We start from the raw sequence: 141509 nt of genomic DNA on the forward strand, positions 1-141509 counted from the left end.
GCAGCACTCGGTCCCTAAGGAACCGCACAGGGAGGAGAGGATGCTGAGCCTACAGCAGTTGGGCCCTAGGACCTAGGAGCAGGTGCCCACATGGCGGCTGCTTCCTTCTGCCTGCCCAGGCCAGCCAGATGACAACAGCCACGGCTCCCTGGTGCTTGCTGCCCTTTCCTGGGGTCCCTTCCCCCACAGCCTCCCCTCCCCGCAGCTGCAGGGTGAGCACTGCCCTGTGACAGTGGCCTGTGTCTCTGGTCAGCGGCGGTCGGTCCAGCTGAATTCTTGTTTGGGATCCACTGTTTGGGCGTGTGGTCTCTGCCGCATCTGAGGAAAGCTGCAGGGAGGGTGCAAGAGGTAAGGAGGGCAGGCTTTAGGCTGGGGTCCTTGCCTGTCCTCTCTGGGCCTGTGCGCCCCTCTGCCTGCTGTCTGCCCCTTCACCCACGTCCGGACGATCTGTACAAGCTGACAAAGGACAGGCGGCAGCTGGGCCTGGATGCCAGGGGCACACACATGGTGCCTGTCTGCCTGTAGGACGACAATGGAGGCCGTCCCCAGCCCCTTCCTGCAGCTGCCGAGAGGACTTGGGCGTCACTGGAACAGAAGTGCTCCTTTGCTGTTTAGGTTGCCTTCTTGTTTTCTTAATAAAACTGCAATGCTCCAATACAATAAAATAAAAATCTATTTTCATATATTTGAAAGGCAGAGACAGAGAAAGAAATCTACTACTAAAGGTACACTTCCCAAGGCTGGCACTGTGGTGTAGTGGGCAAGGCCGCTACCTGTGATGCCAGCATCCCACATGGGCACTGATTCGAGTGCTGGCTGCTCCACTTCTGACCCAGCTTCCTGCTAATGTGCCTACGAAAGCAGAGGAAGATGGTCCAAGTGATTGGGCACCTGTACCCATGCGGGAGACCCAGATGAAGCTGTTGGCTCCTGGCTTAGGCCTGGCATAGCCCTGGCTGTTGTGGCCATTTGGGGAGTAAACCAGAGGATGGAAGATCTCTCTCTGTAACTCTACCTTTCAAACAACAAAAACAACAACTGGTACACTTCCCAAATGCCCACAACAGCCAGGGCAGGACCAGATAGAACCAGGAGGCAGAACTCCATGCAGATCTTGGGTGTCAGAGACCCAAGGACTTGGGCCACCATTTGCTGCCTCTCAACGTTATTATCGGGGAGCTGGGTCAGAAGCAGAGTAGCCAGGCCTTTAACTGGTGCTCTGATGTGGAATGAAGGCATCCCAAGTAGTGGCTTACTCGGTGCCTGGACGACAGCCCCTGATTTACTTCTAAAATTGGACCAGGAATGCAAAACTGTCATCTGCCAGAGGTGAAATGGGATCCCACTCATCTTTTATTCTAGGGATAATATTAAGCACAAAATCACAACCGATATATTTTAAATATGAATCAGATACAAATATCCAAACCTCAAATTAGGCAGCTTCAATTCTATTTATATAAAAGTACATGCTCCATTTATACAAGGTTTTCACATCAAAGAGGTAGAAACTCACTTGCTTTTTGTATTATATTAGTTACCATACAGTTCAGGAATACTGTCAAATAGTTTGTGATTTTTTTTCCCAAAAATGTTATAAAGAGATCCTTGGAACAAATGAGGATTCATTCCATGCCTGAAGGACTTAACCCTTTGTGCACCTGTGCACTCCACACGGTTAGGATCTCCCTGAGTAACCCTTTCAGAGCCCCAGGGGCAATGCAGCCTCCCCTGCTGGCAGAATAATGGGCAAAGAGCCCAGTGGAGCAAACTCTGCCAGGGGCAGGGAGGCAGTGGCCTTGGGCAGCAAAGACTTCCTTACGTGACCCAGCACGGGCAGGTGCCTGTGGGATGAAGACGTTCCAGAGACGCTGAGGAGCCTGAGACGGCAGAGCTCGCGTTCACTGTTCTCAGCACAGCAAAGGAAAATGTAAAAATGATGGAGGATCAGGATCCGGGCAGCAGTGTTCTTCCCAGTGCTTCGGGGAGACCTCCAGGGAGACAGCCGGGCATCCCTCACACACCAGCACCCGGCACTCGCCCCCGCGCCCCTTCTGCACGCCCAGCTCTGCCTCCTTGGCCAGCTCACCCCACGTCTACGGCTCTAGGTCAGGGGTGCAGAAGCTTTCTTCTGCCAAGGGCTATTTGGGGATTTATAACATCATTCGCAGACCACACAAAATTATCAAACTAAAAATTAGGCTGCTCTAGGTTTATTTTTTGAGTCCCATCTGTGGTTGCCTTGGCAGGACCAGACCGATCGATTTCGTGCCTGTGAGCCAGACGTTCCAAACACCTCCCTGGTACAATGTGCACTTTTTTTCCTTTAAAGATTTATTTGAAAGGCAGTTACAGAGAAGGAGGGAGGTGGAGAGAAGGGGATAGATAGAAAGAAAGAGAGATAGAGAGGTTTTCCATCCAATGCTTCACACCACAAATGACCAATCTGAAGCTAGGAGCCAGGAGCTTCCTCGGGGTCTCCCACTCATGTGCAGGAGCCCAAGCACTTGGTCCAACTTCAACTGCTTTCCAGGCCATAGCAGAGAGCTAGATTAGAAATGGGGCAGCCAGGACTCAAACCAGAGCCCACATGGGATGCCAGCACTGCAGGCAGCGGCTGCACCTTGCACTTTAATGTCAACACCTGTCCTGCCCTAAGAGACACAGCAGGCACACAAAGGATGAAAACCCAGGTCCATTCCTCAAATCATCTCTCCATGAACCCGGAAGATTCTGCTAACTCCTGAGGTCACCAATGCCACTGGCCCACAGTCAACAATGAGAGACGCCGGAGGCAGCAGCCGTGAGCACCCACACCTGAGAGGCAGATCTGGCTCCCTGGGGGCTCACTCTCTACAGGAACTGAGCCTGGCGATCCAGGACCCACGAGTTGTTAGGTGGTGACCCCCAAATCCACCCCACTGTGGGCAGGAGACGCAACGGGGGCTGGGGAATGACCGTCCACGTGCAGGTCAGGCTGCGCAGTGATGGGTGGAAGCAGGGAGAGGACTCTAGGGTGGGGGCTCAGAAGTGAGGCCCGGCTCCCCCTCACACGCCCCTGACGAGCGTCCTCACCACACGCACTGCCATCCCAGCCCTGCTAGGGCTCCCAGCATGCTGGGTGGACCCTCTCCAGCCCAGCTCCCAAGACCACCATCACGGCCCCACGCTCCCACCCAGCCTGACGGCCTGCTTCCCCCTCGAGTGCTCCCACCCCTCGATACAGATCCCTATTCTCTCTCTCCCCAGCACCGGGCTTGCTGTCCCCAGAGGCCCTGCTACCCCTCCCACCTCACTCACTCACTCAGGCAGCACATCCACAGCAAACACCTGCATGGCCCTGAGGACAGCCCAGACCTGACCACATCACACTGGGAGCTTTGTGCTGCCCATGGCGGCCCTGTGCCAAGGCCTTGAGACGGCCCTCGCCCCACTCAGCCACACAGACCGCTCCTCCTCGGGTTCTGTGCAGAGTACCCGCAGTGAAGGTGCAGGTGCACCCAGGATTCCCTTCAGTGGCCCCCTGGTGGGCACTGCTGGGCTCTTCCACACGGTGCCCAGCGCAGAGCTGTGGGCGGCACTGAAGGGCGCACTCTGCACGTGGGAATCTGGGAGGGCGAGACCCTGGGGGTCATGAACTCCCCAGACCATGGCAAAGTGCCCACTGCGGGGAATGGACACCCACTCCCCGAGCTGCCCCCTCCCCCCCGGCCTCCCTGCCAGCATCCATCCCAGCACCAGCCCAGACACGTGATGCACTGACACACAGGCACCACAGCACACACCCCTCATGGGCTTAGGAGCCACCCACTTCTTTTCCAGGAACTGTTTGCTCCTTAGCCTTGGACCATCTAACCTCAGAGTTCTTGCTCTTTTCCAATTGACTTAGAGTTTTTGTAAAAGGGAAATTGTTAATCTTTAACACAAAGTACAAATGTTCTTTCTGGTGGGAAAGCTGTCTTTCATGAGCAGTGGTTTTGCTATGCCAATTTTATTTCTAGTGAATTTGATCCATCCTTTCCTGAGGGCTTCTAGGTTTGGTACCACACTCAGAAAGACCATTCCACTCTAAATTATAGAAATATTCTGCTTTACAGTCTCCCAGAGCCCGGACATTGTGGAAGGGCAGAAATTCTGTTCCGTGGCCACGAGTCACACCCTGGCCAGAAAGTGCAGGAATGAAATTAATTTCTAATGGCAGCTTTGTGACATTTGCAGTTTATCAAGCTCCTCCCACAGCAGTGAGTGAAGCAGTATTGACACAATTCTGGATGACACAGTCATGGGGGCACTGTCATTACCTATTAGTCAGAACAGACAGTACCAGGACTCAACCCCAAGGTAGCGCTGGATGTGGGATGGCTGGGAGGTATCAAAGCAGGTGCACAGACTGTGACAACTGCACCACTGTGGTGCTGACGGTGATCCTGGCCAAGGCCTTACCTGTGCTGGGGCAGGAGGTATGGGCTGAATTTTGGATGAACCTGAAACTGCTCTTTAAAAAAAAAGGCTGGCGCCGCGGCTCACTTGGCTAATCCTCTGCCTACGGCACCGGCAAACCAGGTTCTAGTCCAGTTGGGGCAACAAATTCTTTCCCAGTAGTTCCTCTTCTAGTCCAGCTCTCTGCTGTGGCCCGGGAGTGCAGTGGAGGATGGCCCAAGTGCTTGGGCCCTGCACCCACATGGGAGACCAGGAGGAGGCACCTGGCTCCTGGCTTCGGATGGGCTCAGTGCGCTGATCGTAGCGGCCATTTTGGGGGGTGCACCAACGGAAGGAAGACCTTTCTCTCTGTCTCTCTCTCTCACTAACTCTGCCTGTCAAAAAATAAAAATAAAAAAAAAATACTTCTAAAAATAAAGCAGCAGCACTTGGACCCAGGCCATATCCAGAGGCTGCCTGGGGGAGGGGAGGTGCTGAGATTGGAAGACTCACTCACCAACAGGGGAACTAGGTAGGGACCCATGAGGACCAGGGGACATCCATGATGGGAGGAACGCTGGGGCTGAGGAAGAAAGGGCCTGGTGTGGGCACAGGAGAAGAACTCCACAACACAGGCTCTGGTTGTGAGCTAGCTGGGACATGCTCCTTTAAACAGCAGGGGCCCTGCAGCACCTGTAAGGCACCCTCTTCCTGCCACACTCCCCGCCTCTGTCCTGAGACCTGCCTCTGGAGTCAGCTCCCTCTCCATGACCACAGGAAGAACCAGGCATTAGGCAGGAGCCATGGCAGGTTCAAGTCTACCCAGGGGATGTCATCTACATCTGTAGACAGCAAAGTGAGGGACAAAAATGACCACAGATTTCACTTAGGTTGGGGAGTGCTCCCTAACAAGGGCAGGCAAGGGGCAGAGAATGGGGGAGGCAGGCTGACGTCCAGGCCACAGCCGCCTGCACAGTCACAGGGTCACTCACTCATGTCCCTGAGCCTCAGCGTCCTCATCTGTAAAGGGAGGTGACCGCTGCTCCATGGACCTGCAGTGAAGGTCAAGGGAGCAGGAGAGAGGCAGGCGTCCCACGCTCACGGTGCCGGCTGCTGTCACTCCTCACCGTCTGCTCTATATGTAGTGGTTAAAATGTCTTTATTTGAGAAGCAGAGAAAGAGAGACAGAAGGGGATAGAGAACAAGAGAGAGATTGAGAGAGAGAGATCCCATCCACCGTTCACCCCTAAACGCCCTCTATGGCCATGGCTGGGGCTGCAGCCAGGAGCCAGGAACTCAATGAGGTCTCCCAGGTGAGTGACAGGTACCCGATTATTTCAGCCACCACTACCCTCTCCCAGGGTCTGCATTAGCAGGAAGCTGGAGTCATGAATGGAGCTGGGAACTGAGCCCAGGTGCCCCAGTGTGGGACATGGGAGCCTCACCTGCCCTCTGACCCACTAGGCCAATGCCCACCCACCCTGCATGTCCTATCTCAGACTCTCCAGGGTCTTTGTAGTGAAAAATGCTGAGGTGCCTTCCTCAGGATTACAGTGCATCTGTTCCTTTAAGTAACCTTTTTTTTTGGGGGGGGGGGCGGCGCTGTGGCATGGTGGGTTAAGTCTCCATGCACAGCACTGGCAGCCCATATGGGCGTCAGTTCAAGTCCTGGCTGCTCTCCTTCCTAGCCAGCTCCCTGCTAATGTGCCTGGGAAAGCAGGGAAGGAAGGCCCAAGAGTTTCAGCCCCTGCACCCACGTGTGAGACCCGGAAGCAGCTCCTGGCTCCTGGCTTCAGATTGGCCCAGATTCCCCCGTTTCGGCCATTTGGGGAGTGAACTAGTGGATGCAAGATCTCTCTCTCTCTCTCTCTTTTCCTCTCTCTATCTCCTCCTCTTTGTTAATTATGTGTTATAAATAAATAAATAAATTTTTTAAAAAATAAATATTTTCTTCAAGTATCCTCCCTGTCAGTCAGGATAAAAATACTTAGGGAGCAGAATGTGTTACACCCCCATGCTCTGAGACAGGGCCCGCACCTGTGAAATGCACAGCACGGCTCCCTCCTGGGAACCTGAGAGCATTCACCCCTGGACGTCCACCCCTGGCCTGGACCCCCACCCCTGGCCTGGACCCCACAGCCTAAGATGACACACACAGTCCTTTAAGACGTGGGGGAGACTCTCAAGTCGCTCTTAAACTCGATTTCCCAGAGGAAAGAGCATTTGACACGAGTTCTCAACGCAGACAGGACACTTTCCAAGGTTTCCCAGCCATCAGGGAAAGGAGCCAAGTGGAAAACCCCGGCTTGTGATCTGCAGTCACCACAAACCATGAGGTGGCTTTCCCGGCAGGGGAGCCTCCTGTGTCTGAGCTGTGTTTCTCCGTGGGCCACTGCTGCTCTCCCCACACACCTGCTACAGCCCAGGGCCCTGGGGAGGAGGCGGCTGCATCAGGCCACCCCTACCCCTCCCCGCCCCTGAGGGGCACTGGGGCCTGAGCAAGACCCGCTGTCCACACCAGGCCCTCCCCAGGCCCCGGGGAACCAGCAGGAGAAGGCAGGGGCCTGACTGCTGCTCTGGGCGCTCAGCTCTGGGCTCACAGGAGACCTCAGCGCCTCACCTCTACTTCAAGCGCGTTGAATTCCCTCTTTCTTCAAAACAGCCTCCGGTCACTGTCAAGTCTGCCATCGCTTTATGAAACAGGAAGACCCAGCTACACGCCCCTCCCCTCACCCCTATCCTCCTGGCCAGGAGCCCCAGCCCACTGGGCCTCACAAGGTCTGCTCTGGCCCCTCCCCAAGCACAGCCCACTGCCCAGGGAAGGAAGGGGAGAGAAGGGGAGACCCTCCCACCCTGCCCATCACCCCAGCTCTGCAGTTGGGGGTAGAGATTGCACCTCCCTCGCCGGGCCTCAGTTTCCCCGGTGATGGACACCACGCGGGAGCCTCCTTGCCGCTCTGAACGTCTGCACCCATTTTCCTGCGCGTCCCCGCGTCTGGGGAGCAGCCGCTCCTCCCTCCCACCAGACACGTGGCTGTGCAGTGCGCCCACCCTCCGACCCCTGGGCCTCTGGGAGAGTCTGCCGCGGCCACAGCTCCGCGGCCGCCTGTGCCTCCTCCTGTCACTGGCCCCGCAGCTCGGTCCCAGTGGATTTTCCAAACCGAGGCCGCTTCCCTCATCCCACAGCCCCGAAAAGACCCTGCCTGCCGTTCCCCACTCCCGTGTCCACGCCGGCTGCCAGTGCCCACCCAGTGCCCACCCAGCCCCGCTGCTGCTGCGAGGGGCCAGCACTTTTGCTGGAATCCAGGCTTGGGCCTCTGCCCCACCCTCTCCTGGGGGTCCTTCCAGGCAACCCGCAGGATCAACAGGGCCCAGCCCCCTTCCCAGCGAAGGAGCCCCGCATCACCTCCTCCCCGCCGCGCCCGCCCCGCCCCGCCCGCACACCTCGGCCAGAGGAGGCAACGCTCAAAATCAAAATCGGGGAGCCCGCGCCTCTCTCAGCCGCCAGGGCCGACACCTGCTCGCAGGGAGGGTCCCGCGAACTCGGAAGGGAACGGGAGGCCGGCTTGGGCCAGGGCGCTGTCCCCACCGCGGCCGTGCGGGAAGAGCCGGGCAGGTCGGCCGTCACTTACCCGCTGTCCTGGAGCAGCGCAGGCCGGGGGCGGGCAGCGTGGGCGGCGTGGGCGGCGTTGGCATTGGCTTCGACCGAGTCCGCAGTCAACGCCCAGGAACGCACGCGAGCGCAGCCCGGCGTACCCCGCGAGCTTAACGGCCCCACGCCCGCACCACCCGCCAGGCCTCTGACCGTTAGGCGGATCAGGCAGGCTGCGGCGACGCCTGGAGCCCTGAGCCCGCTACCTTCCTCTCCACAGCCGGGCTGGAGCGCAAGGACCCGCATCTCATCCCCCTCCGGCGCTGTGTGAGCAGCAGCCGCGGGACTGGGCTCTGGAGCCACCTGGAACCGGAACCCGGGCCCCTCAGCTGTGGACGCGTTGCGGGGAGAGGCGTGTGTAAGGGCTGCAAATCCGACTTTTCCATTTGAAATTTCTAATAATAAAGTATTTAGGAGAAAAGCTGTGGAGTATGCCAGAGGGCCTGAGTCAGGAACGTGTTTCAGAAATGACAACTTGGGTGGGGTCTCCCCACCTGTTTGCGCCCCACAATTACTGCTCCTGTGTGTGTGTGTGTGGGGGGGGGGAGACACTGTGGTCAGCACCCGCAGCAGCTGCTGACCACTGTGGCCCCGCATGGCCTGCTGGGGAGTCCGCACGTGTGTGTCTGCAGTCAGTGTCCACTCGCTCATGGTGTCCCCAGGTGAACTCACAGCTCTTCAAGATTTATAACCGAAATTACAAGAAGAATGACAAAGCAAAAAGGATTTGAGCGACTTCCCTATTCTGTCTAAATAAATAGATGACATCTCCTGTGTACCCACTCTGGGAAGTCCCAATTGGCTTTGTTGATGTCCCTCTTGCAAGTACTGGGGTCAGGAACTTTAAGGAAGCAATGAGGCTACTTCTAGAAGACCTACTTGGTCTGGACAATCAGACCAGTTCCTGGGTCCCAGCTGCCGTACCTGGGTTGAAACGATGTCCACAGTGAATGTACTGTTCACAGGAGATGCAGGGCGTCTGATCAGCAGGGCGGCTAGGACCATTTGGGAAAGAGAACACTCCCCTGGGCTGGGAGTCTCCTCAGCTGAGGACAAGTTCCCAAAGGAAGATCCCCAATGGGACAACAGCAAAAATGCAAGATCTAAGGGAATTAGAACGTCAACCCCACGATTACAGAAGGTCTCCAAGGCATTTGAAGTTCAATGAGAAAAAGAGAACACCCTCTTTGCCTTCTTACCAAGGCTCAAAGAGGCAGAAGTGCTCTGGACTGGACCCTGAGAGTCAGCTGGGACAAGAGTTGTTGAAAGGCAACTTTGTCCTTTCTCTCTGTCTCTCTGTCTCTCTCTCACTAACTCTGCCTGTCAAAAAAAGAGAAAAGAAAAATCAGCTTTGTAACTAAAAGCTGGCCACATAAGAATTTTTATGAAAAGCTCAAAGTCTTCCCAAGAGAGGAAGAGAAACAGAAGCCTAAAGTTAGGGGATTAAAATATTTGCTTGTCACTATACACCATTTCCCAAGTGGGTGGAGGCTTGTCCTCTTACCATGGCCACTGCTGGAAATGTTATTAAAATACTCTTCAAATAGATCATACTTAGATTTGATCTGGTAAAAAGAAAATACTGATTCAGATAACCCAAGTCATTTTACACGGACAGTGTTAAAAGACATCATGAAGGGCTTGGAAGTTAAGTGGAGCTATCTCCTTATGAATTACGCAGGACCACAATCTCCCCACCACGGGGACCAAAGATCAATTTTTCAAAATAATATATTCTGGCCATATCCTCTGCTTTGTCTCGAATTCTCAGTTCATCTCTTCCAACCTGGTGACCTGGTGCTGGTTAAGACGTGAAAAGAAGACAAACTCCAGCCATACTGGGAGGGTTCCTACCAAGCGTTCCTGACCGCCCAGACCACTGACTGCTCACTGCTGTGACGAGTACTGAAAAGGCCGGGACTCATTGTGCCCAAGTCAAGGGACCAATAATCGAGACTCCAGAGAAAGGAGACACGCAGTGGGAGGTCCACCAGTTCCCTGCCAACCCTTTAAAAGTGAGTTTTAAAAGACTATAATTACGTGTAGGATCTTAATACAGGTCTTATTTAATGATCTTCTACCCCTAGGGCTCTGTTGGTAAAAACAGTCCTGAGCCTAGCTTTGGAGTTGTGACTGCTCCCCCTGAATTACTGAAGTAGCTAGAGTTAGACAGTGAGAGACAGACAGAGAGAAAGCTCTTCCTTCCGTTGGTCCACCCCCCAAATGGCTGCTACGACCAGTGTGCTGTGCTGATCCGAAGCCAGGAGCCAGGTGCTTCCTCCTGGTCTCCCATGCGGGTGCAGGGCCCAAGCACTTGGGCCATCCTCCACTGCCTTCCCGGGCCACAGCAGAGAGCTGGAATGGAAGAGGAGCATCCGGGACAGAATTGGCGCCCCAACTGGGACTAGAACCTGGAGTGCCAGTGTGGAGGATTAGCCTAGTGAGCCGTGGCGCCGGCCTGAAGTAGCTTTTGCAGTATTATATTTTCTGTGTTTAGAGGGAATACTTTTTCTTCTCATCATATATTCAAGGCTTGATGAATATGCTTCTTGTACCGAGCCTTTTAATTATGCTCAAAGTCTCCACTAGCAAGGTTATACAATTAGATCATCTCTATAGTAGATCCAAAATGAAAAAATTAGGACAAACTCTATAAATAGAGATGAGATATGGGGAACTAAATGCCTGGGTTGAATGGGTACAATTCTCAATACAGGCCACTGACAAAGGCAGCTGTTACACATGTCCGGCCGGATGGCCACAGGCACAAGTGGTCCCTTTCTCTCTCAGATGGGACTCCGCTGCGGCCGGAGTGAGTTGTACACTGGCTCTACACCAAGACAAGGATGCACGAGGAAACAAGACCTGCAAGGGCTTGTCGCTGCTGTGCCCAGCGAGGTCCTGCTCCCGGGCACTTGTTCCTTCCCTCTCCATGCTCTTCCTGTCTCTCCACACAGGGGATGGAGTTCAGTCAGCCTGTGGGAGAGCTCTCAACCCGTGCCGGGTCCCAGATGTCTTGGCTGAGTCGAATAGCAACAACTCTTCCGTCTTAAGCGCACCAAGGGCTGATGTCTGGTGGTTTGTGGCCGGTTGCTGTCAAGTTGGGCAGGGACTTGTGTCCTGGTGCACTTGGTGCCGCCTTTCACCTGGTGTTCGCACTGTTGACCATCGTCCATCCCGGAGGTCACCAGTACCAGATTATTTTAACCCACATACCCACATGCCCAGACTAACTAGGGGTCTCCCGAGAGGTCCTTAATGAATTCAAGGCTCAAAACTAAATAGCAGTGGGACTTGAGTCTTCTCTCTTCTCGTGGTCAACCATTAACACAAATATTCATTGGATTAATTATATTTACTATAATCAACAGGTTTATTAATTATACCTTTGATGCCCTCCAGGAAATAGACAAATTAGTGCCACCAGCAGGATGACTTGGAAACGTATGTGTAAAGTTGAGAGGGCAAAGTTGCACTTTAATTCCTTATGATGCTGTACCTAGTGGATCCATTACTAGAGCCTACAAGGCCTAAGGGCCCTGGCTAATGAATTAGTTCAAAATTCAGGGAGTCGTGAGTCCTCTACAGGATGGTTGGAGGACTGGCTTGGAGAATGGCAGGGAATGACAGCCTCAATTCTAACCAGGACTGTGGCCAGGGTTCCTAACTGCCATAGGATATTGTATTGCCCCTTGTATAAAAGGATTTGCCCAAAGACTAATACAAGTGACAATTAATAAACAAATGCCATTAACATAGCAACAGAACCATGTACTGCTGTTACAAATGGATGCAGAGTAGAAAGAAGAAAGTTAGGCACTCTTAAACCAGTTTAATGCCAGAGTATAAATGAAAATACCAAATAGTATAAAGAAAAGGAGGGGCTGTGTGAGAAATAACCCACGGCGTAGTTTTGTACGAGACTCAGCCTAGCCTCAGCGCAGCCATGATACTAGGCCTCAGTAGCACGTGAGACAGAGGGTCACAAAAACCCCAAAGTAGGTCAAGCGCTCAGCTTGCTTTACAAACCACATTCCCTTTGTAGCCTTCAGCAGCTCTGTAATCTGGAGCCACCGATGCCTGGCCCACAGTGCTCCCCCGTCTCAGGTCCTGGAAGGCTTGCTGTTGTCACAACGGCACTGCCTCTCCCCTGTCCTAAATCTGCCCAACAACACTCATCCTCATCACCCCACTCTTTAGACGCCACGTGGAATTCGGCTATTGCCTGCCAAGTTGCTAAGCCAATGAGGAAGAGAGAGAAGGGACCACTCCCGATAGAGATAAAAGGAGCTGAGTGAGGGTGGTACCTGCTTCCAGCTGCTGGTCACTGCTCTCAAAACCAGGTATCTGGGGCTGATGCTGTGGTGCAGTGGGTTAGCGCCCTGGCCTGAAGCACCGGCATCCCATATGGGCACTGGTTCAAGACCCAGCTGCTCCACTTCTGATTCAGCTCTCTGCTATGGCCTGGGAACACAGTAGAAGATGGCCCAAGTCCTTGGGCCCCTGTACCCACATGGGAGACCTGGAAAAAGCTCCTGGCTTCGGATCGGTGCAGCTCCGGCCGTTGTGGCCAGTTGGGGAGTGAACCAGCGGATGGACGACCTGCCTCTCCTCTCTCTGTGTAACTCTTTCAAATAAATAAATAAATCTTTAAAAAGAAGAAGAAGAACCAACTGGCTGAGGTATCAGAATCTGGAACAGAGAAATATGTTTGTTTTTAAAGACCAGGTATCAACAAATGCCTCCTTCTCTGCTTCCGACTCCATGCTTTGGTGGGTAGCGGTCTCAGGTGGGCTTATTTCCCAAAAGCCTACGGAGGCAGCTTCTTTAGGGACCTCATCCTCCACACTATCTACTTTGTCACTGGGGTATGTGGGGACACCTCAAGCCAGCCGACCCTGACTGCGGGGCCCCTGGGAAGGGAGGCGGCGGCGCTGACCGCGGGGTCCTTCCTTCTCCCACCTGCGGGGAGACCCGCTCAGGGCCCTCTTTACAAAAACACGGTCCTGATTCAGACCCTTGGCAAACTCCATAGCTTTTCTCCTAAATACTTTATTAGACACTGTTAAACGTCAAAGTCGGCATTTGCAGCCCACACGCCCGCCCCCCAGCCCCGAGGCCCCCTGCCAGCACCCGCCCGACCCTGCCCGCAGCGCGCACACAGCTGAGGGCCCGGGGTCCCGGCTCCAGCAGGCTTCCAGGGCCCAGACCCGCGGCTGCTGCTGGCACAGCGTCAGCTCCGGCGCAAGGGGGCTGGGGGCGGATGAGCAGCGCTGTGGGGACCCGCCGGGGTCCGCCTACCGGTAAGGGCTGTCGGGCTGAGGGGGCCCCGGGGTGGGCGGCGCGGGAAGATGGAGACCAGGCAGCCGCACGCGGGCGCGGGACCATTACGCGGGATCCAGCGCCGGCTTGCTTTCCTGGATGCCGGCTGCCTATGCCGGCGGCCAAGCTGCTGCTACAACTTTGATCCAATGGAGTCAGCGCCGCCTCCTGCCGCCCGCCATCGGCCCGCTTTGCCCGGGAGCCATTGGTAAGTGGCTCTCAGGGCCGTCCATGCTGCGTGCAGGTGTTGACCCCCACGCACTGCAAGAGTAGTGGGTTCCCGGAGACTGAGCTGTGTTGGATCGTAATTTTTCTTAAAGCAGTGGCAGACTTGACAGTGACTGGAGGCTGTTTTGAAGAAAGAGGGAATTCAATGCGCTTGAAGTAGAGGTGAGGCGCTGAGGTCTCCTGTGAGCCCGGAGCTGAGCGCCCAGAGCAGCAGTCAGGCCACTGCCTTCTCCTGCTGGTTCCCCGGGGGCCTGGGGAGGGCCTGGTGTGGACAGCGGGTCTTGCTCAGGCCCCAGCCCCTCAGGGGCAGGGAGGGGTAGGGGTGACCTGATGCAGCCGCCTCCTCCCCAGGGCCCTGGGCTGTAGCAGGTGTGTGGGGAGAGCAGCAGTGGCCCACGGAGAAACACAGCTCAGACACAGGAGGCTCCCCTGCTGGGAAAGCCACCTCATGGTTTATGGCGACTGCAGATCACAAGCCGGGGTTTTCCACTTGGGTCCTTTCCCTGATGGCTGGGAAACCTTGGAAAGTGTCCTGTCTGAGTTGAGAACTTTGCCCAGTAGAGCTGCAGACAGACTCGTGTCAAATGCTCTTGGGTTACAGTCGGTCCTTAGGGCAAATCGAGTTTGAGTGTCTCCCCCATGTCTTAAAGGACTGTGTGTCATCTTAGGTTGTGGGGTCCAGGCCAGGGGTGGACGTCCAGGGGTGAATGCTCTCGGGTTCCCAGGAGGGAGCCGTGCTGTGCATTTCACAGGTGCGGGCCCTGTCTCAGAGCATGGGGGTGTAACACATTCTGCTCCCTAAGTATTTTTGTCCTGACTGACAGGGAAGATACTTGAAGAAAAGGTTATCTTTTAAAAAATTTATTTATTTATTTATTTATAACAGAATTAACAAAGAGGAGGAGAGAGAGAGAGGAAAAGAGAGAGAGAGAGATCTTGCATCCACTAGTTCACTCCCCAAATGGCCGAAACGGGGGAATCTGGGCCAATCTGAAGCCAGGAGCCAGGAGCTGCTTCCGGGTCTCACACGTGGGTGCAGGGGCTGAAACTCTTGGGCCTTCCTTCCCTGCTTTCCCAGGCACATTAGCAGGGAGCTGGCTAGGAAGGAGAGCAGCCAGGACTTGAACCGACGCCCATATGGGCTGCCAGTGCTGTGCATGGAGACTTAACCCACCATGCCACAGCGCCGCCCCCCCCCCCAAAAAAAAAGGTTACTTAAAGGAACAGATGCACTGTAATCCTGAGGAAGGCGCCTCAGCATTTTTCACTACAAAGACCCTGGAGAGTCTGAGATAGGACATGCAGGGTGGGTGGGCATTGGCCTAGTGGGTCAGAGGGCAGGTGAGGCTCCCATGTCCCACACTGGGGCACCTGGGCTCAGTTCCCAGCTCCATTCATGACTCCAGCTTCCTGCTAATGCAGACCCTGGGAGAGGGTAGTGGTGGATGAAATAATCGGGTACCTGTCACTCACCTGGGAGACCTCATTGAGTTCCTGGCTCCTGGCTGCAGCCTCAGCCACGGCCATTGAGGGCGTTTAGGGGTGAACAGGTAGATGGGATCTCTCTCTCTCAATCTCTCTCTTGTTCTCTATCCCCCTCTGTCTCTCTTTCTCTGCTTCTCAAATAAAGACATTTTAACCACTACATATAGAGCAGACGGTGAGGAGTGACAGCAGCCGGCACCGTGAGCGTGGGACGCCTGCCTCTCTCCTGCTCCCTTGACCTTCACTGCAGGTCCATGGAGCAGCGGTCACCTCCCTTTACAGATGAGGACGCTGAGGCTCAGGGACATGAGTGAGTGACCCTGAGACTGTGCAGGCGGCTGTGGCCTGGACATCAGCCTGCCTCCCCCATTCTCTGCCCCTTGCCTGCCCATGTTAGGGAGCACTCCCCAACCTAAGTGAAATCTGTGGCCATTTTTGTCCCTCACTTTGCTGTCTGCAGATGTAGATGACGTCCCCTGGGTAGACTTGAGCCTGCCATGGCTCCTGCCTAATGCCTGGTTCTTCCTGTGGTCATGGAGAGGGAGCTGACTCCAGAGGCAGGTCTCAGGACAGAGGCGGGGAGTGTGGCAGGAAGAGGGTGCCTTACAGGTGCTGCAGGGCCCCTGCTGTTTAAAGGAGCATGTCCCAGCTAGCTCACAACCAGAGCCTGTGTTGTGGAGTTCTTCTCCTGCGCCCACACCAGGCCCTTTCTTCCTCAGCCCCAGTGTTCCTCCCATCATGGATGTCCCCCTGGTCCTCATGGGTCCCTACCTAGTTCCCCTGTTGGTGAGTGAGTCTTCCAATCTCAGCACCTCCCCTCCCCCAGGCAGCCTCTGGATATGGCCTGGGTCCAAGTGCTGCTGCTTTATTTTTTGAAGTTTTTTTTTTTTTTTTTTTTTTTTTTTTTTTTTTTAGAGCAGTTTCAGGTTCATCCAAAATTCAGCAAATACCTCCTGCCCCAGCACAGGTAAGGCCTCGGCCAGGATCACCGTCAGCACCACAGTAGTGCAGTTGTCACAGTCTGTGCACCTGCTTTGATACCTCCCAGCCATCCCACATCCAACGCTGCCTTGAGGTTGAGTCCTGCTGCTGTCTGTTCTGACAAATAGGTAATGACAGTGCCCCCATGACTGTGTCATCCAGAATTGTGTCAATACTGCTTCACTCACTGCTGTGGGAGGAGCTTGATAAACTGCAAATGTCACAAAGCTGCCATTAGAAATTAATTTCATTCCTGCACTTTGTGGCCAGGGTGTGACTCGTGGCCACGGAACAGAATTTCTGCCCTTCCACAATGTCCGGGCTCTGGGAGACTGTAAAGCAGAATATTTCTATAATTTAGAGTGGAATGGTCTTTCTGAGTGTGGTACCAAACCTAGAAGCCCTCAGGAAAGGATGGATCAAATTCACTAGAAATAAAATTGGCATAGCAAAACCACTGCTCATGAAAGACAGCTTTCCCACCAGAAAGAACATTTGTACTTTGTGTTAAAGATTAACAATTTCCCTTTTACAAAAACTCTAAGTCAATTGGAAAAGAGCAAGAACTCTGAGGTTAGATGGTCCAAGGCTAAGGAGCAAACAGTTCCTGGAAAAGAAGTGGGGAGTTCATGACCCCCAGGGTCCCGCCCTCCCAGATTCCCACGTGCAGAGTGCGCCCTTCAGTGCCACCCACAGCTCTGCGCTGGGCACCGTGTAGAAGAGCCCAGCAGTGTCCACCAGGGGGCCACTGAAGGGAATCCTGGGTGCACCTGCACCTGCACCGCGGGTGCTCTGCACAGAACCCGAGGAGGAGCGGTCTGTGTAGCTGAGTGGGGCGAGGGCCGTCTCAAGGCCTCGGCACAGGGCCACCGTGGGCAGCACAAAGCTCCCGGTGTGATGTGGTCAGGTCTGGGCCGTCCTCAGGGCCGTGCAGGTGTTTGCTGTGGATGTGCTGCCTGAGTGGGTGAGTGAGGCGGGAGAAGGTAGCAGGGCCTCTGGCGACAGCAAGCCTGGTACTGGGGAGAGAGAGAATATGGATCTGTATCGAGGGGTGGGAGCACTCGAGGGGGAAGCAGGCCGTCAGGCTGGGTGGGAGCGTGGGGCCGTGATGGTGGTCTTGGAAGCTGGGCTGGAGAGGGTCCACCCAGCATGCTGGGAGCCCTAGCAGGGCTGGGATGGCAGTGCGTGTGGTGAGGACGCTCGTCAGGGGTGTGTGAGGGGGAGCCGGGCCTCACTTCTGAGCCTCCACTCCAGAGTCCTCTCCCTGCTCCCACCCCTCACTGCGCAGCCTGACCTGCACGTGGACGGTCACTCCCCAGCACCTGCTGTGCCCCTTGCCCCCTGCCCACAGTGGGTGGATTCGGGGGCCACCACTTAACAACTCGTGGGTCCTGGATTGCCAGGCTCAGTTCCTGTAGAGAGTGAGCCCCCAGGGAGCCATATCTGCCTCTCAGGTGTGGGTGCTCACGGCTGCTGCCTCCGGAGTCTCTCGCTGTTGATGTGGTCCAGTGGCATCAGTGGCCTCAGCATGGAGACCCAGGAGTTAGCAGAATCTTCCGGGTTCACGGAGAGATGATTTGAGGAATGGACCTGGGTTTTCATCCTTTGTGTGCTTGCTGTGTCTCTAGGTGAGGAGGGGTGTTGACATTAAATAAATGTGAGCAAACGTCTGGTGGTCCATTTTCTATACAGAATGGACAATTACTTCTCGCTGACTTGCAGATGTATCATCATTTGCCTGGCAAACTGGTTGCTCTGTAGTGAACCCACATGTGGATATCAAATACAGAGCAGGAAGGATGAAGGTAACTTAGGTGATGTCTGGGAATATTGTACACCCCAGAGAACTAGTGGATGAGGCGCTGGGGAGGGGCCTGTGTGCTAGGATGTAAATTTCTTGCCGATTGCTCCAGCTGTGCCTGCTCAGCAGACTCTGATCTTGCAAGGCCAACAATCAAGTCTGACTTTCAGTGCACTTCCTGAGTCCAGGTTCAAGTCCTCAGGGGACCGGTGAGGACCTTTCCACAAACCTCAAGGCTTGTCCTGGTGGGGACTCCAGCAGACGTGTCCTACCTGATTCCGTGCGGCTGCTCTGTCCAGGTGCCTTGGGTCCCCACAGAAGCTGCAGAAAAACTTAAGAGTGTTATTCAAAAGTTAGCAGAGGCGATGCAGGAAAGAAAAAGCCGGCACCAGGGCCACCAGGCAGTCTAGTGCACCAGTCACGTCAGGGAAAATGGACATAAGTACTGCCTTGGTGGTTGGGTATTTTGGGAGGTCAGGTGTGTGTGACTGAGCCAGTCCCAGATACAAAGCAAGTGTGGAGTCCTGACCCAAGCCTTCGTTCTTCCATGAAGGAAACGGTCAGAGATGGATGACGTGGGTCCTGGGGTGTATATGAGACCTTTGCATCGGGGGGTTGAGGTTACAGGAAATTTCGGGTGCTGTGCAGGAAATCTCCATGACCAGAGATTGAGCACAGGGAGACAGAGACACAGAGACTGGGTCAAAATGGGAAATAGGAATCCTAGGCCTTGGGAAGGTGGGGCCGGAGAGACTCCCTCCGACAGTCTCCCAGATAGTCCATTTGTGAGAATTTTGGGGTCCTGGAGTTTGTTCCTCGGACCGAGAGCCAAAACAATGATTAATGATTGCTGTGTTATTTGGCCCAAAGACCCAGTTCATGAACTCTTGGTCTTTTGGCCCAAGTTTGGCTCAGATGCTTGGATGTGAACAGAAACCATCCTTACAAGAAGTAGATCCTGCTCTCTGCTGGATGAAGGAGTTGACCACTATGTTCCCTCTCAAAAGGGAGGAGGAGGGCCCCAATGTAAAGCCTTGGGACCCCTTATCATGTCTCCCCCCTCCCTGTATCCCACAGGGTACAGGAAAAGAAAACCAAGGGCGACAGCAGAAGAATCAGGAGCAAAGGGATCTAGGGATCATGAGAAAGTCAAACCAACAGCCTCCTTAAATCCTTATCCTAATTTAAGAAAGGAATTAGGACAGTGTAAGAACGACCAAGAAAACTTCCCTATCCCCTCCAGACACCAGACATTAGTATGTTCCCTCTTTGGGAAGTTCCTGTAGGACAAGGGAAGATGGAGCTCAGGGTAGGAGAGGGGAATGGTTAGCAGGGCAGTCACGGCCATTGGGGAAAAAGAGCATCTTCCTGGCAGGGGGTTTTATCATAGAACAGAAGTTTCCGGATGCTGATCCTGAGTGAAAGAATAATGGTCCCCAGGATGGAGCAGAGATGCAGGACCCTGGGGAGCTAATAATGAAAGGAATCAAAGAGTCTGCGCCCAGGTCACAGAATGTCGCTAAGGCATTTGAAATTCAACAGGAAAAAGAGGAGACCACCTCTGCTTTTCTACAGAGAGTTAGCTATCAAATGAGGAAATACTCCAGACTGGATCCAGAGGACCCAGAGGGACAGGAGCAGGCTGGGGCTTTAACCCACTGCGCTACAGTGATAATCCCAGGACAAGAACTTTTAAAAGTTGATTTTATAATTAATAGTCGGCCTGATACCACAAAGAAATTGCAAAATATTGATGGGTGGAATGAGAAAACAATTGAGGAACCACTTAGAAAGTACGGAAAGTTTTCATGAGACGAGAGAGGGGGAAAAAAAGAAGCAAAAATGATGGTTTCCACTGCAGAAGAGGTAGTTAAAAAGAGATTGGATCAGAATCCCCCTTACAAAAGGTGGGGGAATCCCAAATGTCAACAGCTAGGCAGGAAATACAGAGGGGAGCTCCCACAACTCGGTGTGTGTTACAGGAGTAGAAAGGTAGGACAGGACGCCCAGAATGGAGGCTAGAAGAGGAGGGAATCCCCTCATGACTGCTGACGAGGATTAGGGGGCCCAGGGGTTCCCTCTGAGTGGGTCCTTCCAGGAACCCTCGATAAACGTAATGTCGGAACTAGAAGGGGAAGAGGCAACACTTTTTTCTTGACAGGGGAGCCACTCGTTCTTCCCTACCCATTAACCAAAGGGCACAGAATTCTCCAGGGGAAAAGTGACAGGGTTGGGGTAAAGGGACAGGGATCCCATGCTCTGATATTTTAAAAAATGTTCATCAGACCGGGATGAGAACAAGCTGAGGGGTCATTTTTATGTGTACTTGAGGGAGGACTTAATCTCCTGGGCCAAGACCTGATTGTGAGATTAGGAGCAGACCAGTGGCAAACCAAAGTTCTGACAGGTATCCCGACTGAGGAGGAGGAGGAGGGAAAGACCGACCCCCCAGTGTGTGTAGCAGAGGGTACGGCAGGATTAAACATTGTACCCCGGTTCTTTCTGTTAAGAAACCTGACATGTCCTATGACACAGGACTCAAGAGCTGTAAATCAGGCTGTCCACCTGCCACCCATCTGAGGACCTGAACAAAATGCCTGGACAAAATGCCTGCCCATTGTGCTCCTTAGGATTAGGTTGGCTCCGAGAAGTTTGGTGGCATTGTCTCCCGGTGCAGGAAGGCAGAGTTACAGAGAGGCAGAGGCAGAGAGAGAGAGGTCTTCCATTTGCTGTTTCACTCCCCAGATGGTTACAACGGCCAGAGCTGGGCCAATCCAAAGTCAGGAGCCAGGAGCTTCTTCCGGGTCTCCCACGAGGGTGCAGGGGCCCAAGGACTTGGTCATCTTCTACTGCTATCCCAGGCCATAGCAGAGAGCTGGATCGGAAGAGGAGGCAGCTGGGACTAGAACTGTATCCCATGTGGGATGTTGGCACTTCAGGCCAGGGCTTTAACCTGCTGCGCCACAGTGCCAGGAGCTTTGAGATTATAGGCAGGGAAGGAAGCTTTCTGGTGCTGGAGGTGAGCCTTGACTGGTGCACTCTACTGCCTCCACATGGCTGTGGACTGTAATGCACTCGTGATCCAGGGCAGGTGACCTGGGCAGGTCCTGAGGCTGCACCTGTGCGTGCAGAGGGAGCATTCTCAGCTGCTCCATCCGGGGAGATGGTCCCTGCGCTTCGGTTCCCAATCATTCGTAACTATCCCCCTGCGATTTATAGCAAAGGCCCAGAGACTCGGTGATGGGGGACTGGATTCACGCCCAGGATGTGGTCAGGTGCACTGCGCTTCCTTTTGTCTTCCTCAGTGTTAACCAACCAGTTTATCATTTTAGTTTGTAGCAAAATAAAATTTGCCATTTAAGTCAACACTTTATAAAAATGTAGTAAAAATTAGGTATTTGAGAAGCAAACAGACAGAGGGCTCCCATCCACTGGTTCACTTCTCGCAAATCCCCACAATGGCTGCGACTGGACTGGGGTGATGCTGGAAGCCAGGAACTCAATCCACATTTGCCTCATGGGTAGCAGGGAGCCAATTGCTTGGGCCATCATCTGCTGCCTCCCTGGTGTGCATAGTAGGAAGCTGGAATCCAGAGTGGAACCAGGCCTCCAACCCAGGCGTTCCAAGGAGCATCTTAACTGGTTAGCCAGGGGCCAGCGCTGTGGCACAGCAGGTTAAAGCCCTGGCCTGAGGTGCCAGCATCCCATATGGGCGCCAGTTCTAGACCCGGCTGCTCCTCTTCCGATCTGGCTCTCTGCTGTGACCTGGGAAAGCAGTAGACGATGGCCCAAGTCCTTGAGCCCCTGTACCCGCATGGGAGACTTGGAGGAAGCTCCTGGCTCCTGGCTCCTGGCTTCAGATCAGTGCAACTGGCCATTTCGTCCAGTTGGGGAGTGAACCAGCAGATGGAAGACCTCACTCTCTGTCCCTACCTCTCTGTAACTCTTTCAAATAAATAAAATAAATACTTAAAAAAAACTGGTTAGCCAAACACCTCTTATTTATGTGCAGTAGGGAGATAGACAGAGACCTCCCAAATACCCACAATGACTGGGGCTGGGCTGGGCTGGAGCCCGGGGCCAGGAACTCAAAACCCAGGTCTCTCCCATGGGTGGCAGGAACTCCCTTGAGCCATCGCGGCCGCCTCCCCTGCAGGGTCTGCCCTAGCAGGAAGCTGGGCATTCTGATATTTCTGCATCAAAGCGAGGACGACCTCAGCACTGGGCAGGGTTTTATTTTTTTCACCACCATACAGGACATTTTACCCCACCCCACGGACAGTGGGATAAAACCCTCACAGCCTAAGTGATGCTGTCGCAGCAGTCCCCCGGACTCTGGATTGAGTCTCAAGTTAGAATTCTTAAACCAAAAACCACGATCCAACCGCTGTGCTGCCGGGTTGGATTCAAATAGTACCTCATTGCTTCGTCCCTTTCTGTTCCGGGGTATTTTCATATTCTTCCCTTCTGTTAGGGCCGCAGTTCCCGCAGACCTCGAATGAGCTCCTGCAGACCCTGCACGGGTGTTTACTGCCTGGTCCATGCTTGTTAAAGTCATAGTTTGGAAAGACTATAGTTTCGCATGAACTCTTAGGTCTTAGCAACCTTGTTGGGTTTGTTTTCCCGGCGATGCTTTGCTCTGTGCAGCACAGGGACAAGGATCTGAAAAATGCACGCGAATTTGATTTTCCCAAGCAATCATGGTTGCCTTCGCTTGTGTGCTATGACCTGGGTGCAATTTTAGGAAACTGAATGCTGGTGACTCGGGATTCGCCAGGGTCGAATATGTTAAGAGGCAATATTGTGTATTTAGCAGTTGGTTGTGGAAGCTCATTGCAGGTGTGGGATATATACAAAAAAGGATGCGGGATTTAGACAGAAAGCAGGGGCGGGCACTGGGGCACAGGAAAAGAAGCTGAACTCCCTTGAGCTTGTTTTGCAGAAAACATTCCAGAACTTACCTTGCTTGCAGGGAGCCAGACGAGCGCAAGTGAGGAGCAGCTGGAGCTGCGAGAAGTGTTAGAGTGTGATCTTCGTGGCTTCAACTGATCGTTCCTCACCATAATCCTAAATTCTCCACCTAGGAGAGGACTGTGCCACCCCTTCCAAGGATGCAATGTATGAAGATGTGTGTTGCTTATATGTACGAGCCAGGGGTGGGAAGGCATCCCCCTCCCCTTTCCTACATCTTGGATGCCCCTAACCCTCACTAAGAAAGCCCTGGCAAACTGCTTCTTAGAGAGGCAGTTTGTTTGGGGAGCTAAACTTTCCCATAGTCTCCTTTGTTTGTTACAGTAGATAAAGCTCCCCCACCCCAAGCAACTCCCGCTAGAGACTAATTATTGGGTGACACCAAGCAAAAGGAGCCCTTGAGTTCATTAACCAAATTGGTGACCCACGTGGAGCCATCCCCAGCCTAGGATCCAGGGAACCAGGAACTGGGAGCAAAGCAGTTGGTGCAGTGTTTGTCCGAGCCTTGCAGTTGTCATATCTGTTCGTGTAGGAGCTGTCACTCAGTCCTGCCAGCCAGTGTTGCTGATTGAGCTGCCCAAGGGATGGAGAGTACCCGGCCCCCTCTCTGTCCACAACTTGCCAGAAACAAAGGCTGAGTGATTGGGGATCGCTGCTTTGTTAGTGTCTCAGAGTTGCTGCGAGCCTATCCAGGACAGGAAGTGGCTGAAGCCAGGACAGGAAATGACCGAAGCCAGGACAGGAAGTGCCCTATCAGGAGGACCAGGATCTGAATGCTGGGCTTCGCTCTGGGGGATGGAGCAGCACAAAAGGAGCGGTCCCAGCAGTCCCCAGGCCCTGTTTCTGGGCTACTTGACCCCATCCTGCCCTGATTGATAGGTGAAGGCCTAGAGACCTCTCCAGGAACCGGTAGGAACAAGAGGGGATTTCCCGTTCCAGAGCCACTAAAAACCCGCGCGGTCAGAGTTCCTCCCTCCAGTGCCTGGGGAGGTTGCATCTGGGGTCCCCTCCTTCCCTGTTCACACGTCCCCTGGCGGTCAGGGGGTTTTTCAGTGTTCTGTACCTGCCCACGTGGAAAAGCCGCCTTGCCCTCGCCTGTCGTGCGGCACTGTGGCCAGGCTTGGGCAGACGTCCTCTGTGGGGTGCCGACCTCCCTTTTGTCATCTGTGTCTTTGTGTCCTGCGAAGGACAGAAAATAAAACAAGAAATGAAGTCTGTCCCTCTGACACCATAACAGAGATGAAGAACAGCTTGGAAGAGGACAGCGCCAGCCCACGTGACTCCCCTGCTTCCAACCGCTGGCCTGGCTTGGCTGGCACTGCTTCCTCACCTTCCCCACGGGCCTGATAGTAGTTACCTTGCCCGACCCAGCTGGAGGCCTGGGGATGTGGCTCCAGGGGAAAGGAGAGCTGATAATGTGCACACGTCATTCCCCACCTGTGACTTGTGTACGTAGAAGACACAGGTTCAAGGCCTGAGTGCCAAGCCTGAGGAGTTCCTCTGACCGAGAAGGGGGATTTTAGAACTCACGACCCGACCTGGGCCATATTGAAACCTCAGGACAGCAGAGGAAAAGGCAACGGTGATAGCAAAAGCCGAGGAGGAAATGGGCCAGCAGCTGCCAAGCGACCTGGCCGGGGAGGAGTCCCAGGGACGGGAGCACATTATAGCAAAGGCCTTGAGAGATGAGAGCATGGGTGTGTGTGTGTGTGTGTGTCAAAGCCCTGCAGAAGCCAGCAGGTGCCCTGCAACTTGGAGTCAGCAGAGACCCACTGCAGGAGCCCAGACGGCCTGGGGGAAGGCTGTTTTCTTCTTTCGTGTACACCTTGCTTCCCACCAGTGCGCAGAAATGCACCTGGTTGTTTCCTGTGGCCTTTGGGATCCTGTGTCCTAGTTTATGTGGGTGTCTATTGTCCATGAGTCCATGGGATTTTCAAAATACATGATTGTGTTTTCTGTGAATAAATACCACTTCTTCCTCAGGAAGGGTGAACATTCGTCTCTGATTTTTTTTCTTTTCTGTACTTTTAGTTTTTAGTCTTTGTTTTTATTTGTACCAAATTGCACTGGCTCCAACAGTCACACATTTGAGAAAACTCTCTTGTTAAATTCAGAGACCTTCATTATTATCTATCTTCCTGAATGATTGATATTCTATTGATCACAAAATATCCCTTGGTGAGGCCGGAGCTGTGGTGTAGTAGGGTAAGCCGCTGCCTACTGCACCAGCATCCCATGTGGGTGTCGGTTCATGTCCTGGCTGCTCCACTTCTGATCCAGCTCCCTGCTAATGGCCTGGGAAAGTAGTGGAGGATGGCCCAAGTCCTTGGGCCCCTGCACCTACACAGGGGACCAGGAAGAAGCTCCTGGCTTCGGATCGGCCCAGCTCTGGCTATTGTGGCCATTTAGGGAATGAACCAGTAGATGGAAGACCTCTCTCTGCCTCTCTTTGTATCTCTGGCTCACAAATAAATAAATAAATCTTTTATTTTTATTTTTAAAGAAATGTCCCTTGGTGTCTTCAGCAGTAGTTTTGTCTGAGGTGGATTTTGTCCGACATTAGCAGAGGGTTGCCCGCGTTCATAGGCAGGGCTTGCCTGGTGTCTCCTTTTCCATCCATTTACTTTCAACCCATGTGTGTCTGTGAATCCGACGCATTTCTCCTCTAGACAGCATAAGTGGATCTGGTGCTACATCTACTCTCTCAGTGCTGGCCCCTGGAAGACTTCGATCCACATACATTTAATGTGGTTACCGTTATGGTTGAATTTATGTCTGCCGCGTTGCTATGTGGTTTTGACACGTCAAATATCTTTTTGGTTTCTACCACTTTCCACATCAGCATTTATATCAAGTATATGACTTTTAAAGTTTTCAGCCCCCATCTCTCTCTCTTTTCCTAGGTCGACTCCAGTGATGGGGATGTCGAATGCCTGCTTGTGGGCCACAGTGTAAGTCTTTGTTCCCTATCCCTCCTTTACGTTTCCGTGGCGGGTGTCCACTCGTTGGTTCACTTCTACTGATCGCCAACACTGTTTGCAGCCTTGTCGCTCACATCTGCAATCTGTCACTTGTGATGGATTTTTATTTTGGGTCCATTGATAATCAGCTGTCTTCTCTCTGTTAATGAGTCAGCAGCGTCGTAGCGTAGCTCACTACCCATGGTTTACTATAACTCAGTGTTTATTTTGAGTCCGGGCTCCCTGAGTGTTGTCTGTGTTCCAGCATAGCTTAGGGTCAGACAATTCCTGGTGAGAGGCTGCACACTATGGTCCTCGGACCATAAACTATCTGCTTCTGCCCCTGGGTGTGTGGGTGGGAGGGGCACACACTCCATGGCCTGGCAATTTTTTTTTTTTTTTTTTGACAGGCAGAGTGGATAGTGAGAGAGAGACAGAGAGAAAGGTCTTCCTTTTGCCGTTGGTTCACCCTCCAATGGCCGCCGCGGTAGCGCGCTGTGGCCGGCGCACCATGCTGATCCGATGGCAGGAGCCAGGTGCTTCTCCTGGTCTCCCATGGAGTGCAGGGCCCAAGGACTTGGGCCATCCTCCACTGCACTCCCTGGCCACAGCAGAGAGCTGGCCTGGAAGAGGGGCAACCGGGACAGGATCGGTGCCCCGACCGGTACTAGAACCCGGTGTGCCGGCGCCGCAAGGCGGAGGATTAGCCTAGTGAGCCACGGCGCCGGCCTAGGCCTGGCAATTTTTAAGTCTGCCAGAGATGCTCCTTTCTCTGCGCCTGCACATGTCTGCTGTGCAGATGTACAAGTCTTCACACCTCATCAGGAGTAAGTAGACAGAAAGGACCTTCTCTTGTCTTTGCTGTGGTAGCACAGGCTCCCACGAGAGCAGAACACCAGAGAAATATAGGAGTTTATCCAAGCTCATATGTCTACCATCCCATTTCACAGATGAGGACACTGAGGCTGCATTGGGCAGTCCCACCGCAGGTCAGTTCCATCTGACCGCAGACCCCGCGTCCCTGTCCATGAGGAGGCACTGCCCCAGCCATGACAGTGTCTCCCTGCTGGTTGTCTGCCTCGGCCTTCCCAGCAGTCACTGCTCCCTGTCCATCTTGGACAGCAGTGTCTGTGCCCCGGGGATGTGTCAGTATCCCTTCCAGAGGATCCCAGTCCTTGGCGTTGGCCCTATTCTGCAGAGAGCTGGGTGGGGAGGGCCCGGCCCGGGAGATCACAGGTACGGAGTTGTCCCCGGTCCCCTGCCTTTCTCAGCCGTCCCAGCAGTGGTTCCCTGTCTGACAGTGCCGCTCTCACTGTGCCCCCGGTGTTACCAGTGTCCCCCCGTGTGCCCACCTCCCGGCTGGGGCCCATTCTGCAGAGAGCTGGGAGGGGAGGCCCGGCCCGGGGAGCGGGCGCTGCACTGACCGCACACTCGGCACTCGGCAGCAGGCTACTTTTTATTGAGGAGCGCAGTAAACATGGAGCAGAACATCAGGAACACGGGAATGAGTACGGAATAGTAAAGGATCATGGGGGAGGGGAGGGACAGGTCTTGCACTGGGGGTGGAGCAGGGGGGACTTCAGGAGCTGGGGCTGGGGGCGGGGCCAGAGCTGCCCCTGCTGCCCCTGCAGCGTCCCTGGCGGCAGCTGGGGACACGCTGGGCTCCGGCTCAGCTGCCCCACACACCCATGGCTCCAGGGCCTCCTTCGCAGCATCCTCTCTGGCCAGGGCCACCACTGGAAGCAGCTCGGTGACCGGGGGCGTGGCTGTGCCCAGGGCCTCCTCGACCACCTCCAGCGGGGCTTCTGCGGACAGGTCAGGGCTCTGCGGCGTCCCAGCTCTGAGGTCTGGGGCCAGGGCCGGCTCTGGTCTTGTCTCAGCTCTGGCACAGGCAGAACCATCGGGCCCCACCGCCCCCACTGGGAGGTGGGCCTCTGGGGGCTCCCCAGCCTCCACCTGTGCCGTCACCAGCACTGAGGGACTGAGCGCCACCTCAGGAGGTTTGTGTGCGCTGGGGAACGCCCCTGACGGGGGCTCCTGGGCTGCGGACAAGGTTGTCCACTGCTCCACCACACACAGGTAATCCGGTGTGGGCGGCCGGTGCATGTGCAGGATGCTGGCAATCCCCAGTCCGCTGTGCTGTGCCAGGGCTGGGGCTGACTCGTCCTGGCCCTAGGAAGAAGAACAGAGACCCTTTGCACGTGGCAGGAAAGTCACAGTCCCGGAGACCCCTCCACACCCTCCCGGCCTGGGCCTCAGGCTCCCCCCACCACCTCCCCAGCTCTCGACCTCAGGTTCCCCCATCCTCCAAGCCCCACCTCCTCCCCAGCAGGGTGAAGTGACCCCTTGATTCTCCCCCAACTCCTAGGGGGCTGTGGGCTCGCCGGGTGGGGTCCGAGTGTGGCCTGGCCCACAGAGCCCTGCCCTGGCTGCCAGGCTCACCCTGGCCTTGCTCTGGTGAGAGCACCAGGTGTGTCTGGGGTGAGGGCTGGCCCCGCGTCCCCTCCACTGGGCAAGGCGCCCACAACAGGGGTTCCTGGGGCCTGGGCCTCGGCGTCGCGGGATACAGCAGAGGAACATCTTCCTGAGCAAGTCTCCACCAAGTGTACTGGCTCAGACCCAGCTCTGGAATGTGGGGGCTGGTTGCCCGGGCACCCAGAACTGTGAGGTCATCAGGGACGTGATGTCATTTCCTGTAGCCCCTGTGCCGAGCCCCCTCCTCATTCAATGCCTCTTCTGAAAGCTTTGTGCCCCACTGTCCACAATTGCACCAGCATAACACACACCTGCCCCAGTGCAGGGCTGGAGGCAGCCAGTGCCATAGCTGGGAGGAGACAGAGCTGGGCTCAGACCTGCACCCTCCTCCTTGGCACAAGTGTCACCACACACAGGTCACTGTCGCTCTCAGGACATCCCAGCCTCCCCTCTGGTCCCTGGACCATTTGCCAGTAAGGCTGGTGCCCTCCCCTGTCCTGAGGTGGAAGCTGAGGAGCAGGAGCCCCCATCACACCCTGGGACAGGGAGCCCCTGCTCTCTACACGTGCGCAAGGTGTGCCCACCACCCACCCTGAGGACCAGCTGCACCCAACTGCATCTGGAGAGTGGTTCCACTTAGAGCCCAAAGCTGAGATGAGCTGCCAGGCTCATGGGCCCGTGTGCACCTGGCGCTGTCTGCTCTGTGTGGCTGATGGTGGCTGACACCCGAGTGCCTGTGTCACAGCTCTGAAGTGCACTCCGGAGGAAGCCCTGGGGTGGCCCTGTTGATCCTGCAGGATCCAGGCCTTGAGAGTGCGGAGTGGCCGCTGAGCCACAGCCAAGCTCCCCGGGGAGCTGGGGACAGGGCCGTGCTCTCTGAGGTCAGTGAGCATCCTGGAGTCTCCCCATCATGGCGGTGACTCTTTCACCCCATGCCCGTGTTGATTGTTCCCCAGACTCCTGGTGCCGCACGTGTTCTGTGGCACCACTGATCTGAGCCCCCCATGCCACAGGTCATGTCATTCAGCCTTTGCTATGATGGTGGTGACATGCAGAGTGACTGAGGGACAGGACTCCACCCATGAATCCTTGGGGCACTCCTAGCCTCCCATTGTCTGCTTGTCCTGCCCTGTGTCCCAGTGGGCTGACCCCTGTGGAGTCTGCAGCTCTGTTCCTTCTCGGGACTGCCTGGCTTCAGGGGGTGTAGATACAGGGGGTGGGGCTGTGGGTGAGGGTGATGGTAGGCAGTAAGGTGGGATCACCCATGGGAGAAGAGGTAGGCCAGGAGGTGGGGTGAACTACAGACACCTGAGAGCTGAGCAGGGAGCCCCCCTCCTCAAATAGCTCCCTGGCCTGGGGCATTTCGCTGCCTGACTGCTCTCTTGGTTCTTTTTTGTCTTTGTGAATAAAACAGCCTTCCCTCTGGAGCCTGCCCCAGGAGTGCTGTGGGTGAGCAGCCTCCCAGTGCCCTCCAGCTGTCAGTCAGAGCTGCCGAGGGAGGGGCACAGAGCCTCACTGTGCACGGGAGGGAAGGCCAGAGCAGGGCAGCAGGAGAGCCTGCAGGAGTCCTGAGCAAAGACCTGAACACAGGGACTCGAGTCCCCGTCCCCGTGTGTGCCCAGCAGCACTGCTCAGCATGGCAGGAGGGGCCCAGCCCTGACGCCCCCAGCAGAGGAAGAGGCAGGCGCCGCCAGGTGCGTGGGTGCCGTGGCGCAGCGCTCAGCCATGAACAGGAGTGGGGTCTGGCACCGCAGCTGCCCGGAGGAACCACAAACACCGCCAGTGAGGGCGGATGCACGACGTCAGAGTGCGAGATTTCATTTCCATCCAGCGTCCCGAGCAGGCAGAGCTGTAGACATGGGATGATCAGTGCTGGGGTGGGGGCGCGTTGTGGGCGTGGGCGTTGGGAGAGACCAGGAGTGGTGTGGGGTGTGGTGTAAGTTTTGAGTGTTTGGCCGGCGCCGCGGCTCACTAGGCTAATCCTCCGCCTTGCGGCGCCGGCACACCGGGTTCTAGTACCGGTCGGGGCACCAATCCTGTCCTGGTTGCCCCTCTTCCAGGCAGCTCTCTGCTGTGGCCAGGGAGTGCAGTGGAGGATGGCCCAAGTGTTTGGGCCCTGCACCACCCCATGGGAGACCAGGAGAAGCACCTGGCTCCTGCCATCGGAACAGCGCGGTGCGCCGGCAGCAGCGGCCATTGGAGGGTGAACCAACGGCAAAAGGAAGACCTTTCTCTCTGTCTCTCTCTCACTGTCCACCCTGCCTGTCAAAAAAAAAAAAAAAGTTTTGAGTGTTTGGGGAGTAGATTAGGGGTGGTGACACACACTGTGAATGCCGTACGTGTTACCGAATGGCTAATTCCCTGTTGTGGGAATCCTCCTTCCATGCAGGGCTAAGGACAGGCTCATGTGGGCAGGGTGGAGAACTTTCCAGAAGGGAACAAGACCTCTTGTTCAGACTGAGGCTGTGTGGAGGACTGGGCTTCTGAGAGTGGCGGGTCAGGTCCAGGAGCAGCTCAGCCCTGGCCCAGACAGGAGCCCGCACTCAGAGGCGTGGGGCACTGAGAAGGGAGGGAAGTGGCAGCAGCCATGCAGTGGGGGTCTGGGTGCTGGGGTGAGGCTGAGCCCAGGGAAGCCCACTCAAGGAAGCCCAGGGACAGGCAGCGTCTGGAGGGAGTGCTTAAGCTCTCTATGTAGAGCAGGGAGGAGGGGGCAGAGAGCGAGATGCTGGGCCCCAGGAGGGGCTCCTTCCATGTCAGGGAGGACAGAGGGAGCTGGTGGGGCCAGCTGGTGTTGACGTGGGTCCTTGGTGTCCCCTTCACCGGGAAGTTGGGGAAGGTGGGAGGTGTTTGCTTGAGGGTGGGTGTGGTTCTCTGGTGTCTCCTGCCCTGGGAAGGAGGGAGGTTGGGAGGATTTCGCTTAGGATGGAGGCACTAGTCAGTGTGTCAGGGTGGCCAGTGTGGGATCAGAGCAGTGGAGAGAGGGGGATCACTCAGCCCCGAGCCCTGCGGTTCTCCTAGGGATGCATGAGCCAGGGGTAGAGCTGGCCCCGTCACCGTGACCCCACACTGTATTCCAGGAAGGGCACTGTCCAGGAAGATCCTAGCACTGAGGAAGAGACGTCCCTGCGGTGTCACGGACGGGAGCAGTGTGCACCTGCTGGGGCACCTCCTGGAAGCTGAGGCCCAGCCAGCTCAGAGCTGAGTCCCTGGGGCCAGTGCTGTGGTGCAGCAGGTTAACCTGCCATCTGCAGGGCTGGCATCCAGCATGGGCGCTGGTTGGAGTTCTGGCTGCTCCACTTCTGATCCAGCTCATTGCTAATGCATCTGGGAAAGCAGCAGAAGATGGCCCAAGTGCTTGAGACCCTGCACTCACGTGGGAGACCCAGAAGAAGCTCCTGGCTCCTGGTTTCACCCTGGCCCAGCCCTGGTCAATGAGACCATTTTGAAAAGTGAAGCAGAGAATGGAAGGCCTCTCTGTGTTACTCCTCTCTCTGTGGTCCTTTCAAATTAATTAATTAATTAATTAATCTTAATAAATAAAGCGCCCTCTCTCTGGCACCAGGATCCCGAGGGTCAGGGAATGCAGGCTCCAGTGGTCCCTCCCATGACATCTGGGTGCAGCCTCCTTGTCACGCGAGCCCCACGGGTTCTGGTGGCGTCTGGGGTCACACTTGGCTCTGTCAATCAGTAGGACACAGAGAAAAAAACCTCTGAGCCTCGTTTCCTGATCAGGGCAGTGGGGACCTCATGCTCCTCTGTCACTGAGGGGTGAGATGCAGAGAGACCCATGTGAGGACAGGGGCCCTGCAGGGCTCAGCCACCCTCAGCTGTTTGTATCCATGTTACCAAGGCAGCCATGGCGGCCACCTCGCTCTGGCCACTGCCCACTCTGTCCTGCCCCTCTGGAACGCCCTGTCCCAGCAGGACGTCTGGTTCCATGCAGAGTCTGGGTGGGATGACTGAGCTCCAAAGGTGGTATGGTAGGGGTCCTGCCAGCAGCCCCTGCCATCAGGAACTGCGGTGACGCCCAGCTCCTGTCCGTGAAGCTGTGGACTTGGCTGTCCTGAGTGTTGACCTTTCCACTAGGCGTCCTCCCACCTGTCACTTGCAGCCTGGGCTGGAGCTGGGGTGCACGGTCACCTGGGGCTCCTCCCTCCCAAGGCAGCCAAACTGCACTACACCTGGTCTCCTCAGGTCAGGTGTACTCACCCCACCCACTCCCTCCAGGTGGACTGCACCTGGGGTACCAGGCTGCCAGGTGCCCAGGGTAGGTCTGGAGGTGATCTGGGGCATTTTCCGGATGGGGGCTCTCATGTGATGGTGACATTTCTGGGTCTGATCCAGGCCATTCCCAGGATCACACCTGTCAGCTTCCCAGCGCCCCGGCTTCCTCCTCACAGCCCAGCCCCAGCCCTAGTGGACCAGTTGAGAAGCCCATTAAGAAAATCCCTGGGGCTGTAGCCTCTCAGAGAAGCTCACACCCTTCCTGCCCCCTCCCGCCCTGCTGCAGTGCACTCTGGCCTCCGTGTTTGCCCACAAGGTTGTGAGGACCCTGCCCGCCACAGTTGAGGCTCAGCATGAGAAGGAGAGGCTGCACCTCGGCGCCACCACAGCCGAGACCTGAGCAGGGGCTTCCCTCTCAGAGCTGTTCCCTATCTACAAGTCCAGGGTGACAGCAGTGGCTTTCCCATGGGTGACGCGTGGTGCCCCTGGCCTGGCTAGGGCCCTGCACACCCCAAGATGTCAGAGATGGGCCTGGTCACTGTCGTTGGGTTTGTTCAGGTTCCCCCTGCACAGCGGGCAGTATAGGGTCACATGGGGCCATGGACCCAGCCCACTTCCGGTCCTGTGCTGTGGCCATCAGGGCTCCCACAGCTGGGCGAATCCCTGCTATGCTTCTGCCAGCCTCCCTCTGTTAAATACAGGAACAGGGACTGTGCTGGCTCTTGTGTGCACATGGCCCCAAACTCGAGGCTCTGCCCTCAGTGGGAGAAAGACCCCACCCCTGCTTCCTTGTTCCCACTGTGCATCCCTCATCCGGAGAGCTGGGGGCTCCCAGTGTGTGCAGGGAGGGGCAGGCTGTCCCAGTCCCTGTCCCTGTGATGTCTGGGGGTGGGGCTCCATCCCATTTCACAGATATGGACACTGAGGCTGCCATGGGCAGTCCCACCGCAGGTCAGGTCCATCTGACCCCAGAGCCCACGTCCCTGTCCATGAGGAGGCGCTGCCCCAGCCATGACAGTGTCTCCCTGCTGGTTGTCTGCCTCGGCCTTCCCAGCAGTCACTGCTCCTTGTCCATCTTGGACAGCAGTGTCTGTGCCCCGGGGATGTGTCAGTGTCCCTTCCAGAGTATCCCAGTCCTTGGCGTTGGCCCCGTTCTGCAGAGAGCTGGGTGGGGAGGGCCTGGCCCAGGAGATCACAGGTACGGAGTTGTCCCCGGTCCCCTGCCTTTCTCAGCCGTCCCAGCAGTGGTTCCCTGTCTGACAGTGCCGCTCTCACTGTGCCCCCGGTGTTACCAGTGTCCCCCCGTGTGCCCACCTCCCGGCTGGGGCCCATTCTGCAGAGAGCTGGGAGGGGAGGCCCGGCCCGGGGAGCGGGCGCTGCACTGACCGCACACTCGGCACTCGGCAGCAGGCTACTTTTTATTGAGGAGCGCAGTAAACATGGAGCAGAACATCAGGAACACGGGAATGAGCACGGAATAGTAAAGGATCATGGGGGAGGGGAGGGACAGGTCTTGCACTGGGGGTGGGGCAGGGGGGACTTCAGGAGCTGGGGCTGGGGGCGGGGCCAGAGCTGCCCCTGCTGCCCCTGCAGCGTCCCTGGCGGCAGCTGGGGACACGCTGGGCTCCGGCTCAGCTGCCCCACACACCCATGGCTCCAGGGCCTCCTTCGCAGCATCCTCTCTGGCCAGGGCCACCACTGGAAGCAGCTCGGTGACCGGGGGCGTGGCTGTGCCCAGGGCCTGCTCGACCACCTCCAGCAGGGCTTCTGCGGGCAGGTCAGGGCTCTGCGGTGCCCCAGCTCCGAGGTCTGGGGCCAGGGCTGGCTCTGGTCTTGTCTCAGCTCTGGCACATGAGGAGCCATTGGGCCCCACCGCCCCCATTGGGAGGTGGGCCTCTGGGGGCCCCCCAGCCTCCACCTGTGCCGTCACCAGCACTGAGGGACTGAGCGCCACCTCAGGCGCTTTGTGTGCGCTGGGGAACGCCCCTGACGGGGGCTCCTGGGCTGCAGACAAGGTTGTCCACTGCTCCACCACACACAGGTAATCCGGTGTGGGCGGCCGGTGCATGTGCAGGATGCTGGCAATCCCCAGTCCGCTGTGCTGTGCCAGGGCTGGGGCTGACTCGTCCTGGCCCTAGGAAGAACAGAGACCCTTTGCACGTGGCAGGAAAGACACCGTCCCGGAGACCCCTCCACACCCTCCCAGCCTGGGCCTCAGGCTCCCCCCACCGCCTCCCCAGCTCTCGACCTCAGGTTCCCCCATCCTCCAAACCCCACCTCCTCCCCAGCAGGGTGAAGTGGCCCCCTGATTCTCCCCCAAATCCTAGGGGGCTGTAGGCTCGCTGGGTGGGGTCCGAGGGTGGCCTGGCCCACAGAGCCCTGCCCTGGCTGCCAGGCTCACCCTGGCCTTGCTCTGGTTTGAGCACCAGGTGTGTCTGGGGTGAGGGCTGGCCCCGCGTCCCCTCCACTGGGCAAGGCGCCCACAACAGGGGTTCCTGGGGCCTGGGCCTCGGCATCGCGGGATACAGCAGAGGAACATCTTCCTGAGCAAGTCTCCACCAAGTGTACTGGCTCAGACCCAGCTCTGGAATGTGGGGGCTGGTTGCCCGGGCACCCAGAACTGTGAGGTCATCAGGGACGTGATGTCACTTCCTGAGGCCCCTGTGCCGAGCCCCCTCCTCACACAATACATCCCCCAAAGGCTTTGTGCTTCTCCTGCACCCCCAGACCTTGTGCCCCACTGTCCACAGTTGTACCAGCATAACGCACACCTGCCCCAGTGCAGGGCTGGAGGCAGCCAGTGCCATAGCTGGGAGGAGACAGAGCTGGGCTCAGACCTGCACCCTCCTTCTTGGCACAAGTGTCACCACACACAGGTCACTGTCGCTCTCAGGACATCCCAGCCTCCCCTCTGGTCCCTGGACCATTTGCCAATAAGGCTGGTGCCCTCCCTTGTCCTGAGGACATGGTGTGATGCAGGGTGGGGAGGATTGTCACAGTCACCTTCCTATACAGGGAGGGATGGTGAACATAGCAGGACTGTCCCCTGAGCCTGGCTTGTGAGCTGGAAACTGTATTGGGGAGCATATTTTAAAAGTAATAGTTCAGGATCTTGTCTGAAGCTTAGAGAGGCATTCTAAACTTAGACATATACAAGACAGGCAGTACGGTAAAAGTTCAGAATTTCTTGGGGCAGTGAGAGAATAAGGGAGAAGCGTTCAGAAAGGTGAAGTGGGAGTTCCATGCCAGGCATAGGAGCAGATCAGGGGCCACGTGTGCGCGTTCACTGGCTGGAGCTGCGTGGAGAGAAGAACCGTGCTGACAGGACAGACCACAAATAGCATCGTGTCACGTGTGCATCAACAGGGAGAAGTGGCCAAAAGGCCGCAGCCCGAGAGGTGTGCTGGGAACAGGGGCAGTGCCAGGGCGCCCCACGCCTCTTATATGCTTCCTGAAGATGAGTGGTTATGTAGTCTGATTGGTAGGTGAGTGGATACAGATGAGATCACATGGGGCAGTTTGGTTTTCAACTCAGGAATCTGATTAATTTCACCCTATCTGCCTGCCCAAATCAGAAAGGGGTTCAGTGGATTCATAATGTGGAGTCCAGGGGTGTACAGGGGAGCAGCAGGTGCTCAGGGCCCACCTGCCCAGGGCCAGCTGCAGTGGGGCGGGGCCTGTGGCCTAAACAACACCTCCCTCTGAGTGCTGGCTGCACACAGATGCGGTCACTGTCACCTGATGGGTGTTGTTTCCAAGGGCACTGCTAATTGCCCCTTAGCAGCTGCTTCTCTGAGAAAAGTCTGAGTTCCTTGGGGGCCTTGGGGGCCCTGTCCTATGGGAACTGCTGTTGGCAGGAATTTCTGAAGAACTGTCTCTGGTTCCTGCCCCTTCCTGTCCAAGGTCACCTCTCTGGGTTGGCCTAGGGTCCAGTCCCCTCCTGAAGGGACGTTCAGCACAGACTTTGGCACCCACCCAGCCATCCTGGGCACAGCCAGGCTCATCAGAACCCCATGGCTAGAGCCCTTCCTCCACGAAGACCTCAGAGCCCTGGCTGACCAGTGCAGAACCTGCTCTGTCCCCTCCCCCAGGGCAGAGCACAGCAGAGGCTCCACTGCTGATGGCCGGCTCAGCACCACGTAGACGAACCCTGCAGGTCCCTGGACAGTTGTCTGTAACAGAGCAGCTGTCCCTGGTCACTCTGCAGGGGCCCAGTGTGGTGGCCTCCAGGGTTGGGATCAGTTATCTACAGAAAGCCACACCACAAGCCCCCTCTGAGCATCCTGAGCAGGGAGGGACCCCGGGCTGCCTGGGTACCAGCGGTCTGGATTTGGGACCTACTGTGACCAGGAGAGTCCTGGGGATGCCAGGATGTCAGCTGACCCCACCCGGGACCATGGCCTGGGACTTGGGAGGGGCAGGGGAGGAGCCTTGGGGTCTGGGAAGCTGGCTGGCTGCTCTTCTTGATCTAAGGAAACAGAGTCCCTGGCCCTGCTTGGCTTCTTGTTCCTAACTGGGAGGCAGCCCTGGAGTAATTTTGGAAAACTGCCTCATGGCTTGAGAGCACTCAAGCAAGGCCACAGCTGGAGCGGGGGGTCCCTCTCTGGGGGGCCTGGGGAGAGAAACAGGAGCAGAGCCACACTCGCTGTGCTTGTCAGGGTCCCCCAGATCCGCCCTGCTGGGCCGGGATCCTGACCCACACCTGTGTTCTCCACGGCAGGCTCCCCTCCCCACTCCTGCCCCGGCCTCCAGTGTGTAGGGAACTGGGAGCCAGGTGATCCCCACCTGGTCAGCAGACTGGCCAGGTGCTCACATCCGGGCTGGAGCCCACCCTTTGTCACAGCGGCTCCCAGCACAGTTTAGGGCTTTGTCAGGGGCAGCAGCCAGAACAGCCACCCCGACACCAGCCCCACACCAGCCGCCTACATGTTGGCTTACAGCACACACCCCCAGGACCTACAAGGTCTGGGTTTCTGGTCATTCACCCTCAGTCCCTGCCCCACAGTCCTCAGGGAGCCCAGGGAAGCCCACTCCAGGGAGCCCAGGGACAGGCAGCGTCTCGAGGGAGTGCTTAAGCTCTCTATGTAGATCAGGGAGGAGGGGGCAGAGAGCGAGACGCTGGGCCCCAGGAGGGGCTCCTGCCACGTCAGGGAGGACAGAGGGTGCAGGTGGGGCCACCTGGTTCTGCCGTGGGTCCCTGGCATCCCCTGCCCTTGGAAGGAGGAGAGGGCAGGAGGGGGTTACTTGAGGGTAGGGGGCACTAGTCAGTGTGTCAGGGTGGCCAATGTGGGATCAGAGCAGTGCAGGGTGGGGGCTCTTCCCACAGGCTGCCCCATCACTCCTTGCTCATGTGTGACAGGTGACAGAGTAACTTCAGATGGCAGGAGGGCAAGGGAAGGAGAGCAATGCTGCTTGGAGTCTGGCTCTGGCCACACCTGGACATGTGGCCCTGGGAAGTCCTGAGCCCCAGACCCAAATGCCAGGCAGCAGGGAGACCAAGGACACCTGAGCATGGAGGCTGTGCTGGAACATTTGTGAGTGTTTTAAATGTATTATTATTTGTTTGTTTACTTAAAGAGACAGAGAGACCTCCTGTCATCATATATACTCCTCTAAATGCCCACTACAGCAGGGTTGGAGCCAGGCCAAAGCAGGGGAGCCTGGAACTCCATCCAGTGCAGACAGCAAATGCAGAGCCATTAACCTGCTGCCCTCCAGGTTGCGCATTGGCAGGAGGCTACAACAGGGGGCGGAGCAGGGAGTGGAACCCGGGCACTCCAGTGGGGATTACAATATGGGATTCTAGGATCTCAAGCAGCACCTTACTCACACCGCCTATGCCCAGCCCAGATTTCTGATCCTTCAACGCCGAAAGCCGTCCGGAGGAGTGCTGAGGGTGAGGGAGGAGACGAGGAGGAACTCGCGCCCACTGGAGCGCGCTGGGGCTCTGGGAGGAGGGACACTGTGTCCAGAGGCACCCCAACCACAGGAGCCTTCCCCAGGGAAGATGTCCTTATTGCCCTAGTGTAACAGCCAAGGTGGGGATCTGAAGCCAGGCCCATGTGCTGGGATGGCACCAGCAGTGGGGCCCACAGCTGCCTGCCCAGGTGGGTCTCCCTGCCCAGGTTTGATGGGGAGGCAGGGAATACACCACTGGGCGATTTAAGCTCTATGGCCCCCAATTTCTCAAGTGTCCTCAAACTGGGTCACTTGGCTGACCTGTTCCTGAGAGCAGGATTCTGTGAGAGGAAGCACAGAATTCAGAAGACCCCAGGGAATCAGGCAGGACCCCTGCAAGCTAAACCTCAGGGTCAGTGCGAGTGAGTGGCTCCAGGAGGGTCCCTTCTGAGACGCAGAGCGCAGGCCCTGCCATGCAACCCAGGTGGGAGCCACTGAAGAGGGAGTCCCAAGGGTGGGGGTCACAGAGGTGGGGGCCCCACAGGTGAGGCTGCCCTGCATTTCTAGGGGTCCCTGCATTGCCTGCCAAGCCTCCTCTCTGGTGTCCTCTGTCCCCACTGGGCATTCTGCAAACCCTGTCCCTGCACATCTCCAGAGCAACTTTACAACGAGAGTTACACGTCTAGGGTCCTTGGGCCCAGACCCTGTTCTGACTCTGCTCTGAGAGGAAATGGGCTTTTCCCCATGGGCCTGCCTGGCACAGGTGCCCCAGTGCCCAGCACCACCCCCCTGTGCCCTTCTTCTGATCAGAGCCCTGTCCTCCTGCGCAGTGGCTCCTCCTGTGCCCGCAGGTGTCTCCCTCCTGGGAGCTGCAGATCCCCTGCCCGGGACACCTCAGCAAGGCGGGGACCCAGGGACTATGTCCTACTGGGCCAGGCAAGGTCAAGCCTTCAGCCCCTCTCCTGACCACACTGAGACCAGGACAGAGCATGTGTGTGGCTGCGGTCCATGAATAGCCCTGGACCCCGTCCCCAGGAGGCCAGTGATTAAACACCTTCTGCTAAGGCAGACTGAGCTGCCAGGGTCAAGTGGAGCCAGCAGCAGTCCCTCAGCTGAACTCAGTGCCTATTTCCAGGATGACCGAGCTCCCAAAGGAGCTACAGGCTGCGTCTTTGCCCCCCTGCGCATCTGATATGCTGAGCCACGTGCAGAGGGCCTGGGGGCTCTGACCTGTTTTTTTTTTTTTTTTTAAAGATTTATTTATTCATTCAAAAGTCAGAGTTACACAGAGAGAGGAGAGGCAGAGAGAGAGAGGTCTTCCATCTGCTGGTTCACTCCCCAGATGGCCGCAACAGCCGGAGCTGCGCCAATCTGAAGCCAGGAGCCAGGAGCTTCTTCCAGGTCTCCCAGTCGGGTGCAGAGGCCCAAGGACTTGGGCCATGTTGTATTGCTTTCCCAAGCCATAGCAGATAACTAGATTGGAAGAGGAGCAGCCAAGACTGGTGCCCATATGGGATTCCAGTGCCTCAGGCCAGGGCGTTAACCCACTGTGCCACCTTGCTGGCCCCTGACCTATTTTTCTTGTTGCTTGTGTGTCCGATGCATGCAGGGCTGGCCATGCCCCTCCCCTGTGCCCACAGGCCCCCGCCTTCATTCAGAGCCCAGCAGAGTGGACGCCTTGTTGGGGGAGAAGGGTGTGCTCACCCGGCCACAGCTGACCTTCCTCATGCCTGACCTGGGAGGGAGGACCCTGTGGATACCTCAGGCCCTAAGCAAAAACAGTGGGATTCGTTGCACTGCAGAGAGCTGCAGGTGTTGAGGTGAGTGGATCCACACTGTGCAGGTGCCCAGGTGTGGCCTGGAGGCCCGAGGACACCTGTGACCAAGGGGCTGCCCCAGGGACAGGGTGGGCTCTGTGGGTTCCTCCTCCGTCTTCTCTGGGGTGTATCCCAAGCCCTCGTCCCTGCACACAGGACACGGGGTACCCAGACTGTGGCTGAAATGCAGTGAATGTCACAGGAACCAGAACCTTCCTGAAGCCCACCCAGCCTGTGTCCTCCTGAGCTAGTTGCCATCTGATGCTGTGGACCTGGCCTTGCAGGTGAGCACTGCCATCCTCACACACACACACACATACACACACACACCACCCTGCCTGCTCCCCTCAGCCTCCTGGAAGCCCTCATGGTCAGCGTGGCAGGAATGGGATGCTCGGGGTCCAGAAGCCTGGAGGCCCCCAGAAGCACTCAGCCGTGTGCCCTGGGGAGGGTGGGCTCCAGGAGCCCCTCCCAGGAAGGGGAACTCACTCAGCCCTGAGGCCAGTGGTCCTCCTGGGGATGGCATGAGCCAGGGGTGGAACCAGTCCCGTCACCGTGACCCCACATTGTATTACGGGAAGGGCACTGTCCAGGCAGATCCTAGGAGGACTGAGGAAGAGCCTTCCCTGCTGTGTCACGGACGGGAGCATGTGCACCTGTTGGGGCACCTCCTGGAACCTGAGGCCCAGCCAGCTCAGAGCTGAGTCTGCTGTCCTGCTGAAGAGGAAGTTAGGCTGTGACCAGGACAAAGCCCCTGAGCAGGGCAGACGTCCTAATCTCTGTTTACTGTAACCCCCATTCCAGTTCCCCATAGGTACTGGCATGTCTGGGCGGTCATTCAAATCTCCGTTCTCCATAGGTGTTGACCTGTCTGTGCAGGTATCCTAATCTCAGTTTTCTGTAAGCCTGCCCCCCACCTCAAGTTCCCTGCCCGTGTGGTCTCAGGTTCCTCTCGGGTGGTCCTGAGTCCCGCAGGCTGCAGCTAAGCCCACTATGCTATAACTGTAAAGGCATGGTGCTGATGAACCTGTACATGTGTAAGACACCTGGATCGGATGCCCAGTCTTGGGAGATGATTCCGCTGGGCCTGTCAACGTTAATAAACTGCTTCTGCTGATCCTCCACCCAGCCTCTCGTGCCTGTTTGAACTAAGGGAATTTCTCCAATCCAGCTTTCTTTATGCTGCAGCTCCGCCCACTGTGCACCTACAGGCAGCTGCTCCCTGGGAGGCTGGGGATGGCAGGGGGCCCTCCTGGGGTGGGGTCACAGGGCTTCCCAGCACAGGCTCTGCCACTGGGCACAGAGTCCCCCCTTCTGTCCCGCGCTGAGCCCCTTCTCTTGGGAGGGCTGTCACCCTGCACCTACTCTACTCCCCCTCCAATCACGAGGAACATCCCTGAGCCAGGTAGGAGGGGTGGCCCTTCATGGGCAAAGGACACGGCACAATCCCCACCAGTCTCTTCTCAGGGAATTCTGTCCACTGCCTATAAAGACGGCCCGGCCATTTCCCGCTCCACAGATGGGGAACTAGAGGCTCAGAGCCTCGGCGGGGTCAGCAGCTAGAATGAGGATGGACGGGACAGTGACCCACGTCTCTGACTATGCACTGTGAGCTCCTTCCTATCCGCGGTCCCCCAGGGAGGCCTCCGTGGGCCTCAGGGTCTGGGGGGTTCAGGAACGGCACCTCCTCCCCCCGCATCCTGGAGCCCTCAGGGAACTGGGAGGTCGTAGCCACCACTATCCTGGGCTGGTGTGTCCTACACTTGCCCTCAGCCCTCCAGGACACAGGAACAGCCCACCTGTGAGAGGACACAGCTCTCTCTGGCACCAGGATCCGAGGGTCAGGGCATGCAGGCTCCAGAGGTCCCTCCCAGGGCATCTGGGTGCACCCTTCTTATCAGGCAAGCCCCACGGGTTCTGGCAGCGTCTGGGTTCAGACTCTGCCGCTCAGTAGAGCACAGGGAGCCAGAGCTCTGAGCCTCAGCTGCCTGATGAGTGCGGTGGGGCCATCATGCACCTCGGTCACTGAGTGAGCAGGAGGGTGAAATGAGACCCGCACGTGAGGACGGAGGCTCTGCAGGCGTTCACTCTCAGCTGCTCATACTCATGTCTCCCCAGTGCAGCCTGTGGCTTCCACCCCATTCTTGCCTCTGCCCACTCCCCCCTCTGCCAGGAAGTTCCTCTATCTTGCACCTCACTGTTGCTCTGAGAAGTCTGGCTCTCCATAGGTTCCATGGTTCCTAGGCTTCTGCCATCAGATCCCCTGGTGTCTGGGGCTTGAAATGACCCTGAGACTCAGGACCTTGGACTGGTGGTCATCAGCTGTCCTGAGTGGTGAGCCATGTGTGTGGGTGCCCTTCCATGTGTCACCTGCAGCCTGGGCCAGTGCTGGGGTCACAGTTGCCTGGGGCTCTATCCTCCCAAGGCTGCCAAACTGAGCTGCCCTGGGATCCCCTGGTCAGGTGCACCCACCCCACCCACTCCCTCCAGGTGAACTGCACCTGGGGCTCCAGGCTCACAGGTGCCCAGGGTAGGTCTGGTGGTGATCTGGGGCATTTTCCGGATGGGGGCTCTCCTATGGATGGTCACGTCTCTGGGTCTGATCCAGGCCATTTCCAGGAACACACCTGTCAACTTCCCAGCGCCCCGGCTTCCTCCTCACAGCCCAGCCCCAGCCCTAGTGGACCAGCTGAGAAGCCCATTAAGAAAATCCCTGAGGCTGTAGCCTCTCAGAGAAGCTCAAACCCTTCCTGCCCCCTCTCACCCTGCTGAGGTGCACTGTGGCCTCTGTGTTTGCCCTTAGGATCATGGTCCCCCTGCCCGCCACAGTTGAGGCTCAGCATGAGAAGGAGAGGCTGCACCTCGGTGCCACCACAGCCGAGACCTGGGCAGGGGCTTCCCTCTCAGAGCTGTTCCCCATCTACAAACCCAGGGTGACAGCGGTGGCTTTCCCATGGGTGACATGTGGTGCCCAGGGCCTGGCCAGGGCCCTGCACATCCCAGGAGGTCAGAGATGGGACTGGTCACTGTCGTTGGGGTTGTCCAGGATCCCCCTGCACAGCGGGCAGTATAGGGTCACGTGGGGTCATGGACCCAGCCCACTTCCGGTCCTGTGCTGTGGCCATCAGGGCTCCCACAGCTGGGCGAATCCCTGCTGTGCTTCTGCCAGCCTCCCCCTGTTGAGCACAGGAACAGGGACTGTGCTGGCTCTTGTGTGCACATGGCCCCCGACCCGAGGCTCTGCCCTCAGTGGGAGAAAGCCCCCACCCCTGCTTCCTTGTTCCCACTGCGCACTCCTCATGCCGGGAGCTGGGGGCTCCCAGTGTGTGCAGGGAGGGCAGGCCGTCCCAGTCCTGTCCCTGTGATGTCTGGGGGCGGGGCTCCATCCCATTTCACAGATGAGGACACTGAGGCTGCCATGGGCAGTCCCACCGCAGGTCAGTTCCATCTGACCGCAGAGCCGCGTCCCTGACCATGAGGAGGCGCTGCACCAGCCATGACAGTGTCTCCCTGCTGGTTGTCTGCCTCGGCCTTCCCAGCAGTCACTGCTCCTTGTCCATCTTGGACAGCAGTGTCTGTGCCCCGGGAGGTGTCAGTGTCCTCTCCAGAGGATCTAAGATGTTGACGTTGGCCCCATTCTGCAGCGAGAGGTGGGGGGGTGGGGAAGGAATGGCCTGGGGAGCTCACACTGTGCTGAATTGTACACTTCACACTGGGTGACAAACTACATTTTATTAAGGAACATGACAAACAGGGCCGAGAAAGTGAGAAAAATTGGCAGAGTATGGAGAAACAAATTATCCCAGGAAAATGAAGGACAGGTCTGGCCCTGGAGGTGGAGCGGGGGGACTTCAGGAGCTGGGGCTGGGGGCGGGGCCAGAGCTGCCTCTGCTATCCCTGCAGCGTCCCTGGTGGCAGCTGGGGACACGCTGGGCCCCGGCTCAGCTGCCCCACACACCATGGCTCCACGGTCACCACTGGACCCTGCACTGTGACCAGGAGTATGGCTGTCCCCCAGGGCATCCTCAACTATGTGCTCATCAGCTGGGGGCAAATAAGGCTCCGGCATGGCTATTTCTGGTAGGTCAGTGCGCTGCTCTGCTCCAGCTGTGAGGTCAGGTGCCGGGGACAGCCCTGACCTTCAGCTACTGCACAGGCAGAGCCATTGGGTCCCACTTCCCCCGCCAGAAGATGGGCACCTACCACCTCCTAGCTCCACTTCTGCTGTTACCAACCCAGCAGCCCTCATGGGGCCTCGGGTGGGTGACAGGCTCTTGGGGATGAACCTGACATAGGCTCAGGTGCTGTGGGCGGGACTGTCCCTCCCTTTTGGTGTTGGTGGCTGATGCGTGTCCAGGATGGACACTGAAAACCCCATGATCTCTGCTCTCCAGAAGGGGTGCGGGCACCCATGTGGAATCTGTTAGAGACAAGCAAGGACCCTTCGCAATGCCCCACCCACCTGGGTCTGGGTCTCAGGTTCCTACCAGAGGGCTAACTCCCACCCCTCCCTCATCCCCCACACCCAGGGTGGAATGGCCTCTTATTCCCCCCACACATCCAGGGGGCTATGGGCTCCCCAGTGGGGTCCTGGCCTGGCTGCTCTGTCACCTTCGCCTTCCTTGGTTGAAAGCACAAGGAGTATTGGGGGTGAGCGAGGGCAGATGCAGCGTCTCCATCACCGGACAAGGTGCCCACAGCTGGGGCCTGGGCCTCGGCCTGGTCGGGGACAACAGGAGAACATTCCTGTGAGAGTCTCGAACCCGGTGTGCTGGCTAAACCCTGCTCTGGAATGTGGGTGCTGATTCCCAGGTTACCCAGTTTTGTTAAGTCATCACTGAGGAAGTCACATTGTTTCCTATGGCCCCTAAGCTGAGCCCCTTCCTCACACAAGATTTCTCCAAAGTCCCCGTGGGCTGTTATCTGCTCCCCCACCCCACCCCCCAACATGCCCCACTGTCCAGAATTGCACCAACACAACCAACACCTGCCACAGGGCTGGCCTGGGGGCAGCTGGTGCCATAGCTGAGAGCGGACACAGACCAGCACCCTCCTTGTACAAGTGACTCTGCACGGGTCATTGTCTTTCTCTGGACATCCCCAGTCTCCTATCTGCTTCCTAGGTGTAGACTGACCAGACTCTCTAGGGCTGGTGCCACCTGTAGCTGATGCACGACCTCAGATGAGAGAGATCCAAGGTGAGCTGGGACAAAGGATGACTTTGGACTTCTAGGAGAAGGAGGGGTCTTCCCTGTCCTCTCTGACCACACCTTAGCCACTCCCATACCCGTTATAACTGCAAATCTGTTGCTCCGGACGTGCTTTGCTTTTCTTTTTTCAAATAAGATTTATTTATTTGAAAGGCAGAATGACAGAAAGAGAGGGAGAGACCCAGAGAGTTGTCTTCCATCTGCTGATTCACTCCCAAATGGCTACCATGTTCAGAAATAGGCCAAGCAAAAGCCAGGAGGCTAACACTCCATCTGTATCTCCCACCTGGGTAGCAGGGGTCCAAGTACTTGAGCTATTTTTGACTGCTTTCTCAGTCGCATTAGCAGGGAGCTGGATTGGAAGTGGAACAGCCAGGACTTGAACCTGCTGTGTGGGACACCAGAGTCGTAGGTGGTGGCCTACCCTGCTGCCCAGGGAGGCGGTTTTACCTTCCCCCATTTCTCCTTTACTCCTCACAAGTGCGTAACTCTCCTTTGAGCACTGTCTGCCTGAAGCTGAGAAACTGTCAACACTCCAAGCAAATGGACCTTTCACATCCAGCAACTATATAACTATACTGGTGACCCACATGGGAGGGTTCCTAGCCTAGGATGGGGGCAACTGGGAACTGGGAGCAAAGTAATCAGCATAGTCTGATTGAACAGGGCTGGTCAGCTTGCAGGGAACACTTGCTCCATCCTGGGTCAAGTTGTCCATCACCAAGATCTTAGCAATGGTGGCAGCAGCTCATGCAGGGCCCACTTACTCTTGGGGACCCTTGTTCCACCTGGTGTCATTCAGATGTGGTCTGGGGTCTGGCTGTCCTGAGCACCTGATGCAGAGACCCGAGAGGTGCATGGTCACCTGGACGCCTGTGTGTCCAGCACCGCACGGGACCCACAGCTGAATCATTCAGACTCGCAGCTCTAGGAAGTGACTAAGGGTTCCTAGGAGTGTATGCTCACCAGCAGGGTAGAATTGGGGATGAGGAGACAGCCTTTTCCAGGATGCCACAACGCAAGCACCGGGTTTTGTGCAGGGAGACAGAGTAGTGGAAAATGTGAGGTCTGAGAAATCCCAGAGCCAGGTTTCTGGGTTGCTGATCCCTGGGCTTCCCTGCCTCACAGGTGTGGGACCATTTTATTAGGGGTTAGAGACCTCTGCCTTCCATAGGTGGAAAATGAGAGGGAATTTCACGTTTCATGGCTGATCACATCTCCCCTCTGCTTGCTGATGTTATGTCTGGGGTTTTATTCTTCTTGCTCCCGCGGTCCCTAGTAGTTTTCGTGGGCCACCTGTTTGTACACCTGCCCACGTGGAAGCTGGAATCTGGACCCCCCCAACTCTACAGGGGCCTCTACATCCCAAAGAGGCTATGAGGGTGTGGGAGACAGCAGCCTTCCTGGGACCCTGACGCCCAGGGAAGTCGGGTGGTTCTAACAGCTACGTTCTATCAGAGTGTCCAGAAACAGGCTCGCAGCCCTGGGGCAAATCCCCTTTACTGGTAGACACTGCCTTGAATGTTCCCTGAGCCAAAACACGGAGACAGCCTGGGAACAGGAAGGGCGTGCTCATCACTCTCCGGGCTCCTCCAGGGAACCAAGGACGAGGAGGGAAACTGAGAGGTGAGCGACCCCGGTCCCCAGGGTGAGCCCATCCAAAGGCCAGCAGCTAATTCAGGGCCTCGCCAGTGCACCAAAGCAAGCAAGAGGGACACTGGCGCTCACAGTGTCCAAGCTGTCCCCAGGTGGGAAGGGTTCCGGGCAAACCCACTCTTCTCAGCTCCCCTGGACAGAAGAACGCTGATGGGTCTCGGGCTCCCCAGAAGGCCCCTGGAGATAAATTCCAAGTCCCCGAGGAGGCCCTGTAAGTTACCCTAGAGATAGAAGGGCACACGCTGGAGTGTTTGCTGCACCCTGGAGTCACCAAATGCACTGGTACCTGAATGTGAGCGACAGGAGACGCAGAGATGGCTGGGGCCTCGGCCCTGCGGCCTGGTTCTAAAATTCCGACTCGTTTCCCTGAGCTCGCCATCCCACAGACCGGCCACGATATCAGACGCTTCTGTGCACTTCAGTCAGGACAGAGCAGCGCACGTCCGAGTCAGTAAAAGCCTTCTAAGGGGTGGGTTTGGAGCAGTTCAGACGCAACTGACACACCTGGCACCCCTGCCAGACACATCCCACACGGGGCGCTTAGGTTCCCGTCCTAGCTCCACTCCTGAGTCCAGCTTCTCGTGTGTGAACTCCTGGAGGGGGCAGCACATCATGGCTCACGTCCTCGGGTCCCTGCCATCCATGTGTGGGACCTGGACTGAGTGCCCAGCCCCAGGAGTGGGCATTTCAGGAGTGAATCAGCAGATGGGTGATACCTGTCTTTCTTAAATAAATTTTAAAAAGTTTTTTTTTTTTAAAAGCCTGAAAAGAGAAATTTCTCTGGTCTGCCTGTGACTGAACAAAGTGATAATGGGTAGGTTTGGTTTCAAAGATGGTGGCTGGAGTTCCCCAAGCTGTAGGTATAAGGTGGAAATGACTCTTTGCCTGGAGGTCCCAATCAGACCCTAAATATAACCTTAGCTAACCTTTGCCATGAAATTCAAGTGCTTTACCTGTGTTACAGTAGCCACAGAAAGGAATTAGGCTTTAGCACAGGTGAGTTTCTCTCCGAGAGGCCCTATCCAGGTTGGGCTGGCCCCTTGACTTGCCCAGATGAAGAAACTGGGAACAAGAAAATATATTAAGGCAGGTTGGGACTGCTCTCCTCTGATGTGCAAATAAGACCCCACCCTCACCTGCACAGGTAGAAAACCCCACCCCATTTCCTGGGAGACAGCCTCCACTCAAAGGTTGCAAACTGAGCTGTGGGGAGCAGTTTAGCCCCATCTGGCCAGCAGCACTCCCGGCTCCTAACCACTCATTCTTCTCCTGAACTACAACATGGAACTCCTGAGGGCAGAGAGCGCCTCACTTCACCTGAACCCTCTGATGGCTACCTGGAGAGCCCAGGTCAGACCCCAAACTGTTCCCCCAAAGGACCCCACACTGAATGTCAGGTAAGGATGCTTCTAAATGCCTGGCGGCCACTGCGGACCACCAGAGCTACTCCCCATGACACAAGCCCTTGCTTCATCTTGAGGGAGTCTCACTTCTCCAGCCTGGGCCGTGGCCAGCTTCAGCAGGAAGTAGTTACAGAAGCGCCACTTCCTGCCTTTCTCCTCCAGAATGGGAGTGAAAGGTCTCAGGGAGCATTTTGTGGCCAAGAATGTAGGATTTAGGGGAGGAGGGCAGAACTGGGACTGGGGCAGAGAGCACCAACCGTCTTGAGCCTGTTTTCCAGAGCTACCCAGGGGAGCTTAGTTTGTTACAGTGAACTGGGAGGGCAGGACCGCCATGAACAAGGAGCCACAAAACTGCAAGATGCCGCTTTGAGTCCGAGTCGGCAGACCCGAGCTGAGCTTTGCTTCCAGGATTAAATTCTCCACCCGGGGAGAGACTGCGCCATTTCCCGACATGGGGACGCCCGTGAGAAGCCCGGGAATCTGCCCCTCATGGGGGCCCGTTATTTCGGGGGCTCCTGCTGTCTCCTTCACTTCTCCCAGGGGAAATAAAGTTTTCCTCTGCGCACCGCTTACCTCAGCCTAATCATCTGGGGATACCCTGAGCGAGTGGACGCTCACTGTGGACACACAGAGGCGCGGACTTCTCAGCGGGCCGTGCAGGGCCCCCCAAGGTGTGCACAGTCAGGGCCACTGGGGAACTTAAAGATCAGGCGGCGCTGACCGCAGTGTCCTTTCGTCCCCCACCTCAGGGGCAGGGATTGGGGGGAGACCCCGCCCAAGGTGTCATTTTTGAAATACGTTCCTGATTCAGGCCCTTTGGCACTCTCCATAGCCTGACTCCTAAAAATTAGACATTTTAAACGTCAAAGTCGGCATTTGCAGCCCACACGCCCGCCCCCCAGCCCCGAGGCCCCCTGCCAGCACCCGCCCGACCCTGCCCGCAGCGCGCACACAGCTGAGGGCCCGGGGTCCCGGCTCCAGCGGGCTTCCAGGGCCCAGTCCCGCGGCTGCTGCTGGCACAGCGTCAGCTCCGGCGCAAGGGGGCTGGGGGCGGATGAGCAGCGGCTGTGGGGACGAAGGTCGCGGGCTCTGGGCTCCGGGCGTCGCCGCAGCCCGCCGGGGTCCGCCTACCGGTCAGAAGCCGGCGGGCTGAGACGGCCCCTGGGCGGGCGGCGCGGGAGGCGGAAGCAGGAGGCCGAGCGGCCGCACCCGGGCGGCGGGCGCTGGGCGCGGGCGCGGGGCCGTTACGTGCGCGGGGAGCGCGGGGCTGCGCTCGCGTGCGTTCCTGGGCGCTCGCCGCCACGCCTTTGAGTCAGCAAAGTCGGCGCCCGCCGTCCGCCCCCGGCCTGCGCTGCTCCAGGACAGCGGGTAAGTGACGGCCGACCTGCCCGGCTCTTCCCGCACGGCCGCGGTGGGGACGGCGCCCTGGCCCAAGCCGGCCTCCCGTTCCCTTCTGAGTTCGCGGGACCCTCCCTGCGAGCAGGTGTCGGCCCTGGCGGCTGAGAGAGGCGCGGGCTCCCCGATTTTGATTTTGAGCGTTGCCTCCTCTGGCCGAGGTGTGCGGGCGGGGCGGGAGCGGGCGCGGCGGGGAGGAGGTGATGCGGGGCTCCTTCGCTGGGGAGGGGGCTGGGCTTGATCGCTGGGGAGGGGGCTGGGCCCTGTTGATCCTGCGGGTTGCCTGGAAGGACCCCCGGGAGAGGGTGGGGCAGAGGCCCAAGCCTGGGTTCCAGCAAAAGTGCTGGCCCCTCGCAGCAGCAGCGGGGCTGGGTGGGCACTGGGTGGGCACTGGCAGCCGGCGTGGACACGGGAGTGGGGAGCGGCAGGCAGGGTCTTTTCGGGGCTGTGGGATGAGGGAAGCGGCCTCGGTTTGGAAAATCCACAGGGACCGAGCTGCGGGGCCGGTGACAGGAGGAGGCACAGGCGGCCGCGGAGTTGTGGCCGCGGCAGACTCTCCCAGAGGCCCGGGGGTCGCCGAGGGTGGGCGCACTGCACAGCCACGTGTCTGCTGGAAGGGAGGAGCGGCTGCTCCCCAGACGCGGGGACGCGCAGGAAAATGGGTGCAGACGTTCAGAGCGGCAGGAGGCTCCCGCGTGGTGTCCATCACCGGGGAAACAGAGGCGTGGGGAGGGAGGTGCCCCGCGCAGGTGCAAGCTCTGCCCCCCACTGCAGAGCTGGGGTGATGGGCAGGGTGGGAGGATCTCCCCCCCTCTCCCCTCCCCTCCTCTTCCCTCCCTGGGCAGTGGGCTGTGCTTGGGGAGGGGCCAGAGCAGACCTTGTGAGGCCCAGTGGGCTGGGGCTCCTGGCCAGGAGGATAGGGGTGAGGGGAGGGGCGTGTAGCTGGATCTTCCTGTTTCATAAAGCGATGGCAGACTTGACAGTGACCGGAGGCTGTTTTGAAGAAAGAGGGAATTCAATGCGCTTGAAGTAGAGGTGAGGCGCTGAGGTCTCCTGTGAGCCCAGAGCTGAGCGCCCAGAGGAGCAGTCAGGCCACTGCCTTCTCCTGCTGGTTCCCCGGGGCCTGGGGAGGGCCTGGTGTGGACAGCGGGTCTTGCTCAGGCCCCAGCGCCCCTCAGAGCCATGGCCCTGGGCTGAGCCCCCACCTGCCCCCTCCGTCATGAGGGGTTGTCTGCTCCGTTAGGTTCATAAACGCAGAAATGCCCACCTCCTTCTGCAGGCAGCCTGTAGGGCAGCAGCGTAGGGCACCGTAGGCCACAGCAGTGAGCTGGACTGTGGAGCCCCTTGCTGATCTTTCCCAGCCCTGGACTAGGCCTGCTTTCCCTCTGGGGATTCCTTTGCTGCTTAAGCCATGGGGGAGGGAGGGGCTTCTTTCCCTCTGGTGTCAGGGCCGAGAACTGGCTGCAGACAGGGCCCAGCCTACGCAGGCGTTGGTTTCCAAGAGTGGCCAAGGAGGGCTTTTGGCTGGGGTCACGGTGCACTCCGTGGTAATTCCCCAGATTTTCAGTTGTTGTCACCAAACATCTTTCTCTTGGTCATCTAGGAGGGTTGAGTTAGCTCTAGGTTCTCCAAGGCCTGTTCAACAAGAGTGTGTCCTCGTGCAGGGACCAGATACAACTTCTGGTGTCAGACCATCTGAGTGGAAATCTTAGCACAGTCGTTTGCTAGCTCTGGTATTGTTGGCATCTTTCAATTTCAGTTGTCTTTTATTCAGAAGTAAAAGGGAGGTGGGGTGGGCATGTGACCTCGTGGTTGGGTGTTGGAGTGCCTGGGTTCCGTGCCTGTCACCTTCCCTCTCATACAGACACTGGCAGGTAGCAGTGATGGCTCATGTGATCGGGTTCCTGTCGCCTGTGTGGAAGAATCAGTTCTTGTCTTCTTCTTGGAGCTGTAGTAGGTTTTTGGGGGAGTAGGCCAGCAAATTGGAGCTCCGTCTAAAAAAAATGTTTTTTTGAAAATGATAACAATCTGCTGGCACCGCGGCTCACTTGGTTAATCCTCCTCCTGCGGCACCGGTACCCCAGGTTCTAGTCCCAGTTGGGGCGCCGGATTCTGTCCCACTTGCTCCTCTTCCAGTCCAGCTCTCTGCTGTGGCCCGGGAGGGCAGTGGAGGATGGCCCAAGTGCTTGGGCCCTGCACCCGCATGGGAGACCAGGAGGAAGCACCTGGCTCCTGGCTTTGGATCAGCGCAGTGCGCCGGCCATAGCGGCCATTTGGGGCTGAACCAATGGAAGGAAGACCTTTCTCTCTATCTCTCTTTCTCTAACTCTGCCTGTCAAAAAACAAAAAAAAAAGATAACAATCTATGACAACCCCCTTCCTCCTTAATTGTTAACTCCAACAGCCTACCTTTATTGAGGACTTACTGTGTGGCAGGCACTGTGAAAGGATTTTATGTGTCTGGTTCCCTAAGCCTCAAACAAGCTTGTGGTGCAGATCCTATCATGTCCGCAGTTTACATCTGGGGATAGCAAGCCATCCAGCCATTTGTGACTTTTTAAATCTCAGCTCAGTTTTAACCACCCTGCAAATTTGTCCCAACATACTCTAGTAGTCAGTAGTTTTTTAGGGCTTAGTGTGTGGCTTGGATGGAGCTCTAGGCTCCTGATTTTGATCTGGCCCAGCCCTGGCCATTGCAGCCATTTGGGGAGTAAACCAGTGGATGGAAGAGCTCGCTCTCTCACTTAGTGTGTGGGCCAGGATCCCCAGTAATTGCATTTTGCAAAGATGCAGTTGAGGCCCTAGGAAAGGCACAATAATGGAACGGGAACACCACAGCTGATTCGAGGTAGGCAGGGGACTCAAACAGGTCTCCTCACTCCCAGTCTCGCTTTTTTCCACTTGGCCCTGATGCTTCCCTGAGGAATAAGTGGTGCCAGGCAGATGAATTAGGGAGCGGCAGAGACTCCCGCCCTCCCTCAGGCTGCCGCTGCCTGTGCGAGCCCAGCAGAGCTTGCTGGCAGCGCCTGTGCTTCGGCCTGTTGTCTTGGGAGCTCAGCCACTTGGACTGTGATTCAGGACAGAAAATCCGCAACTCTGAGAGACTCGACCAGCAGAACCAAAGCCTACTGGGGAGAAGAGGAAAGTTCCAGAACATGCCGTGGTCGGGGCACAGGCCGGCCATTTAGACCCCTTGGTAGAACCGTGGTGTTGGAACATATTTGCAGAGAGGTTTAGTGAATTCAAACGAGTCCCGGAAGCCTGAGATTCTGTGCAGCCTATGTCTCATGGAACACAAGGCCGTCTCCTGGCCTAAGCTTGATATTCCAAGGGAAAAAAGAGGTCTGATAGGTTGGGAGACCCTTATTAGTTTAGGCCAACCTTGTGAAGAAAAGAATTGTTTATTTGAAAGGCAGAGAGACAGAGAGCTCCCATCTACTGGGTCACTCCTCAAGTGCCCACACTGTCCAGGGTTAGGCCTGGCTGAAGCTGGGAGCTTGGAAAGGAATCCAGGTTTCCCACGTGGCTGATAGAGACCCAGCTGTTTGTACCATGCACACTGCATCCCAGGGTCTGCAGCCGCAGGATACGGGAGTCAGAAGTCGGAGGCAGACAGCAAACACACTCTGGGATGTAGGCTCCTTAGCCAGCATCTTCAACTGCTAGGCTACATGGCCTCCCATAGGCCAGCCTTTTAAAAATCCTTTTAAAGATTTATTTGTTTGAAGGGGGGGGGGCGGAGAGAATCTTCCATCCATTGGTTTACTACTCAAATGGCTGCAATGGCCAGGGTCAGGCCAGATCAAAATCAGGAGCCTAGAGCTCCATCTGGGTCTTTCACATGAGTGGCAGGGGACTAAGGACTTGAGCCACCTTCCTCTGCTTTCCCAGGTGGTGGTAGCAGGGAGCTGGAAGCAAAGTGGAGCAGCAGGGACTTAAATGCATGCCTATAAGGGATGCTGGAATTAATAGGAGGTGGGTTAACCTACTGAGCCACAAGCCAGCCCAAAGAAATACATGTTCTATGATTCAGAGACATTTCTTTTTTATTTTCTGTTCTTTTTTTAAAATTTATTTATTTGCAAGGCAGAGTTACAGACAGGCAGAGGCAGAGAGAGAGAGAGAGAGAGAGAGAGAGAGAGAGAGAGAGGCCTTCCATCTACTGGTTTACTCCCCAGATAGCTGCAACAGCCGGGGCTGCGCTGATCTGAAGCCAGGAGCCAGGAGCTTCTTCCAGGTCTCCCACATGCCTGCAGGGGTCCAAGGACTTGGGCCATCTTCTACTGCTTTCCCAGGCCAGTAGTAGACAGCTGGATCAGAACTGGAGCAGCCGGGACTCTAACTGACACCTGTATGGGATGCTGGCATTACAGGTGGAGGTTTAACCTACTACACCACAGCTCCGGCCCCTTTTCAGAGACATTTCATGACGTGAGCAGGTGTAGGAAGCAGAATTTGAACCCATAGCTGTTCTCATGCCCGTTTTCCCTCAGCGAGTCCCAGCATCGTATTTGGTTTTAGGGCCAACATGACGTTCTCTCAGACAGAACTGTCGAGGGCAAAGTTTAAAAGCCATGCTGGTGCATTGTTAGATGTAGGACCCTGAGGCCGCTCCTCCAGCATATTCTGTGTGGGCTCTGAGAGGCTGTGCTTTCCAGGCTGGGTTATGCATTTTCTCACTGACACCATGGACAACCAGGGCTTTGTCCTAGTTCATTTACAAAACCATAAAGTAGGTGAAAACTTGTGAGCGGCCTTAACTTTGAGATGAGTGGTGCAAAGTCATGGTCATCTCCTTTTCCCAATCCCCTCTCTCATTTTCCCATCTCAAGTACGCGCTTCCATTTTGGATCACCTTGATACTTCCCTGCTTCTGTTAAGGCCCCCACAGCATTTGGCCAGAGTTCCCTCGGTATCAGAGAAAACGTGGAAGGATACCCTACTGTGCCCAGGCCCTCGTGCATGGGGACTTCAGAAAGTCCACGGAGGGTCTGGCATTGTGGCACAGTGGGTTAAGCTGCCGCTGGGGGCGTTGACATCTGTATCCGAGTGTGGGTTCACGTCCTGGTTCTCCACTTAGAACCCAGATCCCTGCTAATGCACCTGGGAAGTCAGCAGATGATGACACAGGTCATCCCTGCCATCCACGTAGGAGACATGGGTGGAGATCCTGGTTCCTGGCTTCAGCCTCACCCAGCCCCAGCCATTGTGGCTATTAGGAGAGTGAACCAGCAGATGAAAGATATTTCTGTTTTTTCCTCTTCTCTGTGAAACTCTGCCTTTCAAATCAGTAGTCTTTTTTTTTTTTTGTAAGATTTTATCTATTTATTTGAGAGGCAGAGTAATAGTCGGAGAGAGGGAAAGACAGACAGAAAGGTCTCCCATCCGCTGGTTCACTCCCTAAATGGCTGCAATGGCCGGAGCTGAGCCTATCCAAAGCCAGGAGCCAGTGGATTCTTCTGCATCTCCCACATGGGTTCAGGGGCCCAAGCACTTGGGCCATCTTTCACCGCTTTCCCAGGCCATTAGCGGAGAGCTGGATCGGAAGAGGAGCAACTGAGACTTGAACCACACCCATACAGAATGCCGGCGCTGCAGGCAGAGGCTTAACCTAGTGCGCCACAGCGCTGACCTCTAAATAGTCTTGTTTTTAAATAAAAGTTCATGGAAAAAAGGAACTAAAAGTGTGGTACAAAATTTTATTTTAGGGATTTATTTTATTTACTTGAAACACAGAGTTAGAGAGAAAAAGATAGAGAGAGTTGTTCCATCTGCTGGCTCACTCCCCAAATGCCACAAGGACTGAAGCTGAGCTGACCCCAAGCCAGGAGCCAGGAGCCTCCTCCCGGTCCTGCACATGGGTGCAGGGGCCCAAGGACCTGGGCTATCGTCTGCTGCCTTCCCAGACACTACAGCAGGGGGCTGGATCAGAAGTGGAGCAGCTGGGACTCGAGCCTGTGCCCAGGTGCCCATATGGGATGCTGGTGCCACAGGCCAGGGCTTCAACCCACTGCATCACAGTGCTGGCCCTGGTACAAAAGTGTTTTAAGTCCACAAGTATTACTTTCATAATGCACATTTCACTGCGGATTGGGGTGCTCGCCCTGACGTGGCCTTCCGAGGTGCCCGCTCTGCACGCGGCAATGACTGTGAGAACCTGGAGGTGGACCCACCGGAGCACAGCGTTCCCCGCTCGGACGGCCTCCCTCGGCCTGCAGCCTCCCCTTCCCAGCCTGGCACAACTTCTCCCATGAACACAGGACACCCAGCCTGGCCTGACTGCTCACCATGGCTGGAGCACCTGCAACCGCCCCCCCCAGCCCTTCCTCCGCCGGCTCCTTTCTATGCCCTGTATCCATGTTTGCTGCTACTCCCTGCTTCCTGGGGCCACTTGTGTTGCACTCTCACAGGGGCTGGGCTTTAGCCCTCAGCCAGTTTTGCCATCTCGAGGCAGAACCTATTTGTGAGGGTCTCTGAGCAGGGGGACCCCAGAGGAAGGGGAGGTTCGAGGGAGCATTTGGATTTCCCCTCTCAGCGGCTGGGCCGCGGGGACGCAGAACGCATCAGCCTCAGCTGCGTGGGTTGCAGGTCACCCAGAGGCTTTGCAAGGCCTCATGGGTATTTATCTCATCATTGACAGTATTCTTGCTGGTTTGCCCCTTTGTGCTTTAGCTGTGGCTGGGTTATCAGGAAGAGGGACCCCCTGAAGTTCCATCAGCTGTGGGGGAGCTCCCTGTAAGGACCCACAGGCAGCCAGAGGCAGCTGCTCAGAACTGGCAAGTCACAACCCCAGGGTTACAGGCCTCTCACTCCCGTTCCCTGGGCCTCCCACGTGGTGCCTCTGCTTGCACGTGGCCCCGTGAGGTGGGCCTGTCCCTGAAGGCACATGATTTTCTGCTCAGTTGCTCATCAGCCCAGATGCAGCCTCTCAGGGCCTCCTCCCACGCTCCTGGTAAACCCGTCCTGTGGTGATGCCGCCAGCTCCTCAACTTCCCTTCTCTGTCCCCTGCCTGGTCCTCCATTGCCCCAGAACCTGCAGTCGGCAGCTCCCCAGGGCCTGTCCTGGGCCCTTTTCCTGGCCTGCACCTCTCTCCCTAGATCTGTTTCTGTTTTTTTTTTTTTTTCCTTTTATGTACAACAGAATTATCTGGATTACTCTTCAAGCAGAGTACTGGGCCTCAGGATTCTTAATTCTGCAGGCCCGGGATGCAAGCTGGTCATCGCCTCTTACTCCCAGGTGGTCTGGAGGCTGGTCATTTCCTTGGCTTTACGTGTCATCCTAATGCGGATGTCTCACAGTTTCTTGGGAGCTCCAGGCTTCGACACCGGACATTAAATTTGACTACAATCCCTGGGATGTGTCACAGACATCCCAAATGGACTCGCCCGATACTGTGGCTCCTCTGCTCCCCAGTGTTGTAGGGCCTTACTCTTGGATATCTTGGGGGCTCTGTATAGAAAATGCAGCCGGCACTGTGGCCTGCACTGCTTGCATCCCTTGTGGACATGAGACCCCAGCCCTGGTCCCCGTCTCGGGGGTTGACCTGGACCCTTAGCCTTCTTTTCGGGCAGCTTATCTACAGGTGATCAGGCTGAGAAGCTGAGCTCAACACACGGGAAATCCACCTCGTGGTTTACGGTAACTGGACCACAAGCCGGGGTTTTCCACTTGGCTCCTTTCCCTGATGGTTGGGAAACCTTGGAAAGTGCCCTGTCTGCTTTGAGAACTTTGCCCAGTAGAGCTGCAGACGGACTCGTGTCAAATGCTCTTGGGTTACAGTCGGTCCTTCGGGCAAATCGAGTTTGAGAGCGATTTGAGCATCATCCCCATGTCTCAAACCGTGCGTGTCATCTTAGGCTGTGGGGTCCAGGCCAGGGGAGGACATCCAGGGGTGAATGCTCTCGGGTTCCCAGGAGGGAGCCGTGCTGTGCATTTCACAGATGCGGGCCCTGTCTCAGAGCATGGGGGTGTAACACATTCTGCTCCCTAAGTATTTTTGTCCTGACTGACAAGGAAGATACTTGAAGAAAAGGTTACTTAAAGGAACAGATGCACTGTAATCCTGAGGAAGGCGCCTCAGGGTTTTTCACTACAAAGACCCTGGAGAGTCTGAGATAGGACATGCAGGGTGGGTGGGCATTGGCTAGTGGGTCAGAGGGCAGGTGGGGCTCCCATGTCCCACACTGGGGCACCTGGGCTCAGTTCCCAGCTCCATTCCTGACTCCAGCTTCCTGCTAATGCAGACCCTGGGAGAGGGTAGTGATGGATGAAATAATCGGGTTCCTGTCACTCACCTGGGAGACCTCATTGAGTTCCTGGCTCCTGGCTGCAGCCCCAGCCATGGCCATTGAGGGCGTTTAGGGTGAACAGGTGGTTAGGAGCTCTCTCTCTCTCTCTCTCTCTCTCTCTCCTCCTCTCTCCCCCTCCCTCTCCCTCTGTCTCTCTTTCTCTGTTTCTCAAATAAAAACCTTTTAAACACTACATATAGAGCAGACGGTGAGGAGTGACAGCAGCCGGCACCGTGAGCGTGGGACGCCTGCCTCTCTCCTGCTCCCTTGACCTTCACTGCAGGTCCATGGAGCAGCGGTCACCTCCCTTTACAGATGAGGACACTGAGGCTCAGGGACATGAGTGAGTGACCCTGAGACTGTGCAGGCGGCTGTGGCCTGGATGTCGGCCCCGCCTCCTCCATGCTCTTGCCCATGTTAGGGAGCACTCCCCGACCAAAGGTGGAATCTGTGGTCATTTTTGTGCAGATGTGGTTATGTCCCCTGGGTAGACTTGAACCTGCCGTGGCTCCTGCACGATGCCTGGTTTTCCTGTTGTCATGGAGAGGGAGCTGACCCCAGCCGCAGGATCTCGGGTCTCAGGCAGATGGGGTTGCTCTTCTCGCTCAGTGTGAAAGCGGGCATCTCTCTAGTCTGTGCACCTGTGCCCGTTGGTTACATCATCCCCAGTGACTCCACGTGTGCACGTCCCGTGTCGGCCCGCATGGTCCCAGCTCGACTCACCGTGCTCCTGCCTCACCTCTGCGGCCTGGCCTCCCTTCCAGCTTCCTCTTTCTGCTGGTAACACCGTCTCCTTCCCGTCACCGCTCTGTGAGTCATCCCAGACGCCCTTTTCTCTTTTTTCGACTAAGCTCGGGCCAAGTTCTTGCGTTTTGTTTTGTTTTAAAATAGGTTCACAGCCAGGTTGAACAGGTCACCTGGAGGTCGCTTGTCTCCTGTGCCTCACTACACACAGAACGACAGCCCTGGGCATGGTCAGCACCCAGTGGTGCACTGTTACAGTCACGTACCTGTCCTGCCACTTCCTCCTCACCCCGAGTCCAGGGCGCGCTTTAGGGGTCATTCCTGCTGCTGTGTGTTCGGAGGGGTTGTTCTTTTGTTTCTTCTCCCTCTCTCTCTTTAAGATTTATTCGTGTACTTGAAAGGCTAAGTCACAGAGACCTTTCATTAGCTGGTTCACTCCCCAGATGGCTGCAATAGCAGAACGGGGCCAGGCTGAAGCCAAGAGCCAGGAGCTTCATCTGGGTCTCCCATGTGGGAGGCAGGGACCCAAACACTTGGCCATCTTCTGCTGCTTTCCCAGGCCACAGCAGGAAGCTAGATTGGAAGTGGAGTAGCCGGGACTCGAACCTGGACTCTTATAGGCAGCTTAACCTGCTGGGCCATCAGCTGCAGCCCCCATCCTGTGGGGTTTTGACAATGCATGCCCACCATTGTGGTATCATCCACTCCCCACTGAATCCTCAGGACTCCGCTTCTTTGTTTTTCCCAAGAGTTCTGTTCCATCCCTGCCCACCCTGAGCCCATGAGGCTGCCCTCTCACTATATTCTGGAAGCTTCTAGTGTGGCTCATGGCCAGTGACCTGGCTCCCCCAACCCATCCTCTGACGCAGTGACCCTGTGTCTGGCCTGTGCTTGGGGTCAGCCCTCACTTCCCGTGGGTTCCACACCTGTGGGTTTGACCTAACCACGGCCTGAAGCTGTTCAGGGAAGAAAAAAGTACCTGCAGGTTCCAAAAAGTGCTGGGTCCACTTGAGTGGAGTGATGGCGTGCGAAGTACCCGCAGGTATCTGAGCCGGAGCGCGTAGCTTGTGTGCAAGCGCTGCGCCTGTTTCCCTGAGGGCTGGGGCCTCTGCAGGCGTCAGCAGCCACAGCGCAGTGGTCTGCTGTCCTTGCCATCCCCAAAGCCCACTGCAGCCCTTCCCGACACCTCCTGGCCACACTCTGCCAGCCCGGGCTCTGCACTCCCGGGGCCACACAGCGTCCCTGTTCTCAGCGTCCCTGTTCTCACGCCCAGTCTCTGTGCCAGCTCGTTGGGCTGCTCAGAGACTTGATGGTGATGCAGACAAGGAGAAAATATGCCGGAAGGAACTCAGTCCAATTTAATCTACCCAAAAGCAACTGGGCACTGACTGCTGCTGGCACCGTGTTAAGGCCAGGGTTGTAGAGTGTGAGTGACTGGGACAAGGTCCCTGTCCTCAGGGGACTTTCGAGAGGACAGAGAATAAAGAAGCAGCAACACTGATGGTGGTAAAACCTAGGGAGACCACAGAAGGGGCAGTCTGCTTCCGTGGTGGTCAGTGAAGGCCTCTTGGAGGAGGTAGCATTGAGACAAAGCCCTGAGGAGTGGGAGGAGTCGCCTGGGTGAGCCGGTGGGGAAGGGGAGAAGCAGGCCATGTCCAAGGGAGAAAGAAGTGGGAGGGGCCCGCGGTATGAAGTTGAGGGTCTGACTTGGCTGGTGCAGTATGTACAGTGAGTGTGAGCATTAGGTCCAGCCGGCGGTCGGAGACCTGAAGGGGTTTGCTTTACTGGGGTCATCCAAATATGCTCCCTGTCCCCTGGCACAGTGCTTTTATTTATTTATTTCAAACGTTTACTTACGTATTTTATTTGAAAGGCAGATAGTCGGAGAGAAATGTTCCATCCGCTGGTTCACTCTCCAAATGTCCATGATGGTCAGGGCTGGGCCAGGCTGAGGGCAGGAGCCAGCAGTTCCATCTGGGTTTCCTGGGTGTAGGAGGAGCCCAAGCACCTGAGCCATCACCTGTTGCCTCCCTGGGTGTGCAGCAGCAGGAAGTGGGATTGGAACACGGGGATCCAGGCCTCAAAGCAGACACTCTGATATGGGATGTGGGTGTCCCACGGCCCAACTCAACCTCTGTGCCACACCCATGGCCCTGGAACAGTGGCTGTAATGTTTTCCCCATGGTCAGTGCCCCGAGGGCCATGGGGGCACGTATGGGGAGACTGTTGCGGGGTGGGGGTGTTGGGTGTGCGTGGCGTGACTGTCCCTCGCCTTCCCCACCTGCTCCAGGTGAGGAAAACTGTCCCCAGTCTGTGGGGTTGTGTGCATCTCTTCCTTTTCAATTAAGTGTTGCAGAGTTCATAAGGAGCAGTCCGGGACATGGGCTTCTGTCAGCTGCTGAGAACACTGGCCCCGAGATCCGAGGATGAGTCACTGTTTAATTGGATCACCGTGTGGCCCACTTGAAAAATACTGATTTGGCCCAGAAAAGTGATTATTTGCAGTCTTAGGAGGTTAGTCAGAAATGACGTTGGAGATGCCCTTGGCTTGGTGCAGCGTGGACGTCGTCCTTTCGTGAAGAGGCAGTGCAGGGAGACAGCACCACCGGCCTCCAGGAGCCCAGCGAGTCTGCCCCGAGTGGGGTGGTGGCTTAGCCTCACTGCTATGACAGGACAAGGGGGGCCTCCCGGCCGGCTTCACCGAGTGCTGCGGGATGACCCTGTAAGCCGTAGAGTATCGGAAGAGCGCTTTACGGAGTTCAATGTGGTTCCTGCACATTTGGCCAGGGCGTAAGTCCTGAGCGCAGAGCAGAACGTCTCACTGGCCACAGGTGTCGGGGTCTAGCAGCATCTGAACGAGGTTATTCTTGTGCCTTTGGAGTAGAAATCTCTTTCTGAGAGTGATGCGGAATCCAGAAACCCTCAAGAAAGAATGGATCGATTCATTAGAAGTGAGATTGGCATAGTAAACCACTGTACACATAGACAGCTTGCAAACCAGAGAAATATATTTTATGTTGCAGACTAGAGGTTACTTTCCCTAATACAAAAAGACCTAGAAGTCAATAAGAAAAGAGCCAGAACTTGGGAAAAGTGGCCCAATTCCTATAAAATGACTTAGTGGTTCCTAAACCCATGAGCAGTGTGTGCTGTGGTGCCTGTGTGTCAGTGCAGTCACCTCTCTGGGCTGGTGCTGGGATGGATGTTGGCAGGGAGGCGGGGGGGGGGGGGTGTGTAGCTCTGGGAGTGGGTGTCTGTTCCCTGCAGGGGGAGCCTTGCCATGGTCTGGGGAGTTCATGACCCCCAGGGCCCCTCCCTCCCAGATTCCCACGTGCAGAGTGCGCCCTTCAGTGCCACCCACAGCTCTGCGCTGGGCACCGTGTAGAAGAGCACAGCAGTGCCCACCAGGGGGCCACTGAAGGGAATCCTGGGTGCACCTGCACCTGCACCGTGGGTGCTCTGCACAGAACCCGAGGAGGAGCGGTCTGTGTGGCTGAGTGGGGCGAGGGCCGTCTCAAGGCCTTGGCACAGGGCCGCCGTGGGCAGCACAAAGCTCCCGGTGTGACGTGGTCAGGTCTGGGCTGTCCTCAGGGCCATGCAGGTGTTTACTGTGGATGTGCTGCCTGAGTGGGTGAGTGAGGCGGGAGAAGGTAGCAGGGCCTCTGGGGACAGCAAGCCCAGTGCTGGGGAGAGGCAGAATAGGGTTCTGTATCGAGGGGTGGGAGCACTCGAGGGGGAAGCAGACCGTCAGGCTGGGTGGGAGCGTGGGGCCGTGACGGTGGTCTTGGGATCTGGGCTGGAGAGGGTCCACCCAGCATGCTGGGAGCCCTAGCAGGGCTGGGATGGCAGTGCGTGTGGTGAGGACGCTCGTCACGGGTGTGTGAGGGGGAGCCGGGCCTCACTTCTGAGCCTCCACTCCAGAGTCCTCTCCCTGCTCCCACCCCTCACTGCGCAGCCTGACCTGCACGTGGACGGTCACTCCCCAGCCCCCGTTGCGTCTCCTGCCCACAGTGGGGTGGATTCAGGTGCCACCACCTAACTAGTGGTGAGTCCTGGATCGCCAGGCTCAGTTCCTGTAGAGAGTGAGCCCCCAGGGAGCCAGATCTGCCTCTCAGGTGTGGGTGCTCACGGCTGCTGCCTCCGGAGTCTCTTGCTGTTGATGTGGTCCAGTGGCATCGGTGGCCTCAGCGTGGAGACCCAGGAGTTAGCAGAATCTTCCGGGTTCATGGAGAGATGATTTGAGGAACAGACCTGGGTTTTCATCCTTTGTGTGCCTGCTTTGTCTTTTAGGGCAGGACAGGTGTTGACATTAAAGTGCAGATTGCACCTAGCAGGGGTGGGGAACCTCTGGCTCACAGGCACGAAATCAATTGGTCTGGTCCTGCCAAGGCAACCACAGATGGGACTCAAAAAATAAACATAGAGCAGCCTAATTTTTAGTTTGATAATTTTGTGTGGTCTGCGAATGATGTTATAAATCCCCAAATAGCCCTTGGCAGAAGAAAGCTTCTGCACCCCTGACCTAGAGCCGTAGACGTGGGGTGAGCTGGCCGAGGAGGCAGGGCTGGGCGTGCAGAAGGGGCACGGGGGCGAGTGCCGGGTGCTGGTGTGTGAGGGATGCCCGGCTGTCTCCCTGGAGGTCTCCCCGAAGCACTGGGAAGAACACTGCTGCCCGGATCCTGATCCTCCGTCATTTTTACATTTTCCTTTGCTGTGCTGAGAACAGTGAACGCGAGCTCTGCCGTCTCAGGCTCCTCAGCGTCTCTGGAACGTCTTCATCCCACAGGCACCTGCCCGTGCTGGGTCACGTAAGGAAGTCTTTGCTGCCCAAGGCCACTGCCTCCCTGCCCCTGGCAGAGTTTGCTCCACTGGGCTCTTTGCCCATTGTTCTGCCAGCAGGGGAGGCTGCATTGCCCCTGGGGCTCTGAAAGCGTTACTCAGGGAGATCCTAACCGTGTAGAGTGCACAGGTGCACAAAGGGTTAAGTCCTTCAGGCATGGAGTGAGTTTGGGGCTGTGTGCAGACCAGGCAGCCAAGTTGGACACTGAAATTACGGAACCCACCATACCCACCCGCAACCCCACCCAGCCACGCCCCACCCCATTTGTCTCCACCCCTTCCTTCCTGTTAAGGGCATTGTTCACTAGTGCCGGAAAACATTTTCAAAAGTTGTGAAATGCAGCGCGTGGTCAGACTGACGGTGGCTCCCGAGCCCGAAGGACCTGGGTCCTGGCAGGTAGCAGATGGGGTTTCCTTTCACAAAGCGTTGCTGCTTTTTGGTGGTGTTGGATTGATTGCTTGTGTGTGGCTGTGTTTTTAAAGCGTTGTCCCTTCTCCTAGGAAATCAGAACTTGCTGTTGCTGCTTCTACTATGGTGATTGAGGGCACTTGCGCAGTCCCGGGGGCCTTAAAAGGGACTGCTCGGGACCCCTGGGCTGCTCCCGCGGCTCTGACTTTTCAAGAGGGGCCGAGGTGTGGAGCTCTGGGGTTTATAGAGCTTCTCTCATGGCCAGTCGCTTTCACTTTCGGAGCGGAGGGTCAAAGGCAGAGCCCGTGTCCTGCCTGTGACTCTGCTTACGGTATTTGAAGCAAAAAGATACAGGAGGAAGGGAATAGAAAGCGGTGACCCTGAGCAGGAAGACGATCCAACACAGAAGCCATGCAGGAGGAAAACAGGCAACCAAATGGATTCCAAACGTGAGTCCCACAAAGCGGTGTGGGTTGGAGCGAAGAGCAGGGAATGAATGTGCGGGTTTGAGAGATCAGCGAGGCCTCTGGTGTGCCTTGGGAGCGTTATTTACCGGACGCACGCCCCAGGATCAAAAGCCTTCTGCTGGAAACCATCACGTATCAAACCCAAGATATTTAACTTCATTCATTAGTTAATAAACAGCCCACGTGAGAATAACCTCATTTGTCCCACAATGTCCGGCTAACTGTTTTTTTTTTTTTTAAATCACCAAATACTTGATTGAGTTTTTTAACTGCAAGACAGCTAACGTAATACAAAGTCAAGTGAGTTTGTATTTTTCTATTAAGAAAACAGTTTTAAAGGGGCACTTTGATGTAAATACATAGATTTGAAGCTTCCAAGTTTGAGGTTTGGGTTTGTGTCACATTTAGGTTTACAATATACCTGTTGCAAATTCTGTGCTTACTACTATCCCTAGGGAAAAACCAGTGGGCGAGCGTTTCCTCACAGCAGGAGCCAGTTCTGCAGCCTTGGTCTAGTGTAAGAAGTCAGTTAGGGGCAGGTGGGGCAGGTGCCGTGCGGTGTGTTCAGCTGCTGCTCCGAGTGCCTGGTTCTAGTCCCCGCTCTTCTACTTCCACTCCAGCGTCTGGTCATGAGCCTGGGAGGCAGCAAGTGATGGATGGGAAACCAGGATGGAGTTTCTGGCTCCTGCCTTTGACCTGGCCCCAGACCTGGCTGTCGTGGGCACCTGGAAAGTGAAACTTTGGGTGGAAGATGGATCTCTCTCTGTTTCTCTCTTAGTTGCTCACTCATTCTGTTGCTGTACTTTTCAAGCAGATGAAAATATATAAAGTTTTTTTTTTAATTTTTATTTTTATTTTGACAGGCAGAGTGGACAGTGAGAGAGAGAGACAGAGAGAAAGGTCTTCTTTTTTCCGTCGTTGGTTCACTCCCCAATGGCCGCTGCAGCCGGCACACCGCGCTGATCCGAAGCCAGGAGCCAGGTGCCTCTCCTGGTCTCCCATGGGGTGCAGGACCCAAGGACTTGGGCCATCCTCCACTGCACTCCCGGGCCATAGCAGAGAGCTGGCCTGGAAGAGGGGCAACCGGGACAGAATCCGGCGCCCCAACCGGGACAAGAACCCGGTGTGCCGGCGCCACAGGTGGAGGATTAGCCTAGTGAGCCACGGCGCCGGCCACATTTTTTCTTTTTTAAATGAAAGTCGGTTGGTTTAGATTCTCGTGATTTCTGACCTGGGTGTAGCTTGAGCCGTGGGGCATCGCAGGGTCAGGGCTGGGAGTGTCCGTGGTGTGGTCGCCTGTCCTTTTTCACCCTGGTGGGTTGGCCCTGCAGGAAGTGAGCAGAGGGGCAGAAAGCCCTTGCTCCCCACCCTCCCCACCGCCGCCTCCGTCATCCGTGTTCACTGGGATTGTTCCCTGGGCAAGCAGACGCCACGGAGCGGGGCCGGATCTGATTCCACAGGGAGACACAGGGGGCAGCAGCCCTGTGTGCGGCCCCGTCCTGTGCAGCAGAGCCACAGCGCCTCTTACTCCGCCAGCTGTGACTTAACTCATGAGTCCGCCTCTGCCCGCTGCCCCGTCCCTGCTCTCCTGGCCGCCGGGAACCGCCAGGAGATGCGCGCTTCTCAGGTTCCAGCGTGAGTGAGATCGTGCGGTGTTTGTATGTGCCTGTGCCTGGTGTATTTCACATAGCAGTCACCTCCAGTTCCCTCCACGCTGGCCAAGATGACAGGATTTCATCCCTTTGTGGCTGAGTAGTATTCCGTTGTGTGTCTGTAGCTCATTTTGTTTATGCATGCATTGGTGGATGGACCCGTTGGTCGTTTGCATTTCTTGGCTATGGGAACAGGACTGCAGTAAACTGGGGTGTGGTTGGCTCTCCCACAGAGTGCCTGCCTGCCCCTGGGATGTGGGATTGCGGGGCCGGGGTGGGGTGTGTGTGTGTGTGTGTCTAGTTTCTGGTTTTTTTTTTTTTTCCCCTTAAGATGTATTTTACCTATTTGAAAGGCAGAATTAGGGAGAGACAGAAAGAGAGAGCCTTCGCCCTGTTGGCTTGCTTCCCAAGTGGCCGCAACAGCCAGAGCTGGGCCGATCCGAAGCCAGGAGCCAGGAGTTTCATCCAGGTCTCCTACATGGGTGCAGGGGCCCAAGCACTTGGACCATCTTCTGCTGCTTACCCAGGGACATAGCAGGGAGCTGGATTGGAGTGGAGCAGCCACGACACATCTGGGATGTTGGCGCTGCAGGTGGTGGCCTTACCCACTACACAACAACACAGGCCCCGTTTCTGTGTCTTGAGCGACTTCCCGACTGTCTTCCAGCAGTGTTACTGCTCACACCCCCATCCACGGAGTGCAGGGTCCCCTTTCCTCCGCACGTCCTCACCAGCGCGGGTTATCTTTTGTCCTCAGTAAGGGCCCGCGAGCTGCAGTGAGTGACAGCCCATCTCGGTTTTGATTTGCATGTCTCTGTGACTAGTGATGAGCGTTTTTCTCCTGTACTCGTTGGCCATTTGTATGTCTTCCTTTGAGAAATATCTCTTTAGATCTGCTGCCTATTTTGAAATTGGATTGTTTAGATTTTTTTCTAAAATGCTATAGAGTGGTGCGATGCTGTACTCCTGTTACGTTCTGTTTATTCTCCTCTGACAGGTGTATGGCATTTTTTCCCATTGTGTAGGTTGTCCCTTCACTCCGTTTCGTTTGCTGTGCAGAAACCCTGTAATTTGGTGAACTCCCATGGATCTGTCTTTGGCTTTGTCCGTGTGCTCCTGGGGTCTCATCTAAGACATCCTTGCCCACTCCAGTGCCTGAAGCAGTCCCCCATGTTTTCTTCCAGTCATTCCAAGGGTCCACTTGGACCTTTCTTAGGCCTTTCTTCCATTTTAATTTCCTTGATAACCCAATATTAATATCCACAGCAGCAAGTCGTGTAGTACGTGCTTGTCATGAGCGGGCTGTCTCCCAGGTGCCTTCATTGATTAGTTTGTCTGTTCCTGCCAACAGCGATGCAGAGTTGGCTTCTGTGGTTAACCGCTGTCTCATAGTGAGGATATGGGGGCACAGAGCAGTTAAGAGACCCAGTGTCACTGAGCCAAACTGGGCCCGGGTGACCCGGCTCCAGGGGTGACGGCTTGAGTCCAGTCCTCGTACTGCCGCCCTTGACAGTGAGGGTGCTGCTGTGTCTCCCCCACACCCCGCCTCGCCAGGCTCCAAGATGACCTCAGCCCCCGCCTTCTCCTGGCCCTCAGGATGCTCAGCCGGCCCAGTGGTGCCCACATGGGTGAACACTGGGTGGTATGTGCTTCATTCTGGCAGTGCCCAACGCCCCTGGTGACTTCTGAACACAGTTTTTCTCCATTCACTCACCCATTCTAAATGTGTATGGAAAACTCCATGTATGCCTGGTACTGCAGAGCCCAGGAACCCTAAATAGACCAGGGCTGTGCAGAACTCATGGTTTGGTGAGGACACAGACAATTCAATATATTTTTTAAAGATTTTATTTATTGATTGAAAGGCAGAGTTACAGAGATGGAGATCTTCCATCTGCTGGTTCACTTCCCAAATGGACACAATGGCCAGGGGTGGTCAGGGCCGAAGCCAGGAGCCAGGAACTCCATCTGGGTCTCACATGCATGGCAGGGGCCTAAGCACTTGGGCCATCAGCTGCTGCTTTCCCAGCATGGAGCTGGATCAGAAGTGGAGCAGCTGGGACTCTAACTGGCAGTCATGTGGAATGCCGGCATCACAGGTGACAGCTTACCCTGCTGCGCCACAACACCGGCGCCATTAATTCATGATTCACTCGAGGGAGCTGCTCTTTAGCCTAGTGGTAAGACAGCCAGGTCTCACCTTGGAGTGCCTGCGTTTGAGCCCCGGCTGTAGCTTCCTACAGAGGTGGTGGTGTGACTCATGTAATGGGGTTCCTGCCACCCACGTGGAAGACCTGGATTGAGTTCTTGGCTCTGAGCTTCATCCCCAGCCCAGCTCTGGCTGTTGCAGGTAAAGGGGAGCAAACCAGCAAATGGGTTCCCATTGTCTATCTTTCTGTTTATATATATATATATATATATATATATATATATATAGTGCTGTCAATGTGTGTGTGTGTGTGTATATATATGTAAAGATTGCCTGAATAAGGTAGAAATATTGTTGTGCTCAGAGAGAGACGATGGTACAAGGGAAGTGTATGGGGGGTGTGTGTGTGTGTGAGTGTGTGTGTGATGGTGTGTGTGATGGTGTCCGAGGGAGGCAGGGCAGGTTCCCCTGAGTTAGTGAGACTGTAACCAAGATCTGAGAAGGGAGTGGTGTCACTTGGTGACAGCTGGGATTGAATTCCAGCCCTGCTCTGGAAGAAGTCGATGGTGTGTGGTGATGAGCTACTTCTCTTCCCGACGCCTCAGTATCTTCATCTGTAAAATGGGCGACTGTGAGACTTGAGCAAGTCTGTGTGCATGACTCACTCAGCATGGGGCTGGCGCGTGGCCGTGATTCAGAGCTGTTTTCATCCCTGTCTGTGTTCCTTTCACTGTAACCTTAAAAAGACACGTGTGGAACTCAATTCTGTAGCAAGAGCCGCTGAGTACCTTGGAGTAGTGAACTCAGCCTGTGGAGGCCTTGAAGGGAGGTTTCATGGCGGTCTTCAAATGGTCCGGGTATGCTCGGCCGCTGGGACGAGGGCAGCAGGCGGCACTCCGAGTGGGCCTTGGTGGGAGCAGCTGGACGCACACGTGTTTTCTGGACTGCCGTCGGACTCCCTTTGCCCGGGGCTTTTTGCCGCCGTGTTTGTAGGTGTGCGTGGATCCCTGCACGTCCTTTAAGAAAGACAAGTCTGATCTGTGGAGATGGACACGTGGACACAAGTGTCCAGCCCGGCTTTGTGTTGGAGTACTGCGGCCTCTTCCAGCTCCCCCTGTTCTCCCGTTTTGATGAAAAGGGCACCTAGAATTCAACTGATGGCCATTCGTAGGTTTTTTTTTTAATGTTTATTTATTTTATTTTTATCTAATTGAAAGGCAGAGCTATAAAGAGAGAGACAGATCTTATGTCTGCTAATTCACTTCCCAGATGCCTGCAACAGCCAGGTCTGGGCCGAGCAGAAGCCAGGAGCCAGGAACTCTCACCTGGATGGCAGGGGCCCACGCACTCGAGCCATCGTCCGCTGCCTCCCAGGGTGTGTTAGCAGGAAGTTGGATCCGAAGCAAAGGAGCTGGGACTTGAACTGTCGGTGGGTGGATATGTGATGTGGGTGTTGCCAATGGTGGCTTCATAGTTAATTTTTACTGAGTCCTTGCTAAGTGTCTTAAGTGTATTATTGAGGTTAATCTGTGTAGCGATTCTGTGAAATAAGATCCCTTTTTCTTGCCATGCAGTGAGGCTTGTGTTGAGGAACTTGTCACAGAGCTGTGAGCACCATCGCTGGGGTTTGAACTCAGAGAGGAAGTGACCCAGGACTTGACCCCCTGCTGCCTTTCCCGCTTACTAACTGAAGGTGTCCAACTGCTGTGTCGGGCAACAGGGCAGGTGTGTGTCCGGAGGCTGACTGCAGGTACACGGGCACCAGGTGGCGTAGGGCAGGTATCCGGGCCTCTACAGAGCTGGGGGCACCTGAGTGTGTGGGGAGTCCTCCCCTGGCCTAGCAAGGGTGTCCACGGAGCAGCGGTTCTGGATTGTTATTTTCCTGATCGCTGTACGCTTTGGTCTCACATGTAGACCCTAAGGACCGAGCTTGTACATGTCAACTGAAAAGTAAGTGCATTTGTGATGTGTGAGGAGTTTATGTTTAACAGCAGGTTCCCCCAACCCCAGCCGTTGTTCACGGCCTTCAGTGCCTTTGGGAACTGCTTGAGGTACATTGGGAAGGCAGGGGAGACAAACAGTAAGTGAGACCTCTGGAGGCCCGGTGGGGTAGGGGTGGTTTGGCCAGAGTCAGAGGACGTTCCTGTGCGGGGGTGGGGTGGGGGTGTGGGGGGGTGAGGGTTCTCATGGGGGAGGCGTTCCCGTGCGGAGGCCCGTGGCCCAGAGCGTGTGTGCGTGACTACAGTGCCCGATGGGCAGCGCACTGGCCGCCTGCTGGGCAGGGCCCGTCTGCATTCGCCCAGCTGTGCTTGTTTTGTTTTTGTTCTAATGCAAACTCTGCTTCAAAACTAAGTGTGTTTTTTTTTTTATCAGAACTGAATAAAAATACCGCCTCCAGTGCTGGGCTGGCTGGGGAGAGGAAGCCAGCGGATCCCCCCCGGGCCATTCCTTTTCTTAGTTACTGGTTTTTCCTGATTCAGCAAGGGAGGACCACAGGGGCTGTGGGACCCTCACTTATTGTGTGTGTGCTCTTTGTATTTTTATATTTATTTATACTTTTAAATCCACTAAAGGAATCCTTTTTCTTAAATTTTTATTTATTTATTGTGTTTGAAAGATAGACAAAGAGCTCTCATCCACTGGTTCACTCCCTGAATGTCCACAACAGGCAGGCCTGGGCCAGGCTGAGCTAGGAGCTGGGGGCTCAGTCTGGCCCTCCTGTGTGGATGGTAGGTCCCCAGTTCCTTGAGCCTCTACTTGCCGCCTCCCAGTGTGTTAGCAGGAAGCTAAGCTGACAGCAGGTGCAGAGGTGGGACCCAGGCGCTCCACAGAGGGGGGTGTCCCAAATAACATCTTAGTGGTCATCCCAAATGCCTGCCCCAGAAATATATTTCAAAAAACAATAAAGCCCCATTTACCATTACAGATGCAAGAAAAATGTGTCCTCATGCTTCCTTTCTGTCTGATTGTGAGACACTGAATAGAGCGTTACAAGGGCAAACCAAATTAAAGCAGTTGCTAACTCTCCAGGAGTGTACAATGTAAAGAAAACAGGAGTTTGGCTGACGCCCTTCTGATACGTCACTGTGGCACTGTGGCACACTTCCGGACCGTTTTCTGTTCTGTATCAGCGCATGAACGAGTAGACACAGGATACGTCGACTCCCACCTCCCCCATCCTTTGGCTCCCACCTCCCCCATCCTTTCCAAAGGAATAGAGGTCTCGGGTTCTTGCTCTAATCCAAAGTCGTCGCAGAGAGCGCTGGTAGGCCATCTGCTCTGAAATGGAGCCGGTCTCCAGCCTCTCACCTTGTCCCCAGGCTCTCGGTTTCCTTCTTGTCTTGTTAACCTTTGGACCTCCCCTTGCTAACAAGATCACAGGACGAGCTTTCTCTGGAAAAGACTCCGCTTCCCACAGAGTCCGTTCCCGGCCAGCCCCCTTGGCCCAGCGTGCCGTTCCAGGTGGCTGCAGCCCCTTGAAGTGGTGGGCTAGTGCCGACCGTTTGCCAGGGTCTTCCCCCGGGGCAGGGCATGAGCGGCCGCCAGGAGGGAGAGAGTGAGCCCTGCTGACCACTCACCCTGACTTTGCTGTGCTCGCCTCCTGTGTCCATCAAGGGCTGCACAGTTCACTGGCTGTTTCCAGTTGTGCTTTACTAAATGGTTTTATTATTAGGCTCTGGCATGTGTTAGGCCAGGGGTAGTCCTTGTCAGACGTGTCACTCCCTCCACATCACCCTGGTGTCCATGGCGTACGTCACTCATTGGTCACTCATATGCCCCAGGTCCTTCCTGTCCTCCCAACCAGAGCAGACATCACTAATAGATCCCTAAGCCAGGCGAGCCCTGAGGATCCCTCCTCATTCTCCCAGCAGCCTGACTGCCGGAGGGGAGTTGGAGCAGCATGGCCCCAGGAGAACCCTGATAGGGCCCAGACTTGAGATGCGGTGCAGGAAATGCTGAGAGGCATGGTGCCCAGATTTGTAGAATTCTAGGATTTTACCAAAGTTTGAAAAAGAAGGTTGAGTGTCTTGTGCACGATTGCTAATTTTTGCTATTTTTATAAAAGACATAAAAATCTCCCCAAATCCTGTCAGCCAGAGTCCTTGTCATTTTGTAAGAAAAAAAAATGTTTTGGTGCCTCTGCGGTCTCAGAATGAAAGCGAGTTCTCACATTGAGGGACTGCGGCTTTAGAGAAAGGTCAGTACCTGGCTTCTCTGTTTCCCACTTTTCTGTGGCCCCGTATGAACTTGGTCGTGGACCTCAGTGCCATTTGGGACCCCTTGTTGTAAGTCTCGCACAGCTGGAGTTTTCCTTTATATACTGGGCTCCTGCAGAGCCAGCATTTAACAGGTAATTCTGCTTGATGGTGGGGATGATGTGTAGTCAGAACATTTCATTATTCACACATAATAGTTCTCAGGTCATTGTGAAGAATAAACAGAAATTAAAGAATGAGGCAAAGCCTCTCTAACCATTCTCATTGAGTTTTCTTTTTAAAAAAATTATGTATTTGAAAGACAGAACAACAGAGGGAGGGAGGGAGGGAGGAAGGGAGGGAAGAGAGAGAGAGACAGAGAGAGAGAGACAGAGAGAGAGAGAGAAAGTTGTCCATTTGCTGGTTCACTCCCCAAATGGCTACAACAGCCAGGTTTGGCTGAGGTGAAAGCCAGCAGGAATTGGGAGCTCCGTCCAGGTCTCCCACGTGAGTGCAGGGGCCCAGGCACTTGGATCATCTTGTTCTGCTTTCCCAGGCCATCAGCAGGGAGCTGGATCGGAAGTTGTTGTGTCTGAGGAGCGCCACACACTGATACATTTTAGAGTCCTTTGTTGCCAGCGGCCAAGAGTGGGCTCATGTCCCGAAGAACTCTCGACCCTGAAGCCCAAAGCAACAGGGTTTATAAAGGCAAAACCCACAACATCGGGAGGGGAAGACATGGTTGCTAGGATCAGGGGGGAATACATGGTTACTGGGGTCAAGCTGACCTAAAGCCTATGCGAAACTAATATCAATTATAATATTGACAACACCAGTTACAGTCTTAACAGTTTCACTTATAATCTTGACATTAATCCAGGTATTGGCTTAAATCATATGTAGGACATAGACAAATTACATTTTTATCATTAACCTGGGTGCAACCTATCCACTTCCAAGCTTGAGCGATCATGCTAAGGGGTTTCTATGCTTTGCCAAGTGTGATGTAGGGGACTGCTATTGTCCGAGAGTTTTAGATCATGGTTTCAGACCAGAGTCTCACGGCGGGGGGAGGGTGCCTTCCCAGAATGGAGTCTCAGGTACTCCAAAATGGAGTCCCTGCTGTCAAGGTGTTAACTTCAAAGTGATGCAGCCAGTGCTTGAACCTGCACTCTGATCCTGGTGGCTTAAATCATTGTGCCACAACTACAGCCCAGATCCAAAGTTTTATATGGTACCAGGTGGACTCAATGAGGCTCTGACCTCACAGTGACTCTTGCGGGCTGTTTGCTCATTCGCTCCCGTGTTACTCACTGCTGGCCATGTTACCCTCTAAGTATGCGCTGGGCAGTGGGTGTGGCAGTGAATGAGCCCTTGTGGGACTCACAGGGCAGAGGGAGAAAAGTCACCAAAGCAAAGTAATCACACAAGGATTCAGACTGGGTTAGGGGCTCTAGAGAAAATAAAGTCATGAAGCTGACACCGAGTGACCTGGGCTGTGCATGTTACAGCACAGTTGGCTTAGGAGAGGACACAGCCAGAAGACAGATACAGAGGGGAAGCGTTCCCGGGAGGGGGGATGTGGAGGCCTGGTGTGGAGTGCGCTTGGGGTGGGGGTGGGGGGTACGGGGCGGGGGTGAAGCAGGAGGACAGGCAGGGCCAGGGCATGCAGGGCTGGTGGCTCCCGGCAGGGGACTGGAGTGTGTGCCTGCTGCGGTGGGGAGTGACTGGAGGACTTCCTGCAGGAGAGGGTGTCGGCCTGCAGTTTGCATGGAGAAGGTCGCTGAATGCATGGACTTCAAGAGGCGAGACAGACAAGTCAGTCCACTGAGAGACGGGGGTGACCGGGACCAGGGTTTTAGCCGCAATGTTGGCACAGGGGTTCCGGGTACATCTGGAAGTGGTGCCCGTGGTGCTCTCCAGGCTCTCCAGGCGTGAGCTGGTGGAGAGGGTTCAGGGCACTGCCCCGCTGTTCATGGGAAGGAACTGGCCAGCATCGCTCCTATAACTGTGACTGTTTGCCTCCCCCTCAGTTAGGTTGGAATTTCCCTTGAGGTTCATGCACTGATGCTCTGAGCCCCCCGCAGATGCCTCTCCTTTAAGCGATCTTGAAGCACCTGAAATGTTCAGCCACAGAGGAGAGGTGACATAGAATGCAGGAGAATGTGGCGACTGGTGGCCCAGAAACATAGAACTAAAGAAAACACGTCGGCTTCTGAAAACACTTATGACTATGGTGATAAAAAAAAATGTACATGAGAAAAAGACGAAATGTATGAAAATCACGATAATGATGGTTCACAGTGGAGGGTGATGGGTGGGGGAAGCAAAAACAGTTTGTAATCTAAACCCTGCCAGTCTTGAGTACCCTTAGGGGTTCGTGTCTGGGAATGGGGGAGCTATTAATACCTACACTGAGATCGCAGGTGCGAGCCGCTGCTGTTCTGGGCAGCCTGGGCTCCGTGTGTGGTCATGCGGTCTATGGTTTTGTTCCTTCTCTGTTTTTCAAACTTCCTGAATTATATTTTAGATTTAATTAAAGTTAGGAATATATGTGAAAAGAATTATTTTACTTTAAAATATTTACTTTCTAAGATCAGATAATTTTTTTGGAGGGGGGGTGCTTTTTAACCTAGCACTTAAGTGTCCCCTGTTCTTTAAAAAAAAAAAAAAAGGCAATCCAACCAACAAACAAAAAAGCCTCCCTGTTGTTTATTTATTTATTTGAAAGTGAGAACATGAGAGAGCAGGCTCCTGTCTGCTGGTTCACTCCCCCCAGTGCCTACAATGGCCTGGAACTCAGTCCAGGTCTCCCACATGGGTGGTAGGGACCCAACCACTTGAGCCATCACCTGTTGCCAGGGTGTACAGTTAGCAGGGAACTGGAGTTGGAAGCCAAGCCAGGGCTCCGGTGCAGGCACCACTGTACATGGGTGTCCCAATTCGTGTCTTAACCACCAGACCAGGCGCCTGCTCCCCCAGCTCCTCTTACTGTGCTGGAGATGACAATGGGGGTCTCAGAAGGCTGTAGCCAGCCTGGGAGGCCCTGGGGCTGTGGTCATTTCCTCAGTTCCCATGGAGGGAGGAAGGCCTTGGAGTAGCCCTCAGGGGCTCCCAGGTGCCCTTCTCTTGCCCTGATGAGATTGGGGGTCCTTATAGTTTCAGGGTGACCCAGGGGCCTGTTCCCTTTTGTCTTTCCCAAAACCAAAGTTAAAGGTTACTTTTGGAGAACTGCAATGCTTACCTTCTGAAGTTTCCCAGAGCAAGTTTATATTTGGCTGACTTCTGTGGCTTCATCAGAGTGAAGCAGACATGTGATGGTTTTATTGGCTCGCCTTTGAAGTACCATGAAACAGAATTAGACGTTGAAAATATGAATAGCCTTTTTCAACTGAAACTGCATTAAGGATAAATGCTAAGAGGTCAAGGTGCCAATCCTTATCTGCATGAATGGTAGGGAGGAGCACCGTCTAATTGCTGGTAGCCTTCAGCAAATCAGCTATCCCTCTGCCTTTTAGTTTTTCTACATTCACTACATTCACCTGTGAGAGAACGAAATGCTTTGGTTAAGAAAAGAGTGAACGCTCCACCCTAAGTGTGAAAGGTGGAGGCAGTTTCAATATCCAGCAAGACAGGTCTCCATCCCTGGACCCGAGATCAGGGAGTTGGGAGCTGAGCCCATCATCTCCTTGCAACCTCCGTGTCCACCACCTCCAGATCCCAGACACAGTGAATCCGTTCCCTAACAGGACTGTACCATCTTATCTCCCTGTGTAAGGTTGTGTCGTACCCTGAGCCTGGAAATCCCCCCCTCCCCCGTCTCTCCATCACGAAGCAGTGAAACGAGGCTAAAGCATAGGTGGGGAGCATCTGGCTTGTGGGCTGCATAAGGCTTGTGAGATCCTTTGGTCCGGCCCTGCCAAGGCAACTGCAGGCAGGTCCCGAAATCCAGTAAGTCTATAGCAGGCTAGTGTCTCAATGGATGACTTTGTATGGCCTGTGAACGGTGTCTTAAGTGTCCAAGTGGCCCTGGGCAGAACAAAGGCTCCCCAGTCCTGGGTTAAAGAAGCAGACAGCAGGGGCCCTGGAACAGACCCTAATTTTGTGTGGCTTTTAACAGGTTACTTGCTCACTCTGTGGTGCACCTGTCTCCTTAGCTGTGAAGAGGAGACCGTGTTCGTACCTGTCATTTTTATAAGGACAGATGTCTGAGTGCTCACAACAGTTCCTGTTGAGATGTGGGTACCAGTACAGCCCCTCTCCTGGCAAGTCTGTGTCTACTCCCCAGCACGAGGCTTGGGGCCGACCAACCTGCCCCTTGGGGCCAAGGTGACTTCAGTCAGCTCCTCCTGTGGAGTGCGGTCTCTGACATGGCTGCCGGGTGAGGTTGTGCAGTCTGTACCATGTGTGGTTTAGTACCCGCCGGCTGGAAGAACTTGCCAGGCCCTGGTTTCCATCCCCCGCCCGTAACGCTGCATGTGCCGCGCGATGCCCAGCCCTGCATGGTGGCGTCTCCTCCGTCAGGCTATGCGTTCCAAGTTCTCCCTGTCTCCACGGGGCCTTCGTTTATTTATTTACTTTGTGTATTGATTGCTTCCCTCTCTCGTTTATCCGCTTAGTCACTTGTGCATTCATGCACTCTTCCTCTGGTTGATTAAAGAATCATTTACAGTGGGTAGACACTTAGCACAGTGGTTAAGGCGCTGCTTGGGACACCCGTATTCCACGTTGGACTGCCTGGGTTTGATACCTGGCCCTGCTTCTGATTCCAGCTTCCTGGTCATGTGCACCTTGGGAAGCACAAGGTTCTGCTCAAGTGATTGGGTTCCTGCCACCCATGTGGGAGACACGGATTGAGCTCCTGGCTCCTGGTTTCCACCTGGCCCAGCCCGGCTGTTGGGGGCATTTGGGAACTGAACCGGCAGATGGGAGATGTGTCTGTCGGAATGTTTTTCTGTCTATCTCTGTCTCTTGAATAAAAAAAAAATTTTTTTTTGAGCAGCTGCTAAGTATGTCTGGGCTCTGGGACTCAACCATTATTGCCAGGAGAGTGCAGAAGAGAAGCGATGAGAGCTTGAACTTGGCCAGTGACCTTGGAGGCAGAGAGAAGGAAGTGAACTGAGGAGGCATTTAGGGAGAGGATTGTCAGGGCTTACTGAGTAAATGGGATTTGGAAGAGAGAAGAAGGAATCCAAGTGTCTGGAATTCTTGTTGGAGCCGCTGTGTGGATGCTGGTGCCATGAACTACAGTGAACAGCCTGGGCACACAAGTCCAGGGCAGGTGTAGTGGGGCAGCAGCCTGGTTTGGATGCAGTAAGTCCGGGGCACCTGCAGGACGCCTGGATGGAGATGTCCACAGGAGGTAGCTGGTGTGGCAGCGATTTAGCACATCTGTGTCCATCATGTGGGCATGGCAGCCAAAGGGAACAAGAATGAGTTAGAGCAGAAGAGGCTGGCAGGGTCTTGCTGGTTAAAGCGGGAGGTGACCATGAGTCTGTGGCTTCTGGGGGTCCCCACGTGGTGCCCCTCCGCTGACACGGTGACCTTGCTCACATCCCTGTGAAGAACCTGCTGTCATCTGTGCACTGGGAGGCAGTGCCTTCCCCCCACGCTGGGCTGCCCTGTGTCTGCTGCAGGCCCCGACAACCTCAGGTGTCTGCCTCCTTCCTTCCCCTTCTGCCTCTCTCCCAGATTCCTTCTTGAGGAGGTGGTGTAGTCCTTTTCTACTGTAAGTCATGCATGGTCATTCTGTCCTCCATTGGATATGCACAGGTGCTTCCCCTCTGTCTGAGCCACCCACACCCCAGCCTGCACTGTTAGATGCCTCCAGACAGATCTCCCTGCCTCCCCCACCCCTGCCCTCAGACCCCTTCCAGCCTGCTGTTTCAGCATCCATCAGTCTCGGTCATGCTTCTGTGGAATGCTCCAGTGGCTTCCACATGGTGCACAGGAGCAGCAGGAGCAGCCCCCACCCCCACCCCCCGGCTCACCTCCTGCCAAACCAGCTTCCTTCTGATCTCTAGACTCTGGCCCATGAAACCTGGGGGCATGGGCATGGGCTGCTCTCTGTGGAGGGCTGTTTCCCCAGACGCCTTGCACCTGCTACCTCTTCCCTGTCTGGCTTCACCTCAAACGGTTGCCCTCTCCACCCACCAAGGCCCCAGCATCAGCAACAGCAGCCTGTTCTGCTTTCATTGTCCTGTTCAAGTATTTGTTCATATGTTTTTTTAAAAGATTTATTTATTTATGGCTGCAACAGCTGGAGCTGCGCCAATCTGAAGCCAGGAGCCAGGAGCTTCTTCCAGGTCTCCCATGCAGGTGCAGGGGCCCAAGGACTTGGGCCATCTTCTGCTGCTTTCCCAGGCCATAGCAGAGAGCTGGATTGGAAGTGGAGCAGCTGAGTCTTGAACCAGCCCCATATGGAATGCTGGCACTTTAGGCCAGGGCTTTAACCTGCTGTGCCACAGCGCTGGCCCCGTTCATATGTTTATTCTGTCTCCTTCCTACCTTAACATCTGGGTCATCTTGCTCACTGCCTTATATCTGGTGCTGCGGCAGTGCCTGAGACTTAATCAGCCCTCAGCAAGTATCTCTGGGATGAATTAGCCAGGGCTGCCCAATACCCTGGATGACAGGAGCTGGACCATATTGGGAGAGGGTCTGGAGTAATTGACGGGTCAAATTCTTGGAAGAGGTAGGGGATCAGTCACAAAGATGGGAGCATCTGGGGCTTTTTGTCTTTCCATTTATTTTATGTATTTGAGAGTGACACACAGAGTTCTCCCATGTACAGGTTCATTCCGCAAGTGGCTGCAAGAGCCAGGACTGGGCTAGGACAAAGCTGGGAGCCAGGACCTCAGCCCAGGTATCCCATGCAGGTAGCAGGGCACCAGGTACTGGAGCCATCACCTGCCTCCCAGGGTACTGGCAGGAAGCTGGAATTGGGAGCAGATCCAGGCACTCTGAAATGGGATGCAAGTGTCCCAAGCAGTGCCTTAACCATTGTCCCAGACGCCCACCCTGGTGCTGTCATGTGGGACCCAGGGAGTATGGGTGAGTACTTGGGTAGATTTCAGGGAGGCAGAGAAGCCAGATGAAGAACGGTCTTCCTGTATGTTGAAGTGGGAGGGCCGGCTGTCAGCTGGCCAGGGCAGGGGCAGGGAGCAGTGGGTGGTGTGTGTGGGCTGGGGGTGGGGTTTAGAGTTGGGGGACACTGCAGGTGGGAGGTGGGGTCTGAAGTTCCCCGGGGAGAGTGGGAGGATTCCTGAGTGCTGGGAGAAGGTCTCAGGGGGTTGGGACTGGACAGGGGAAGAAATTCAGGAGACAGAGGTGAGGGTGATGCAGCTGGTGGGTCGGTGGGGCAGACCCCAGGGATGCTGGAGACGGTAGAAGGAGGGAAGTGTGGAGTCCAGAGGAAGGGTGGGGCCGGAGCTCCAGTGCTTCCTCCCAAGCTGGAAGAACAGGCTAGAGAGAATGAAGAGCCCGGACCTGGAGAGGAGGTCCCTGGGAGTTAGGGGGGGCTTCAGTTTGGCATCTCAGTGATTAGTTCCTGGCTGGCTCTGGCACATCTGGGGTGGTGAACAGAGGGTGAGGCGGCAGGTGTGACCCACGGGAGCTGAGGCGTGCCATTCCTCCCCTGGGGAGATGTAAGAGAGAAGTGGGGACAAGCAGGTGACAGGGTTGGGGGGCAGTGACTGCGAACAAGGAGAAGCAGGTCTCAGCAGAAGGGAGGAGGAGGGCAGGGGCTGCCTTCTCAGGCTGTGGTCCTTGGTAGGCTGCTGTGTGGAGATAGTAGTGACCAGGGACCTGGGTTTTCTCCTGGCCCCGAGACTCAGGACTGAGTCCCTGAGACATAGGGCAGCTGGCACCTGGGAGGCTGTAAGGGCTGTCCTGGCCCCGGGCTCCTCCTGGTCCTGATGGAAAATATAGCATGCCTGCTGCAGGCTTGAACCATTGCTGGGGCTGGAACATTCCCTAGGCACTGATAAAGGCATCCTACCCAGGGAAGAGACTGGCCCTTGCCCCCAGCCAAATTCCTTACATTTCCTGTCAGCTCCACACCCTGTGCCCCTGGCCCAGCCCTGCTGTCCCATCCCTGGCCTGGCTCAGCGGCCGTCATCTGCGTGAGTTCCCTGACCCCAGCCTGTGTGCTGATCGCCCTGAACTCCGAGCCTCTGCCTTGGGAATTCCCCAGCTCTGTCTCTGGAGGGTTTGGGGCCTTCCCTTGGGGGAACTCCCCTGCAGCTGCCTTTGGGGGTCCTCCAGCTGCATGTTCAGAGAGGGAAGGGGTGGGAGGGGAGAAGCTCGACCAGCTGAGAGGAACGGGTGTGCATGTGGGGTGCCTGCTGGCTCCAGGCTCAGCGGCAGCAGCCATTAGAAGAGGGGACAGTGGGGAAAGGAGCCGAGAGCCCTGGGGACTGGCCGCGGCCCGGCGAGGTTTCAGTGTGGGCCACATTGTGACTGCCCTGTCGGGAGAACGCACTGACCCAGCACCAGGAGGGAGGTGGGTCGGGCTCTGGGTTTCAGGTCGTGCCCCCACCCCTTTTTATAGCTTTATTGAGGTACCATTCACACCCTGCGCATTTGACCCAGCGATAGCTTCACCGTGCGATTCAATGGATTTTAGTTCACAGATTCACCCCGCCACAGTCAGTGCTAGAACATTTTCCTTCCTTCCTTCCTTCCTTCCTTCCTTCCTTCCTTCCTTCCTTCCTTCCTTCCTTCCTTCCTTCCTTCCTTCCTTCCTTCCTTCTTTCCTTCCTTCCTTTCTTTCTTTTTCTTTCTTTCTTCCCTCCCTCCCTCCCTCCCTCCTTTCTTTCTTTCTTTCTTTCTTTCTTTCTTTCTTTCTTTCTTTCTTTCTTTCTTTCTTTCAAGATTTATTTTATTTGTTTGAAAGACAGAGTTACAGAGAGAGGTAAAGACAGAGAGATCCTCCATCCACTGGTTCACTCCCCAGATGGCCTCAACAGCTGGAACTGTGCCGATCCAAAGCCAGGAGCCAGGAGCTTCTTCCAGGTCTCCCATGTGGGTGCAAGGGCTCAAGCACTAGGGCCATCTTCTACTGCTTCCCCAGGCCATAGCAGAGAGCTGGGTCAGAAGTGAAGCAGCTGGGACTTGAACTAGTGCCCATATGGGATGCCGGCGCTGCAGGCTGGGGCTTTAACCCACTGCGCACAGCACCGGCCCTAGAACATTTTCATCTCAGACTCTGCATTCTTTAGTGACCAGACCGGTCCTCCTCCCCAGCTCCCCTCAACCCAGCCCCGGCCACCAGCGTCGGTGGGCACAGTGCTGTCCTGGACCCCCGTGGGAGTGGGGCTGCGAAGTTCTTGTACTTCTGCCTTCTTTCACCTCGGGCTGTGTTGTCAAGGTCCATTCAGGTTGTCGTGTGTTGCATCAGAATGCCATTCCTGTTTTGTTACCACGTAATAGTCTGCCGTGTAGCTCTGCCACGTGAGTTACCCGTCTGTTGATGGCTGTTCGGGTTGTTTGGTTTGGCCGCAAGGAATCCCACTGCTATGAGTATTCACGAACAATTTGTGTGGGGAATCGCATTCCCTTGTCTCTCTTTCTCTCTCTCTTTTTTTAATTTGACAGGTAGAGTTATAGACAGTGAGAGAGAGAGAGACAGAGAGAAAGGTCTTCCTTCCGTTGGTTCACTCTCCAAATGGTCACTACAGCTGGCGCTGCACCGATCCAAAGCCAGGAGCCAGGTGCTTCCTCCTGGTCTCCCATGCGGGTGCAGGGCCCTCTACTGCCCTCCCGGGCCACAGCAGAGAGCTGGACTGGAAGAGGAGCAACCGGGACTAGAACCCAGGGCCCATATGGGATGCCAGCACTCCTTGTCTCTTGGATATGAACCCGGGGTGCAATGGCAGAGTGGAGTGGTGACTGTTCAGTTGGAGAAACTGCCAGACTGCTGAGCACAGCGGCTATACCGTTCCATGTGCCCACCAGCAGTGAGCCAGGCGTCCAGTCTCCATGTCCTTGCCAAGCCTTGATTGTAGCCAGCCCAGTGTGTGTGTGTGTGGGGGGGGGGACACTGTCTCTGTGGTTCTGATCATCCTTTCTCCCATGACCTCCAGTGTCAAGCATCTGTTCGTGTGCTTATTGGCGCTCTCTGCATCTTTCTGGGAGAAATGTCTATTCAGGATCCTTTGTTTTTGAAGCCGGTTGTCTTTATTATTGAGTTATAGAATTTATATATTTTAGAAGCAAGCCTCACAAAGTTTTTGATTTGCAAATATCCTCTCATTCTGTAGGTTGTCTTCTTAGCTTTCTTGATGGTGTCCTTTGAGACACCAAAGGTTTTTGTTTTCATGAAATCTTACTTATCTATATTTTTGTTGCTTACACTTTGGATGCTGTCGCTAAGAATCCTTTGCTAAATCCAAGACCATGGGGAGTTACTGCTGTATTTTCTTTAAGACGTTTGTAGTTCTTGCTTTTATATTTAAGTGTTTGATTTGTTTTGAGTTAATTTTTTTATATATGGTAGAAGGTAGCAGTCCAGCTTCAGACTGGCATGTGGCTTGTCCCAGCACCAGGTGCTGAAGAAACTGTTCTTTTCCCTTGAGTGCTTTTAGCACCCTTGTCTTGATTCAGTTAACTGTAGAGGTTTGGGTTTATTTCTAGATTTTCAATTCTGTTCCATTGATCCATGTGTTTATCCTTGTCCAGTGTCATAGTCATACCTTTTCTTCTTCTTCTTCTTCTTCTTCTTCTTCTTCTTCTTCTTCTTCTTCTTCTCCTTCTCCTTCTCCTTCTCCTTCTCCTTCTCCTTCTCCTTCTCCTTCTCCTTCTCCTTCTCCTTCTCCTTCTCCTTCTCCTTCTCCTTCTCCTTCTTCTTTTTTAAAGATTTATTTGAAAGACAGAGAGGAGAGGCAGAGAGAGAGGTCTTCTATCTGCTGGTTCACTCCCCAAATGGCCGCAATAGCCAGAGCTGCGCCGATCCAAAGCCAGGAGCCGGGAGCTTCTTCTGGGTCTCCCACATGGGTGCAGAGGCCCAAGCGTCTGGGCCATCTTCCACTGCTTTCCCAGGCCATAGCAGAGAGCTGGATCAAAGTGGAGCAGCTGGGACTCGAACCGGTGCCCATATGCCGGCACTGCAAGCAGCAGCTTTACCTGCCGCACCACAACGCTGGCCTCTGTCATACCATCTTGAGCCCTGTTGTGGTATAGTAAATTTTGGAATGAGAAAGTGGAAGGCCTCCTACGGGTGATTCTGGTCCTCTGCAGGCCTTGCTATTCCATATACTGGTGTTATTTCTCCCCGCAAAACACGACAGCAGCTCCCCGAATCTCGTTCATTCTATGCTCTTTTTAAAACATAAATAAGCTACTGCCTTCTTCCTCTGATGTCTTCAGGATATTCTACAGCGAGGCAATGCCAGTCAGGTCGGTGGTGCCACGGCCGCCCTCGGGAGTCAGTCCTCTGGATCCAGTGCTTCCTGTTGAGATCTGACTCCTGCAAAGGTTGTTTCCTTAGAGGCCACGCCCCTGTCCCACAGTCTCAGGAAGGCTGTCCCTGCAGCGGTCAGCCACGGAGCGATTCACAGCTTCCTGTAGGTGCACAAGCGATTTCTCATGGCTTCTATGTTGGAAACGCAGAGCAACTTGTCTGTTTGGTCTGTGAACTTGGGATGACCGTGGGACAGTGACTAAATCTGCAGGAAAACCTCTTTCTTATCGGTTAGGCTGTCTGTGACTTTGATACAAGTTCCAATCTAGCTTGAGGGTCAGCAAGTGTATTGGGTTACTCAGTGTTTGGCTTGGGGTGGCGAGTGTCTTGTCCATTTTCTGTTGCCACGACAATGCCCGAGGCTGGAGAATTCTAAAGAGAAGAGGATGGATCATCCCAGCTCCCTCGCGTGGAGGTGGCCAAGTTCTGGAGCGTGGGGCCAGCATCTTGAGATGAGGGCCCCCTGCTGCTCTCAGGGTGGGAAGCAGACGGGCAGACAGGTGCAGAACCCATGGGGAGGATCTGCTTGTTGCTGGCCCTGTCTCCTAGCAGCCGCTTCGCCCTGCGAGAGCGAGGGCTCACTCACAAAGGCAGGAATGTGTTGGCGAGGGCTGTGCCCCAGCAACCCACGCGGGGCAGCCTTAGCCCCAAACTGTGCTCACTGAACCCTGGGGCTCCCCCAGCCTTTTCACTGTAGAGAATGGAATAGGCCGTATTTGTTCATTGCCATTCACCATCTCAAAAGTCTCCCCCACTCTGCTCACACCAGGTTAGCAAGCGTTGGGTCAGAGAGGAGGCTACCTGTGGGCATGTAGACCAAGCTCTGCCCTGCACATGTTTTTTTTCTTGTTGATTGCAGAAAGGGCTTTATTAAGGTATAGGACAGAAGGCACAATACTTTAAAAGAAATTTTTTTTGAGAGACAGAGAGAGGGGTTGGGAACTCCTATCTGCAGGTTCATTCCCCAAATGCTCCAAATGGCTGAGGCAGGGCCAGGCAGAGCTGGGAGCTGGGAACTCTATCTAGGTTTCCCACGCGGGTGGCAGGAACCCAGTTACTTGAGCCGTGACTGCTGCCTCCCAGGGTCTGCATCCGCAGGGAACTGGAGTCAGGAGTCGGAGCTGGGAATAGAACCCAGGTTCTGTGGTGTGGGACGTGGCATCATAGCCACCAGGCTGGACGCCTGCCCCTGAAGGCGCAGGACCAGTTGCTCTATGGCAGGTGGCAGGGGTCTGCAGACCAAGCCACCAGTTGTCATAGAGAAGGGTTTCCTGGTGCCCAGCCAGGTTCATCTCTCTGGCCTTCTGTTCTCCTACCTGGAGAGTGAGAGGGCCCGAATCTGGCTCACAACATGGGTGTGAAGTTTAATCAAATGTAGGAGACAGAACATGCACTCTCAGGAGGCAGACAACGCCCGGGCAGGAGAAGGGAGCGATATCTGTGCAGAATCCTGGGACATTGCTGGGGGTTTCCAGGGTATCTGGAAAGGGCGAAGGTGCTGGCAGAGGATCCCCGTGGGCAGAGAATCGGCGGTGTGGAGCGTGGTGCTTGTGCAGGGAGCAGGGCCGGATCCTGGCACGCCAGAAGCCGCTGTCTGATGTCCACCCAGTGCAGGAATGCCCGGGAGCTGGAACTCCTGTGAGCCCCGCCCCTTGGCTCCTGCCGGCCTGTCTGCCTTTCTCCCCTTGCTTTCCTGGCTAACTGTCGCTCTCCGTTCAGCTTGCTTGCCGCCGTAACCTTGTCTTAGTGCTCAGCTCAGTAGCTGTGTCTTCATGCTGTATTGCACTCAGTCCCAGACAGGTCATCTTCCCAAACTGACAATCGGGAGCCATTCGTCAGCTCCCTGCCCCGCCTCGCCGCGTGCTGCTTGCTCTCTGACTGCTGGCTCCTTCCTGTGCGTGGAATCCTGAGTCAGGTACACGGTGGCTTCAGGGTCCCTTCCTGTGGTGTGTGGCCTCCTTGTCACAGGGCACCCTGTCCTTGGCTTGCACACCATCTCCACCTTGCAATCACGAAGTCATCTCCAAATCAAAGCCGCGAATTGAAGTCACAGCCGCTGTGTGCCTTGCTTCTAGCTCAGCATGGGGCACATAATCGTGATGTGGGATAAATACGCAGCTAGGTAGGTCAGCCTGAGCTGGAAGTACTTGCGAGCTGCCCTTCCTCCATGCCCCCATATAATTCCATCCTCCTGTCAGTTAAAAGGCTCCCTTTCCCAGGATGAATCTGTGTCGTCCAGGACCTGTGCAGGGATGCCGTGAAAATAGACATTAGGCTCTACATGGAAACTTGTGCAGGTATCATAAAATTCCCACGTGGCTTTACACCTGTAAGGGACCATCCCTGTGTCATAAAAGGGGCTGGCATCGTGGGAGGAGCTCTGTCTCACCACAGGCCATGGCTGGAGGTGCCGCACAGGTGGCTTCTCTCTCTCCCCCCACCCTCCTCCCTTGGCCCACTGCCTGCTCCTGATGGGCACTTTCCATGTGGGGCAGCCCATGCTCATGTGTGTCCACCTTCTCACTTTTTGAATACATTTTGTAACTATTTTGTACCTTACACACGTGTCTGCACTTAGAATGTTTGTCTTTGTGCCAGGCAAGGACTTGAAGTAAAAATTCAAACACCTGTTCCCACGTCAGTAGGAGCTCCATCAATATTTGTTGCATTAATGCATACATGAATGAATGAGTGTGTGTTCCCCACCCCCGCTGCCATCATGACCTCAGACAACTTTCCAGCCTGATCCCCACAGATGCCCCCGGGTTAGTTTGCTGCAGCTGCCGTACCTGGTTATCAGGCCCTTGGTACTCGAGACGACAGAAACCCATGCCCTCGCGGTTCTGTAGGCCGCATGTCCATCATCGGGGTCAGCGGGGCCGTGGTCTCTGGAGGATCCAGGGGAGAAGCCTCCTGGCCTCTTCCAGCTTCCAGTGGCTCCAGGGGTCCCTTTGCTTGCGGCTCCACCTCCTCGTCAGCCTCCATCTTCATGGCCTTCTCCTCCGTGTGTGTGTCTGTCTCCTCTTCTCTCTTGTCCAAGGACACCTGGCCTTGAGGATCCACCCCGGTAATCCGTGATGGGACCTCGAGACCCTTGACTAGACCACCAAAGGCCCTTTTTCCAAATAACATCACATTCACGGGTTCCGAGGGTTGGGACGGGGATGAGTCTTCTTGGCTGCCTCGGTTCAGTCCACTAGACCTCCAGGAAGCCTGCCCCTCAGCTGCTCTGGGCTGCTCTCCGTCCCTTGGCTGTATGGCACGTCCAGCGTCATCCTCTGTGTGTGTCATTGTCACTTTTGCTGCCCTTAAGTCCCTGTTTTCCCCCTTAAACACTGAGATTCCCCCCCCCCCCATTCTCCTGGATCCTCCTGACCACCCCGGGAAACCCATCCACCTGCTGCTTTTGCTGACCCCCACCCCCACCCCGCTTCCCTTGGATGTCCTGTCCACCTGCTGGGGTTGGCCAGGACTGCAGGCTGGCGCTTGTGTTCTAGCTTCCCTCCAGGGACAGTAGTGAGCCCAGAAACCTTTGCGAATGATAACCAGGGTCTAGAAAATGAGTTCATGCTTACATAATCTATGTAGAGGTACAAGGTACAAGGTGAGCCAGCCGCCTTCCAGTGCAGGTGTGATTGCTCGTGTGTGGACATGGGCAGGGCGCAGGTGTTCACTCCAGCCAGCTCATGTGATGACAGAACTGTAGGAACGCAGACAGCCCTGGGAGACATACAGGCCCTGGAATCAAGTGCACTGCGCTCCCTGGAGGGCCTGGCTTTCACCACTCTTTGGGCCACACCCCATCTCCTGACTTCTCCTGTAGTTTAAATGTCACAGGAATGACCAGGTCTTCAAGGGGCTGAGTTGCCAGTAAAACCACCAGGGTTTTGCCCAGGGCTGGATCTCTCTGGGCATTTTCCCCCACTCCTCTCTGTCTCATCCCCACCAAGCAATGTCCCCGTCTGCTCCCCAACATCTCCAGCCTCCTCTGATTCCCCGGGACACCCAACTTCAGCCTGACCCCACCCTGGCCTTGTCGTTTGAGGGTCTCTTATCGTCCCACCGCCCTGGACTTGCTGTGGTCCAGATGCCCAGTGTGGGCTGATGCTCACTGTGGTCCAGTCAGCAGTGGCCAGGAGTAAGGGAGGAGCAGGACTGAGAGTGGGCAGACCCTCTGAAGGGACACATGGCCGGAAGGCCATGCACATTCCATCCAGGGAGAAGGCCCCACATCACACGGAGATGATACCCTTTTTCTTTTTTTCCAGGTTGATTGTGTTCTGTGCTGAAGATGTTTCCGGAACAGCAGAAAGAGGTATGTCATCACAGACTCGAGAATCAATAGCCCATGTGTTTGAGTCACCGCAGGTTAGTTCTGCATTCCTTACCCATAAGTGCCCGGCCACCTATAGCAGGGTTAATACCACGCTCTCATAGCCACCGCGCACCTGCTGGCGTGTCAGTGGCCTTCATCTCTTGGTGTCAGGGACCGAGCTGGGGGGCACGCTGCCCCTCGCTGCTCATGGTCCTCCCTGGCTGTGGCTCCCACCCCTGCCTGCTTTCTTGGATTTCTGCTTCATTGTCTCACCCCTGATGCTGATCAGAAGAGGAGCAGCCAGGTCTCGAACCAGTGCCCTTATGGGATGCCACCACCACAGGTGGAGGCTTAGCCCTCTACACCACAGCACCAGCCCCACAGCATTTTCTTAGGAGCTAGCCCTTAGGCATCTTGCTCCTTTTGAACCTTATCATCCAGGCCTGTGGTACCACTTACATTTCATGGCTGGGGGTGGGTGTTTGGCACAGTGGCTAAGCTGCTGGGGCTGCGTGCATCCCACAGGTTTGAGTCTCTGCTCTGCTTCTAGTTGCAGCTTCCTGGCAGTGAACACCCTGGGAGGTAGCAGCTGATGATGGCTCAAATGTCTGGGAAACCTGGATTGAGATCTAGGTCCCTGGCTTCAGTGTGCCCAGCCCCAGCTATTGCAAGCATTTAGGGAGTAAGCTAGCCGATGGAAGATCTTCATCTGTCTCTATGCCTTTCAAATAAATAAAAATAAATTTAAAACATTTATGGCTGTGGAGTAGTGCCAGTTAGGCTGACAGGTGGTTAGTGTCCTTCTGAGAAAGAGGGCAAAACGGAGGAGCGAGACTTAAGATGTCATTAGTGTGATTTGCTGTCACATAAACATATGCACAGCAAGATGCTTAAAATGCCCTCATGTTTTGTGTGCAGCCCATGAGGTTGTTTCTTGTGTGTCCACCTATATAGCCCACACTCAGAGAAAGGTCGAGATCCCAGCCCACAGAAGGTACTTTGTGCCCCTAACTTTGTCCCTGTTGCCAAGTCCAGGCATCCTTTGTCCCCATCCTGTGTTAAGCAGAGCTGGGACCGAGCTGCTTGCCCCACTTCACCTGCTCTACGATGTCAGCCAAGCTGCGAGGTGAGGGGCACAGCCCCCACAGCCCCCACACTCAGAGCAAGTTTTGGGGGCTCCTGACAACCGCCCTCAAGTCTGGTGACTCACAGGGAAACGCAGAATTCCCTGGGAGCTGTTGCAGTCACAGGTCCAGTTGACCACAGGGAAAGAATACAGAACAGCAGCAGCCGAAGGAAGAGACAGAGGCAGGAGCAGGCAGGGAGGCCACCAAGCGCGGAGCTTCCGCTCACCCTCTCCCACGCTGCCATGGACGCGTCGTCCGCCCAGCCTCACAGTGTGACAGTGGCGCAGGGGACTGCTGACCAGGACGCACCCCCACGTCTCTGGTGTCCAGACATTTCGGATTCTGTCGCATCCTTCCTGTGTGGCTGAGCTCCTGTCTCCACTTTCTTCCCTGTAGACTGAGCTAATGCAGTGCACTGTCAGTGTCTCAGAGGGTTCGGTGCCAGGACCCGCTATGGATAAGACTGTGCAGTGCTTGCCCATACCCAGTGGGCATCCTCCTATGGACTCCAGTCATCCCTAGGTTACTTGGAATACTGCTGCGTAATACTTGGTAACTGCTGCGTAAGTGGTTACACTCTGTTGTGTAGGGAATAATGACAAAGGAAAAAATCTGTGCATGTTAAGTACAGGAACAACTTTTAAATTTTTTTTAAAAAGTTTTTAATTGTTGTTTATTTGAGAAGCAGAACTCAACCCAGATCTCCTATGCGAGTGGCTGGAACGCGGTTACTTGAGCCGTCACTGCTGCCTCCCAGGGTGTGCATTTGCAGGAAGCTGGGTCAGGAGGCAGAGCCAGGTTGTTTTTTTTTTTTGTTTTTTTGTTTGTTTGTTTGTTTGTTTTTGTTTTTGACAGGCAGAGTGGACAGTGAGAGAGAGAGACAGAGAGAAAGGTCTTCCTTTGCCGTTGGTTCACCCTCCAATGGCCGCCGTGGTTGGCGCACTGTGGCCGGTGCACCGCGCTGATCCGATGGCAGGAGCCAGGTGCTTATTCTGGTCTCCCATGGGGTGCAGGGCCCAAGCACTTGGGCCATCCTCCACTGCACTCCCTGGCCACAGCAGAGAGCTGGCCTGGAAGAGGGGCAACCGGGACAGAATCCGGTGCCCCGACCGGGGCTAGAACCCGGTGTGCTGGCGCCGCAATGCGGAGGATTAGCCTAGTGAGCCACGGCGCTGGCCAGAGCCAGGTTTTATACACACGCAGGTGCTCTGCTCTTTGGGGCATGCGAGTCTTAACCCACATCCTTAGAGCTGGGCCCGATGTGTACCTGCAGACAGTGTTTTCCCAGTATTGTCTGTGCACAGGTGGATATACCTCTAGGCTCTGTTTTCCTGTGGAAGTCAGAATTGATACAGTGTGGCCCAGCGTTCCCATCAGGAGCCCAGGCAAACAGTGGCACTCACTTCAGGCAGAATGTCCTGGGGGTCGAAGGGCGCTTTCTAGGAGCAGGGGGCACCCCAGCTGAGCTGTCCATTGACACATGTGGACTACTCAGTGCAGGCATTTCTCATTATAAAGAGGAACCTCTTTTTCTTTTTTGGTGCTGGTTGGTTGGTTGGTTTAATCATTTGATTTTTATTATAAACTCATTTCAGTAAACTAGACACAAATTGTAAGCAACTGCATATAGCATGTCAGTGACCTTGAGAAAGTCCTTTCTCATAAGTAATTATAGAATACTACCGTCACGGGAAGGTTTGTTTTGTTTTGTTTTGTTTTGTTTTTGACAGGCAGAGTGAACAGTGTGAGAGAGAGACAGAGAGAAAGGTCTTCCTTTGCCGTTGGTTCACCCTCCAATGGCCGCCGTGGCCGTCACGCTGCGGCCGGCGCATCATGCTGATCCGAAGCCAGGAGCCAGGTGCTTCTCCTGGTCTCCCATGGGGTGCAGGGCCCAAGCACTTGGGCCATCCTCCACTGCACTCCCTGGCCACAGCAGAGAGCTGGCCTGGAAGAGGGGCAACCGGGACAGAGTCCGGCACTCAGACCGGGACTAGAACCCGGTGTGCCGGCACTGAAGGTGGAGGATTAGCCTGTTGAGCCGCGGCGCCGGCCAGGAAGGGGTTTTATCCTGGAAATTGTTCCATGGAACAGGGGCCACGGGGGAAAAGCCCTGCTACAGTAGAAAGCTACGCAGTGTTCAACACGGTACAGGCACAGTACAGGCACGGTAGCCTGTTCCAGCGAGAAGCAGACACGGCCCACAGGGTTCCTGGGGGGCCACAGGCATTCATGCTCGTCCCCCACTCGGTCCGTGTTTGCGGAGCCCAGGCAGTCATCTGGCTTCTAATCCACTGCCCTCAGAGCAAGGTCAGAGCCCCTGCCTGTGGTTTCTAGGGTCCCACGGGGTCCCAACCGGCCCCTCTCTGCAGACCCGTCTCCTGCCCCGGTGCACTGCTCTTCCCTTGGCTCCCCCAGACACCCACGAGCTCTGTGCACCATCACCCCCCGGACTTTGAGGATGTATTTCCTGCTGCCCAGGACCCTCTCCTGTCCCATGTGCCTACCGCGACTGGCTTACACCTCCTTAGAGGCTGAGGGGGCAAGGCGGGGCTTCTGTGAGAGGCCCCACGTCTCCTCACCTGCCCCGGCACCAGCCGCTGGCCAGTGCCGGCAGAGCAGCTTTCGGGTGCGCTTTCTGTGGCCTCGTGGCTGGACAGTGATTCCTGTCCCACCTTGTGGTGTACGTGAGGGTCAGGTGCGTGCAGTGTCCCCGACTGTTCTGGAATCCACGCCCGGGGTGTGCCTACAGCAGAGGCTGCTGATCAGTCCTGAGGTTGCATTGACTTCTAGTGACCATCCTTGCTCAAAATTCACATGGCCAAGAGTGACATCTTGGTTCTGCCTAACTGGCGGTGCCGAGCCTGCAGGTTTGGTAAATTTTGTTTGTTTGTTTTAGGATTTGGTGGTTTTGAAATCAAATACAGTCTCTCTTGTTAAAACAGCTTTATTACTGTAATAAATCTAGAGAGAGGAGAAGAGAGAGCGAGCGTCTCCCTTGTTAGTTAAACATGTTCCATTTGCACATTGGTTTGAATTCCCCGGAGAGCAGTATCCTTGTTGATGGATCTTCCCCATAAAAAGGCCTTGGCATTGAGCCATTGTAAAATTAAAATGAATTCAGATTCATTCATGCATGCAACTTTAATTTACAATTAAAATATTATGGTTACATATTTTAATAAGAGTAATTAGATGGACTCCACTGAATCGACTCTGCTGTTTAATGAGACAGAACCCCGAACCCAAATGGAAAGGCAGGTGGCTGTGCCAGGGAACATGTTTCAGATGGTGTCTTCTGTGGAGGCCGGTGTTTTTGTTCTTTTTATATTCTGATGTCCAGAATGGGCAGCCTGACCTTTCTGCGCTTCTAAGGACCCTCCCTCTGGCCACGTGGCACCCGTCTTCCGTGGCGTGGAGGACAGGCAGGTTCCTCCTGCGGGACACGGTCCGCATCATGGAATCTCGCCGTCTAGCCCATGAACCTGTTAGGCCGCCACCCCCTCAGAAAAGGCACTGGGCATGTTCCTCGGCCCCGAGTTCTGCTGGTGTAACCAGAAGGTTCCCTCCTCTGCGTGTGATCATTGTGTGCCCGTGCAGGTTGCTCTCGTGGGCCACGATGGGTTCTTTCTCCCATTAGAGATCTATATCTTGCAGAGGCGGGAACGTCCAGCCCGCGGACCGTATAAGGGCTGCAAGATCATTGGGTCTGGCCCTGCCAAAGCAGCTGTAGGCAGGACTCAAAATTCAGTACATCTATAGCAGGTCCAATTTTGAGTTGATTAGTTTATGTGACCCGTGGATGACGTTATAAATACCCAAATGGTCCTTGGTGGCACTGAGGTTCCCCATGCCTGCAAGGGACTTTTCTCCTTCAAATATGCTTCCATAGTATGTCAGTCAATTTTATGTAACCATAACAAAATACACGAGGCTGGGAACTTTGCAGGAAAGGGATTTATTAGCTCACAGTCCCGGAGGTTCAAGGGCCTGGCACTGGCACGGACTCTAGTCTGGGGAGGACCTCAGAGTGGACAGCTGCACGGCGGTGGCAGTGCATGTGGGCACATTGCAGACAGGAAGCCATCAGAGGCTGGGTCACCAGTCCCTCCCGAGGGCGTGCCTCCCACTCGGCCACACCCCTTCAAGACCCCGCCTACTGACTCACCTTGCTGAAGACCCAGCTCCCAGCTCGAGAGCCTTTGGGAGCGCACGTGAGCCGCATCCAGACCCTGGCAGCTCCCTGGCAGCTGTGGAGTGGCAGTCAGTCCTGCTGTTCTGCTGGCCCCGGGAGCTCCATGCATGCACCGTGAGGACCCTGCCGATGGGGGAACACAGACAGGAGGGCCAGGCTGCCCAATGGGCGGCGCGGCCTCTGGGGTGATCCTGCTTAGCCCTGTTTGTGCCAGTGCTGACCGATGCTGACATTCTGGACTTGTTCTAAGGAAGCGTGGTTTTGGCATTGGGAGACTGACTGGGAGGGGACTGGACTGGGGCCAGTGAGTCTCACTGACGGATGGAGTGAAGAGTGTCACCTGCCCTCTTGTGATGCTGGAGACTTTGAAGAAAAGCAGTGCAACTCGTTCCCCAAACCCTGCATTTGATTGTCTCTCTTTCTCCCCTCCCTTCCTCCCTCTCTCCGTCCCTCTCTCTCTCCCTTTCTCCCTCCCTTCCTTTTCTTAGGCACTGATGTGATACCCAGTTGTTAAGTTTTTGTATTTGAGAAAAAGACAGCTCCATTTCCGGAAGTAGGTTCAGAAACAGAGGAGCCAGGCCTGGAAGCAGACACACAGGGTGATGTGGGTGTCCCAAGCGCACCAAGTGCACCAAGTGCCGGCCCCTCCTCGCAGATTTCCAAGGGACTGTTCACTGCAGGACGTGCTAGCAGAGCACAAAGGGAACGAGAGACGTTGGGCTCTTTCCAGTCTTTTTCCCTGTGTTCGTTCCTACCATTTGTATTGAATGGAGACGGAGTTGATGGTCTCACTCTTGCAGCCTGGTGTTGCTAACACATTGCAAGAGAAATTTTGCCAGCTACGATTAAATGAGAAGAATCCTAGAAAAAGAGAGACAATTAGTGAACGTAAATTCAGCGTCACGTTTGTTAAGAAGTTGAGAAAGGGTATCCTGCCGGTGGAGAAGTCTGGTCAGGGCAGCGAGAGTGGCAGCGAGGGGCGGTGAGGAGGGGCTGCGAGAACCCCAGGCTGAGCATGGACAAACGCCGGACTAATCCTGACTCAGGGGCCGTCCACAGAACACTTGAGCAGTGCTCGCCAACACAGTGCAGGCAAACAACAGAAGCCTAAGGACGTGGGGCCGGGGAGCGGGTGTAGGAAGCAGGATCCGCAGGACAGGTGTGCCGGCCAGCAGTGACTGCTCACAGCAAACACACTGGATGTTAATGACATGGCCCACCAGGGCGGGAGCTAGAGGAACTCTCTCTTCCATCTTTGCAGTTTTCCTCTCTGTCTTCAACTTGTCAGTGACAGAGTTTATTGTAAGACAAATAACATTGAATCATGTATATTCACATGCAGAGATTTCTAAGAGATTATGGATTATGTTTTGTTTAAAGAATTGCATATATTACCGTAGTGGTTAAAGACACCACTTAAGATGCCTGCTTCCCACGTTGGAGTGACTGGCTCGGCTCCTGACTCTGGCTTCTTGCCAATGCAGAGCCTGGAAGGGAGCAATTGGGGCTCTGACACCCGCGGGGGAGACCTGGATTCAGCTTGGCCCAGCTCTGGCTGGTTGTGGGCATTTGGGAGTGAAGTAGATGAGAGCTTGCTCTCTGTATGTCATCTCTGTCTGTGCCCCTCAAATAGATAGCTGTTTTTTTTAAAAAATTGCATATATACAAAACATACAAAAGTGCTGGGCAGGTGGACAAAAAACTGGTATATGCCTCTGTGTCTGACATTTTCTCTCCCTTTAACCCCATCTGTGTTTTTTAAATTTTTATATTTTTTATTTTATATATAGGCAGTTTTTTTTTTTTAAAGAAGATTGGTTTATTTTAAAAATGGAGTTACAGAGAGAGAGGGAGCCATCCGCTGGTTCACTCCCCAAATGGCTGCAACTGCTGTGGCTGGGCCAGGCCAAAGCCAGGAGACTGAAACCCCATCTGGATCTCCCACGTGGGTGCAGGGACCTGAGTACTTGGGCCATCTTCTGCTGCCTTCCCAGGTGCATTAGCAGGGAGCTGGATCAGAAGCAGCGCACCCAGGACTCGAACCGGTACACATACGGGACATTGGTGTTGTAGGAGCTGGCTTAACCTGCTGTGCCACACTGGCCTTTTTTACTTCTTTAGGGTAGATGAGTACTAGGAGATGGTTATGTTCATGGTGTCCATCAGTGTTGAACAGAGGATTAACATTTTCCAATCCATGTTTCTGACTTTCCTAAGTCTCACATTTGTTCTTTTTCATAGAGCAGTCGGCTTGGGATGACCTCCCTCCCCACCCCAACGCCGGCCTCCCTTTCTTTTAGTTTTCTTGGTTTTAACTTTTTATCATGGAATTTGAACGTAGACAAAGTAGAATAAGGCAATGAGCCCTCGTGTTGCCATTCCCCAGCCTCACCGACCGACCATGGCCCACCTGTCCTCGCCCACCCAGACCCCTCCTCGTGGGCACGGATTTCAGGAACTTCCTGGCACCAGCATCAACTGAAATTTTCGCCTGTTTCTGCAGCCTCTCTGATAGTGATGGTTCTAATCGCAGCGCAAGTAAGGGCCCCACGCTGCGCTGGGCTCAGCAGTTGCTTGAGGTCTTTAATTCTCCCTTTTTCTCCTTTTGCAATCCATTGTTGAAGAAGCTGTCTTTTGTCTTGTAGAGGTTTTCCCATTCTGTAGTGGAGTTTAGCACCGGATGCCAACTATTCTGTGTTGTTGGTTTCAGGTTGCGTCAGGGCTGAGGAAAGGAAAGACAAGGAAGAGGCAGGTAAAGGCTGAACCTGGGGTGGAAGTGGGAGGGAAGCAGGCTCCGCAGACATCACAGAGTGATGGTGCTGAGACAACAACACAGGTGCTGGTTTCCAGAGAGCCTCGCAGTCCATCTTTGTTCCAAAAGCCCGTTTGCACATTACGGACAGGAAGGACCAGAGTCAGCTTAAACTTGTAATTCTACCTGCCCGGCTTTCTCCTTCTGTGAGCTGCTGGCATTAGGCCCCTGGAGCCATCGTGGTATTTAAGGAGGCTGTTAAGTTGGCGCGCTGCTGCCACGGGGCTTGTTTCGATAGGAGGCCCAGGTGACGGTAGGGACGGAGCTCCCGGCTCCTCGTCAGGTGTCCCCTGAAGGGTGGCGGCAGGTGGCGAGGGGTGCGTCTGATCCAGAGCTGATGGGGCGCCGTGGCTGCCTGCGTGTCCTGCTGGAGCGGGGATTGTGGCGAAACCTCGCTAATGCCTACTAACTGCAGGGGGGCCGGAGGAGGCTTGTCGGAACTGTAGAATATTTTAAAATAAACGGGCTTTTATTACACTCTGGGACGTAGTTTAACTCCATCTAGGCTACCAGGTCGTTTCCTGGTGTACTTCTTAGGGGACTAAGTTGTAGACGCCGGGAGCATGATTTTCCGTTATCTGTATGGAAATAGGTGCTTTGTGAGATGAGGGTGCCCGAAAAAGTTTTTTCTCAGCGGTCTTGAGCATTGCCCTGGGTCCTTATGCTGCTAATTGGCACACCCTTAGAGGAAGACAAACTTTGGCTGCGAAATACCTTGTCGTTTATTCATGGGGCCCAGGAACCCGAGTGGCTGAAGGCTTTTATTTCAGCTGATGGTTGAGCTCATTTATTTCCTGGAGACGATTTGGCCATTCCTGCAGGCATTCGTTTAATCATTACGTGATATTAACGGAACGCACGGGGGTGTGCCAGGCGCTGTCTTACGAGACAGCCAGGCTGTGCTGCGGGAGCTTCGCTTGTGCTGGACGGGGCCCACAGGTGATTTGCAGTAGTGTCCCATGAGGTATGGTGCCCAAGCCAGAGCTCAGACGAGGCGCAGAGAAACCAGACCAGGAGAATCGGAGAGAGGTTCCAGGAGCACTGGTGACTACGTTGTATTTGAAATGTGACTTGGAATTGGCAAAAAAAAAAAAAAAAAAAAAATATATATATATATATATAGTAAAAGAGAAGAAAGAGGAAGGCAGGAAGGCAGGCAGCAGTGGGGTAGAGACAGCCACCCAGGAAGAAAGGCAAGCATGGCAAAGGCCTGGAGGTACGGAACGGCACGTCATGTCTGGAGGCTTAAGTGCGGCCTTTGAAAATCATGAAAGGGGTGCCTGGCGCCGGCTAAGGAGCTGGAACTTGATCTTGAAGGTTGTGGGGTGACCTTTAAAGTATGTCCGTCACGGAGGCAGCAGCATCCAATGTGTTTCCTGTGTGTGTGTGTGTGTGTGACGAGGCGCCTTGGCTTTGGGCCTGGAGGGATCTCCGTTAGCAGCCCTCACGTTGATGTTGGGCGTGAGGTCCTTAAACCTGGGCAGTAGCAGAGGCCATCGGTTGCGGTGCTTCCAAGGAGGGTGAATCTGCAGTTCTTGGCCGTGTGGATTTGGCAGGTGGGGACGTCAAAGAGAGCGGAGCCTCAGGGAAGTGGGCTCTGAGAGACGTGGCATTCGTGTCTCCATGGAGACCTGCAGGAGATGCCGGGCTGGGACTCACGGGCTCCCCCAGTTCCTTGACTGCATGAGGTCATCCCAGAGTGGCCACAGGTATAAAGAAACAGCAGCCTGGGTGCCCTCGGGGCACACCAGCGTTCCAGCCACCCACACTCTCGCACGGTGTCACAGACTCCAGCGTTAACAGATATGCTCGGGGGTCTTCGCACTGCTGTGGATTTTGTGTGTGCCTTTAAAATACACTACTGGGTTCTTAGAAGACTTTTTGTTTTTTTCTAGAGTAGTTTTGGAATGTGCTTTCAGCGCACACTTCCCTAGAAAAGTCAGATTTGGGGCCAGCGCTGTGGCATAGCAGGTTAAGCTGCAGCCTGCAGCGCTGGTGTCCTGTATGCAGGCCGGTTCGAGTCCCAGCTGCCCCACTTTGCAGCTCCCTACTCATGGCCTGGGAAAGCAGTGGAAGATGACCCTGGTGCTTGGGCCCCTCTACCCACATGAGAGACCCAGATGAAGCTCCTGACTCCTGGCTTCAGCCTGGCCCAGCCCTGGCTATTGTGGCCATTTAGGAAGTGAACCAACAGATGGAAGACCTCTCTCTCTGCCTCTGCCTCTCTCTCTGTAACTCCAGCTTTTAAATAAATCAATAAATATATTTTTAAAGGTCTAATTAGAAGTGGCAGTGGTAGAGACTGAGAATTCGAGCCCAGTGAGATGAGGAAAACAGATTTCTTCCCACAATGTATCATTATGTCGTCCATTTCTTTTACAAATATTATGAAATGCCTGCTCTGAGCAGATACTGTAAAATCTTTAGGTCACCTCTGATTTGTGCTGAAAAACTACACTGTGAGAATGTTTGTTACTAGGTTCTTAAATTGATTTTTTTTTTTTACTTTGAAAAATGATACACATTTTTTTAAAAGATTTCTTTATTTGAAAGGGAGAATTAGAGAGAGAGAGATGGTGAGACAGAGAGAAAGAGAGGAGAGAGATCTTCCATCTGCAGGTTCACTCCCCAGATGGCTGAAATGGCCAGGGCTGGGCTAGGCTGAAGCCAGGAGCCTGGAACTCCATCTGAGTCTTCCATGCGGGTACAGGGGCCCAAGGACTTGGACCATCTTCCCCTGTTTTCCTGGGTGTATTAGCAGGGAGCTGGATTGCAAATGGAGTAGCCAGATCTCAAAATGGCGCTCATGTAGTAAGCTGGTGCCATGGGCCATGGCTTAACCTGTGGTACCACAACTCCACCCCGCCACCTCCACCTCCACCACCCCTACCCCCGTGTCGCAAGGGCTGCATGATGGATTTAGCTTTCTGTAGTTGCTCCACCAGTGTCTGTGGGAAGGCCTCAGTGCTGAGTTAATCAGCATTTTTCTTCCTATGTCAGGATATTTGACATTCATGTGGCACTTAAGGAAAATTTTCAGCACTTTCACTAGTATTTTATTGCTTGGTCCACTTACCAAACAGCTGAAATGGGTTGCACATGCATTACCCCCATTTTCCAGATATGGACACTGAGGCTCAGCAAGTGCATATTGGGAAGTGGATGGGCTAGAATTTGCCCCTAGTCTTGTACCATGAGGTCAGTGCTCTTTCCAGGAAAAGGGACACTCTGTTCATAGCTTTTGTGCAATAGGAAAAGCAAGGGTTTTTATTTTCAGAACTATCTGTCATCATTGCCATCATCAGTTAGTAATGTATCACATGGTTGGGTTATGTGGCACCACATAAGTGGGTTTTACTGTTTTGGTTGAGAACCTTTTTTTGAACCATGAGTTTGTAGCCACTTGAGAAGTGTGTGTGCTGGTCTTCTGATTGTTGTTTCCCTTGTGGAGCGCAGCACTTCGGGAACAGGTGCCTTTGCTGCTGTAGGGCAGAGCACTGAGCTGTTGGACATAGTTTATTTTGTTCCATTTTTGCTACCGCCAGGAACCTGGGCCTGGTCAGTGGAAAAATGGAGCTGCAGTGGAGCGTGGCTTCCATGTGACCTGGTGGTGCCAGTCCCTCCACCCCACACAGAACCCAGAAGCCATGCTGGTTTTTTGAGAGCCCATGAAAATGTTTTAATTCTTTTAAAAACCATCAGAATAAAATTAACTTTTTTAGGTCAAACAAAAAATATATAACATTAATGTGTTCATCTGTAGTGCATTTGTGAAGTAAGCTTTTTAGTGTGTTTTTGCTCATGGAAGGAAAAGTACCCGGGGCTCCTGAAAGTCAGGGTGCAGCCTCCTGAGTGCACACGTGTGCGTTTGTGCATGTGTGTGTATGTGTGTGTGTGTGTGTGTCTGCCTGATTGCGGGCTGGGGGGAGAAGGAGGGAGACGGGGAGGCAGATAATGATCTAATCTGGACTTCCTTTTCTGACTGATTTGTGTTTCTGTTCATTGCTTTCATTGATGGTTGATTCATTCTAAGAACTGGGGGTGTGGGAAAAGTACTACCACACACACACACACACACACACACACCGCAACAGGGACAGGGAACCAAGATGAGAGGCAGAGGTTAAGCAGAGTACCTGGGCTTGGCTTCTGTTTGCATCGCTGGGCAAGGTCTACTTCCTCCCTGCCCCAATCTCACTGTTTGGTTAGAGGGTATTACGTATATGTTGCTTTAAATGCTGTTTTTAGAGTCATTTGTGTAATTTAGAATATGTTTTTATAGAATCATGGCCAATGCCGTTAGAGCATCACTGTATTGCTATTTTTAATTTGTCTCTGTCTCCTAAATGATTTTAAAAACACACAGAGGTTTACAGTAAGACTTTTGGAAGTGTCTGGAAGGACCCACCCATTATGCCTCTCTCCTGAGGGCTGGGGGAGTTCAGAAGCCTCAGATGCGAGAACAAAGTGCCCATTGCCTACAGGGGTGGGAAACGGAAGCCCCAAGGCACCCACAGGCTGGACTCGAAATTCAGTGACTCAACAGCAGGCTAATTTTTAAGTTGATAAAGTTGTATTGCCTACAATGATGTCATCAATCTCCATCTGACTCTTCGCAGAAAACAAGGTTCCTCTCTCACCCCTGGAAACTTGACAGGTGGCAAAAGTTATTTTTGCAGAGTGTGGACTTCTAGAAGAAAAACCCTCTGTGCTGAAAATTCTCGCTTTGTGATCTGCAAAACAAGGTGGAGACACTCTTCCTGGAAAGCCCGGGGGCTTTCTCACTTCTCTGCTCAGAGCTCTGGGTGAGCCCCCCAGGGGCCAGATAAAGAAGGAAGAGGTGTCTGTGTTTCAGGCTTGACTCCCAGTATTAGCACAAAGTTAAGCCATTTAAAATTAAATTTGATTAGCAAATTTATGATCATCAAGCAAACACATTACGCTTTAAAATCAGTTATGCTGGCCAGCACCATGGCTCACTAGGCTAATCCTCTGCCTGTGGTGCTGGCACCCTGGGTTCTAGTCCCGGTTGGGGCGCCGGGTACTAGTCCCAGTTGCTCCTCTTCCAGTCCAGCTCTCTGCTGTGGCCCGGGAGGGCAGTGGAGGATGGCCCAAGTCCTTGGGCCCTGCACCCACATGGGAGACCAGGAGGAAGCACCTGGCTCCTGGCTTCGGATCAGCACAGCACTGGCTGTAGTGGCCATTAGAGGAATGAATCAATGGAAGGAAGACGGAAGACCTCTCTGACTCTCACTGTCTATAACTCTTCTCTGTCTCTCTCTCTCTCTCTCTCTCTCTCTCTCACTAACTCTGCCTGTAAAAAAAAATCAGTTATGCCAAGCATAGTATCTTTTTGCTGTACATGTTTTCATATTTTAAGAGTAAACCTGCTGGGGCCTGCACGGTGGTACAGCAGGCTAAAGCTTCAGCCTGCAGCACTGGCATCCCATACGGGCACCGGTTCAAGTCCAGACTGCTCTACTTCTGATCCAGCTCCCTGCTAATGCTCCTGGAAAAGCAGCAGAATATGGTCCAAGTCCTTGGGCCCCTGCATCCATGTGGGAGACCCGGAAGAAGCTCCAGGCTCCTGGCTTCAGCTCAGCTCAGCTCTGGCCATTGGGGCATGAACCAGCAGGTGGAAGACCTCGCTCTCTGTCTCCTTCTCTCTGTAACTCTTTCTTTCAAACAAATAAAATAAATTTTTTTTTAAAAGTAAACCTACTTAGAAAAGAGAACTTTCTGGAAGGTATTGTGCTTTCAGTTTTACCCTGTATTTCCTATTCTTGTTATTTTTACAAAGGAATAAAAGCTATTCCTGTTCACGTTTCTTTCCGATGTCTCTGACTTTTGCCTACAACACAAGGATTTATGAAGAAGAATTTCTACTTTAAAATCAGGAAAGTATCGTGTCAAAGAAGGTGTCCATCTTTCTGTTGATGCATTTTTACCGCTTACTCTGGTGAGGCTGGGTGCACACACCAGCTCAGTTGAACTCTGATTGTAACTTTGCACAAAACGTTCCTTATTTGAGTTTTAGGAAGCAGTTTACCAGCAAGCCTGTCCCTTTAATGTACAGAGATAAAGTAGGAAGTGACTGTGCCACAGCACTCACCCCATGCTTTTAATATTTGAAAAAAAAGTGACGCTATTTTTCATAACTAAAAATTAAACATCAAAAAGCAGTTTTCCAGTATGGTTTCTTCTTTGTCCTCAGATCATCTGTAAAACTGCCCAAAGAGCACCCTCAGTTTCGTTTTGCATTGTTTTAAAAATTCCATTTGTGGCAACAGTGTTTCCTGGCCTTGCTCGTGGCGCCTGATTCATCGTCTCCTTCTGGTTTTTTGCGGAGCTGCAGCCACGCTGGCTGAAGCGCCTTTGAGCTCTGCTCTGAAACGGTCACTCCTCTCGGCGCACAGTTGGGAAACCCCTGTCTTTGTCTGTGATGCCCTTACAGGAGTTCGTGAGCGTCTGGGTCCGCGACCCCAGGATCCAGAAGGAGGACTTCTGGCACTCCTACATTGACTATGAGATCTGCATTCACGTGAGTACCCGCCGATCACAGAAACCCTCCAGGCGGACAGCCCTCCGTGGGGCTCTGGTGGTTACCTGGCGCTGGGATTTGTGGAAGTTTTCCTGGTTCAGAGAGCTGAATTTGAGTGATTAAAATACTGCCTGTATCTTAAATGAAGCAGTCAGGTGCTTCCTAAGGTTGAAACGTTACTTGAATTCCTAATCGTACCTTTGTTACTATTACTGTTTTGACCTCTGTTGCCTGTTGTCCCACCCATGGTTAGAAAGAGGGTGAACCAACGGCAAAGGAAGACCTTTCTCTCTGTCTCTCTCTCTCTCTCTCTGTCCACTCTGCCTGTCAAAAATTAAAAAAAAAAAAAAAAGAAAGTGTTTATAATAAGCTCATTAGCTGTCTCTCTGTGATCTGTTACATTTCTGGATCACACATCTCCTGCTAAATGCGAAGTTCTGAGAGAGCGCGGACGGAGTTCTCTGGATGGAAGGTTTGCCCTGTTCTAGAACCAACGGCAAAAGGAAGACCTTTCTCTCTGTCTCTCTCTCTTACTGTCCACTCTGCCTGTCAAAAATAAAAAAAATAATAATAATAAAATTAAAAAAAAAAATAGAATCAGAGAGTAGGGCGTGAGAATAAGCACATTCTGTTTGCCCCCCAAACAGAATGTCTAGGTTCAGAGTAATTCACACCATGGGTCAACAGCATGGAAAGCATACACCCTGCTCACAGACAATGCTGTGTCACCGTCTCCTGCACAGTGAGGGTGACCTGTGGCCACCTGTGATGGTTTTGAACAAGAATCAGCAGACTTTTTCTGCAGAGGGCCACCAGGTAGTCGGTATTTTCAGCTCTGAGGCCGCCACAGTCTCTGTTGCAAGCGACTCATTTCAGTAGCCGTAGGTCACAAACAGCCATCGACGAGCCAAAACTGAACGAGCATAGTCATGTTCTAATAAAGCTGCCTTGGCACAGCCAGGTCCCAGGCTTGATGGGCTTGATTGGCCCCACGGCAGCAGTAGTTGGTTGACCTCGATCTGGAAGATGGCGACCGTCTTCATTTTATTTCATCCTGATTCCTCGAGGGGGCACAGACACAGGCAGACTCCACCTGTGGATGCCCAGCTCCGTGAAGTCACGTGCAGCCTCCGTGTCACCTGCCTGCTACCTTGGCGTTTCTGAGACCCAGACACCAGCCGTACACTCTGGCTTTTTTCTCCTTTGACCAACACCCCCCCCCCCCAACTTTTAAATTTTTCCTGTCTAGATTCTCCAGTTTAGGAAGTAAATCAGGAAAATCAGATCTGCTTGTTTCAGTGGCTGTGGTGTAGGCCACTTCCAGGACCGACTGTGCGTTTAGGTTTTGTTTCAGTTTAAGTTTCAAGTTCACACCAGAAGACGCATGTGAGGCTGTAAGAGTCAGCATTGGAAGTAAAATGAAATTCTTCAGTTGCCTTTTAACTTCCTCTTAAAAAAAAACCTGGAGAGTCTTTATCACACACTTTATGGTAGGCACGAAACTTAATTATCCTCAGGAGATAATGAAAGTGTAGATTCCGCTCTGCTTCTTAAATCCACGGGTACTGCAGAAAGTTTATGGGAAGTGGAATGAAAAGGTGAGTTAATTTTGCTGCAGAGGTGTGTGAGACCCAGGCCTCGTTTCTGGGAATATTTATGGTCTCTGCACTTCCTGAGCTACCCTGGCAGGGAGCCGTGAACCGAGAACTGCCCCCCCCCCCCCCCCCGGAAGCCAGACATGACGGGTTCCACAAATACTCATTGGGCCTGTTGCGCTGGCACTTCTCTGATGTGCTAAGACACTGACACGGAAGAGATCTGCCTGCCTGGCTAGGTGGATAGCGGGTCCTGAGGAACTGGGTCCATCGGTGGCCTCAGTACCGGCTGATCTGGTAGCCAGGCGGGTGGTGCAGCCAGAGCTCCAGCCGCACTTCCGTGCGTGCCCACGGAGCTCTGCAGGCAGAGAGAGGAGCTGCTGTTCACTCGTCCCGGGTTAGCCTCTGCTGGCAGCTCCTGGGCCCCCGCATCCCGGTGCATGGAGGGCGGGGCTGGCTGTCACAGCCCATCTTGCTGATGGAGGGTTAGGGGAGGACCCCAGTCCCTGGGAGCCATCCAGCTGTTGACGCCCACAGTGATGGGGAGTGGAGAGAGCACCCACCCACAGCCCTCGCTGGGGCGCTCTAGCACAGTCTGCCGGCTCTGTCCCCGGGAGCTGGGGAGAGTGAGACCCTGGGGGGCCCTGACATCCATACTCGGGGCATTGTCTGGCCACAAGCTCCTGTGTCCCTGCACCCTGGGGTTTGGGGAGCTTTGTGAAGTTCAGGGACACCAGGGACTGTGCCGTGCACCTCGGGGACAGATGAACTAAGCACGGGGTCACCTCGGTTCCCAGGGAAACCATGTGGGGCTTACGGAGAGGTGGGAAGGTCTTTTTTGAAATAGCACACATCTTAGGAGCTCCGACATTTGTCTTATGGTAATGGAGATCCTGACATAGAACTTGCCGAAAATAAATAGAATATCCTCATTGCTCGAAACCAGCAAACACAGATGCTTGCCGGTGTCTGGGCTCCCCGGAGGAGGGTGCTGGGTACTCTTGGGGGGGGGGGGGGCGGCTCTTCCTAGGGCTGCCCTCGTGGCTGGGTCATGCCCCACGCCCGGGGCCACGCGGCTCGCTCTCGCCAGCCTGGCCCCGCTCCAGGCCTGGGCTGTGGGTGAGTTAGCTGCAGGTTTCCGAGCGCTGGCCGAACGGTATATAGATCTCAGGTGGCTTAAATTCCGGCCGGAGTGACTACTGGGACCCTGGCGCGGGCTGCGGGCACTTGCGGACAGGCTTTTCCCCGGTGAGGCCGCCGTTCCTGTGTTTCCCTGCGCAGACCAACAGCATGTGTTTCACGATGAAGACGTCGTGCGTGCGCAGGAGGTACCGGGAGTTCGTGTGGCTCAGGCAGAGGCTGCAGAGCAACGCGCTGCTCGTGTAAGTGGCTGCCGCCCGGCCCCACACCCCGAGGGCTTCCTGGGCTTGCTTCCTCGTGGGCCTGGGGTTCTCACCGCCTTTCGTGGGCATTGACCGTGAAAGACCCCGGCAGCTTCTAAAGACGGGCTGCCTGGTGTTTTTATTATATAACATTTATCAGATAACCCCGCAACAGTTGGGTGATAAGAATCCCCATGCAAAATTTGCCTTTCTGTATGCCCACCTTGATTCGATCGTTAAAAAAAAAAAAAAAAATCTGTTTTTCTTCTCTCTAAAGACAAGTGCCGGAACTTCCATCTAAAAACCTGTTCTTCAACATGAACAATCGGCAGCACGTGGATCAGCGTCGCCAAGGGCTGGAGGACTTCCTCCGAAAGTAAGTGCTCAGAGCCCCGCTGCGGCTCGCGGGCTCATTTCCTGTGTCAGCGCGCCCTCTCGTGGCCCACATCGCACGGTGTCTGTGTGGGAGCAGGTCCTTCTGCGCAGAAAGCAGTGAGCGAGTGGAGTCAGATGACAAACAGGTGGGCCCTGCAGCCCTGAAGCCAGACCCACAGTGCTTGAGGCTTCAGCTAAGAAAAGCCTGATCTCCCGGGAAATGGACGCGCCCTCTTAGAAAAGGGCGCTTCTTAGGCACCGTCGTCACTGACGAGGTGTAGGCTTGGCAGGTGCACATCAGGTGCAGTGGGCTGTGCCGTGTTTGCCTGGTGGCGTTGGAGCCCTTGCTGCAGCTGCAGCCCCCGGACCTCACGCTGCTGTGACTCTCCCTCCCCCACTGTGGTCTTCATAAACAAAATTATTTTATCAGGTTTTTAAAGGCACTTGTACATTTTCATTTCTCCACTCTTGAATGCTAGAATACCCATCCCATGGCAGGCAGATTCTGTAGCTACCTGGGCTCAAATCCTGGGCTCTGCCACTTCCTAGCTGGGGACATGGGCAAGTCTTTTCCCTTCTTCTGTGCCTTTATTTTTCCATCTCTAAAATGGGGTAGTAACCTCATAAGGTTGTTGAGGGGCTTCACTGAGAATGAACGTGAGGCACGTCTAGCAGGGCATGGCCTATGATGTATTCTGTCTGCGTGCTGGCGGCCATTACTATTTTAAACCACCTAGACAGGAAGTCGCTCTGAGGGTATTTGTCTAACTTCCCACTTTATAGAAAAGGAAATAGACCAACCCACATAGAAGTGGCAGGGTCCAGTCTCCTGAACTCTCATCCGTGTTCTAGTAGCTTCAGGTTTGAGATCATCTTTTTTTAAATATTTATTTATTTGCAAAGCAGTTTGAGAGATCTTTCATTTACTGGTTTACTCTCTCAATGGCTTCGGCTGGGCCAGGCTAAAACCAGGAGTCTGGAACTCCATCCCGGTTTCTCACATGGGTGTGCAGGGGCCCTAGCACTTGGGCCATCTCCTGTTGCTTTCCCAGGTGCATCAGCAGGGAGCTAGATAGGAAGTGGAACAGCCGGGACTCAAACCGGGGCTCCTATGGGATGCTGGTGTCGTAGGCGGCGGGCTAGCCCACTGCACCACGGCGCTGGCCCCTGAAATCATCTTTTGAGTCCACTAAACCGGACCTTAGAACCAGCCTGGGAGAACACCCTGCCCTCCTCCCATCTGGCTTAGGTATCAAGGATGCACATGAATATTAATATCCGTCTCTGTTAGGTTGACATAGTGCCTTTTCTTTGAAGAGGTCAAACCAAGAGATCCAAGGTGACACATCGAGGGAGTCAGGGAAAGGACACGGAGCCAGAGGAATGGAAATGAGGCGGAGACCGGAAGGTCTACATTGCAGAGCATTCCGGGCGTTCTCCCCGGGCCTGACCCATCCCGCTGTAGCATGCGAACGCCGGTCTCCGAGCTGAGTCCTGACCCCAGTCTGCTGTCCCGGGGGGCTCTGCTGGTTCCCTGTGGGGCAGGACCACCCTTCAGTTGCCTGCACCTTGTCAGCAGAGGAACTTTAGGAATCACACCATCAAAATGTGAAGCATGCTGCTGTCATAGCTTTTTAGTAGTATGTGTTTAAAATCTGGCTTTTTATATGAGTTGTGAGCCACAGGAACTACATGCATGCACTTGAACCCTCTGAAACCAAAGTGTCCCTTTGCCTGTGTGCATGTGTGTATTTTTTTTTTTTATTTTTAGGACATATGTGGAATAGTACATAGTTAATTGCAAAGTACACATTCAGGTTGAATTTCCTAGAGGAATTATCCAGTTGTTTGACTGGGTGTCACTGATTGAATACTTGTCACATAGTTGGCATTTTATGTTCTTGTCCCAGCACTCACGTGGTCTTAGAAGTTGGATATTCTGTTTTATGGAGACAGATCATGTGAAAGGTAGAGGCGCGGCACAGGATGGGAATTTATAATTAGAACCCTTTAACGCTGACTGTAAGCAGGCTGACAGTGAGGTTTTCCAATTTAGTCATGTTTTCCTTCCGTCTTGACTATAATCTTCCCTTTCTGTTCTTTCTCCTGAATAATTACCAAATGCAAGTCCCTTCCCATAGCTCTGGAGGAAGGCGGCTGCACACGGAACGCCGTCTCAGACTGTGTGTGACGGATCCCCAACCAACTGGTTAAAGAGTCTCCGTGATCGCAATGGGAGCCGCCTTTCCTGTGCAGAATTCAGCCCCTCAATATCACAGTGACATTCGCCCCACAATTGAGGCTCTTACATGGCGGCTTTGTGGTCCTCAAAGTTTTTAGGGATATTAAAGTCACCTTTGGAACACTACAGGTAGACACACACACACACACACACCCTACACCCGGCCACCCACATACACATACCCTTCAACCACCCACATAACACCCACCCATACCTATACCTACACACATATGTACATTCACACCCCCACACTCTATACCCCCACATATACACATGCATATATGCCCCACACATGCCCACACACACCCATACACACACCCTATACCCCCATACACATACACCCACATACACCCACCCACCCATACATAACACATACACACATCCCCTCCCCCACCGAACCCTGACACCCTCCTTATGTCTACTTCAATAGAGGGCACCACAGCCCAGACCATGGATGTCTTCAATGAAGACTGCTAGGTTTTATTTCAGTTTTCTCATGGTTAAGGTACAAACGGGTGGAGTTAATTTTTTTTCTGTATATCCAACTGCTAACTTCCCACACACCATACAAATGTGTGTATAGATCACTATATGTGTTCAGTGGACCAAGGTCATCCTTGGTTAGGATTAAATAATTTGATTCTGCCTACCAAACATTGTCCTCAACTGAACTAGTACATAATATACCCAATAAAATCATGTTGAGGAAAACCGGATCTTCAGCTGTGTCCAATTCAGAGAAAAACACGAAGATTTTGCTTTGTTTAGTTTAAAGTTGTTATGGGGAAAGGAAGCACTTGTGACTGATGTTGTAAATACCTTTTCAGAAATTCCTGTAAAATTCTAGAGACTCTATTTTGTTCCTTTTAAAAAGGCCTGGAAACCACATATGTTCTTTTTCTTTTTTTTTTTTTTTTTGGAAGCTCCTAAAAGTGACATTTTATTGACTAGTCTACAAAGCAGTTTTTATGTTAAATTTGAAACTGATGTTCTATTAGATTTGTGGAAAACTGGGACACAAAGATGACAAAGGGAAAAAAATCAAATTTAACCTCACCAAGGCAGCAGTCGCGAGCGCTCTAATGGATAGGGCACCCAGGAGCACTCAAGACTTTGTACTTCACGTTTCAGAATGAAATACCTGACCGCAAAATAAATAGCATAGTACATTTAAAAATCATTTTGGTTTATATTTTGGTTTATGCAGTATGGTGGCATAAACTGAGCCAGTGACACAGAGAGATGGAAAGACAAGGGTGTGGGGCAGACATAGCGCCTTTGACCTTGAGCCGGGGCCAGGGTGTGGCCTGCCAGCCTCAGACACCCCTATCCCCACTGATCAGCTGGGAGCTGGGGGAGCCTGGCTCCTGCGCACTTCGCCTCTGTGTCCTGCAGATGGCAGTGTTCAGCAAAAGAGAACGCATCGGGAAATAATGAGTCTAATGTACAGTAAAATTGGAAATTGAATTATAGCTGGAGAAAAAGGACAGTCGCCTTGAGGTCCCGCTCAGCCCGGACGCCGATCACTCGTGTTCACTGTGCCCGTGTGTTAGGTTACCAGCAAGTTAATAACCGCACGCGAGCCGTTCAAGGCTTCGCAGAATTGCTTTAGACATGAAATAAAGCTAAAATGAATTTGTGTCCAATATCATTGGCATTAGTGCTCATTACTTTTGTGGTGCAATGCCTCAAACCATCTAAAATCAATTTTAAAGATTACCCATTATTTTATAAAGAAAATAAAACACATCTGCAACAGGAACAAAGCAGGGAGGGTCCTGAAGCCCCTGAGGGCTGCACAGGAGCCCCCGGCCTCGAGGCGAGGCCCAGCTCCCCGGGCTCAGTGTACTGGGCCACTTCCATAACTCTTGGGTTAATTCGAAGTATTTAGAACAATGGTAGGAGTGGTACGAGGGATTCACCCCTGGCCACATCCCTATCACGAGACTGGGTCATCTCTGGAGAAGGCAGGGGAGGAGGCCGTGTGTCAGCCACTTTGCTGGGCTCTTGCCTTAGAGAAAGCACAGAGGTTTAAGCCGTCCCCTCTCAGGCCACGCGGGCAGGCCTCGGGCTTTGGCACCGGGCATTTTTAGACCTCTGCCCCCTTGAGGAAGTAATTCTGTTTTGTTTTGGAGAAAAGGGCTTGGTCTCCTCATGACCTTGGAGTTGGACTGGCTTGGTCTGAGTGGCCAGCAGAGAGGGACTTTTCCACTCACTCATTTAAATATGCAGAACAGAAGGTGAGGCTCATTGAGCTGAAGTGCCTGATCTGATTTTCAGAGCTCTCCCGTGGGGGACAAAAATGCCACGCTGGGTAACACGGAGTCGTGGTGCTGTGGGGTTGCCCCCACGACGCTGTCTTCGTGTCTGGGTGACATCACTACTGACTGGAGCGTTAGCACAGACTAACGGGCCACGTGTGGAAATCTTTGCTAAAGAGAGGCTGATGGTTTTTATTTAAACACAGGGGTGCTGACTGGATTCCCTATCTGATAAAAGAAACACAGGCACCGGCCACGGGCATTTCAGCCCGCAGGTGGGGCTGACTCCTCCACGTGCCTGTGCTGCTCTTGTTGGAATCAAGTTTTGTTTTTTTTTTTTTTTAAAGATTTATTTATTTATTTGAAAGAGTTGCACAGAGATAGAAGGAGAGGCTGAGAGAGAGAGAGATCTTCCATCCACTGGTTCCCTCCCCAATTGGCCGAAATGGCCAGAGCTGTGCTGATCCGAAACCAGGAGCCAGGAGCTTCTTCCGGGTCTCCCACATGGGTGCAGGGGCCCAAGGACTTGGGCCATCTTCTACTGCTTTCCCAGGCCATAGTAGAGAGCTGGATTGGAAGTGGAGCAGCCAGGACTCGAACCGGCGCCCATATGGGATGCCGGCACTGCAGGTGGCAGCCCCTGGAATCACATTTGTAAACCTTGATCCTGAACGTGGGAAGACCAGTATGGACTTCTTACCTAGTGAGGTCTTAAGGATCTGTGCTCGAACGGGCTGGGATCAGTTTGATTTGGTTGCTATTTGTGACAACACGGAGATTCGGCGTCTTACTGAAGGTGTCAGAGAATTTCCAGCCAACCTTAGATGTTAAAAAAAAAAAAAAGTTAAGCCCTCTCAAAATGAGCTCTTGGGAACATGAACCGGCACAGGTCTGCACACTTGTCACCGTCCTGAGATGTAAGACGTGCTGAGAGATGTGTCGGCTTTTTTATATAATTTTTAAAATCAGCTGGAAGTTTTGCTATTTCGTGACAGCCCATACAATAAAGATCACCGAACTGGCATGCTGTTGGCAGAAGTTTAAGGTTTTTTTTTTTTTTTTAAGTAGAATGAATTTCTGTGAGTACCTAAGCAAAATATTTCCATAATGAATGCACACGGTCATAACAGATGGTTACATGGAAGCGATGGCCTTGACGTTCTCCCAGGTGTTCCTAACTCAGCGTCAGGGCTTCACACACTCACCTGCGGTTCCAAAGTTAGCAGGGGCTCGCGTCCCCTTTCCTGGGCCTCGGCGGGGGTGGTGGGGGTCTCGCGCCCCCGCCCCGACTGCCTGTCCTCCTTTCTCTCGCGCACAGAGTCCTGCAGAACGCGCTGCTGCTGTCCGACAGCAGCCTGCACCTCTTCCTGCAGAGCCACCTGGCCGCCGCCGACATCGACGCCTGCGTGTCGGGGCAGACCAAGTACTCCGTGGAGGAGGCCATCCACAAGTTCGCACTCATGAACCGACGGTTCCCGGAGGAGGACGAGGAAGGGAAAAAGGACCAGGACGCAGACTACGACTCGGAGAGGTAGGGCCGCGCACACGTGCGTGCGTGTGCAGCTCGGGCCCGCACACTTCCCTCTCGTGTTGATGCAATCCTAAGATAATGAAAAAATTAATTGACTGAGATTTTATTGAGCTGTGACAGCTCATCATCGTAGCCTTCACACACACCTCCACGCGGAATTAATGAATGCAGGCGAGATTCAATTACCTGCATTCTGATTATGTGACTTTCATTTAGTCAGACTTGAATTATTCGCGTTTAAATTATCTAGCTAAAAAAATATCCAACTGCACTCCAAATGGCTAATTAAAAGTCCAAATTTCCTGTCTCTCTTTGTGACTGGAGATAATTAAAGTTCTCCTCTGTTACTCAGGCTTTGACTGTGTTGTGAAACCAATTTCCTCTTTTTATTATTTTCTTCCCCCCTCTCTTCTCTTCCAGTTCATCCTCTGGGCTGGGACACAGCAGCGATGACAGCAGCTCACACGGATGTAAAGTCAGTCCAGATCCCCAGGAGTCCTGAGCACACGGCCACGCTCCTGTCCGAGGGGCAGAGGAGGCGGCTTGCTGGGTCCGCTCTTACCCAAAGCTCACCGTCGCGACCCTAGGTCTTTAAATCCTTAACGACGTGGCCGGGTTGTGTCTTAGCGGTACGCGTTTTTATGTTGTCTCATTCCAGCCAAGCTTTCTGTGTCAAGCTACAAGCCTGTGAATGTCGAATTATCCTTTCCGGCCAAGCCTCACCTGGTAAACAGGATGCTGTCCAGAAACGCAATGAGTTCTGTGTTTGAAACAACCCAGTGGGTTTCCCTGAATTTTAACACGGGTAAAGCAGAGACAGGGGCTGCTCCCTACAGCCGAAGGGCAGGGCTGATGTCACCAGGGTGATCAGCGGCTGCGAGGACCCCAGGGCCCTGTGAGACGCAGGCTGTGCCCATGGGGAGGCCCCCTGCCCAGCTCAGCACTTTGCTTGTGGGCATTTGAGAGAAATAGTCACGAGTATTTAACCCTTCCAGTACCCTGTTTCCCTCTTAGATGGAAAATGTATCATATGAATAGAGACATATTACAATAATGTTTACATGGTAGAGAAACAACCAGAAACAGTGCTAGTAATTGTTCTTCCCTGTGCAGGCTGCACTTTCAGAGTCCATTCTCATTGTCCCCAATCAGCTTAAATAAATGGTGTCTGAAACAAATCACTTGTTTTTATGGTCATTGTGTAATTAGGATTACAGGTTAATGACTAATTTTCCGACTAAATGTGCAATTTCTTATCACTAGATAACTTTGAGTATCAGTAGTGGTTACTTACTACTTAAAATCAGAAGGATCTTATAAAATTAATAAATTTCACCAATAAGTAATCTAAAAGAATACTAACGTGCTAATTTCAAAAGTATTCATTTTTAAAAATCCCCTTCTTTTTAAGCTTGTACCTGAAGACTGATATCATTTTAACAAAAATGTCCTTTTTTCCTTTTTTTTTTTAGTAGTCCAAAGCTAAGGTGTCTTAGATAAACTACCTCGAACTTCAAATTTTAGATGAGGCAGCATCTTCTGGGATAATTCCTGAAGTTCCTTCCTTGATCCATGGTATAAAATCCTCTGGGAAGCTCACAAGAAGGAATTTTCACAAAACTGGGTGACAGGCTTTCATCAAGTGTTCCCCAACCTAACTGGAGGGTAGCAGAGGCTGCTACAGAAAACAGCTGTTTTATTTAACCTGGAGTTTAAAAGCTATTGCATTATTAAAGTCTTCGAAATGCATTTTTTGAAAAAACCAATAGAAATACAACAGAAAAAATCTAAGTTTAGAATGACATCTTTAATTTTTTTTTTTTTTTTTGATGGAAGGCATTAAACTTTTTGCTACTGTTTTGGTTTAACGTGCTATTTTAGGATCCAAGGCTCATTATTTTAACACAGAAAAAAAGATTTTGCAGTTTCTTGTCTTGCTCGTGCGTAGCGGGAGGTGGCGGTGGGGGCCCTGAGAGCGGTCCCAGCCCTCGACAGTGCGTGTTTGCGTTCCTACCGCCTCTGCTTCACAGCAATTTTGAAATCGTGCACTGGGCTGCCCTTTCAGTATCGTTAGATACTGTAACATGGCCATCGAGATTAATCCTAAGTGATGCCTAGTCACTGATGGGTTTGCAAACGTCACAAGATTACTGTTTACACGCGAAACAACAGCAACAACAAATCACAAACAAACCGATGTTGCTGGATGACTTATTTTATGCAAGAAAATGCATTTCTTGTAACTTAGACCTAAGTTGGCAGTGTGTTTCTGGGTTACCGGTCACCTTCCGTGAAGAACTTTGGTTCAACTCGGGTGCTGTTCGCCACACGGCAGCCACGTGAGGCCTTCAGCCTCAGTCCAGCTGTCTTGATGCCTAAGCCTTAGCCGCTTTTAAAACCAGTTTCCTGTGGCTGGGATATTTAGCACTTCAGCTCCCAGTGGTTTTCTGGCTTTGTCTCTTATTTTTTTTCTGGCTTTTTTTTTTTTTTTTTTTTTACATAAAGCTTTCTTTAGGAAAAGAAAACAATGTAAAACATGAAAACAACAGATGTTTATTTAAACATATAGATGTTTAGACATAAACATAAACAATAGACGTTTACTTTTAAGGTGACACAAATTTGAAAAATGGTAATCCTGGGTGCTTTCTTACAGCAAACCCGGATCTCCCAGGCTCATCCTGAGAGAGCAGAGGTCAAAGCCAGCCTGTGTGCTTTGTTTACAACCAGATTTCTCTCGGGCTCAAAGTTGTCAACAGTGAAAGTCAGCAACCTGTTACTCGAGGCTCCTTTTAAAGTCTCCTTTGCAACAAAGTGATTTATTCTAGATAAAATTTCAGGTTTTAAACTTTACTAGGGCAGATTAAGTGGTGATCGTCTCTGAAGACAGGGAGTATCATGCCAGAGCCTAGTTCACATTTTATTGAACAATCCCAGAAAAGTGATACGCAGTGACGTAAAATAACATTTCTTTGATGTAACTCGTAAGAATTCGAGCAAATCCATGTAGCATAACCAACCACAGGTACTGTTACAGCCAACAATACACTGGATATGGCTTTGAGCTCATCTTACGGGTTTCCGGTGCCTTAGGAATGTAACTTTACGGAGTGAGACCGCAATGGAGGCCCCCACTGCCAAAGTTTAAGACAAAAGTACCAACAGCGTGTTCTGTCCTAAACAGTCTGGCTCTGAACAGTTCCCCCGCCGGCAGGTGCCCCGGGAGCACAGTGCAGCATCTCTGCACGACACGAAGCAACCGACTCCGATCCCAGTTTGTGCTTTTTGTCTGGAGTGGGTCAGACCACGTTCACATACAGAATGCTGCCTGGACCAGGCTGCACGACCCCGGCATTCAGAGCATGGACACCACTTGTCTTTGCAGATAAAAATCATTAGAAATGCACAGGTTTCTGAGTGGCATTCGGAATTTTAGGAGGATGTGGGCAAGCACCAGGGTCTTCAGCATTTGCTACACTTGCAAAACACTGGGCTCCCTCTGCCACACGCACGGTGCAAACGCGTCACCGCTGTCCCTTTAAGTCAGCCAGGACCCAGTCAGTCCCTCGTGCTGGACATTTCCGGATCGGATCGCTGTTAGCAGCAGCGCAGGGGACACTAATTTAGCCGCGCCAACTCTGGGAATTAATGATCCTCTCTCTGCGAAATTCCAAAGGCTTCTAACAAGAGCAAAAATGAGCCACGCGACAGCCTTCTGTGGAACGTAAACGCTGGTCGCAGACAGCGCGGCTGCGGCTCCGGCCCCGGGCTAGCGCGCAGAGAGAGCCCCCTTGGCCGCCGCGCGGGAGCGCCGACGCGAGCGGACCCCGGCCCCGCACGTCCGGCCGCCGAGGGGCTCCGCGCGCGGCTCTGTGTCGGCTCATCGCTTACCTCGGCCTGCTGTAGAGCCTCGCCCCCCACCCCGCCGGCGGCGGCGGCCCCCTCGGCCGCCTGTTGGCTGCGGCGCCTCCGCGGCTCGCGCGCTCTCCCCCGCGCCGCGTCCCGCACACGCGCACGCCCGCCCCTCCCGCCCGCGGCGGCGGCGACTGGGTGGCAGGTAGCGAGCCGGCGGCCTCGGTCCGGTAACCCATGGCAACCGCCTGGTAACCCATAGCAACAGCGCTGCGGAAAGGGAAAGGGAAAGAAAAAAAAAAAAAAAAAAAGAACCCGGGGGAGGGGGCGGCGGGCGCCGAGCAGGAGCGACCCGCACAAAAAGACGGCGACTCGCGGCGCCCCGCAGCGCCCGGCCGGCGGCACGGCGACAACTCCGGCTGCTCGGGAAAAAGAATAATAAAATAATGATCACGCACAGGGGCCTCGGGTGGTGGGGCTTGGTGTGCGCGCCCGGCTTGGGAGCGCGCGCGTGGAGCAGGGGGCCTCGCCGCGCCAGGACTGCGTGGCGGCCGTCCGACTCGGTCCCGCGGTGGCGCTGTCCCCAGGCCGAGCCCGGACCCCGCGCTTTGTTCTGCAGATGTCCGCGCGGCGCTGCGGCCGGGCGGAGGCCGGGTGGGGCCGAGGCCTGCACGGTCCCCGCGGACGCCTGGGGCCGCCGCCCGGCGGCCGGAGTTTCTCTGGACACGCCCCGCGCGCCGTTGGCTCACCCCATTCCCTCCCGGCCCCGCAGGGGTCTCATCCCTGCCTGGCAGGGGCGCCTGGAGGAGGAGGCGACGTCCGCGCCGGGTGCGCCCTGGGTCGGGGTGTGCGCGCGGGAGTGCGGAGGCGCATCCCGCGAGGCTGGGGGTCCAGATCCTCGAGTGCGCGAGTGCCCCACCCGGTCAGTCTGCGGGCGCAGAAGCCGAGCTGTGGCCGCTGGCCGACGGAGGGGGGCGCCGCCGGGCCGGCGCGGTCCTGCGTGATGCTGCGGCATCAGGTCGTGGGGTGCGAGAACCTGCTGCCCGCGCCCGGGGACGCGGTTTGCCTGCTCGTGGGGTCGCCGAGCCCGCACGGCTGGCGCTGGCTGCTGTAGGTACCAGAGCAGCCGCTGCGTAGAAGCCCGCAGGGAAAAGGCTGCGGTCGGAAACCACAGACGACAGTGCGAGGCACGCTCAGCCAGCCGGGATCGCAACGCATCCCCACGCTTCGAGAGGAAGAGGAGGCTTGGGTCGGACGATTTGAGGGCCCAGTTCGGCCCCAGTCGGGTGCACCAGTCACAAATGCAAATAGCAAAGCCGTCAGGAAGGGCCCGGCGCCGGGATAACGCTCACTCCCAGGAAGGCGCTCAGGCCGGCCGTGTTTTATATTTAGGACTTTGACGGGCCGACCAGGGCCCCTGGCTGTGTAGGGAAGCCTATTTTAAGCCCTTTAAAAAGAAAAGCACTCCCCCGGGTGTGTATCCCTGCTGCCACCGATCTCAGGGGGGAACATGGTTGTTCACAAGTGGACAGCTGTTGGGTTCCGCTCCCTGCAGGGCCCAGGCACTGCGGGGCGGTGGGACGTGATCAGAGATGGAGCTCAGGTACACCCCGCCCTGGCATCCAGGCGGCCCGACCCCAGCCCTCGGCATAGCCCTGTGCCGGGAGCCCTGTGCTTTAATTTAATTTTTTTTTTTTTAACAAAAGCAATTACAGAAAAGTGCCAATTTAACGTGTGACATTTCACATTGTGCTGCGGCAGGCGGCCTCCCCGTAAATGGGGCTTTTCTGTGGGATAACAGGAGCCAAAAGGCCTTGTGTCGTGGAGAAATGTAAGACACGATCTGGGCTGCACGCGCACAATGGATCGGGAAGGATTTATGTAATTAATTGACCAGTCTTAACCTGTTATCGTGATGTAAGGAATTTGGAACTCATTAATTTGGGCCCTGACAGATTTCATATTAGAGCTGGCAAATATGGATTGAGCCTCTTATTCTTGTAGCAGCTGGAATTTCCATGACAGTGAGGATTAGTGAAGAAGACCTATTGCCGAAGTCAAGCTGCCTTTTTTGTAATCAGTAGCCCTGCTCTGCATTAAAGGGATAATGAAAAAAAAGGGGAGAAGGCGCATTACCTGGCTGAGCGAGCTGGAGGGCTGTGCTCACCCGGCTACTGCTACGTGGGTAGAGCTCCAGCACTTGCAGCTGAATAAAAACATTCATTTCAATCATAAAGTTAGGTGATTCCTGAGCAGCTGGAGAGAGGAGCAGGTGGAAGGGCCCCAGGGTCAGGTTTGGCATTGTTGTCCAAGTTAAAAAGAGGACTCAGAGTCCGAGCCTTGGAGTTGCTGCTCTGTGCACCCAGAAGCTGGCGGAGGAGGCAAACAGAGGGGTCAGTGGGATTTGACATCACTAAGGGAACACAGAGACCTGGAGGACAGCCTGGCTGGCTCAGGAGCTGCTTCCTGTCTGGTCACAGCTGCTTAGTGGATGTGGGTAAAACCCAGGACTCATACCGTGAGCGTTTAGTCCGCAGTCTGGGTCCTCTCCCCGTTGTGTGATGGTTAATGCATCTACAAACACCTGGTTTCTTCTTTGAAATCTTAAGGAAGCCCAGTAAAAATCTAACTTCCACTCCCCTTCTTGACAATCAGAAAACTGCTCATTTGAGAAAAAGAGATGAAATTTCAGAGATGAAATGATTTTTTTTTGTCTCTTTCCACAATGATAAGGTTAATACAGCAACTGCCCTCAGGCTCATTAATACAGGAAGATAAGTAGAGTTGCTTGTTTAAAACACTGGCTGCGGGTCCCGGCTGCCTCCCCTACTGATAAACAGCCTTGGGCAGCCAATGCTGGGGAGCACAGGTACCGAGCACACAGAAGGTGCAACTATCCTTGCCTAATATGTCATTAATTCACAAATACTCTGCAAGGTGGAGAACTCACTGCTCTTGAGATTTCTTTCTAAAATTTTATTTGAAAGGCAGCGTGTCATGGAGGTGGGGGAGGTCTTCCATCCACTGATTTACTCCCTGATTTACCCACAGCTACCAGGTTTGGGCCAGGTTGAACCCAGGAGCCAGGAACTCCACCCAGGTCTCCCACCAGCTGGGAACCCAAGTACTTGGGCTATCACCTGCTCCCTCCCAGGTGCACTAACTGGAAGCTGGGAGGGCCGAGGAGGCAGGACTCAATCCCAGGTACTCTGCCGTGGAAGACACATGTCCCAAGGATAGGGGGAGCTTAACCCACCGTGCCACATCACCTGCTCCTTGAATTGTTTTTAATTTCTCTATCTCTTTTAAAATTTTCCAAATATAACTCACATTTGAATATAACAAATGCTGCTATAAATCTTTGCAAACACAAAAAAAATTCTATCACTTCTCCCCTTGCCCCTCTTTTTGCTGTCTTGATTCCAAAGAATTTTTTTTTTAATTAATGATGAGATTTATCATTGAAGCACTAGGTACCAAGATTTGTTTGTGATTATCTTGCTAATGAGTGATTTATTCAGCTTTGGTTCCCTTTACATGAATGCATAAAGATAAACACTAGAAATTTGCACCAATATATTGCTATCCTTCACAGAGGAAAAAGAGAGCTTGTGGTTGTACTGGCATTATCACTTCAGTGGGATGGCAATGAAGATAAACAGTTGATAGCAGCAAGACTTGGAGAACCATTATAAACCTTGACAAGGACGATTAACAGTGTATATAAGCACACTTCAAGTTTGTATACATGATCTCAGCTCTCACCTAGGGTTTTCTTTGTGTTTTCTAAAAAGGGTGATTTGTAAGCTGACAGCTACAAGGTTATCACTCCTGGGATGCGTGTGCTGTTTCAGTGTCAGAGGTAGGGAACAGAGGGACATACTGAAGGGTGCTTTGCCACAAAGTGTTGGTCTGCAAGGAAGTCTGGGGGCTCCCACACTGGCTCTGCTGCAGGTGTGTAACCAAAGCAGCTCCCAGCCCCTGCAGGCCTCAGGCTGCTCATCACAGAGAAGAGGACAGGGTGCAGAATGCCCTAGAGTTCTTCCTAGACACTCACCTGGAGGGATGTTCGTGTTATTTTCAAAAGGAGAGGGGCAGGCTGGAAGTGGCCTTGGTCAATCGTGTTTCAGACATATGCACATACTTCAGAAAGTTCTTGGACCGTAGAAGGAGAATTTTGTTTTGGTGTAAGAAACTGCAATCCATACAGAGAGTTGCATAGTACGCATGTATGTATTTCTCACGAACTTTTTGAAAGTCTATCTTGAGTAAAGGGAACTGTTTTGAAATAGAATGGACGTACATAAGGGGCTAGGATTGCCTGAATAACAGAAGAACTCCAAATTGCAAGGGTCCCTATGAGTGCGGAGTCAGTGGGAGTTCAGGTAATCTCCCAAGGGAGGTGGGCAAGCCCCACGCCAGGAGTTCATTCAGGGCCCCAGGCTGGGGAAGTGGCTCCACCAGCTGTGACCTGTGCTGGCCCAGGCAGCTCCCTTGGCAGCCAGTAAGGACAGAAAAGAACACTAGTGTGGCAAGCATCTTTTAATTGCTTTCTCAGTAAGACTTTTCAAACGCGCACAAATGTAGGGCTAACGTGGTGCCATCCATTGCCATGCGGCCGTCATTTGGCTTGAACATTTATCTTCACATGGTTGAACTTTCATCATTCATCCCCTCCCTGTGCTGTCTGATGTGAAATCAAATTCCAGATATCTTTAAGAAGATGATCTGGAAGTTGTGCACATCCCTGCATCGCGTGATAAGAACTGAGTCACATGGCCACACCCAGCCACAAGCAAGCCTGGAAAATGTCTCAGGCTGGGCAGCCGTGTGTCCAGGAAGCAGAGGATGCCACACTCGAAAGCATTTTATTATATTTTTTTTAAAGATTTATTTATTTATTTATTTTGAAAGAGTTACAGATAGAGAGAGAGAGAGAGAGGGAGAGAGAGACAAAGAGAGATCTTCCATTTGCTCATTCACTCCCCAGATGGTCACAACAGCCAGCCCTGGACCAGGCTGAAGCCAGGAGCCATGAGCTTCATCCAGGTCTCCCACATGGTTTGCCAGGACCCAAACACTTGGTCCATCTTCTGTTTCTTTTCCCAGGCCATCAGCAGGGAGCTGGATTGGAAGTGGAGCAGCCAAGACATGAACTGTACCACATGGGATGCCAGCATTGCATGAGAAGGGTTTACCTGCTACACTACAATGCTGCCCCAAGAGCATAGCATTTTAAGATAGAATTTAGTACTGATGTTAGTTGAGAGGGAGAGAGAGAGAGAGAGAGAGCAAGAACTTTCTCTCATGTTCCTAATGATGGGGGCTGAGCATGTCTCCCATGTGAGTGACAGGAACCCAACCACTTGAGCAATCTCCACAGCTTCCCAGGATATGCAGTAGCAAGAGGCTGGGGTCCAGAGTCAGAACCCAGGAATTCTAATAGGGGCTGCAGAAATCTTGTCTTTAAAAAAAAGATTTATTTTGTTTATTTGAAAGAGTTACAGAGAGAAGTACACACACATACACACACACACACACAGAGAGAGAGAGAGAGAGAGAGAGAGAGGTAGAGAGAGAGGTCTTCCATCCACTGGTTCACTCCTCAAAGGGCCACAATGGCCAGAGCTGAGCTGAGCCAGGAGCTTCTGCCAGGTCTTCAACATGGGTGCAGGGGACCAAGAACTTGGGCCATCTTCCACTGCTTTCCCAGGTCATAGCAGAGAGCTGGATCGGAAGTGGAGCAGCTGGGGCTTGAACTGGAGCCCATATTGGATGCCAGTGCTGCAGGCCGGAGCTTTAACTTACTCTGCCACAGTGCCGGCCCCATGGGGCTGCGGGAATCTTAAATCACTAAGCTAAATGCCCATCCCAAGGCTATAGGATTTAAGAGAGAGTCATTGCAAAAAGCCTTAGAAATTAAACTACTGAAGGAAAGACTGAAGGCATCTCTACGCTGTACTAGAATCTAAATGATGACAGTTGCATTCTGATACCTTGTGAAAAGGTACAGTATTTAGATTTTGGCGAATGCAACATCTGATGAACAAAAACAGAGCAGCAAAATGAAGCGGCTCAGAAAGACCCCACGGAATCTTGCTCTTTTGTCTCTCACGTGTGTAAAAGGAGCTGAGATTAGGATCTTGGGGGAAAGAAATCAATATCCGTGCACGTGGTGAAGATGCCTCATTTGCATTTGTTGTTGGACTCCTATCTTTTAGGGTGTTACAAGGTGTGTGTGTGTGTGTGTGTCTGAGACCTTACGCTCTCTGTGTAATAAAAGGAGAACAAGACTCCACAGAACTTGCAATTAACAAAAGAACTAGTCCAGACTAATTTAAGGATCCATTCATGTTTGAAAGATTTATAGAGTGTGTTCCATATTCAGAGGGTCAGTGTGGATCCCGGGAGCAGAATGTGAAATGTACAGTCCTTGTTCCTGGGGCAGCTGCACGTGGAAACATCTAACCGTTATACAAGACAGAACGAATCAGGCGTCACAGTTGAGGGCAGTGGACATCCAGTGTCTTGCCTGCTACTATCCATTCTTACCCTTCAAGTCACCTGCTCTTCCGCTCTTGGTCCTGTGCTTTGCTGATTCAGCCTTCATCCCCAAGAGGGGGCTGTAACCCAAGGCTAGCTGATCCGAGCAACAGTACCTTCCCGGCGCCAGTGATTGGCTCAGAAGTGGGCACGTGTCCCTATCAAACCCAGTGACTTCTGTGCAACTCTTGCGAAAAGAAGCTCGCTTCCATCACCTGGGGCCGCCGGCTAGGATGTGAGCGGGGACTCTGAGCCGCCATCCGGCCGCTGCGGAGACTAGCAGGGGCACAAAAGATGACAGGGCTGAGGGATGGAGAGTGACCTGTGTGACGTCATTTACGTAGGTTGGGTACTTCCTGTGTCAGGACTGCCGTAGCAGGCCACTTGCTGATTCATTCAGTTAGTCACTTACTCGCTGCACCTGTGCTGTTGCCTTCAGTCCTCTAACGTGAATATGGGGGCGGGGGGGATTCCAGTCTTCTCACTGTGTTCCTACCTACTGCGGAACAGTCGGGTTGATGTGTTAACTAATTCCCTGGACATAGCTAGTTCCCTGGACATAACTTCTTAAAGCAAAAGTAGCTCTTTTTGGACTGGTGTGTTCTCTCCGTAGCTGGAACGGTCATTTGCTCTTACAGATTCTTGACTGAGAGCAAATTCGTGGTGCAAAGGGTGGCGACGTTGGAACTGCTCATCTGAGTGGGCAGCAGGGGACGAGGGGCTGGCAGCCGTGGGTGCAGGAAGAGAGGATTCACACAGGAAGGAGAGAGTTCACAGATGCAAGTTTGGAAGTCCTCTAAGAGGAGAATGAACAAAGAACATCCTGACACACATGTGGGCTCAGTGAGACCGACCTTGATCTAACATCACAGTCTCCTTCTCAACTCGCCTGCCCCCTCCTCCCATCCCTCTTCCCCACCTTGTAGTCTCCATAGCGCTCATCACCAGCATCTGAACAGATAGCTGTTTGTTTTTGTCTGTTAACCTCTGCACCTGCGCCACGATAGAAGCTCCATTTGTGCAAGGGGATGGGCTGTTGCTCGCTGTAGTATCCTATGTGCCTAGACCAGTGCTTGGCACATAGGAGGTGCCCAAAGGATGTTGGCAGAGTCCATCGGTGAAGGGTTGAAGGGGGTGAAGTTTGCTCACTGATGGCAGAGATTTAAAGTGAGGTGGACAAAAGGCCAAGGGAAGGAGACAGAAAATCTAAAAGGCGAAGGGCAGCTGAGCGCAAGCAGAGGGCTCAAGGAGGCAGCAGTGGGAAGCAGGGCCAAACACGGCTGGGAGGTGCAAATGGCCAGGATCACGACATTTGAAGTGTGTTCCTCCTGGTGACCCTGCATAGCTCCACGTGTGTGTCTTAATCCATTCTTTGATGCTATGGTGGAATATCAAAGACTGGCTAAATCATAAGCAAAGAAGATTACTTGCCAACATAAGTGCTAGAGGCGGGGAACTCGAAGATGGCAGGGCTGCCTCTGGTGGAGCCCTTACTGTGTCAGAGAGGGCGGAAGGTCAAGGGAGCAAGCATGAGACAGAAAAATAAAATCAGACTTATCCTCTTATCAGGCGCTGACTTCTACCCTCCCTGCTCCCATGGGTTAGCCCACTGGCTTCGGTAACAACAGCTGTAATCTGTTTCTGAAGGTGGTGCCCTCGTGACCCAATCACCTCTTCCAAGTCCCACCTCTTCCAAGTCCTGTTACAAGGCGGTTCAATTCCCGAGTGAGCTTCGGAGGGGACATTCGACCAGAGCCGTGTCTGTGCTCGGGACTCAGAGTCAGTCCTGAGAGTTTGGGTTCAGCTGTGAAAGTTGGGTAGAGCTCTGAATTTCTGAGCCTAGAATTTCTAACCTGTAAAATGGGTCCAACACTGACCCTACCGCAAAGCATAATTTTTAGGATGAACTGAGCTATTGTATGTGAAAAACATATACACTTGTGAATTATTGTCATTATTATTGATTTGCAGTGTGCAGAATACAAATATTTGCAGCAGATAGAATAAAGGAAGTCATGGAAATGTCTATAACTATTGTTATTTGGGAATAATTGATTTCAAGATAAAATATGTGATGATTCTTACTGTCATTTTCAACCACCACATATATTTACATGAAGGTAAGTACTTAATATTTATGAACTTGAGCTTGGGGCATTTTCTTGACCATGCTTGTTTCTGGTTTCTTATTCATGCAAATGCAGATCCAGGAAGATAAGAGACACAAATTTCGGTTCTCAGTCAACAGGGCGGAGAGCCCATTAAGGCCATTTCCCTCTCCCCACCCCCTCCCAGGGCATCTTGCTTTTTCATCCTCTGTGGCAGGGGGTTGCATTATCTCCAGTCTTTCTAGGAAATCACTGATTTTACTTATGCATTATCCTTCGATGTCTTAGGTTTGTTTTGAGTTAGATTTCGTCCTGGTGGCTGAAAGCTCAACATTTTTCTGAGGATTTTTCCCCCAGACCACAAGCACGTTTGGCTGCAAAGAGTCTGGAGGGAAGAATAGGCTTCCATGTTGCCTGGTTATAAATAGGGGGTGCTGGCAGACATTTGCAAGCATTTGCATATATACAATTGTCTGTCTGATGTTTGCTTCCATGCTTGCTCTCCTCCTCTGCCCCCTGTTCTCTTTGTGCAGTGAATTACTAATACAAACACAGATAATGAAATTTCTGATTCCAGCCTGCAGCACAGACATGCATTTTGGAGGGTATCTGGGGAAAATGGATAGGTTCCCTTGATCTTGCTGCTCTATCCAGACAAGGAAAGGAGGAGGAGAAAGTAATTACAAAGACTTGTCTTTGAAGGTGGGATGAGTGGCACTGACAGGATTTCTTTTCGGGGAATCTTGTAGAGATGCTATTTGCTTGCTAATACCAATAGGTGTTATCCCTGGAAATAGAGCTTATGCATTACAATGGGGGCTCAGCAGATGGGACACCGTCCACGGGAAGCTGAACAAGTCCTGGCCTTGTGGCTTCAGAACAGAATGGGTCTGGGGAGGGTGAAATTTGCCCTTAGGCTTGAAGCATTCTCTGGGGCAGCCAGGGCAGTGCAAATCCTAGAGGTAGGAGGGAAGCAAATTTGCCCAGGGAAGCGTCTTTTGGTCAATCACCGCTCCTGTAGATTCAAGAATCACCAGTTTCTTAAGCAAAGTGCGACTTTGTTGGGCAGCTGAGTGTGGCAGCTCGGTGGCCCTAATTAGGTGGCAGTAACATAAGAAATGCTCAGTGTTCCCATCAGCCATGAGGAGTTCCCCGGAGAGAAGAGCTTGAAAAAGAACTTTAATTGGGAGAGTTTTAGGGTAACCAGCAACTTTTCTCCTACCTATTGCTTGCAGTGGACCTCAAGTGAATACTCTGGTAAGTGAGCGTCTAATGTTAGTATAATTAAACCTGTGCTTTCTTTTAAAAACATTTTGTTTCTTTTTTTTAAAAAAGATTTATTTATTTATTTGGAAGTCAGAGTTACACAGAGAGAGGACAGGCAGAGAGAGAGAGAGAGAGAGGTCTTCCATCCTTTGGTTCACTCCCTAATTGGCTGCAACTGCCAGATCCAACTGTGCCGATCCTAAGCCAGGAGCCAGGAGCTTCTTCCGGGTCTCCCATGTGGGTGCAGGGGACCAAGGACTTGGGCCATCCTCTACTGCTTTCCCAGGCCATAGCAGAGAGCTGGATCGGAGGAGGAGCAGCCGGGACTAGAACTGGCGCCCATATGGGATGCTGGCACTTCAGGCCAGGGTGTTAACTCGCTGTGCCACAGCGCCGGCCCCTAAAAACATTTTCAAATTAAATAATTTATTCTATAGGCACGGAGAGAAAGAGACAGAGAAGGAGAGATAGAAATAGAAATGGTTGGATAGATGATAGACAGGTAGAAAGACAGAGCCTGCGCCCATCTGCTGATTCGTTCCCCATATGCCTGCAATGGCTGGGACTGGGCCAGGTTGACCCTGGGAGCTAGGAACTCAATCTAGGTTTCCCACGTGGCTGACAAGAGCCCAACTACTTGGGTCATCACCATCAATGCTTTTTTAAATGAATAGAGAAGATTTGTCAATGTATTATATTATTTATGGCATAATAAGATCACCTTTGGTTCCAAAAATGTATGTCAATGCTACTTTCCTTTTTAAGTAATCTTTGATATATTATTGGCCTTTGTCTTATATTGTGTAGGAATACCAATTCTGTTGTGCTAAACAGGTTTCTAAACAACCCACGTTTGTGCTGACAGCTTGTGTGAAAAGAACAAATATTTGCTTTTTATTTCATGTAAATATTGCATGCTGTCAAACAAGACAGGCTTAAAGAGGCTAAGATTTTGTCTTTCATAGCTCACTAAGGGACAGCTAATCTATAGCAGAAATAATTTTAAATGTAGAACTGCCGTGTGGAAAATATAGGCCTCCCACTGGTTGAAATGACATTAGTAGAAAAAAATTTTCACTGAAAAAGGTTATGAAATGTTTATTTTGTCACACAGCTTAAAATATGTTGGGAATAGAATTTAAAAAAAGGAGAGAAATGGCTTAGATGATTGTTCTAACAGCTATTACTCTATTGGAAATTACTTTAGTGGCATTATAACACTTTAAATAGACATATATGAAATGATATAACTACATAAGAAGAGGGTTAAGTAATAAACAGTAATAACATTATTCTGGGTAGAAATTCAGTCCTTGAAATTACAAATGCCGGGGAGCTCCGTGGGCAGTCTGCGGGTTCTTTGCTCCGGGTTCTGTGGCTTTGGTGGCCCATCGCCAGGTAGGCAGAGGTGTGCTGTGTACCTGCAGTTTGGGGGCAGGGAGCAGCAAATGAAAGAGAATTTCTGTGAAACACGCAAACAGTGTTCATGCTAACGATGCCAGCGGCCTACCCACCATGGAGATGTAAGCTTAGTATAGGAAATTCATTTGCAGATATAATGGATACCAATCTGAATATGAAATATTCATTACATCCCATATTGCTTCTGGTTGGATTCGTGCTGTCTGCCATATTCGGGGGGCTTGGGGACTGATTTCCCCTCTGACTCATTTCCTGTTTCTCGATGCCTCCCGTGCGATGCTGCCTCACCGGCGTGACTGCTGTCCCCACTTCCCCTATCCGATGAAGGATGCACGGTTCAGGTGCTGTCATCTGCCGTACACAGCGCACTTTATAACACAGAAGGGGGATTTTAATAAGACCTCCAAGGGGTCTGCTGCCATTTTTAAAAGGCAGGTTCTCGACAAAGGACGTGCGCGCAAACTCCCAAGAGAAAGCCGCGGAGAACGCCCCCACCGAGAGGAGCCGTGTCATCCCATTTCATTGTCTACCTGTCACCGCGGCCCTCGCCGGATGCTGACAGCCTGCTCTTTTCTCTCGTAGCCACTGCTGCTTAATGTCATTTTCTTGCTTGAACATCTTTATTTCTGACTTGTTACAAACCATTAACTAGTTTCCAGGTTTCAACGTCCTGGCTACTTTTGACTAGTAAGTCATTTGGCATAACAAGGTTTCCTGTATCGTCTTGCTAAAGAAAATCTCTACACGAAATGATCAATGTCCCAATTTTTATGAATCCTCGCAGATAGGAAGTCCCTGTCATCAGATGCAGGGCGTCTGTTCTGGAAGCATATTCAAGTTCCCATAATAGAACCTGACAGACACAGTAGGTAAGCATTGCACTGCAGAAGGCTTCAAACGATACAGGCAGAGAGCAGGGGCTTCTACAGAGGGGCTTGCTTATGATGCTTTCAAAGGAACACAACCTTGTTTCCAGTTAGATTTCCTGGACACCGTGTTTTCAAATATAAAATGCTTTGAAAAGCATTCATAGCTGAGCAGTTGTCAGTCTCCATAAACACACTTCCCAAGCCTTCATTATATGTAGTGTCGCTACAATGAAGACTGGCTGCTTTGGACACTGATGTTAAAACCAATATAAACAGGCACGCAGCTTGGTGACATATTGCTACAGGGTTAAAAAAAACGTAGACTTAAATTTCTGTGTGCTTGAAGCGACTCTCACATGGAACTGATGTAACTAAAACTTCAATTTTTTTCTTTGAATGACTATATTATTATAATTTTAAAAGTACTTTAAGAATGCACTTAAGTGTTATAAGAGTGTCTATTAATGAACTGTGACATTACTTAAATCCTGAGTAGAAATATTTATTTATTCTTGCCTAATTAATGGGTTAAGGAGACTTTAAAAAAATCAGTTACTGATGTAGCAATTCCACTTTTAGAACATGCCAAGGGTACATCAAAAGTTCATATAAAATAGAACTAAAAGATAAGTTTATTTTGGTGCAAACATTTTTTGAAATTCAAGTATAGTTTTTTCATGAAAAGAGTTCATGGAAATTGCATATTATACAAAAGTTATGCATGCTCTTCTACTTTTTTCTACCCCCAATAAACTTATTTTTAAATTCTATTTCTCCACAAACATTTTTTAAATCCCTTTATATCTTAGTGAATTAGTTAAGCAAGTTCATGTGCATGCATGTCCAGTGGATATGGCATTTTTTAATCATGAAAAATCTGAGCTTTCCATCTATTAATAAGGGCCTAGGTCCATGAGCTGGGCACATCTTTAAAACAGAACACCGTATTTTGTTTAAAAAATGAGCTACAATGTATGTGCCAATATGGAGGATTTCTTTGACATACTGTTTAGTGGAAACAGCAGGCTGCAGTGTAGTATAGAAAGTGTGACTGCAGCTTTGGAAGTAGCGGGGAACTTTCTCCCACTTCCCCTGCATTTCTGTGAGCATAGAAACGGCCTGGAAGGTTGCACACCGACAGCCTCTGGGTGTACAGGCATGGGACAAATAAGACAGAGCTCATCTTTGGTTTTCTGTACCTCCGTATGATCTGAATTTCCATTCTCCAGTGTTTTGATAGACACTCCCAGTTAATTTAACAACCTAGTTAAATAATTTAAAAAGGAAATCTCATGTCATAGAAAAGATCAGATGAAAAGAGATAAATGTAGCTACTTGAAAGGGCTAACAAAGAGGCCTGGCTTCTCCCGTTCAGCCAATTCCAGCTTAGAGCATCCGTGTCTCTAAATGTTTTAACAACAAGAACCTCAAAATCCGGGTGCAAATGCTGTCAGCCCCACGGCTCTGTGGTTCTAGGCAGCAGCAGTGGTCCTCGGTTGATTTCTTGGTGCTGTATTTCCAATCAGCTTATAAATTATTAATAGTATGTGTGCAGGTCAGAGACACACTAACCCTGACAATCATCCTGTAATATTCTCTCCTTAGCATGAGAAGAAAGGAGAAGAGACTAATCAATATGTATCATCAGAGGTACATTTCACGTAGATATGGTATATGCACTTAGAGAAAAAGAGTCAGATCCTCACAAAAACCTGTCAGCCTGGCATTAATCTTGTATTATGAATAATGTGGCTATCTATGAATCTTTAATATTTGTTAAATGATGAAATTGTGTGGTGTGCTCTACCAAAGCAAATTTGATAAAATGTGTGAATAGTTTGATCAATGAAGATGTTGATCTACATGAAGAAAAAAATTAAAACATAGTTCATTAAAGTAGAAAAAAAACCACAGCTGCACTTTGACCTGAGGGTGCATTTTCAGTCCAAAGAATTGGGTTATATTATCCATGATGTCGAGAAATTAGTCTTTCAATAAGTTATAAAATTTTTTTGGTTAAAACCATTATCCCCCAAGACAAGGCATCTTTGGTAATATATGCCTGGCAACCAACACAATGCTGGCTTCTAGCTCATAATAAAAGCTGTATTTGAAAATTCCTAACAAACACATAGATTAATGTTTCATATATAAGATACAGCGATTCTTGTGAGAGATTATGAATCCAATGGCTTGTTATAAATCCTGTTGTGTTCATTTCTTTCCATGAAGAAATTCTGGAATAATTTGTTCCAGACTTAATTTTCAGGGAAAGCCAGAAAAGTAGATCAAGAACTTTGCTTATGAAATTTGCCTAATGAAGAAATTTTAATCAGTGCTTGTTGAGCTGAAGATAAAAATATAGTTTATTTGTACATATTTGAGGAGAATTAACATGTATCTGATTGTTAATATTTGATTCTTGTTTAATTATTTATGATATCAAGGAATGAATCTGTCAAGTAAATAATGAAATGTGTACATGCAGCATATGTAATTAGGTTAGGTGCATAAATCCAAAGTGTTCACTTTATAGTTGTCAGTGCAAAATTTATTAATAATGAGAGGCGTTAAGTGAAGAAAATTCTTAACACAGTCTGTCTCATTAGTGTGGCTTACAGCAATTGTTGGTCAAAAAAAGATGAAGAAAAAGGGGGGTAGGCTTCATTTTCTTAGTTATGAATTAATTGCTTAAAAATATCGGTGAACTGGAGTGCATTTACACTCTCCTATTTGGAAATGTATGATGTAAACAAGGGAGCTGGGAGTTTGATTGAATGCTGCAAGTGGAATAATTCCATCTTGAAAACACAAACGATTATTTAAGGAAGAACCATTCAATTTGACATTTGAGAAGTGAAAACCTCCTTTTATGATTGAACTGTCAGAGTCCCATCTTGGGGCCAGCATTGTGGTGTCATGGGTTAAGCTCCTGCCTGCAGCACCGGCAAACCACGTGGGCACTGGTCCAAGTCTCAGCTGTTCCATTTCTGACCCAGCTCCTGCTAATGCACCTGGGAAAGCAGTGGAAGATGGCCAAAGTGTTTGGGTCCCTTCTACTCATGTGGGGGACCCTGATGAAGCTCCAGTCTCCTTGCTTTGGCCTGGCCCAACTCCAGCCATTGAGGTCACTTGGGGCGTGAACCCAAGTGGGGAGCCAACGAAGGATCTCTGTCTCTGTCTCTCCCTCTCTCTCATTCTCTGTAACTCTACCTTTCTAATACATAATAAATCTTTAAAAATATATATACAAAAGGAGTCTTGGGGCCTGCGCTGTGGCAAAGCAGGTAAACCTGCCACCTACAGTGCCAGCATCCCATATGGGCGCTGGTTTAAGTTTTGGCTTTTCCACTTTCAATCCAGCTCCCTGTTAATGGCCTGGAAAAGCAGTAGAAGATGGTCCAAGAGCTTGGCCCTCTGCACCCACATGGGTGGCTTTCAAATAAACAATAAATCTTAAAAAAAAAGTCTCATGTTGAGATCTGGACTTCAATTCACTTTGAAGGTGACAAGATGGCCAGCAATGTATACATGGCTGTGTCCCTCCCTTCCTTCACCGGCTGAATGGCATTGGGACAGACCCATCTTGTCCAGTACGGTCCTCGAGCCCCAGGTTGGCCTGGGCTGCAGAGATGCAATGCGGTGTGATACAAGGAGCCCCTGGGTACCTGTGAAAGGGCTTGGTGGGGGTACCAGTGGGGACTCTGGGTGTCACGGGCTGGAGGGTAGGTGACATCGTGCTCATCCTGTCCATGCAGGGGCCTGGCTGAATGAGTGCCACTAACTTTGTATTAAAGAATCTGACTTGGGGTGGGCATTTAGCAGAGGAGTTAATATTCGGGTGTCTGGACTTGATTTTTGCCTGCAGCTCCTGACTCTGGCTTCCTGCCAATGCAGATCATGGGGAGCAGCAGTGTGGTTCAAGTCATTGGAGACCTCGATTGAGTTCCTGGCTTCCAGTATCAGCCCAGCCCAGCCCTAGTTATTGTGAGCATTTGGGGTGAATCAGTGGATGGAAGATGTCTGTTTCTCTCTACCCCTCAAATAACTAAATTTTTTTTTTTGACAGGCAGAGAGGATAGTGAGAGAGACAGAGAGAAAGGTCTTCCTTTTTGCCGTTGGTTCACCCTCCAATGGCCGCTGCGGCCAGCGCATCTCGCTGATCCAAAGCCAGGAGCCAGGTGCTTCTCCTGGTCTCCCATGCGGGTACAGGGCCCAAGGACTTGGGCCATCCTCCACTGCCTTCCTGGGCCATAGCAGAGAGCTGGACCGGAAGAGGGGCAACTGGGATAGAATCCGGCGCCCCGACCGGGACTAGAACCCGGTGTGCCGGCGCCGCAAGGCAGAGGATTAGCCTGTTAAGCCACAGCGCCGGCCAAATAACTAAATTTTTAAAAGTTTAAGAATCTGACCTGATGATCTGGTCAGAGGTAGATCTGTCCTTAATGTTAGTCATTAGGTGCACTCTGGTGGAAAGGATGATCAGCCTGGAAACAAGATACTGATACCCCACTGTGTCATTAGCTAGCCTGGCAACTTCCAGAAAGTTCTCTAAACTCCGGGGTCAGTCTGTTCACCTATCAGAGGGCTGAAACTCTGTCTCAAATGGTCTGTGACTCACAGATATGGTGTTGGAATACATCAGATTTTTGCAAGTAGTTCCATGAGTATCTAGAGAAGCAGAAGAGGGAGGTGTGTTGCTTCACAAACACTCATCGCTGAACCAGGTGTTGTTACAGAGACAGCTATGCACTTGTTAAAAGATGGAAGTCCATGGGCTATCTTAGCAATTACACGAGTCTACTGCCACCACACAAGAACGTTCCTGCCTTGCATATACAAAAATTAACAGAGAACTAGAAGAGGGGCAAGGAGGTGACATTGTGAAACCAAGACTATACACTGCAGTTTTTCTATCTGCCCCATGGGAAAAAAAAAATGGTTATTAAATAACTTTATTTTCAAATGCTTTTGTAATGGGTGTATTTTGATGGTGAATAATCCAGGTACAAAGTTATTTGCTAAATCACAAGAACAACTTGCTATCCTCCTGACTTAATTCTCAGATGTCTACAAACTAAAGAACTTTGGACACAAATGACTTAATGCAGTCACGTTTTAATTTAATTAAAAAACCACATGCGGAGTCTGCAATGTGGCTAGTTATTTGGGAGCACGGGCAGTAAAGCAAAAGAGCAGACATCATTTTACCATTGCCCAAGAAAATTAGGCAATGAATTCAGCCAACCAGTTTATTTGCTAAATTATTATACATATTTTTTCCAAACACATTTTTTTGTAAGAAGAACCAATACATGAAAAGTCAAAATGTAATCAATTTGACTTTCAAGTGATAAACCATCAACTCCCAGTAGATTAGTTCAGTGCCCCCCATTAGCAATACCCCCTTGTTTCAGTGCTCAGCCTAGACTCCTGAGAAAATGACACATTTCTAAAGTCAGTTAGCTTTGGCATGGTTTGTATGCAGGGCGACCACTGGGAGACTGGCAACAGCTCAGCTTCTGTTTTGGCCTTGCTTGTCTCTTCCCTGCTCTCCCACCATACTCCTCACACCCCCAGTGTAATCCTGATTAGACATCAATTATGATGACCTCATCTTTCTTGGCAGTGGTAGTTTGGAGATAGTCATGTTGATCTAGTTGGGCCAGTGAGATAGGGCTAGAGATCTTCTGAGGGGTTCTCCTGCATAATTTCCATTGCTAAAAATGTTAAGATAAGAACAGGTTCTTTTGGAGATGGGTTTTGCCATGTGTTCAATGCCTGGAACTATGGCAGCCATTCTGAGATCCCAAGGAAAACCAGCTAAGGACAAGGTCAACAAGCTGAGGATGGCAGAGTGGAAAGTTCCTTGACAACACACATTTTTGAGCCACTGAATAAACCAACTTGGCATCTGATACCTCAGAATGGTCTAAACAAGATACCTTTTCCTTCTTGTTGAGCTAGTAGAAGTAAGGTTTCTATTACTTAAAAGTTACCCTAACAGAAACAAGATGTGTAAGAAGCCCAAGTTCTCTTCAGGCTACTTTGGAGTAACTGGAGAGCCCAGCACTCCTTTCCTTGAGAGCCAAACACCCAAGAGGTGTCACTAGACTGCTATGGACTCACCAGAAAAGCGTGGCCCAACCTGGTCCAAAGAATCTTTTTGGATTTCCATGGGAGAAAGTTCTCAGGATTCAGAAGTGTTAACAAAGGACCGTAGTAAGTTGATGCTCAACCCTTCTACCACATTCCCTTCCCCCGCACAAGAAGAGCCACCTCCACAGTCTGACAGAGTTGTCAAGACGGTACTCCAGAGGCCCCAGAGGAGGAGAGGCATAAGGACACTGCTATCTGAGTGGAGAGAGCGACTGGCCAAGCTGAGATACCTAACATACCAACATCCACAGCTTAAAAAACAACGCAGAGAAGGTGATCCTAAGGGAGTTAAGAGTGAATCACGAAGTGAGCCATTCAGATGTTGCTGCGGCTACTGCCTAGCTCAGGGATGGGACCCATCGGAGAATGCTAGGATAGGAATGGATTATGACAAAAAGTCAATTTAAGCATAATCTCTATTTTACTGTTCTTGCTAGTAATTTTATACAGCAGAACACTATGCTAAGACTTGTATAGCAATAATTTTGATGACCTATGATATTAGTTGTAATTGTCTTTCTCTTCCTACTTTGGTACCAGTGATTTATATGGAATCTGTAGTTTGAATGTATTTGAATGGCTTTCAATATCAGTTAGTTCTTTTCGTCTTTCTGGTTTGACCCAGAGAAATACCAATAAGTTTCATATATTCCCATGTGTTTCAGAAGACTAAAGGTAGTGAGATGAAACTCAGCACCAACAGCTGTGCAAAGTGACTTGTGGGAAAGGAATGTAAAGAAAACATTGGATGCTTTATTTAGAGCATTATAATTAGGACAGATAATTAGATGTTCTGGTTTTCAAATGTTTGAATTGCAATAAAAGGAAATTTTGAAAAAAAAAAAAAAAAAAAAAAAAAGAAACCCAGCTGGGTTACATCTAAGAGAAGGTCTCATCCTTAAGTTGGAGAGAGGGCCATATGATCCCTGGGTAATATTTATCACTCATTTTACTTGTTTGCATGATAATATTTAAGTCCTCCAACTATTTGGAAATATGTGTTATTTTAAGAATACTGGATGTGAATAAACAGAATGTATGCTAAATATTGATGGGAGTAAATACTCAGTAACTCCACAGCGGGTGTCACTTTATGCCAGGAGCAGGAAAGTCTACTTGGAAGAGATGGTACTTATTGTGGACCTGGAAGGATCAATGGTATTTAAAAAGTTGGAGATGGAGTTCAAGGGCATTCTAGGTGAAGGAATGCATATCATATGTGCAATAAGGCTGGAGCTGGATTGGGTACAGGTTCTGGAGGGTCTTAGTTGTCTTGTTCTGGAGTTTGGGCATCCTTTCCTTGGCAGTGGGAAATAGAGATATATCTGAGTTCATCACTGCCTATGGACTCTGGATGAGTTAACAAAGGCTACAGTATACGTTTTATAGTATTTTTGCATATTTAAAAGGAAAATATGCATGACATTAGCAAAACAATAAAAGCCCATGTTCCATGCTAGTTTGGATTCTGTTTAAAAATATTTGGCCCAGGAAAGTAGGAAGTAACTGGTGAGATAGTCATTGTTTTCCAAAAATTTCAAGATTAAGTGCAAGAGGGCTGGTGATGTGAGGCAGAGGGCTAAACTGGTGCCTGATGGTGACACCCCATATCCATCCTAGCACCAGTTTGAGTCTCTGCTGCTCCACTTCCGATTCAACTCCTTGCTGATGGGTCTGGGAAGGCAGAGGAAAATGGTCTAAATGCTTGGACTCCTGCCACAGATATGGGAGACTTGGAGCCTGGAGTTCCATCTGGGGCTCTCATGTTGGTGGCATAAGCCAATGCTGCTTCCCCAGGTGCATTGGTAGGGAGCTGGAGAGGAAGTGGAGCAGCCAGGACTTGAACTGGTGTTCTGATATGGGCTACAAGCAGAGGCTTAACCTGCTGGGCCACAGTTCCATTTGAGAGCCGGGGGACCACATGTTCTGATGGAGAGACAAAACGTGGAGTAGGGAAGACACAGGGCCAAGTTTTCACTTGCTTACTTCATTTTATCATATCTTGTTCCAAAAAGAAATTAACCTCAATATCTCCTGGAAAAAACAGGCGGCAGCCCAATGTCATCGTGGAGAGAGGACTAGAGCTCTCCTGGTAAATCCCCACTGACATCTTTGTCACCAGCCCCCACCGTGGGTGCCAGGAGCAGACACACATCACCCAGTAGAAGGCAGGCAAGAGCAAGGAAGCATTTCCCAGAATTCCCAGCAGATGGACCGGGTGAGGGATTGGCCAGTACAGAGCACATGCTCTGTTTCTAAACCAATTCCTGGACAAACAAAGGGGTGGGGCCTAACAGACTTAGACAACCTGGGGTTTGTCTCTGGGAGCTGCAAGAAGGGCCCAGAACCGAAAGAACGCTCACTACCTGGTTGGGCTCCCCTGGGCCCTCTTCCAGGCTTAGCGACAAAAGCAAGGTGGCTAAAGCAGGTGACAGTGTCCTGTGCATGGTGCATCCTGAAACCGTGTTTCCTATTATTACTGCTGCTGTTTCATTATTGAAAATGACTTAACTGGCAGGGGACTCGGGAGAGCTGGTGAGACTACTGGAGCTGTCACAAAACATCAGCTGACTTCTTGCCCAGGCCTGTGACCTGCCCTACTTGTGCATGCTCTTCCGTCTGCAGCTTTGCCTCCATTTCCCTAGGAGGGATTCAGGAACTCGGGAGTGGGGTCCTGCGCCTGGCCTCCCCCGCAGGCCCAACAGAAGGAAATGCGGCTCTCGGATGCTGGCGCCCAGTTGAAGCCCCATGGGCGCGGCTCGGGCACAGCGGGGGTCCAGCCTTCGCAGCAGGGCTCCAGGTTAAGAGTGGCTGAGCATCTGCGCTGGCCCCCAGAGGCCTCGCTGAGCCCGGCGGGGTTCCTGTTCCCCCAGCCGCCCCCTGGCGCCGTCGGGCGGGCGCGGCGGCGTCTGCCTTCCCGGCGGTCCTCGTGCTCCGCCGAGGTAATGAAGTTGTCAGCGGCGCCCCGAGTGCGGCGGAGCCTGATATTCAAATGGCCTTGCCCGTCTCGCCTGCCGCCCCGCTCGCGCCCCGGGCCCCTGACTCCCCGAGCGCCGGCCCCTTCCCTGTTCCTCCCCCGCCCCGCGTCTTTGTCTCCGCCTCGCTGTCTCCTCCCTCCTCCCTTTTGTGTCTCTGGTCAGAGGCCTCAGCTCCCAGCGCCCGAGCTCCGGCCTAGGGACCGAGGGGACCCTGCCCACCCCCGGGGCGCGAGGTGGGCTCCGTGCCACGCCCGCGCCTCTGCCCCTTCCCCGGCCGCCGGCCCCTCTCCCCTGCGTCCTGCTCCAAGAACCAAGAGCTAATCGCGGCGCTATCCTTTGCACCTTGAGTCGTTCCTTCCTTCTTTCTGAATGTATAATTTATGGTCGTGTTTGTGATGACAAAAACCAAGGCCTGCTCCTCCCCCTGCCCCCCAGGCTACTAAGAGAAGGCTGCTGGGCACTCAGAGCAAGGAAAGCAAATGAAGTGGAAAGACACACACCTGCCTCGACACAGGCGGCTGGAGGGAGCCAGTGCACACGGCCCATGCCGGGCCGGTCACCCAGGGCCTATGGGGGAAACCACGGGGGCGCCAGGCTCCTGAGCACCCGGAACGTGGCCTCTCCTTGGAGGGTGTCCTCAAGAAGACTTTGTGTGCAAAGAAAAGTCAGTTGTCTCATTCATCAGTAATTTAAACAGTCATTTGTAGAGGGACGTAGAGCTCCCCTCTGCTGGTTCACTGCCCGGATGCTCTCAGTAACATGCGCTGGGCCAGGCCAAAGCCAAGAGCTGGGGAGCATCCCAGGTGTCTCCTGTGGGTGGCAGGTGCAACTACCCGAGCTATCACCTGCTGCCTCCCAGCCGGCATTAGCAGCAAGCTGGAGTTAGGAGCCAGAGGCAGGTACTCAGTCAGGCACAGGGCACGTGGGTAGGGTCTTATTTAGCACATGGGTGTCCTAAATGCTGGGCAGAATGCCCTCCCCATTAATTATTTTAAGTATCATATATTGATTGGGTAGTGAAATTATACAGTTTTTTTAATAAGTAGATTATTCTTTTTTTTAAAAAAAATTATTTATTTGTTTGAAAGGCAGAGCTACAGAGAGGCAGAGGTGTAGAGAGAAAGAGGCTTTCCATTACTGGTTCACTCCCCAGATGGTCACAATGGCAGGATCTGAGCTGATCTGAAGCCAGGAGCCAGGAGCTTCCTCCAGGTCTCCCACGTGAGTGCAGGGACCCAAGGACTTGGGTCATCTTCTGTTACTTTCCCAGGCCATAGCACAGAGCTGGATCGGAAGTGGAGCAGCAGAGACTTGGACTGGTGCCCGTAAGAGATGCCAGCACTGCAAGTGGGGGCTTTACCTGCTACGCCACAGCACCAGCCCCATGATACAGTTTTTAAAGGTTTATTTATTTATTTACTTGAAAGACAGAAAGAGAGAGACATCTTCCACCTGCTAGTTTATTTCCAAAATTGCTGCAAAGGCCAGGGTTGGGCCAGGCTGAAACTAGGAGCCAAGAACTCCTTCTGGCTCTCTCCTGGGGGTGACAGGGGTTAGAGCACTTGGGATGTCATCTGCTGCTTTCCCAGGCACATTAGCAGGAAGCTGGATTGGGAATGGAGCAGCCAGAATGGAACTGTGCTCATATGGCAGGCGGGCACTGCAGATCGCAGCTTAACCCACCGTGGCACAACACCGGCCCCCGAAATCATAATTTTTAATATGCTGGATAAAAGGAAATATTATAATCAACTAAATGTCTCTTTTAACTTTTTTTAAAACATGACTACAAAGAGCATTTAAAATAACCCTCGTGGCTCACGTTCTGTTTCTAGCAGACAGCTTGTCTGGAGCCTGATGGTCCAAGGAGCCCTGTCCTAGCCCTGGGCTCTCACCACATCTGCAGATGCTTTGGATCAGGGCAAAGGTGGAGGAGAGGGTGTGGGAGCTGGGGCATCAAACACCCAGGAAAATGATTAGGAAGTATTTGGGATTGTATTTAACACTGAGTAGAAGAAGCAGTGACTTTGACTGGAAGCGTGCCTTTCCCTTTCCCCTTGGTTCCGTGTAAGACAAACTCATACCTCCCCCCTCACCCAGCCATGCCACATGCCATTGGCCAACCGTCCGTGTTGAAGTTGGGCCTCTAGGAGTGTTTTGTGCCTTTTAGGAGTTATTTGTGGCGCACTAAACTTGCTGACATGCCATTTGGAAAAGTGAGTACTGTGTACGCACTGCGACGGCTATTTCATAAGTGTCTCTGGTGTGCGTCGCTCCTCGGCACAGGCCTCAGAGTGAGGGCTCCCGAAGTACGCATTGACACGATGCGCTGTAAATGATCCAAGCCTAGGGGAGTCCCCAAGTGTGCTCTGATTCCATCCATGGCCATGGCTCCTACAGGGCTTTATGGCGCTGCTCGCCAATGATCCGTGCGTTAAAAGGCTCCCTGAATACACATTGACACGAAAGACTGCCGTTGTTTGGGTCTATCATGGCAATGATCCGCGGATAACGACGGGGTCTTATGCATTGCCACTGAGACAGAGCGTTCCCCATCCTGATGGCGGAACCAGAGCTGCCCCAGGTAGGCCCCCATGACTTCCAGGGCAGGTGCACCGGCCCCTGACTGCCTGCATCGTGGTGCTGGCATTGCTGATGTTTGTTGATGTTTTAGCTGACCCAGTTGAGTTGGCTTACCACCCCCCCCCCATGTGTTTTTTACTCATTTAGTACCCAAGTTGAGGGTTCATGTACTAGTGGTTGCATCGGCTTAGTCGTAAGCTGATCTTGGAAAGGTCAATTTTAAGGAAAAAGTGGCTGGGGAAGAACAAGCCTGGGAGATGCATATGAGTTTGAGAGAAAATTAAGGTGGAATTAATAACCCCAGTCCTGAGAAAATCAAGTTGGCTAAACAGAGATACATACAGTGAGAGGAAGGTGAGAGGAAGATGGGAGGCACTTTAGAATATCATAAAAGTAATACATTCAACAGTCGAATAATTCCAATGCCGCCAAAGTGTATGAAATAAAAAAAAAATTCTCCTACCTTTCTCTCTTCTTTACCATCTCTTGTCACTACTGCTATTGTAACTTAAACTATCTTCCAGTAATTTTTACACATACACAAGTTTATGCATCGCCTCTTTTTACACAATAGATTAATGTCAGATGTTACTTGTCAATGATTTGTGTTTTAAGTTGACCATACAAGGGGAATTTTAAAAGCTCATGGAAAATGGAATTAAAGAAATAAGTTTGGGACAAGTGTTTGGCCTTGTCATTGAGGTGTGGGATGGGATGCCTGTGTCCCATATCAAAGTGCTTGGTTGAAATCTTGGCTACTCTATGTTTCTGCTTCCTGCTAATGCACCTGGGATGCAGTGGGTGATGGCCCAAGGACTTGGATCCCTGCCACCCATCTGGGAGACCTGGATAGAGTTTCTGGTTCTCAGATTTGGCCAGGCCTAGCCAAGGCTGTTGTGCATATCTGGGGAGTAAATCAATGAATGGAAGATGTGTCCATCTGTCTGTCTATGTCTCTATCTTTCTTTTAATAAATCCTTAAAGAAAATAGAATGTTGGCACACGTGGCCAAGTTCCTTGTCACACACTCCACCTAACAGTGTGTGTGTCTGCTTTCCTGCCCCTGGCCAGCATGGCATTTTATCACAGAGGACACTGCTAATGGGAGAGGGCGAATTTTCCCACCAAGTTCTTTGTACAGGTTCATGGGGAAGGGCCGGTGCTGGTGGCCGTGATAAATGTAAAATGCAGAAGTGAGAATGCAAAGTAGGAAGTGCTGTTAGTCAAGATAAAAAAATGATTGAGCCACAAAT

General features: G+C 53.0%; 1 protein-coding gene across 2 annotated transcripts; it reads left to right on the forward strand.

Moving 5' to 3' along the window:
- The first annotated feature begins 49734 nt into the window (after window positions 1–49734).
- SNX10 (sorting nexin 10) lies at window positions 49735–113654 on the forward strand. 2 transcript variants are annotated; one of them, XM_062178208.1, is made up of 7 exons: window positions 49735–49870; window positions 88372–88418; window positions 103004–103090; window positions 105967–106067; window positions 106345–106443; window positions 112264–112476; window positions 112897–113654. In XM_062178208.1, the coding sequence occupies exons 2-7, from the start codon at window positions 88395–88397 to the stop codon at window positions 112976–112978; spliced, it is 606 nt and encodes a 201-aa protein (XP_062034192.1). In that variant the 5' UTR covers window positions 49735–49870; window positions 88372–88394; the 3' UTR covers window positions 112979–113654. The 2 variants fall into 2 exon arrangements, with proteins under 2 accessions (XP_062034192.1, XP_062034193.1); XM_062178209.1 differs by lacking the exon at window positions 49735–49870 and adding an exon at window positions 64091–64166.
- The last annotated feature ends 27855 nt before the right edge of the window (window positions 113655–141509 follow it).

This window comes from Lepus europaeus, chromosome 20, assembly GCF_033115175.1.
Source record: "Lepus europaeus isolate LE1 chromosome 20, mLepTim1.pri, whole genome shotgun sequence".
Lineage (NCBI taxonomy): Eukaryota > Metazoa > Chordata > Mammalia > Lagomorpha > Leporidae > Lepus > Lepus europaeus.

Bases quoted from the DNA above. Each gene is read 5' to 3' on its own strand.
- SNX10 (XM_062178208.1), top strand. From the start codon at position 88,395: ATGTTTCCGGAACAGCAGAAAGAG. The intron at 106,068-106,344 runs GTAAGTGGCTGC...TTCTCTCTAAAG, and splicing joins CAGAGCAACGCGCTGCTCGT to ACAAGTGCCGGAACTTCCAT. The intron at 106,444-112,263 runs GTAAGTGCTCAG...TCTCGCGCACAG, and splicing joins CTGGAGGACTTCCTCCGAAA to AGTCCTGCAGAACGCGCTGC.